At 41.7% G+C, this 144179-nt stretch overlaps 1 non-coding gene across 1 annotated transcript; it reads left to right on the forward strand.

The window, feature by feature from the left end:
- The first annotated feature begins 49783 nt into the window (after window positions 1–49783).
- LOC149315165 (U6 spliceosomal RNA) lies at window positions 49784–49890 on the forward strand. The gene has a single exon (XR_016281201.1). It is a non-coding gene; the product is annotated as a U6 spliceosomal RNA (small nuclear RNA).
- The last annotated feature ends 94289 nt before the right edge of the window (window positions 49891–144179 follow it).

Genomic DNA, 144179 nt, shown 5'->3' on the forward strand with positions numbered 1-144179 from the left:
TCTCCAAGCTGAACATACCCAGATCCCTAAGATGCTTCTCATAAGGTTTGCTTTCCAGACCTTTCCTCATCTTGGCCATGGCCATGGGCACATTCCTGCTTGTTGGTATCCTTCTTGAACTGTTGTTGTTGCTGTTATTTTATTTTCTTATATCCTGCCTTTCTCCCGATACAGGGACTCAAGGCAGCAAACAACACATATAAAACAATACAATTTAAAAACAATTCAACAATATTAAAATATCTAAATATAAAAATTAAAAAACAATTCAACCATTTAAAAAATTAAAACAGTTATAAATTAAAATATAACATGTTAAAATACAAGCCATTAAAATTTGTATAATCCAGCATTAAAAAGCCTGTCCTTCTCAGCTTAAAAGGCCTGACTGTACAGGAACTTCTTTACCTGGTGTTGGAAGCATAGTAAGGATGGCAAAAACCTGGCCTCTCCAAGGAGGGAGTTCCAAAGCCTGGGAGCAGCCACAGAGAAGGCCTCTCTCTCGTTCCCACCAAATGCACCTGAGAGGGTGGCAGGACAGAGGGAAAGGCCTCTCCAGATGATTTCAGTACTCTGGGGGGCTCACGTAGGGAGATACGGTACTTCAAATAGCCCGGACCCAAGCCATATGTTATGCCCAGAATTGAACACAGTATTCCAGGTGAGATCAAAGCAGAATTGAGTGGTACTACAGGTTGAGGCTCCCTTATCCAAAATACTTGGGACTAGAAGTGTTTCTGATTTGTTATTTTTTCAGATTTTGAAATATTTGGAAATACATAATGAGATATTTTGGAGATGGGTTGTGGTTGTTATTGTTGTGTGCCTTCAAATTGTTTCCCACTTATGGTGACCCTAAGGCAAACCTAGCATGTTTTGTGTGTGTGTGTGTGTGTGTGCGCGCGCACACCATGTTTCTTCTGATGAGGGTTACCTTGAAATATTTGAACATGAATATCATGTCCCCTCTTACCCTTCTTTTCATCAGACTAAACATTCCCAGCTCCCTAAGTCACTCCTCATAGGGAATGGCTTCCAGACTTTTCATCATTTTGGTTGTCCTCTTCTGAATATGCTCCAGTTTGTCAATATCCTTTCTGAATTGAGATGCCCAGAAGTGGGCATAGTATTTTACAGTAGGGGAGTTAGGCTCAAGTCTACAAAAGCTCATGCTACCAACTTCTTTCTTTCAATTAGTCTCAATAGTGCTACAACATCCCTTTTTAGACTGATTTTCCAGACTAACACAGCTATGCCTTTGAATTCTATGAATTTTGTAGAACAGAAAATGCTGCTTTCTCTGAGAATTTTGGGCAGATGAAATCTTGAACTATAAGCAGTCTTTGAAAACTGTACAATTTTCAAAGAGTTTCTCACAGTGAGAGGAAAATTGCTTAAACCACATGTTGCTTCCTCCAAGAAGAAAATTCGCAAAGAATTGTATCCCTACGGACAGAAAAGAGTTAGCTACCTTGATGCATGTTTGTTACAAAGAGTTTTTTAAAGTGTTTTTCTTGTTAACTTGTCTGAATTGATTTATTCAGCCATGCATCATCAGAGGCTCAAAGAACCCATGTCAGTCCACTTTATGAGCCACCTTAGGGTCCCTATAGCAAGAGCCAGAGAAGGATTTACAAGAAGGGCAAAAGTGAGTGACAGAAGCTCAGGATGACAAGCAAATAAGTAACGTGAAAGGTGCTCCATCACAGGTACTATCTTGTAATTTGCTTCAGGCAGCTCCATCCCTTGAGCTGACCCTCTTTACAAAAAATTCATAAATATATCTAGAAATCATCATTTGTGAAAATGACAGTTATTATTACAGTGGAAAAGCCTAATCCAAGTGCACAAATGAAGGGGTATTCTGGAAGCAAGTTGTACCCACACTTTCTTGATAAATGATTCTGTTCAATTGTGTAGGCTTCCCCCTCCTCAGATTATTTGCCCTGCTGTTCTCATTATCTTTGAAGAAAGGCTGTACAATAGAGAAAATCCTACTAAATAGCTAATAGTAATGTGGCATTGCATTATGACACTCTCAGGTCATATAACTCGATGCATGCCACTGAATGACAGAAAGATGATTGCTTTGTTTGCGTATTTATGGTCAGACTGTAATGTTGTTTGGATGGTTGCATAAAGAAGTGGCACATGAGTGAGTCTTAATGTTCCTGTGACACCAACAAGGGTCATAACATTGCTTCACAAAATGATCTGGTGATGGAGGATCCTGTGGCTAGGAAGACCATTGCTATGATGATTCTGCCCATTACTGAATTAGATGACCCTGTCTTTTCTAAACCTTTGATCTGTTCCTGGCTTTTATATGCTTTGAGTGCAAACAAGGAATTGTGAGAGATATTCAGCTACTTATACTGACCCCCCACCTCCAAACCACACACCCCAATTACTTTGCCCTTCACAGACTGTAGTTGTCTTTGTAGGCAAAAGGCCAAGATGCTGAGCTGATAAAATATTCAATAGAATTTCTCTGTGACCTCCACTATTAGGATTTTCTCCTGTGTTAAAGGACAATAAGCAGGGAACCACAAATAAATCAGCTATATGTGTAAACCCTTACATGTGTGTACATGTTGTCTTCCTGCCTGAAACACTATGCAAGTCTACATGTTTGTTGTGGTAACTAATGGAACTAAAATGAAGAGGATAATAAGTTTTGGGCCTACTCTGTCAAGTACCTCAGGTACCTTCTGAATAAACATTTCAGATTTATGTTTGAAACAATTTTGTGCAAAGTTTCTATTTATACTTGGGCTGACATCTTCAATATTTTCATGAGGCTTCAGGACTAAATGGCAAACTGCCTTTTTTCTCCCTCTCCCCCCAGGAAACTGCTGACTTTTCAAGTCAGTGTGAAACAAATTTTATGGACTATTACCAGTCAAACATCTGATTCACAGAAATCATAAGGAAAACCACCATCAATATGGGCAATGCTGATTACATTTCTTAGTATGTATGATAGATGGATGGATGGACAGCTAGACAGATAACTAATCTTGTCAGGTAGAACTTATTGAACATATTGTGTTCAAACAAGATCTTTTTATTTTCATAGAGTCATAGACTTGGAAGGTCTTCCATTTGTTTTGGACTTAAGTTCCCAGAAGGCCCAGGCAACGTGGCCAACAGTTAGAACTATGGGAACTGAGGTCCAAAGCATTTGGGGAACCACTGTTGGGAACCATTGATCTAGACCAGCCCTCTACTATACAAGAATACATAACTAAAGTACTCAGGAGAAATGGTCAGCCAACCTCAAAAGACCTCCAAAGAAGGACTGTCCCCCAGTCTTTGAGGCAGTGTATTCCACTGTCAAACTGCTGTTACTATCAGGATCCCCCTCCCCCAATGTTATAATTTGCATTGATTGGTTTGTCTAATCTCTGGGACAGCAAAAAACAAACTGCCTCTATCAGCTACCTGACACGCTTTCATATGTTTAAACACAGCCCTCCTATTAATTCTCTATCATCTCTTCTTGAAGATAAACATAACCAGCTCCCTAAGTCTTTCTTTATAGAGCTTTATTTTCAGACACTTGACCATCTTGGTTGTTCCCCTCTAGACATGTTCCAGCTTGTCAATATACTTATTGAACTGTGGTACAATATTCTAGGAACTGTGACATAATATTCTAGGGGAGGTCTGATCATAGTTAAAAAGGGTGGGACTATTATTTCCCTTGATCTGGACACTGTATTGATGTTGATGCAACCTAGGATGTTGCTGCTTTGAAGAATGATATCCCTGGGTCCAGGGCACTATACGGAAGGCAAAATCACTGCCAGGTTGCCAAGGTACGACCACTTGCAGCAAGAGCCCCAAGTACCCCCCCCCTTCCAAAAATCCCATATTACTGCTAATACAGGTGAAGCCCAGCCTTGGTGAATTTCTCTGCCCCTAAGAAATTTGGTGAAGTCACCCCCTGTGTTTTGTCCCTAGTCTCTACATGGCCAAGAAGGGGAGTGGTCGCTGCCAACATTGATACCCCACTAGACCATCTTAACTGACAGAGGAAGTGATGTCTGAGACAAAATGTAGATTTGTGACTTTGACATCATTACTGTTCTTCTCTTGTTTTTTTGTTTGTTTGTTTTTACATCTTTACCTGATGAAGATGTCAGTGGAACTTTGAATGTACCTTGTGCTTAAAAGTATCACTGTTCTGTACCTTTTGGATTTTGTTTTGTTTTGCTACATGATCAATATGTTGTTAGCTCCCTTGAGTTAACCTCACTCATGGCAATCTTGTGGATGAGACATTTCCAAGTCTCCCTATCCTCCACTGCTCTGCTCTTGTCCTGCAGATTCAGGCCCATCCATTGATTAAGTCCATCCATCTGGCATGTGCTATGCCTCTCTTTCTGCTTCGCTCCACCTTATCTAGCATTACTGTCTTTTCCAATGATTCATGCCTTCTCATGATGTGGCCAAAGTATGACAGCTTCACTTTAATCATCTTAGCTTCTAGGGAGAGTTCAGGCTGGATCTGTTCAAGGATCTATTTGTTTGTCTTTTTGGCTGTTCACAGTATTCTCAGCACTCTTCTCCAGCATCACAACTCAGAGGAGTTGATTTTTTTTAATTCACTTTCTTCACTGTCCTGTTCTAACATCTGTACATGGTGGTACAATGGATTGGACCATTCTGACCTTAGTTCTCAGTTGGCCAACATGTCTACTCCTGAATATAAACAGCCACCTGCCCCTTTTTCTCTGCCCAGAAAGACATTTGAGAAGCCATTTGTCCCAGATCTAAACTAAAGTGGTTGTAGAAACATTATTTCAGTTCAGAGGGGTCTCCAACCTACACAAACCTCATCATTACTGATGGCAGCTGTTGCCGAGACTTACCCTCCAGCTTGTAACTGTCAGTAAGAGCAACTTCTACATCTTAACAGCCACATGGATTTACACACTTATTTCACCATGTCAGGCATTGTGAGCATTTTAATCTGTTAAGAGGACCCTTCCCTTCCCAACATCTAGCCTTTTAACACTGAACTCATGTTTTATTTATCAGTCTTTGATTTAGAAATGCTTAGAAGGCATGCCACGTTTGTCTGTAGACTGACGGGTTCTTGTGGGGCCTTTTTTGTAAAAAAAAAAAAAGGGGGGGGTATCATTATGATTATTGTTGTACTGTTGGCACCACCAACATATGGAGGCAAAGCATCTTTATGTGGAGAAATATAGGGTTTAATGGCATGAGAAGACAAGGAGAGAAGAAAGAAGCAAAGCATTCAGTGGGAGTCTATAAAACTGCTAGTTGAAAAAAAAAGAAAAATCTTGATCTAAGAGCAGCTCTAGTATATGGGAGACTTTCCCTCTAAATTTTTTTCCATTGGGCTTCTGTGCCGATGACTGCAGAAGAATTGGAGTATAAAGTAAAGGCATGAAAAGTTTATTTTTTCCCTTCCCATGGGACCTTTTAAAGCCTTTCTTAAAACAGCTAGATTGATGATCTGTTGGTTGCAAAGAAATCAGAGAAAATTGTAGGCCCCCAAAGGAAAATGTTTTCTCTTGTGCTGCACACAGAGGGTTTATTGCCTTCTAACTTATATAGGGTTCTCAGATCTCATGGCCTAGCTGTGATTTTCAGGGCCTAGACCATCCTCTCCAGTCCTCGGAGTAAAGGGGAGGAATCTGAAAGCAAGAGCACTATGATTTCACTTTAACTGTCATGGTTATATCCAACGGAATCCTGGGATCTGCATTTCAAGGAAGGGCATTTGAAACTTTCAGCTAGAAAGTTGTAATGCCTTAAATACAAGCCCCCCCCCCCCCAAATTCCTATGGAAAGATCCATAGGATGCAGCCATGGCAGCTAAAGTGATATCATAGCGCTACAAGTGCTAGTAATGTGAAAAGGTCCATTTTTATATTCACCCATTTGCATGTTTATTCTTGTTAACTACAAATTAGATTTATCAATTGTACACACAATCTGGTTCATTTCTGGCCTGTAAGCATTGGGTCCAACTGTTTCAGATTTAGTTCTGCCTACCTGGTGGAGGCTTCAAAGATTATTACAGTTCTGCCCTTTCACTTTCCCCAACATCCATCATGTTATTATGCAACCTTATTTTCTATTTGTTTCTACATACAATAAATTACATCAGCACAGTTTTCATACTGATAAACTGTACAAAAGTTTAAAATAGCTTGTTAATATTCTACATTCATCTGCAGTTTATTTAATATTAGCTCCAAAGCAGATGAGATGTTGGAACTTCATGTTTCTTTCAAGAGCAGTCCATGTGCTCTCTGTACATGTGCAGGCAGAAAGAGAACAGTTTAGAATGTTCTCTCTACTGTTTTCTCTGCAAGATTTTGGAAAGCCTTGGGCAGGCTGACATTGACAGCAGTGGCATCCCAACCCTCAGTGTCAACTGGTGTGAGGCCAGGGCTGCCAGATTGTGTGACCAAAAGGGCTCACCCCTTCTCCTTCACTGCAGTGGGGGTGGCCTTCTCACAAGGAGACTGCCACCACCATGGGGAAGCAGGGCCAGCTATGCTCAACTTTGTCTTTCACCATGGTGGCTCCTCTCGAAGAGACTGTCATCATTGCAGAGAAGCAGGACCAGGTGTGCTGAGCCATGTTTTTCCTGACACTGGCCTCCTTGTTAGGTGACTGCCGCCACCATAGAGAGCACTGCACTTGCTGTTGTCCTTCGCCGTGGTGGCGGCAGCCTTCTTATGAGGAGACCACAACCACCAGAGGGAAGCAGGGTCAGGTGTGCTCAGCATTGTCCCTCATAGCGGTGGTGGCAGCCTCCTTGTGAGGAAACCACTGCTGCTGTGGGGAAGCAAGGCCAGGGGGACTTGCCCCTACCCCCAGTGAGAGAACAGACCCAGAAGGTGTCACCCCTCTTCTGAGGTGTCACCAGGTGTGGGCCACACCACTGCACCCCTTCTGTGACACCACTGATTCACAGACATACATCCCAGTACCTATCTTCACATCTAGCATAACTTGGGCCCCTTCAATGTGAACAGTTGCCATTCATACCACACAGTTATAGCACTGTGGTTTCACTTTAACTGCCATGGAAACATCATATGGAATCCTGGTTTTTGTAGTTTGTGGAAGTACTAGCGCCATCAGAACTCTGGAATTGGAATATTCATACTCAAAGGATTCAGATTTCCAAGAATTTACAGCTCCAGATCACAGAGGCCCTTTGAGTTCAAGAAGCTGAGGACTGAGGCAATGGGAGTCCTAATGCATAGCAAAAAGTGACAGATTCTGAGGACATTTTGGCCTGTTACAGACTGCCAAAATAAAGCTGCTTCGGGTCTCTTTGGAGGTATGCTGTTTAAATGATGCATGCATCCTAAGAATCCAGAAGCTGCACCAAAGCTGCACTCCAGTGTGGCTTTGGTGTGACCTCCGGACTCTTAGGACCCATGCATCATTTAAATAGCATACCTCCAAAGAGACCCGAAGCAGCTTTATTTTGGCAGTCTGTAACAGGCTATTGCCATCCTTTGAAGATCATAGAAAATATAAGGAGAGACTATGCCAATTCCAGTAACTATTATATAGGATACGTTGACTTATTAAACACCTGGTCTCTTGAGATAGCTGCCTATAAATCTCCCAGCTGCTCCCTGGCTTACAACTTACAACTCCTTTGCTTACAACTGTTCTATCTAGGTGCTTGGCAAAACTCTGGGTTTCATGTTTTCTTGACCTTCGACTGGCTACAACGGATGACTCTGTTTTACTACTTGCTGGCTTTGTTTATCTGGACTACTGACTTGCTATAATGACTTCTGGACTGGCTGATGACCCTCCCCCCCCCCTTATTTTCCCCTTCATGTTGCTGGATATTATGTGACGTAGCTGGACTTGATAAAGTATCTGAGAATTCCTGCACACCAACCACCTAATATCTGGGTCATTTGCTGACTGGATCATTGGATTAGAACTCTCTGGCTAAGATTTCTGAAGGCCCCTCAGTAAACATCAGAAACATGATGGAAATTAAAATGGCAGCTTTCAATCTACCAGTTGGGACTGCCATATTAATTTTCCACAATGCTCTCAAATAACGACACATTGGTACTGTGGGGGATTCAAATGGAATCTCCAAGAGTCAAATCAGTGCTGATTAATGCAACAAAGACAGAAAAAAATATATGTTTACAGAGGTGCAGCCCAGGCCTTCATGACTGCCAGGGTCTAATAGCTTCCTGTCCCTCCCCACTTTCAGAATACAAAATTACAGGCTATGTTGGAGCGCCCTGCCTATGGTTCAAATTAGGCCATGCCTGCAAATCTCTTGATCATTGTCCAGGTACTAAATAGTTCATCCAGTGCTATTTGAGCCTGCCTGTTCATTGTCTATTTTTTGGCAAAAGAAAACATGTTCCCATCATAATCTTCATCCCTAGGCAATACTGTATGAATGCCTTCAATTATTATTATTTCTCTCCACTCTGCTTCACCACCAGGCATTGCAATTGCATGCAAGGCAGACCAAATAAATGGCATTTCTGCATATGTGAGCTAACAGTCAGAAAATACCACCCAGTGTGGGGGCAACGGTAAGCCTGGCAGGCAACACAAATTGCTCAGCAGGCACATCTATTATATCTATCATCTAGTTCTCCTTGTGCCATATAGAGTACATTTCAGATATAAAGAGATTGCAAGGGGAGGGAGGAAGAGAAGGAGAGAAGGGAGCATGATGTCCTCTCATTTACTGTGGCACACTAATTGGGTTGACTTTGGAGGAGCATTTCTAATTTCCAGACTAAGGCATGCTGGAAGGAAGGCCTCTAGCATCATTGCCAGCCTGCCTTTCTGTCACTCACACGATATCTATTTAACACACAAAACAGCACATTTTTATTATGCAAAGAGTCACCAGATGGTGAGGTCACACCTAGTCTTACACTTTTTTTTGTCCCAGAGTATGCAAGCATGTGTTTGGTCTTTAAAAGAAAGGCGCATTGGTGTGTGTCAGGGAGGGAGCTAACACAGATTGTCAGGCTATATCTGTATTAATTACTAGAAATCACCATGTGTCAGCAGACTTGAATACAGACTTCTCACAATCTCTCAATTCCAAATTGTTAAAGCATCATTGTTTGGGCAGCAGACTCTTTGTTGTATACTATCATTCTGAGGAAAGAAAGAATGACGAGGAAAGAAAGAAAGAAAGAAAATCAGGGTAGCCCTGAGCTGAGATTTTAAACTCCATTTTCTCTGGAAGCTGTCAGAGACATAGGGTGCATCCACACTGTAAAAATAATGCAGTTTGACATCACTTTAAGTACAGTAGCTCCTTCCTATGGAATCCTGGTATATGAAGGTCATTAGCTTTTTCTGCAAAGGCATGTTGGTGCTACCCAAAACTAAAAATCCCAGTATTCTATTGGAAAGAGCCATGACAGTTAAAATGGTGTCAAACTGCATTATTTCTACAGTGCAAATGCATTCCTGATGTTTCATTGCCAGGGGAAAGTTCAATGACATCAGTGTTGAATGTTGCACTGAAGTATTCTGGTTTTAAATTAATTTGCAACAGCAGCAAGGATCATCTACCTCATGGATGTGAATCTTGTGACCCTAAATAAGTTGCTGGATTACAACTCCCTCAACATTGGCTACGCTGACTCAGACTGCTTGAATTGGCAGTCTAGAACCATCTAGAGAGCAGCATTATTCCCACTCCTGATTTATTGTGAATATCCATTCCACATATCCTGAGATGTATTAAGATAGAAAGTGCAGCTTGTCTCAGAATTTCAAACAGTTGTGAGGCTTGCAGTAAATTTTATACACATGAAATCATGGATGCCTCCTCAAAATGTGAGTTGCTACAACACCTGGTATCCCTTGGTGATCTCCCATCCAAATGCTAACCAGGGCTGACCCTGCTCAGTTTTTTAAAGATCAGATTGGATCTGGTGTCTTTAGGTAGCCTGTATATATTTGTATCCTATATATTGTACAGTGGGCCCTTGGTACCCACTGGAGTTTGGTCCTAGGAACCCTGTGGATACTAAAAACCAGGGATACTCAAATACCCTTATATGCAATGGCATGGTAAGATGGTGTTCCTTATATAATCAAGGCAAAATCAAGGCTTACCTTTTGGAATTTATATATTTTTAAAATATTTTCAAACCATGGGTGCTTGAATCCGTGGATAAAAAAATATCTGTGGGTATGGAGGGCTGATTGTATATATTTGTAGCCTATATATTTATTTAATTTTTGTCCCACCTTTCTCCCAGTATGGGACCTAAGGCAGCATACAACACCAAAGTCCTGCCTTTCCAAAGTGCTTTGCAACCAGCATGGTAAAATTACTAACAATGTTCAAACTGTAAAACAATTATAGCCACCAAAGGAGGAACAAAGGATTAAAATATTAATGCTAATCCTAATAACAGGGAAATGGTGAGAACGGCTCCAGGCCTCCACAGCTAAAATCATTACAGCTCCTGTCACTGGCAAAGCTGTAAGCAGAAGGTTTAATAACACAGTTGCAGTGGGAACAAGTCTCATTGCTAAAGATGAGGTAAGCGTTATTTCGCACTTCCTTCAAAGCATGCAAATGCTGCCATGAACACACACAATTTCAGGCTGTCTGCCACTCTTCCACACAATACGTGTCAGATCAAAACAGATTCCTCACACTTTGCTCTGTCCCTTACAAGAGCTAAAGCAAGGGATCAAAGCATTTTGGAGGCTAAAATAACAATGAAATTCACAGCTCCATTTTGTTTTACAAGCTTCTCATCCCTCTTTCCTCTCCCTCTGTATCTCTCTTTCTCTCTGCAGTTATACTTTCAGGAGTGTCATATCTACAGCAGAAAAAAACCCCATTCATTTCCAGGAGGAGAAGCTGTGTTGTTTGGGTGCCATCTTGCCTGAGAGATGGGCATTCAATGCTGCCAGCTCCTGCCTTGCCTGAGGCTCTGTCAGATGGTTGGGAGGTGATGAGGGTGTCAGTTTTGGAGTCCTGCTAGCTATTTGTCTTTCATTCCCAGCTCATTGTGAGGGAGCTGTTCTTATTTGCTTGCTTACATCTCAAACTCTATGCAAAGCCGTTGCTCAAGTGGCATTTGCCAGGTATTAAGCCTATCTCATGTAAGAAAGTGATGTTTCCCCTGGAACGATGGCTCATGTTCTATACAGACTGTGCCATTATGTAATCCTGCCAACTGGGTACCAACCATCAGTGCAGCTGAGTGCCAAAAGGACATGATGGAAGAAAAAGGAGCATCACAGAGCCTTCTTGATGGAGTGCTCATCTTTTGAGGGTACATTCAGATGGAGCTGGCTTTAGGGCTATAGAGAGATACTTCACCCAGCACTGCCAATGCCAGTTTTCCAAGCACAACTTGCCTAAGGGAGCCAGCAGGCAGACCAGCAACATCTTGGACTGCCTGAAGGAAGAGGCCCCTCCCTCCTCAACTGTCATCTTGGCCTCAGAGGGAGCCATCAGGCAGACCCAGCAACATCTTGGACTGCCTGAAGGAAGAGGCCCCTCCCTCCTCAACTGTCATCTCGGCCTCAGAGGGAGCCATCAGGCAGACCCAGCAACATCAGGGACTGCCTGAAGGAAGAGGCCCCTCCCTCCTCAACTGTCATCTCGGCCTCAGAGGGAGCCATCAGGCAGACCCAGCAACATCAAGGACTGCCTGAAGGAAGAGGCCCCTCCCTCCTCAACTGTCATCTCGGCCTCAGAGGGAGCCATCAGGCAGACCCAGCAACATCTTGGACTGCCTGAAGGAAGAGGCCCCTCCCTCCTCAACTGTCATCTCGGCCTCAGAGGGAGCCATCAGGCAGACCCAGCAACATCAGGGACTGCCTGAAGGAAGAGGCCCCTCCCTCCTCAACTGTCATCTCGGCCTCAGAGGGAGCCATCAGGCAGACCCAGCAACATCAAGGACTGCCTGAAGGAAGAGGCCCCTCCCTCCTCAACTGTCATCTCGGCCTCAGAGGGAGCCATCAGGCAGACCCAGCAACATCTTGGACTGCCTGAAGGAAGAGGCCCCTCCCTCCTCAACTGTCATCTCGGCCTCAGAGGGAGCCATCAGGCAGACCCAGCAACATCAAGGACTGCCTGAAGGAAGAGGCCCCTCCCTCCTCAACTGTCATCTCGGCCTCAGAGGGAGCCATCAGGCAGACCCAGCAACATCTTGGACTGCCTGAAGGAAGAGGCCCCTCCCTCCTCAACTGTCATCTCGGCCTCAGAGGGAGCCATCAGGCAGACCCAGCAACATCAGGGACTGCCTGAAGGAAGAGGCCCCTCCCTCCTCAACTGTCATCTCGGCCTCAGAGGGAGCCATCAGGCAGACCCAGCAACATCAAGGACTGCCTGAAGGAAGAGGCCCCTCCCTCCTCAACTGTCATCTCGGCCTCAGAGGGAGCCATCAGGCAGACCCAGCAACATCTTGGACTGCCTGAAGGAAGAGGCCCCTCCCTCCTCAACTGTCATCTCGGCCTCAGAGGGAGCCATCAGGCAGACCCAGCAACATCAGGGACTGCCTGAAGGAAGAGGCCCCTCCCTCCTCAACTGTCATCTTGGCCTCAGAGGGAGCCATCAGGCAGACCAGCAACATCTTGGACTGCCTGAAGGAAGAGGCCCCTCCCTCCTCAACTGTCATCTTGGCCTCAGAGGGAGAGATCAGGCAGACCCAGCAACATCAGGGACTGCCTGAAGGAAGAGGCCCCTCCCTCCTCAACTGTCATCTCGGCCTCAGAGGGAGCCAGCAGGCAGACCAGCAACATCTTGGACTGCCTGAAGGATGAGACTTCTCCCTCCTTTAACTGTATTTTTATTGTATTAACGATTTTACTGTACACCGCTATGATCATCGCGGAATAGCGGTCTATAAATAAAACATATTATTATTATTATTATTAAGTCATTTTGCTAACTAAAGAAAAGCAACGTACTGTCCATTACCACAAGTCAAAATATTTTCTACTCAAGGCTGATTGCATCATTTTTGGCTGGAATCCAGCTGGAATCTTGTGAATGCTGACATTCCCCTATGGAAGTGGTGGGCTATTTTTGTTTGATGTGGAACAAATACCTTCAGTTCAAGGTTGCAGAAGCAGAATTCAGTAAGCTGTATCATTGCCCATAGATATACATTGTGCCATTAGGGTTAGTATCACCCCACTGTGGTAACTGTCACCCCCGACCTTGGACCTACCAGACCAATGGAGTAGTTTAAGCTGCTATGGATGAGAAATGTTCCAATCTACTTGCTGCCAACGGCTGGTGGACTGGGGCACCCAAAAGAACTGTCAGTGTCTTGGACTGTTCTGGTCTACCTACCTTGTTCAAAAGTACCGAGGGGTCCAGGCACCATTTGGCAAAGGGAGAGGCCTCCATTTCACTGTGGCATGCGAATAGCATCCTACAGTCTCCTTGCCACCTCTGGGTAGATGGACTTGTTCCTTTTCAGGACTTTCAGTCTTCAGGAATCCCAGAGTACCCATGGAGTCACCATACACTCCACATCAGAAGACAGAATCCCCCTCTGAGGTATCACCTAGTGTGGTCTCCACCCCCTACAAATGTCCCTGCACTGTGCATGGATGTGCATTACATATGAATGTACATTGCTCATTGTTCATGGACGTCCACGCACATTTTGTTGTTCATTCAGATACATATCTGCTGTCTTGGTTCAGTTGCACACCATTGCCATTCAGCACAAAGATTACGTAACACAATTAATTCATAACTCAGTACATGAAGCTTAATGCCATGCAGTCCACATGTAAGATTTTAGTTTTAGGCCACATCTGCACTGCAGAAATAATCCCATCTGACATCACTTTAACTGCCATGGCTGAATGCTATGGGATTCTGGGAACTGTAGTTTGTTGTGGCATCAGAGCTCTCTGACAGAGAAGGCTAAATGTCTCACAAAACTACAATTTTCATAATTCCATAGTATTGAGCCATGACAGTTAAAGGGGTGTCAAACTAGGTTGCTAGGGCAAGGGGGTGAGAAGAATAAAGACAGGACACTCAATTGGCAGAAAAAAGGCCACAACTTTATTGAATACATCAAACAAGGGGAGGGGTGGCCTGAAAAGCATACGGTCTGGATCTGTCAGTCACCAACCTGTATTGGTCAATGAACCAAATCGCCTGGTCACGGCCAGGCCTCAGGATGACAGAGGGGTAACTGATATAACACATGTTGCCATGCCCGATCGGATATGAGCATATGTGCATTTTTCACCCTTGTCACCAGGGAACACTGAATTGATGTCGCCTCTGCATTGGCGACATTGCTCTCCCTCAGCACCCTCGGGTCCCCGATGGACTCCCGAACCAGTGCCCAACAGCACAGGAAATCAAGCCCATCAGATTCGAGACCTATACTACCACCCCCTATAAAGTTGTGATAGCATGTCACTGACCCCAAGGCGAGGGAGTAAGGGTGGGGAGCCAGGTTGAAAATGGCACTGATCATGGGTGCTGAATTGGGCCAGATAGGCCCCTTGGCCAATCAGAGGCCAGGAGACCAGGAGGTGCTGCCCTCACAGGCCTCCTGACCAATCCCAGGGCAGCAGGCCCCTGCTACCAGCCAATGGGGGCCACTTCCACTCTGCTCCCAGAGCACCCTGGGAGTTGGAGTCTCTGGAATTGGCTCGGGCACCCAATGGGGTGCCGTTTCCACTCCCAAGGAACCTGGGAGCTGGAGTCCATTTCCCCAACGTGGGCCTGCCCACTGGAGTACCAGCCCCCATGAAGGCCACTGCCATGCAGAGCAAGCCCCCCACTTCCAAAGTATGTCCCCTGAGGGACCCTCTCCCGCCCCAGCAACTGAGCCAACCTGGTAAGTTCAGGTGGCCCCATTTATTTCTGCACTGTGGATGAATCTTTTGTCTTCTAAGGTCTGAAGTAGATGGGCAGCTTGGAGCGGCTTCTGGCCACTCTGACTGTGAACATGCCCTGAGCAATGCAGTGACCAAATCTCATGGTCCCAAAGCCAGCTGCCACCATGGTCCACAATGGACCACCAGAAAGAAATGGGGTATTTTTGGGAGGGGGCATTGCTCCTTTTGTGGCTGGGTTTGGGCTGCATTAGGCAGCCACAGTGTAATTTCAAACCGATCTGGGGGTGTGCGTCATCTGAACAAGTTGTCCCCCAGATTGGCCCAAAGATGGCATTTTTGGCCTGTCTGTTTCAGGCTTTGGTTACCAAACCCTGACACCCTTCACTGTCGCAGATGAAATATTGTAGCAGCTACTGATTTTAATGTCACCCTTCTCACTGCTAATCTGTTTTCCCTTGCATGTTTATACTCAAATTGTAAGTCTGAAATCAGGGACTCTCAAATTAACTATCATTAGGCTGCTTTGGAAAGCCTTTCATTAAAGTGTGGGGCAGAAATGCAATATATAAATGAATGGTCCATTTGCTTAGGAACTAGATTGAATTTGGATTTGAGGCTTTAAAAAAATGAATGCCTAAAAAGTGTTAAATTAAAACTAATGAAATAAATAATTATTCAGGAATATGAATGGTGTCTGATGCATGGTTAAACTTCCGTAGGGAAGCAGCTGGATATTTTTGTCCAGTGCAGGACAGCCATATTCTGTGTAAATTTACAGCGCTTCATAAATAAAGGTTAATATTCATTTCCTAGTTGTGGAACAAAAGTACTGTTTGTAGTGCCATTGTACATGGAAACAAATTGTGCATTGTGCAACGCAGTGTAATACAAATGATTGCATATAAATGCATATGTATACACACATTGGATATATATGCAGATGTTCAAATGGTGGTCCATTTGGCTGTGCAATGTTGTAATATGTTTCATTGCACAACTACCATGTAACTCAATAACTATAAAGTTATCCTACAGCGCTTTATAAATAAAGTTTAATAATAATAATAATAATCATTGATGACTGCTTCATTGGAAAGGCTAGGATTGCCAAGTATTCCTTATTATAAGTGGTGTCACTTATTTGAGGACCAGAAAGTGTGTCCCTATTTTTTATTAATATTTTTAAGTTTTACAATACAAAATGTTACAGTTTTTTCGTATCCAAATATGCGTTAACACTTTACTTATTTTATACTAAAAACACCTCAGTGCAACCCTTCCCCGGAGCCATTCTCATCCATATAATCCAACCAAAATTTTAATTCATCTCATGAAGGTAATTTTCCATCTTCTTTTCTTAATACTTTTTCAATAATTTTTTCCATATTTCATCAAAATCACTTCTTTTCCATAATCCTTTTTTCACTTTCAATTTACATGTTAATTTATCATTAATCGCTATTTGCCAGACTTCTTTATACCAATCCCCCAGTTCCACATTTATTTTCATTTTCCAACTTCTCGCTATGATTAATCTCGCTGCTGTAAGTAAATTTATTACAAGACTTCTTTCTTCTTTTTTCCATTTTACATCATTATATAGTGATAGCAATACTATACTTGGTTTTCTATCTATTCTTATATTCATAATATTTTCAATTTCTAATACTAATATTTCCCAATTTTTTTTACATATTTACTTTGCCACTACATATGTATGTATGATCCCACTTCATTACATCCTCTCCAACAGTATTTTGAATTATTCTTATCTATGTTATGTAATCACACTGGCATTAAGTACCATTTCCAGATCAGCTTATAATAATTTTCCTTAATTCGTACCGATAGATTTTTCAAATGCATTTGTTCCCAAATTTTATTCCATTCATTTTCACAGAATTTACATCCTAATTCTTCTTCCCATATCTCTTTCCAAATATTGTATAAATTTTGCTAGTTATTCCTTTCATATTTTCATTTTCCTTTAATTCTTTTCCTTTCTGAATTATTTGTTCAAATTGTGTATATTTCCCCTTTTCTATATTCTTTTTCTTCCAATTTTTAAACCATTGTTCTATTTTAATGTAATGAAACCATGACATTTTTATTCCCTTAAGTTTTTCTTTTATGTTTTCTCTTCCTATTTTTCATTCTATCCAATTTTCTATTTTATCTATCCTCCTTTCCTTTAATTCTTTATCTAATAGATTCCTTAAGTTCTTTGGGAATGACTTTACCATTATTATTGGTGTAATTAATGGGTTTTCATTCAAGAATTCTTTTTTATATTTGTTCCATATTTCTAGTATATTTTTCATAAGTGGGTTCTCAATTTCCTTGATTTCTTTCCTACTAAATTCTTTAAAAAATATTCCCTATTTTCATATGTATTTCTTCTTTTCCTGTTTCTAACCAGTCCAGATCTGATATACTTAACATACCTTCTATTACATATCTTAATTGATTAGCCTCAAAATATCCCTTTATTTTAGGGAGGCCTAACCCTCCCTTTTCCTGGGATCTGTACCAAAACTGCTTATTTATTCTAGTTCTTTTTCCTCCATTACAATATACATTTACTAATTTATTTAATTCAGCTTCTGATATTTTTAATGGTATCGTTCTAAATAGAAAATTTTATTTTGGTAAAATTTTCATTTTAACTAATGCTATTCTTCCAAACCATGATAGTTTGATTTCCTTATATTCTACCAATTTTTTCCAAGTTCTTTCCATAATCCAACCAAATTTTTCCTTCCATTTCACTTAATTCTTTTGTAATATTTATTCCTAAATATTGTATGTTACTTTTTAATCTTATCCCTAAATCTTTTTGTTCCGCAAATTCTAATTCTTCTTTTTTTGTATAACTGAATAACATTATTTCTGATTTATTCCAATTAATCTGAAGTCCTGTCATCTCGCCAAATAAATTCAAATGTTCTTTTATTTTCCCCATTTTTTCTTTTAGATCTTTAATAGTTAATAAAGTATCATCAGCAAATAAACTAATTTTATGGGGGTTTTTTCCAGTCCTATTCCTTCCAGATTTTTATCCTTTCTTATAACATTTGCTAGCATTTCTATCACCATTGCAAACAATACTGGTGAAAGCGGGCATCCTTGTCTTGTACCTCTCGTTACTTTTATTTCACTTGTTATTCCATCATTTATTATTACATTAATTGAATTATTACAGTATAATTGGTCTATCAAACCCTTTATTTTTTCCCCCATTCCAAACTTTTTCATAATTATTTTTAATGTTGGCCGTTTCACACAGTCAAATGCTCTAAATATATCTAATGCCAAGATCCCTGCTTTTGATTTTGTTATCCCCATCACATGTATTTTACTCAAAACTCTTCCTACTAAATTAGACATCTGTCTTCCTTTCACAACTCCACATTGATATTTCCCTATATATTTATACATACATTTATTCATTCTATTTGCTATTATTGCTGTTAATATCTTTGCATCGTGATTTATTAATGATATAGGTCTATATGACCCTGGGTCTGTTAAATCTTTATCTATTTTTGGTATTAATATTACCAATGATTGCTGCCATGATGCCGGGATTTTTTCTCCATTTATTATTCCATTATATAACTCTAACAATTTTGGAACTAGTATTTTTTCAAACACCTTATAATATTCAGGTCCTAAACCATCCAATCCTGGAGTTTTCCCATTTTTAAATTTCTTAATTATTTCTATTATCTGTACCTTTTCAATGGGTTTTTCCAATAATTCCTTATCATCTTCCTTTAATATTTGTCCCCATTTTTCTTCTACATGTTTTTCTATTTGATCTAATGGGTTTTTTCCTACTTGATATAAATCTTTATAAAATTCTTCAAAATTTTTATTTTTTATTTCATCAATCTACACATATTCCCAGCTTTATCCTTCATTATATTTATCATACTTTCCATTTTCTTTTTCTGTGTGCACCTGACCAACATTTTTGAATTTCTATTACTATATTCAAAATATTCTCTCCTTAAATAAATCAAATTCTCTTGTACTTCATTTATTTCCGTCTTATCCAATTCCTGCCTTTTTGCTCTAAAGAAAGTGTGTCCCTTATGGAGATGACAGGTGTTCCTTATTATAAGGAGAGACCCTTTTGAGGATGAGAAAGCTTGTTCCTTATAGGACTGACAGGTGTCTCTCATCAGAAGGGATACACCCTATTTGTGGGTTGGAAAACTTTCCCCCTTATGCTGACCAAGATGACCAAAGTTCCCACGTTTTGGAGTATGGGTCCTTCATAAAGACAGAAAGCCATCATGTAATTATGAATGCAAACAATGTGTCAATTTTGCAGAGAAATATGTTTAATGTGTTAATTTGGTATTTAGGCAGAACACAAACTTGTTAATAGCTACTTCCTGACTGTAAACCCTGCATGCCACGAATTTCAACTGTCCCTTACTGCTATTTTGAAAACCTGACAACACTCCAGGAGGTGAAGACAATTTGTTGCCTGTGACACAACAGCTAACAAACACTCATTTTAATCAAGATGTATAGTGGTATCAAGGGCTGGCTGACACAGATCCTACAAATGTCCGTCCCAGTAAGTGAACTAAAGAATACTGAATTAACTAGGATTTTCTGCTTTTTCAGGAGGCAAAAAATCCAAAAAGGTCTTAAAATGAAATATTATGTGAAACAATTTATAATTTGATGTCCTTTAATGGCAGTTGCCCTAAATATCCTAAAGGCACCAGATTCCATCTGATCTTGGATGCTAAGAAGAATTGGCCCTGCTTATTATTTGGATGGGCGATACCAACAAATACCAGGTGTTGTAGGCTATATTTCAGAAGAAGGAACTGGCAAAACCACTTCTTATTCCTTGCCTAAGAAAACTCCATGGGATTCATTGAGTTACCATAAGTCAATAGGGGACTGTGCACACCAGCCATTAAGGCTGGCCTGGGGGCAGAGTGAGGGCATGGCGTCCACATGATGCATGGCTGGACTCCACCCCAGGGCAGCACCAAAGAAGCACCTTAAAGCCATGGCACTGCAGCTATTGCGCCCTGGAAAGGACAGATTGGGGCTGCAGCATGTGGTTGCCATGGCTCTGATCCAGCACAGTTGGAGGCAACCGCAGGCCGCCCATGAGGGGCAGTCTGCATAGCCACTAGGTGACTTGAAAACACACATGCAGACCTTAATAGTATCCAAAACTCTACCTCTTGAGTCTACTTGTCTAAGCACTGGGCCTTTCTGGATGTAAGAGCAAAAAGATTTGTTATGACAAGTTTCTGTATGTCTAAGAATGCAGGTTAATAAGGTATTAATGTTGTACAATTAAGCAAAACATAAAAAAGGAAGATTAACAAGGGGGAAAGACTGATGTTATTGTTTGAGACAGAAGTTATTTCCCGCCAGAAGAAAAGATCAGTTGCAATTATTTCTCTTTCTGGTCAGAACTGGTATAGTTTACAGTCTGGGTCAAATTTATTAATGGAATGAGGCACCACGATATTTTCTTTAGATTGAACAAAGGGCAAAGTAAATGATAGGCACCATGCACTGCTAATCATGCTCAATGCTTAACCCTTCAAGAGTTAATGAGGGATAAGCTAAACCTTCATGATCTCTCTGTTTCCCTCACTCTCCCAATCACAGCTGAAGCAGCATAATCCAAATACTCTATGGGAGTCATTCATTTCTCTACCCTCCCCACTCCATCTTTCCCCAGTCTCACCAGGGCAAGGCTTTTGACACATTCTTACAATGAGTCTTGGCAGCACCTGTAATTATATACACAACAGAAACAAAAGGCCCAACGGAAAGAGGCTTGGCTTCCTTTGCTTAGGGACTTCTATGAAAAACAACAACAAGGGTATGTACTGGATTGTTTGGATGAAGAAATAACATGGCTTGCAAATGGAAGTTGCTTCCCCTTCTTCCCCCTATTTCTAGAAATAAAACCAATGAAAAGCTTTTGTGAACAAAGGTGACTGATGGCTTCTATCCAAAAAATATACAGATGTAGCTGTGTTGGCTATTTAGCAAATTCAAACAAAAATCCACCAAACAGTGATACCTTTATTGGCCAACTGAACTGCACAGTAGACATGTTGCAAGCTTTCGAAGCTCCACTAGCTTCTTCATCAGGCAAGGAGAAAAGATAGTAATCTGGAAGGAAAGAACAGCTTCCTCTGACAAAAGGCCTATACTCACACTTGGATGTTTGTAGGTTTGCAGGTGATAGAGAACTCGTACTGTGGTATTTTCATGCATTTCACACAGAGCTTGGGAAACTTAGGCCCAGCACAGACCGGCGCTTTGGGGTTGGGGTTGAAATGAGGGTTCTGAAGGGCTAGGCGTCCACACATGCCCAGCCTTACTATTGGCGCATGGGCACCATGATTGCATGTGCCCATCCATGCGGCACAGTGCCTAAACAGCATGGACATCATCATTGTGCGTGAGCACACCAATGGCGCCCCATGAAGGCACAAAAAGAGCTCACCAGGAGTGGATTCTTTTTAGGCCTCGTGGAGGCCGCAGCATTTGTCTCTGGCCGCCCCTTTCTCCCAATCTGTACCTCCCCTAAGTTTCAGCTCGGAATGGCAACTGCCAGAATCCCCATACTGACTGGAGCAAACTTAACTGTGTGTGTGTGGGGGGGGGGGGATGTTCAACAACAAGTTTTCTCGTAGCCCCATCTCCAATATCCCTGAACTGAGCATAAAATTTGGGAGGGAGCATTGTCGTATAAGCATCCACCCTCATTTAGCTGTCCCCACATAGATGTCCCTTTGCACCCACTCTGATCTTGTGAGTGAAACCAGAAATGTATGTGGCATTGCAGCAGGTGCCACAAACACAGCTGCACTTCCCTTTCCCCACAAGCTAGGCCCTTTTCCAGGTACTACAGCTAGTTAGCATTTGCACTGAGTTTTTCTGCAAACTGCCTAAGGCTGTTGCAGAAACCTGTTTTACTTTATTGCCTGCTGCCAATGTGAACAGAGAAATAATCTGCTACTATGTCCAAAAGAAGGGCTCTAGTGACTTCGGGCCTCTACAGATGGGCGGCCTGCAGCCGCCCCTTTTTGCCCTAGATCATTGCTGAGCCAACCACACACCACAGCAGTGATACAGCCTTTGCAGGGCTCAGAAAGAATCTGCAATTAGCCAGTGTCTTCTTGCTCCCCGGAAAGGGAGTCATCGGTGCACCATGATGATGCCCCATCTGTCCAGTGTCATTTGGGCACTGCACCCAGTGTGTATCATCATAGTGGCTGGGTGGTGTGGTAAGGGCATTGAGCGTGTGGACACTCAGACCTTACCATGTGTACAGGCTGGCCCAAAGCCCCATAATCCTGGAACAGATTAACAACTGACCTCTGAAGCCCAGACTTTGGAGGACTCAATTTAAAATAGTAAGAAAGTAAAGAGACCACCTCTGAAGATCGTCCTCTCTCTGCCCTGTAGTCAAGAATTCATTCACATGATTAACTGTGCATATTGTTTCTGCCCTTCTTCCTCCCCCCCCCAACACACACACACACACACACACACACACACACACACACAAGACCTGAGTTATCTCCGTCTCTATTTGTGGAACACCATTGTCCTTTGCAACCTGTGTAATATCATTTGTGGAATCCCAATCAGCATGCTGGTTCTCTTTATCTTCTTTTTCTTGTAGCCATCAATAGCCAAGCTGTGCTGTTTCATAAGCAGAACATACTGTAGGGAGGCACTGATAAGTACATCAAAGATCACAGACTAAGCACAAATACGCCTTCTCTCCTGTTCCTGCCTTCCACCCTGCCTGATTCCCTAACAACAATGAACTTCTCTCAGGTCCAGATGCAGACAGTATGCAGATTTTATGACTGTAGACTTTCCGGTGCATTATTTTATTTACATTATTAAAAAATCAAAACCATGTTATAGATCACTTGTGAACATTGTTTCTATAACATGGTTTTGATTTTTTTATAATGTAAATAATGTAAATCGTTTTTTTTAAAAAACCTGTCTTGTCATTCCCATTGTTCTTCCTGGCTTGTGAATAACAGGTTTTTTAAAAAAACAATTTATGTAATATGGAAAGGGAAAAATGGATTAATATAAAGTGTGATATCTAGGCATGTTTCTCTTTCTATTTTCTGGTTATTGCTCCTTTTTGTTCTTGCTGCTGTGAGCAAATGTGAACTTAAAGATAAGAACTGTTGTATTTTTTTCTTTTATTTGTATAGAACCATTGTTGTACAATATTCGCCACCTTGCCAAGTTACCTAGACAAAAAGAGATAGATCTCTGTCTCCAAGGAGCTTGAAAACTAAAAAGATCTGGGGAAAACAAGAGACAAGGGAGAACGTAATGGAAGGGAAGTAAGAATTATGATATATTGTCTGATCTTTCTATTTAGAAGCATCTTTGAATCCATTTTTTAAAGGTAAGGTATTATTTTTAAAATAAATAATTGAAAGTATGATTATATTCACAGATGTAGTTACACATTTCTGAAGGTCTGTGTTTCACTTAGCGATTCTGCAAGTTAAACTCACTTGCTTGAAAGTAATTGAAATGGAACATAATGCAATTTACATATCTTTTCTTGCATCATAAGAGGATGAACCAAAACGTCACAGAAAAAAAAGGAGGCAGCCATGTTGGCTAAAATTGCCAATTCCCTTGGGAAAAGGGAAGGCTAGTTCTCTGTGTTCATTTTGCTGGGGTGAGTTCTCAAACTTTTAAAATTGTGACCCATTTCTCTGGGTCACTGGGAGGAGGAGCTAGAAGCCTAATTCTATGAAGCTCCTAGCAGAGGCGCACACCTAATGGCACATGAATTTTCCTTCTATTTTTTATAGTCAATGAGATTTTAAAGTACAGAAGAGAAGGTGACCTGGGAAGAGTGTGGGAGAGGGGCTCCTTTAAATTTTAAATTTTCTTTAAACTTTTTTTCCTTAAGGGGCTTGTGGGGATTTGTATTTAGAGGAAGTGAGTCAGACATTTACCTCTGGAAGGAGCTAGTAGCCAGGAGCTCTCTACATAACTATAGACCCTTTGGGGACAAAGGCCAAGCCAGTAGGGGTTCTTTACACTGCTGTTTGACGGGGGAAGTCCACAGTCTTGTTCAGTGCCTCCTTAAGACTTCTCAGTATGGACACTGAGGGACCTGCTGCAGGCATCTGCAACATTTGTGGGATGTTTGTATTCTTGCCTAGAGATGTGGGGAACTTCACCTGCACCAAGTGCAAGTTGGTAGCACTCTCGGAAGAGAAAGTCCGGCAGCTGGAGGCCCAGGTATCTACACTTCAGCATCTTAGGGAGCAAGAGGTTTTCCTTGACAAAACGGATTGAAGGGTCTTCGACGGGAAACACACAGAGGAAGTTGCTGGGGAGGAGGAGGTCACTTCACATACAACAGAAGTAGATAGTTGGAGGAATGTCACACACAGAAGTAGGGAAACCAAGGAATGTTCTGTGAGCTTGCAGCTACAGAATTGATTTGAATCTCTCTCTAGGAACACCAGCAGGGAGACACTTCAAGGACAGAGCACGGGACCCTGGGAGTACCACCAAAGGGAACAGCTGATACTGCAAGGCACAACAAAGCAAATATGATATAATAGGCATTACTGAAACCTGGTGGGATTCGTCTCATGATTGGAATATAGGAATACAGGGGTATAACCTTTTCAAGAGAAATGGGCCAAACAGGAAAAGGAGGCGGAATAGCCTTATATGTCAGGGACATTTACACCAGTGAAGAGATCCAGGACATCAATCTTGGAAGTCAGGTGGAGAGCATCTGGATAAAAATTAAAGGGGAGGGAAATAAAAGGGATGTTATTGTGGGAGTGTATTACAGACCTCCAAGTCAGATGGAAGAATTGGATGATGTCTTTCTAGAACAGATGGCCACAAACTCAGAAAGGAGAGATGTAGTAGTCATGGGTGAGTTCAACTATCCTGATATTTGCTGGAAGTCAAACTCAGCCAAATCCTCAAGGTCTAGCAAAGTCCTCACTTGCCTTCCAACTCAATTATTCTATGATTCTATGAATTCAGGATCTTCTAAGGCCCTATGATTTTCAGCTCCAAACTCAAGACATGGGAGACTTCCCTGGTGATGAATTCAGGATTTTGCATTATGTATGTATTAGCTTACAGTTGTAAACCGCTTAGACACTGTTAGTTCAGTATAAAGCAGTATATAAATGAAGCTTTTTTGTACCAACCATTGATACACACAGTTTGTCATTCTAAAACACACACACACACACACACACACGCCCATACACTATATTTTCATGTTTAGAAATTAAGACATAAATCTTAGGTAAAGGGTCTGCTCCCAGATGAGATAAGGAACATTCACAGTTTTACTGCATGAATATCATTCTTGCTTCAGTCACGCTTGTACATGGAATTGTACCTGTGTGTAAAACCGGATCACCACACATCATCTCAATCATGAAACTGATATCATCACACTTGGTTCCTGACTTCCCCTTAACCTCACCTTTCTGCCCTATGCCTTACATAGCAATCCTTCCAATATTTCTTTTTGTTTTATTTATATTCACCGTTTTGCACAACTCCAGAGCTCTGCTCTGTGATTTGCTTTGTTTGTTTTTAAAGAGAAGAAATTTAAAAGTAGTTGGGTGCTTGGGAATACTGAGGGGGAGGGGGGACAGTTGGGGATGAAAGGACACTGACACCATGTGACTGCAGATAGTACAAATGACCATTTCACATCTGAGTACTTGTGCAGCTGAGAGCACATTGACAGGTTTTCTCTGTCAATGAAAGGAATGCCCTAATTCACTTTCCACGCAAGGCCTAGCCATTCGAAAATACTTTGCAGGATATCATTAGTTGCTCACAACAATATATTGATTTGGGAAAAATCTGACCCGGCTCCACCAACTAGCCTGGGGGTTGCAGTTAACCTAAAAGGAAAAAGAAAATGGAGAGTATGACATGACATCATAATCTCTGCTATTAAAATGCTCTTGCTGCTTTAACACTGGTTCCAGTATAACATTTCTTATCAGGAACAGCTCCAATTTGACAGGGACAGTCCCTTTTAATTCTTTAATTCATCCTACTTTTTCAACTGATTTTCAAAGGTCTCACTTTTTGTCTCCTCCTCCCACTTTCCCCCTTTGTTCTCACTTTAATTGATACAGACTAGCATCAACATTCAAAAGTAGTTTGTTCTCAGTGGGAGAGCAGAGAAGAGATTAGAGTTGGGATCTTGCCCTTCCTAGTAGAGGCAGGCAAAAGCAAACCGCTACAGCCTTTCCAACCTTGCCTGTTCTTCCTCAGTAATACGTTTTTGCCATCTTGACCATACTCTGATGTTTCTTGGTTACATATGTCCCACTTATACATGTGAAAGGAATCTAGGAGTCCTAGCAGATAACATCATGAATCAGCAGTGTGATACAGCAGCTAAAAAAGCCAATGCAATTCTATGTTGCATTAATAAATGTATAGTGTCTTTGGTCAGGCCTAACCTGAAATACCGTGCCCAGTTCTGGGTACCATAATTCAAAAAGGATGTTGACAAGCGTATGTTCAGAGGAGGGAGACCAAAATGATGAAAAGTCTGGAAACCATGCCATATGAGGAGAAACTTGGGGAGCTGGCTATGTTTTGCTTGGTGAAGAGATGGTTAAGAGGTGATATGATAGCCTTGTTTAAGTTTTTGAAAGGGGTTTCATATTGAGGATAGAGCAAGCTTGTTCTCTGCTGCTCCAGAGAATAGGACATGGAACAATGGATGCAAGCTACAGGAAAAGAGATTCCACCTCAATATTAGGAGGAACTTCCTGACAGTAAGAGCTGTTGGACAGTGGAACACACTCCTTTGGAGAGTGGTGGAGTCTCCCTCCTTAGAAGTCTTTAAATAGAGGCTGGATGGCTATATGGCCGGGGCACTTTGATTGTGAGTTCCTGCATGGCAGGGGAATTGGACTGGATGGCCCTTGTGATCTCTTCCAACTCTATGATTCCATGACTTTTCATAGGTGAAATGTTGTGAGGTATAGAACAGCTCAGTTGAGATAAGTGCTCTTGTTGCAGCTGGTTGATCTAGAACACAAAAAAAGAGAAAATGTATTTAATATCTGCCAATATTGGACATGTATCACATTTGCTTTTTCTGAAGAAATCTTCTACTCCCTGTCCAGTTTTGCTATCTGCTAAACTTCACACATGGATAGCCTTGAAACAACTGTGTTCCTAAGTCAGAATAGAGTTGTGAAAGGGAGCTTGAAGTACTTTGTTATGTTTTCCACTCAGACTGACATCTTCTATAAAGGGAAATCTTTCTGTAAAGAATCAAACCACCAGGGATAAGATAACCTTCCAACTTTCACCTCCTGTGACACTCAACTTAATGAGCTCACTTATCTTATCTGCCAACCATTACATGATGCAGATGTGAAGTTTGAACTGGGGGTGATTTAGCCGAGACAGCAACAGCTGGAGCTGGTGTAGGCCTTTAAATTTATTACTGAAAAAGCATATATGAGACCAACAATGATTGGAATTTAACTCTTGTAGGCATGGGTTATACATTTTGCAACAGGTTGAAAAGTTGAAATAAGGTTGTTTTATTTTGTTTTTTAAAAAAGAGATGCAAAACAAAATGTTTATGCCTTCATAAATATTTCAAGAAAATGTGTTACTTCAACAACACACTATTTGATTGTATACCTTTGTTACCATTAAGAAAGGTTTGAACCTACCCCTTCTCATTTAATATCAGAGTTTATAACAGAGTTTATAACTCAGCCTCTATGATCCTAATGTGGACACCATGAGGTGTAAACAATCAGGTCATGTTGGCTAGCTTAGGAGTCACCAAGAGGATTTGTGTTCTGGACATGTCAGAGGAGGTGACGAAAAGCCAAGCTGTAAAACAATAGGTTTGAGTAAACAACTCTATTTACTTGATACTGTAAGCTATCTGCTGCAGGAATATACCCATTTGCACCCCCATATCATATCTCTGGAAGACTTTACTTCAAATTGCTCTTTATCCATATCAAAGATATGGATCATTTGGCCACAATCAGCTCTCTGGACGTTGACCCAGGGTACAAACTCTCTATAAATTAGGATACCTTTTTGGATTAGCTTGGTTTGCAGGCAGAAGTGCTGCCGGTTTTCACTCTTCTTTCACTCTCTAAACTCACAGTGGCCTGGGAATGATTGAGTTCCCCATTGCCATCCCATCAGAACATCTTCAAGAGGAGCAACATTCAATCATGTGCAATATCTCCATTAGAAGACCCGACTCTGTTCCACACTGACGCCTTTGTTTCTCAGTTCTTGTGTGCATGTGAGAGTGACTGTGACATGCATATGTTGATGTTTCCCCCTTTAAAATAAAATATTGCCATATAATCCACCCCACACACTTAGGTCCTCTAAGAGAAATCTGCTACAACCAATAAAAACCAGGTTATCAACAACTGCCCAGAGGCCCTTTTCGGCTATCGCTCCCAGACTATGGAATGGCCTGCTGGATGAGATCCGTCATATAACAACCTTAGAGAGCTTTAAAAAGCTGTTAAGATGGATCTCTTCTGGCAGGCCTTTTCTGAATAGATGCCTGGCCACCAAAGAGAGAAAGTAATGGGCCGATCCCATTGCTGTTTACCTGCCCGTTGTTTGTTTGTTTTTATTTATTGTTTTAATTGTTGTTGATCTTTTTAAACATGTTTTAATTGTAAAGTGTTTAATTCTAGTTTAAGGGAGGGAGGATTGGGGGATATGATTTGTACAACTTTTAATGTTGTAAGCAGCCCCAATTGCCTGAGTGCAGATGGGGCAGGATATAAATAAAAAAAAATTATTTATTTTATTTGTAATATAATTCATTGAGAGCTTGTCTCTGCAGTTCTTCTTGCCTCCAACCTCAGTATACACAGAGCTGGTCCCAGGGCTGTATAACCCAGCCAAATGTTGAACTAAAATATAATTCCCCATTATTGAGCTATGTCCAAGGTTAAGCTCCTAGCCGGGTTACACCTTCAAGTCATTTTTAACAAATGGTGAGCCTAAGGCTATGCTATCAGTAGGTTTTCTTGGCAAGATTTGTTAAGAGTGGATTTTTCATTGCCTTCTTCTGTCCATAATAGGCTAGCTTCTTCATTTCATGATACCTGCATCTCGCATTAGTAATTCATGGTGCTAAAGTAGTTCTTAGTCTTCTGTTACACAAATCTGACTAAGAATAGTCCCCATCATTCATTAAACACAAAGAGGGCTCATTGAATCACAGAGCTGATGGACTTTGGCAATCATTCTTCCAACCACAGCCCAGTTTTCTGCTCTGTGATGCAAGATGCAGCTACAGATGGCCACCCAGACTTTGCTTAAATATCTTTAGTGTAACAGAAGCCGCCACCTTCTGAGGAAAAATCTGTTCTACTGCTGAACAGCTCTAATGTTGGAATGTTTCTCCTAAATTGTTGTTATTTGCTGTCAAGCTGATTTTGATTTAGGGTGTGGGACTTCCCAAAGCTCCAGTCATCAAGTGTCCTGCTTAGGTCTTCCAAAGTCAGGGCTGTGGCTGTATTGACGGAATGAAGCCTCCCTCTTTTCCTTTCTATACCAAGCATTATAAAAAATAATGGCCACAAATTATTTGCATAACTTAAAAGCAGATAATGAAGACACTGAAATAGTTCAAGATTTTCCACACTTAGTTGTTGTTGTGTATCTTCATGTCATTTTGGAATTATGGAGAACCTAACATGGGGTTTTCTTTGCAAGAATTGTTCAGAGGTTTGCTGTTTCATTCCCCTGAGGCTGTGACTTGCCCAAGGCCACGAAGTGAGTTTCATGGCAAAGCAGAGAATCAAACCCTGGTCTGCAGAGTCATAGTCCAGCACTCAAACTACTACACCACACAGCTCAATCATAAATCAGAATGAGTCTGCAGTCAAGAAATCAGAAGAAGAAGACTAGGATATGAAGAGCAGCTATGAAAGAACTAGACAAGATCCTGAAGTGTCAAGATATATAATTGAATACAAAAGTTAGGATTGCCAGTGTCATCATATTACCCATTTCTATGTATGTTTGTGAGACTTGGACAGTGAAGAAAACCAATAGAAAGAAAATCAACTCATTTGAAATGTGCTGGAGAAAAGAGTTCTGTGGATTCCCTGGACTGCTATAAAGATAAATGAATGGGTCCTAGAATAAATGAAGCCTGAACTATCCCTAGAAACCAAAGGCGGGTTACAAACCACCCATTTGGGGCGGGCTGTACCCGCCCCTTTCCCCGGTGTATTGGGGCCTCAGCTGCCAGAACGGCAACCGCTGAGGCCCCAATCCACCGCTTTTCAGGCTGCGGGGAAGCGGCAAAACGCCGCTTCCCCGCAGCCTGAAAAGGGGTGTCCTTGGGGCTTCAAGCCCCAAGGACACCCCGCGGTGGTGGGGAGGAGGAGAAAGGGGCCGCTTGGCCCCTTTCTCCCTTGCTTCACTGGGCGCAGCCGTCTGAAGGCTGTGCCCAGCGATGCAAAGCGGCACCGCAAACCAGGAAGGAGCTCCAAAATGGAGCTCCTTCCTGGTCCGCGCTAAGGGCGCACTAGGCGCCCTGGCGCGGAGCAAGGACATCACGTCCGCCCTGCCCCATATAGAGGCGGTGCGGCCGTGACGTCCTCATGGCGGCAGCTGTCTGGAACGGCCGCCATCATTTTTTACATGCAGAGCGTGTATTAGGGTTAGGGAGGTGCGGAAGCACCGCACCACCCTAACCCTAGTATACGCTCCGCGCGTACTTTAATGGCGGTGTGTAACCCGCCAAAATGATTAAACTGAGGCTTCCGTACTTTGGCCCCATCATGAGAAGACATGACTCACTAGAAAAGACAATAATGCTTAGAAAGGTAGAAGGCAATAGGAAAAGAGGGAAACCACATTCTAGATAGATAGACCCAATCAAAGAAGCCACCGCCCTGAGCCTGCAGAACCTGAGCATGGCTGGTGAGGACAGGGTAATGAAGTCGCCATTAGTCAAAGTTGACGGTAGTTAATAACAACAAATTGTCTTTTTCAATGAGTCATGTCATCACAAGATATGTCCAAAATATGGCAAACTCAGTTCAGTCATTCAGACCTTATTTGCTCTGAGACCCATTCATTTATCTTTCTAGCAGTCTATGATATCTTTAGAAGTCTTCTCCAGCACTACATTTCAGTCGAATTGATTTTCTTCCTGTCAGCTTTCTTCATTACCCAATTTTCATCTCCATACATAGACAGTGAAAATACTATGGCCTAGCTGAGTTTCTCCTAAGGCTCAGCAAAATTTGCAATCCTGCAATTTCAATTTGTTGGCTCAAAGCCTGACTGGGCAGCAGGACCTTTCCACTTTCTCTTCTCCTTTCATGTGCATTCCACTTCTGCTGCTGTTTCCAACTTATGATGAGCCTAAGGCAACTCTATCTTTCTTGGCAAGATTTGTTCGGAGCAAGGTTTGTCTTTGCTTTCCCCTGAGGTTAAGAGACTGTGACATCATCATCATCATCATTATTATTATTATTATTATTATTATTATATCCCGATCTCCAGAATCACAGTCCAATGCTTAAACCACTACACCATGCTGTAAAGGTAAAGGTATTCCCCGTTGACAAGGTTGTCATGTCTGATCATAGGGGGCAGTGCTCATCTTCGTTACTAAACTGAAGAACCAGCATTGTCAAAGACTACTCTGTGATCATGTGGCCAGCATAATTGCACAGAATGCTGTTTATCTTCCCACTGAAGTGGGAAGTGCATGCTTTCGAACTGCTAGGTTGGCAAAAGCTGGGACAAGTGATGGGAGCTCACCCCATCATGTGGCATCCGGGCCTCGAAGGGCTAACCTGCTGATCTTGCAATTAGCAGAGTCAGTGTCTTAACAACATGAGCTACCACAACTGTAGTTGGTACATAATGCCTGACACTTAGTGACATCACCTGGGACCGTCCCTAGGTCTCAGGTTTTGGCCCAGAAATATCAGGGCTTGGGGTGATCCTAAAATGGCAACCATAAACATGTATTATTGATGGTGCAAGTAATTTACACTGACCCTTGATTGCAAATATATGAAATATTTACATTTTCCCCAACCATCTTGAATTGTGTTTTTTCTAGCATAAAAACACACCTCAGCCCAATAGAAGTGGCACATCATAGAATGGCATCTTTAAATGTTTAAAGACTCTAAGCTCATATCGCAGGAGATAACTGAATTGTGCTGTTTCCTTGACCATGGAATACTGTCTACTGATACCGAATCACTTTCATGAGATTAGAAAGCTGTAGGCAAGAGCTGGAGTCCCCTCCCCTGCTTTATCTTCTTCACACACAAATGCACAAAAAGAAGGCAGGTTGGAGCCATAATTTATTACCATGAAAACTTGGAACATACAAAACAATCCTGACACTTATTCACTTCAGATACCTTTGCTTCATAGGGAAAAAGACAGGAGATTAAGAATACACAATTGATACAGGCAAACAAAACCCATATTTTACCTTTTTGTTTCTTGACTTTGAGGCTGTAATACACCATGGACTGACACTCAGAGGGTTCCTTTTTGATTTATTCTAGTTTTAAGCAAGCCTTGCTGTTTTTCAATTTGTTGCACAACTTCTGGCCTAAGGAAGCCAAGGCGGGGAAGACAAGTCATTATAATGTACAGTGCAGAGTTATCCATTGCTTGTCACTTAGGAAGGTGTCAGAATGGCATTTATGCTTGAGAATATATATATATACATATACCATGCATACACACACACATGCACACACACTCACACACACATACACACACAGAGAGAGAGAGAGCGAGAGAGAGAGAGAGAGAGATGCCAGCCACTTTGGGAGACAATGTCAAGGCTGATCTTTCCATATTCTGGCTTTCTATTTTCTGTTCCATCTTTGTTCATTTTCTGTAGCAAAGAAAAGGAAGGGATGGTCCTAGCTCTTCTCTCTGCTGAATAAAATATTGGCAGAAAAATGGCAGCATAAGAGAGAAAAGCAAAACAGGTAGTAACATTTCTTGGGGGCTAGGTCTGTAAGCCTGTACAACTGCTATCTTGCCTAAAGAAGTACAGCCTGTTGTAGGTTTGCCATTAAATGAAGAAGGCTAAAGACCAATGGGGCAAGTGGGAGAATGAGAGAGAAACTGGGACATTTTAAAAACAGCTGAAAAAGTGGGACAACAAGGATTAAATGGGACTGTCCCTGCCAAATCAGGATAGTTGGAAGGTAAGAGACAGAGTGGTGTAGTGGTTTGAGCACTGGACTATGACTTTGGAGATCAGGGTTTGATTCCAGCTCAGTCATGAAATCCACTAGTTGACGTAGGGTAAGTCACACTCTCTCAGCCTCAGGGGCAGACAGTGGCAAACGTCCTTTGAAAACTCTTGCAAAGAAAAACCCATGGTAGTTTTGCCTTAAGGGTGCCATAAGTCAGAAGCAACTTGAAGATGCACAACAACAGCAACAGCAACAAATGGAATAGAGGACAGCATCCAGGTTGAACAGTCAGTCATGTTTAGTAAGCTCAAGGTTTTTAGCTCAGCATGACCTTGCAGGACTTCCTGGTTTCATTGCTTTGCTGAAATTGCAAAACCAGTGATGATGATGATGATGATGATGATGATTTATTTCTATAGCGCTGTAAATGTACACAGTGCTGTACATACAAATGATCAAATCAATAAAAATGAATCTACAAAATATGTATAAAACAATAGGTAATAATATAAGATAGAATTGGTTAAAATAAGCAGGCAGTAGGCTAAGGCAAAAGCAAACTACTGCAGCCTCTTCTATCTCATCTGTGCTTTTGCATTAACAATATTTGCCTTCCTGACCATATTCTGATGATGTTAGGCCACATATGTCCCAGTTGTCATTTGTGAAATTTTGGAGAGTAATAGTTTTATTTGTTCTCCTTCACTAATATTTTTTCCCTCTTCTTGCCTACCCTTAGCCTTTTTACCACACTCACAAATGTGCTTAACCACATATCCCTATTTTCATCTGTGAAATCTTGCTGGGAGTCAGCAAGGTGCTGTTCTAGAACTCTGGAGACCAGAGTTCAAATCCCTGCTCAGCCAGAAAAACCCACTGGCTGACACTGGGCAAGCCACATTCTCTCAGCCTCAGAGGAAAGAAATGGACCCCCCCCCCCCCACCGGAATAAATCTTGCCAATAAAACCCCATGATAGGTTCACCTTGGAATCACCATAGGTCAGAAATGACTTGAAGGTACACAACAATGATATAGGCTGTCATCATATTATGTTAATTATTTTTGCAGGGGGTGACAAAGTTTCGCCAAAAAATTACCTTAAAAGAAAGAGAGAGGCCTGCCCCAGAGTTCTTTTTAAGGGCCATAGTTCCCAATGGGAGAAAGTTAAATGCATATATCTAAGAGCTATTTGGTATTGTTTTATGCCTATCACGGATCCTCATTTGCAGGCACTTAAAAAAAATCTTCTGTGGCTTTCTTCCATTTTTTTAAAAAAAATTGATTGCACTTATCTTATTTCTGGTCTTGGTTATTACTTTGCATCCATGGTGATGTGCTATGTTATGGACTTTAAAAGGACATCTGGACTGCTGGAAAACATTATTAAATAAGCCCTTGTGCAGACAAACCAGTCAGTGTCAAATACAGGGGATTTTGCTCTTCTGTGGCCTGAATAAGATTGTCATTCTTGATGAGCTGAGTGTGGATCCTTACAAACCTCAGCTGACATGCTCTGCTGGAAGTAGAAAGAGGGGGAGGTAGAGTCCACCTTTGGCACATTTCCAGTTCAGCTGGAAACCAAAAACCTGGAAGATAGAAAGTGGTCACCTGCATGCTAACAACCATGTCATGCAGGCAAAGCAATCAAGAGGTGCAAAACAGGATGGATTTAGCTCTGGGATGCTGAACAAATTTTTATATGACTAGAGGCAGTGAGAGACAGAAATGGTGTTTGGGTTTGATGGTGATGATGGCATAGCCTCTAACTGTCCTTATTTAGTAAGGTGTTTGGGATTGATGGTAATGATGGCATACCACCTTACTGTCTTGATATAGCAAGGACAGTCCTGATTAATCCTCGGTTGTCCCACTTTTTCAGCTGCTTTGAAAATGTCCCAGTTTCTCTCTTCTCCTCCCACTTTCCCCATTTTTTCTCAGATTACAGATCGAGCCTCCTTTATCCAAAATGCTTGGGACCAGAAGTGCTTTGCATTTTGGATTTTTTCAGAGTTTGGATTATTTGCATATACATAATGAGATATCTTGGAAATGAGACCCAAATCTCAACATGACATTCATGTATGTTTCATGTGCACCTTATACACATAACCTGAAGGTGATTTTATGCATATTTTTTAATAATTCCCCGGGAAATTCCACCCCCGGCATTGGGTAACACTTAGTGCCAAGAACACCTTTGAGTTTGGGCACTTGGTCCCTAAATTGTTTGCCATCACTGCACTAAGCCGTTACAAACTGTTGAAGCTGGGCTCTTAATATTGTGTGTTGATAGCTTAGAAGTTTTTAAAGGATCTGCATGTAGCTGTTTTGTATATATTTGTATTGTTTTTAATGCCTTTTAGTACTTTTAATTGTTTTAATATATGATTGTTTAATTGTCTATTTTGTACTTTCATTTAAAATAGACAATTAAACAATCATATATTAATTTTGTACATAATATATTAATTTTGTACATAATATATTAATCATATATTAATTTTGTAATCATATATTAATTTTGTAAAATGTCTATTTTGTACTTTCATTTACCTCTCCATTGACGCCCCCTTGTTGTGGGGGAGAGGCTTGCGTACCCTAATGAAGCTGTGAGCTATGCTGGCGGTGGTATAATAGCCACCGGCAGGTCCTCCCATGCCAGACAGGTCACAACCGAAGGGTCTGACCAAGAGCGCCAAAGGGCAGGATGGGCTCTCTAGCCTTATGGCAACTCTAATCCCAAACCCGGGCAGATGGTGCTCGTCTAACCCTGCAAGGTCAACCATCTCAGAGAAGGAAACTCTAATCAAACCTACGACCCGAGGACCTCGCTGCCACTGTCCATGCTTGTCAAGGCCTCAGCAGATGAACCTCTGGTTTAAAGGGTGAGGCCAGTTCTGTGCACGCTGCGCTCCATCAGAAAAATCCATTGCACAGGCTCGAAGGACACATCCAATCTCCGAAAAAGCCCTGTAGCGATAGGCGAGGGACGAAACGGCAGGTGTAAAGATGCACTGGAAGCCGCAGACCCAACCCTGCATGCAGGCGGTTCAGGACTTCGGTCGCTCGAGACTGACCGGGGATGATAGTCTTGTTCAGCAGCATCCTGAATGACCAAGCAGCCTTTTTTAAGGAGAGCACTGCTTGCTCCATATGGAGAGGGGCCTAGAAAAGGTGGCCTAAAGAAAGCTCATCCCCAACAACCCGGTTGGCTAGCCGCGGCCAACGGGAATCTTCTGATGCGGTCAAACAAAGACAAAGAAACAAAGGCACACACCAGCCTCCAAAGGTGCAAACAGACTAACGCTTGCATGCTGGAACATCAGAACCATGCAAGATTCTGCAGACAGTGGACGTCCTGAGCGTCGTTCTGCTCTAATAGCCCATGAATTGTCATGACTTAACATCGACATTGCTGCTCTTAGTGAAGTTTGTCTCCACGAGGAAGGCAGCCTTAAAGAACATGGTGCCGGCTACACACTCTATTGGTCTGGCAAACCCAAAACTGAAAAACATCTTTCAGGTGTAGGCTTCATGATCAAAAACTCCATCGCCTCCAAACTCGAAACCTTGCCAACAGGACACTCTGATCGCATTATCTCCTTACGCCTCCCACATGTTGTTCTCTTCAGTATATATGCCCCAACTATGCAAGCTGACCCTGCGGAGAAAGACAAATTCTACTCAGACCTATGCCACCTTATACAAAAAGTCCCTGCAGAAGACAAAATCATTATCCTAGGTGACTTCAATGCTAGAGTAGGAAAGAACTTTGAAGTTTGGAAAGGTGTTTTAGGCAAGCATGGTGTTGGAAATTGTAATGATAACGGATGTCTCCTGCTAGAATTTTGCGCAGAACAGCAGCTGACTATTACAAACACCATCTTTCAGCAGAAAGACAGCCTGAAGACAACCTGGATGCATCCCCGATCCAAACACTGGCACCTCATTGACTACATCCTAGTGCACCAGAGAAATATTCGCGATGTCCGTCATACCCGGTGCCCAGTGCAGAATATTAAACAGATCATCGCCTCGTAATATGTAAACTAAATCTTCATTTTAAGTTTAAACCTAAGAGGGGTGGAATCCTAAAGAGGAGACTCCAAGTCAACAATCTTCAACAAGCTGCCATGAGAGACAACTTTCAGGCAAATTTGCAAACAAAACTTGAAGACCACCCTATAGACCCTTCTCCTACAGCGCTTTGGCAACATATCAAAAACAGCATCCTGCAGTCTGCGGAAGAATCCTTAGGGTTCTCCCTCAAGAAAAACCAAGACTGGTTTGATGAAAACAACCAAGAGATCCAGGAGCTGTTGGCAAAGAAGAGAACTGCTCACCAGGCACAAGTCGCCCAGCCATCCTGCCATGTAAGAAAAGCAGCCTTTCACCTCACATGTAGTCAACTCCAACAAAAACTCAGAGACATTCAGAACAAGTGGTGGATCAATTTAGCAGAAAAGACACAACGTTGTGCAGATCTGGGTGATTCCAGAGGATTTTATGAAGCTCTTAAAGCAGTGTTTGGACCTACATATCAGACCCAAAGCTCCCTATACAGTTCAGATGGTCAAACACTAATCACAGATAAAGCTTCCATTCTGGACCGATGGGCTGAACACTTCCAAAGCCTCTTTACTGCCAACCGAGTAGTCCAAGATTCAGCTATTCTACAGATGATACAACAACCGATGAAGAAAGAATTGGACATAGCTCCCACTTTGGAAGAAACCGTTAAGGCCATACAGCAGATGCAAAATGGCAAGGCTGCCGGGATTGATGGAATTCCACCTGAAGCTTGGAAACATGGAGGTCATGCACTCCATGCTAAACTCCACGAACTCCTTGTGAGTTGCTGGGAAAAAGGCAAACTGCCATCAGATCTCCGAGATGCAGTCATCATCACCCTGTACAAGAAAAAAGGAGCAAAATCGGATTGCTCGAACTGCCGAGGTATAACACTGCTCTCCATTGCTGGATAAATCCTCGCAAGGATACTGCTGAACAGATTAGTTCCTGCCATTGCAGAAGAACTTCTCACTGAAAGCCAATGTGGCTTCAGAGCTAAAAGGAGCACTACAGACATGGTATTTGCCCTCAGACAACTGCAAGAGAAATGTAGAGAGCAGAACAAAGGACGCTATGTAACATTTGTCGACCTCACCAAAGCCTTCGACACTGTGAGTAGAAAAGGTCTGTGGCAGATCCTGGAACGACTAGGATGCCCCCCGCAAATTCCTCCAAATGATCATCCTGCTACATGAAGGCCAGCAAGGTCAAGTCAGATATGGCGATGCTCTCTCGGAGCCCTTTCTAAAAACTAATGGTGTAAAACAAGGTTGTGTACTTGCTCCGACTTTATTTACAATCTTCTTCAGCATGATGCTCCAAAGGGCTACAGCAGATCTCAAAGAAGAAGACGGCATTTATATACGCTACCATACTGATGGTATCCTGTTTAACTTTAGCCGCCTGAGGGCCCGCACTAAGACTCTAAACTATCTAGTCCGTGAGCTGCTTTTTGCTGATGATGCTGCTCTCGTTGCCCATACGGAAGCACCTCTGCAGCGCCTCACATCTTGTTTTGCAACAGCTGCAGAGCTCTTTGGGCTGGAAGTCAGTCTGAAGAAAACGGAAATTCTCTACCAGCCGGCACCTGAGGAAGAACACTACCATCCCCACATCAACGTAGGCACATCTGTGCTTAAGTCCGTCCAGCAGTTCACCTACCTGGGAAGCATCATCTCCTCAGACGCCAAGATTGATAAAGAGATCGAACACAGACTGGCAAAGGCATATAGCGCATTCGGAAGGCTTCACAAAAGAGTCTGGAGTAACAAACACTTGAGGTAAAGCACAAAAATCAGTGTGTATAGAGCCATTGTACTGTCTATTCTCCTCTATGGGTCTGAAACATGGGTCACCTATCGCCAACACCTACGACTCCTTGAACGCTTTCATCAGCGCTGTTTACGCACAATTCTAAATATACACTGGACTGACTAAGTGACAAATGTTGCTGTCCTCAAGCAAGCAGGGATCACCAGCATTGAGGCCATGCTATTGAGGACGCAGCTGCGCTGGGCAGGACATGTTTCTAGGATGAAGGACCATCGCCTCCCAAAAATAGTATTCTACGGTGAACTTGCCACGGGTCAGCGTAAGAGGGGCACCCCAAAGAAGAGGTACAAGGACTCCCTGAAACAACATCTCAGGCTTGGCCAGATAGATCACCAACAATGGTCCTCCCTGGCCTCGCATCGGGAGGCATGGAGACGCACTATCCATGACGCTGCAGCCATCTTCGAAAGCTCACGCCGAATGAGCCTCAAAGAGAAATGACAACACAGAAAGAACCGCAATCTGGAAACATCACCCAAGGAGACTTTCTGCTGTGCTTTCTGCAACCGGACCTGTTTATCCCAAATTGGCCTTTTTAGTCACCAACGCGCTTGTACAAAGCGTGGGATGAGTCCTTCCTGAATCTTCGTTCGCGAAGCAAAGCCAGAGAGACTTTCATTTAACATTTGACATGTTTTTAACCTAGATTGTTTTAAAGTGTTGTTAGCCACCTTGAATTTCATTATTGGGAGAAAGGCGGCACATAAATGAATATAATAATAATAATAATAATAATAATAATAATAACAACCACTACCAGCTGGGGAAGAGGATGCTGGTACTGTTGAGGAGAGGCAGAAGAGAGGTGACTGGGTAGCAGAGATCGCCTTCCAGTCCAGCTGCAGTCCTCCCTAAACAACTACAGCAGCAATGGGAGGTAGTTCCCACTGCTTGGCCACCTTCCTCTCCACTTTTATTTAGCAGCGCCTGGTAGCTGAGAGGGATGCAGTGCTACAGGCACAGTTACTTGGCCTAAGGATAATGCAAACATGGCCTATGGATTATGCAAACTTGTTTGGCTGAAGCCTTTAACTTCAGCCAAACAAGTGGTTGTTGGAGATGAATTTCCCTACCTTTGATTTTGTCCTCACTGACCTATCAAAAAAAATTCTCATAAAAAGTTCTCCTTATTTCTAATTGCTGCTTTCCTTTGAATCTTGAGACATAAATCATCAGTAGCTGATGCCTGTCACCTTTTACTATGTCTAATTGCCTTTCTGCACCAGTCTAATCATAAAGTCTTTTAACATTTTCACTTTCCCCTCAGGAAAATACATCCTAGATGTGACCTTCATATCCTTATGTGAATGGCTGGGGCTGGGAGATCTTTCAAACCGTCAGTAATATCCGTAGCCTTACTCTTTCCTAGTCATGGCCCTTAATGACTCCACGAACCTGGTTTCTCATTTATAGAGTTCTCAGTTTTTTCTTCTGTCCGGCAGGGATCCTGCATAGAGTTACAACTAATTCTTACTGAATAAGAACTGGCAAAGGAAACGGAGAGGTATTCTGTCAGGGAAAACATCTAGTAAAACTGAAGGGCACCCAAAACAAATTTCTACAAGACTAGAGGAGGAGGAGGAGGAGGAGGAGAAAGTTGTGGAGAAAAGGTCCTCACATCCCTCCATTATTATTTTCTTTTAAACCAAATGTGTTAGCTTCTCCTTTTGCAGGACTTTCAATGAAAGGAAAGTTCTAGTAGTTTATCACATGACAATACTGTAAAGTGCCAACACAGCAGGATAACAGCAACTTTGGCAGCTTCTTATCACATGTTGTTATGTCTCTCCTGTTGCAGTTTTGCATTTCAGTTGTTGGCAGAGCTCACCTTTTCACTGATGGGAAAAAACCACCATCAGTAAAAAGATGCTCTCCACCAAGAGTTGGAATGCAAAACAGCAACAGGAGAGATAGGAAGTTATGTGACAAGTACCCTCCAAAGACACTACTATCCAACTACAGCGGGCCCTTAGTATCTGCTGAGGTTTGGTTCCAGGACCCCCATGGATACCAAATTCTGTGAATGCTCAAGTCCCATTATATACAACCATGTAGTAAAATGGTGCCCCTTATATAAAATAGCAAACCAAAGTTTGCTTTTTAGAATTTATATCTTTTTTGAATATGTTCAAGCCATGGATAGCTGAATCCATGAATTTGTGGATATGGAGGGCTGATTGTATAAAAGACTTTACTAGCCCCATCCAATAAACTCCTTAGTGATAACAATGAACTTTCTCAGAATGGTTCTACCTACCATATCTTTCCATCTGTACTTTTAATTCATTGTTTATCGATGATCATCACATGTTGTAATACAAAGAGAACTCAGGGCCAGATACACCAGGGCTGCATCTGCTCTGCAGAATTAATTCAGTTTGACACTGCTTTAACTGCCATGTGTTCATGCTATGGAATTCTGGGATTTGTGGTTTTGTGAGATATTTAGCCATCTCTGTCAGAGAGCCCTGGTACCTCAACAAACTACAAACCCCAGGAGTCTATAGGATGGAGTGATGACTGTTAAAGTGGTCACAGTCTTCCCTACTCAGGGCAGGTGCCTTGTAATTCTGTTTAAAATGTTTTTTTTTTAAAAAAACACTTCTAAATTTGCATCTATCTAAATTAGCATATACCATGGATACAGATACTCTGTTGTTGTTATTGTTATTGTTGTTGTTGTTTTGGATGGATAAGAGACCATCCTACTTTCAATAATTCTTGACAACTTTCAAGCCATTTCTAATAAGTAAACCTGCCATGGGGTTTTCTTGGAAAGATTTTTTCAGAGGAGACTGCCACTGTCTTCCTCTGAGGCAGAGAGAGTGTGACATGCCTAGTAGGTTTCCATGACTGACCGTAGATAGAGACCCTGGCCTCCCAGAGACCTAGTCCAACAGTCAAACCACTACTGCATACTTGCTCTCCACCAAAAACTTCACATGAAAAAAATATGTTTGTGGAAGTTGCCAAGTGCCTGGCATCCTAAAGTCTGAGTCCCAAAGGGAGTGTCTTGGCTGTGTCATAACACAAACGCTGAAATTCTTTCACACTTCTCAGTTATAGTGCTCTACAATGGACCCTTGTTATATGCTGGGGTTTGGTTCCAAGATCCCCCATGGATAACAAAATCCATGGATGCTCAAGTGTCCCTTATAAAAAATGGAAAATTAAGGTTTGATATTTGAAATTTATACTTTTTTTGAACCTTTTCAAACTGTGGATGCTTGAATCTGGGTATAAAAAAATCCGTGTATAAGAAGGGCCGACTGTATTCCAATTTTAGTGCCATATTTCTAACTCATGGAATCCCAGCACCAGCAGTTTAAGGAGGGACTTTTAGAATTCTTAATCAAAGAGGCCAAGTGCCTGAACCAACTTCAAGCCCCAAGATTTCACAGAACATTGTCATGGTAGTTACAGTGAAATCATAGTACTATAATTGGGCCACTATTTGAGCTATGGATAGTACTTCAGAGCTTGACCCAGAGGTATAAGTGCAAAGCTATAGGGAGGTGGTTCTCTACTCCTGCCTAACATTTTAGTAAAAAACGGAGGGTAAAAGAGTCATTCTTAGAAGGGAGATAGTTTTCAGAATGCTTTCCCTAGCTCTACTTACTTTCTTGCGCAGAAAATTAGGAGTAATACATCCAGGCCAATTCATTGCTCTTTACAGTGCTTCTTTATTTCTGAGATGACTCGGGTCGCATTGATTCAGTATCCTCAGAGTTACATGCTCATTGTGGTACATGTCCCATTGTATTGAATGGCAACATTGTGCAACTGAATGTGCAACCAAATCTCAACAACAATGCACAACTGAGTACACAATTGAGCACATAACTCCATACAGAAATCCACTTCCATGACTCTGAATTTAATGCTGAAGTCTCCTCTTCAGATTGTATTTCAGTATTACTTTGATTTTCTCCTTCTTACTTCATTCTTTTGTTTTGTCCTTCCTCCCACAAATGGTTACACAGATTGAATTAGGAACCACTCTCAGATCGTATCTGAAAATATATTTCCTGCCTTATTTCCTCTGTTTAATGCAATCTAGTCTGTGTCTGGGTAATTAAAACTGCCCATTACCACCAGTTCTGTTCATTTACATGCCTGTTTAAATTATTATTTATGCAACCATTGTAGGATATTTGTATTCCTCTTGGCCAGATGGGTGAATATGGTAGCAGAATGGCAAAAACCTATTGATGAAACACAATCACCAGAAGTGAACTGTGATGATGTTACACCGTGTTACTTAACATGTTTCCCGTTCTATATACAGTGTTGTATAGTTCCCCCCCCCCCCTTTTCTGGTACTATTGACCTGTTTGTTTGGAAGGCATATACATTGATAGAAAATGTGTATACATGTGTATAGCAATGTGAATTAGTAGGAGAGACCTTGCACTTTGAGAGGCCAGGATCCATTGGTGATTTCTGAAGGGCTCCTCTGCTTCTGCCAAAATCTGCAGTTCTCCTTCCTCTCTCTTGCAAACTCTCATATTTTTTAAAAATCCTCTCATATTTTTTAAAAATTGCTCCAAAGAACTGGGAAACTGCTAGAGCAAGTTTGTTTGCCCCACTAAGAACTGTAGTGGGAGGGGGGAAGAAGAGAAATCCAATAGCAGCTACCATCTTTGATGTCTGTGGAGCAGAGAATCAACTCCAGGTTTTTGCCCGAGAAGCTAAGATGCTGAACCTGTTTTAAAGATAGGTTTCAGCACTATGGATAGTTCCTTTCAAATTCAGGCTACAACCTGGAGCAGAGTCCCTGCCCCACTAAAGCCATCTGAAGATATATATATATATATATATATATATATATATATATATATATATCAAGCAGAAGACCAAGTATGCTGTGGTGGTTTGAGCATTGGATTAGGGCTCTGGGAGACCAGGGTTCAAATCCCCATTCAGCCATGGAAACTCAGGGAGTGATATTGGGCATGTCAGCTTCTTATAGCCACAGAGGACAGTAACGGCAAAGCCTCTCTAAACAAATCTTGCCAAGAAAATTCTACTGTAGGTTCATCTTTCAGTTACCATAGGTCAGAAACTACTTGAAGGAACATGGCAAGATTTAGCAGCAGAAATAATGCAATATGAGCTTCTGGAGAGACAAGGGTAATTACTCAAGATGTTCTTGTAAGGTAAAAAGAAAACACATTTATTGTTTCAGGAAATCCATCTCAAGGCAGTAAAGCAGATAGATAAAACAAGTTCACCTATATATGGTTAGAAGCATCAGGAATGTCACTAAGGGGTGCAGGAGGTGCAATGGGAGACACCTCAGGGGGAAAGTGAACACCTGATGGGGCAATCACTCCCTTCCGTCCCAAGACACATACCCTGGCCACTGCCGGCCATGTGCTAGGGTGCTTCTGTCACCCATTGGCTGTGGCTGCTGGTCAGAGTGTGGTGGCGTTGCCCCCCAGCAGCCCCTTTTGGGATGATAGAAGTCCAACTTAAATCAGTTGAGTTAAAAATAAATTGATATTTGTAAGAGAGGGTTAGAAAATTTCTACGTTAATTTTTATCTAAATTGATTTTAATTAGTTAGTTCCTATCCCTGTGTCATGCACCATTCCATTGGCAGATGTACCTCTCAATAAGTGAATAATAAAGCTTTGCTTTGCAACAGCTTTGTCTCTCCATTTTTACCTCCTGCTTCATTTTAAACCAACTACAAAGCACAACTGATCCAGATGCTCACTCAATCCTAAGTGATTTCACAGCCCCATATGATTTTATATATGTGGAGGGCAGATAGGGCTCCACAAGCCCTTTCTTTTTCTTTTTTTCTTTTGCTCAAGAACTCAGTAATGATTTCTCATAGAAAGGGCATGTAACTCCCTCCTTGTTACCTTTCAAAGCAGGTTGAGAATTTTCTCTTCTTCTGTGCCTTTTAAATTGGAAGCTTTTTGATTTTTTTTTCTTTAAGATTCTGCTCAGCTATAAGTTTGCTTGTACTTTTAGTCTCATTTGCACTTTATACTGTTTGGTGTGTGTGTGTCTGTATGAGTGTGCTTTTTTAAAAAAGTAAAATCTCTTTTAATCTTTGACATGTTGTGATGTTGTTTTCATTTTCAAATCTGCACAACTTTGGAAACAGATGTAGAAAAGCAGTAAAAAATATCAGCTGGACTCTTGTTAAGGATATACCCATGTATACACCACACAACTCTTGAAGCAACTAAAAGTTACCATTATGCAAAGGATGTATTTACCTCATATCAGCAGAAGCAGTGTTGTGCAGATAGCATGTCTCTCATTGCCTTGGCTTTGCATGTTGCACTTGCACTTGCATTTTGGCGTTGTGCGTCATGAATTGTCCATTGCAGATGCGTACTGTACATTGTGCATGACAGTTGAACATTGTGCACTGCACAGTGGGATCCAATCATTTACATATGTTGTACAATGTTGCTATACTGCAGAGGCATTGCATAATGCAGATGCAGCGTATCTTCACCTGCAAATATTTACAGTATACTGAGAGGACTACAGCCATTGTGTGTCTATGTGCATGCATGTGTAAGTGGACACACACATATACACAGACTGCCTCACAAGAGGGGTTAAAATTGAACACATTTTTTTATTGTGAAGAGAATTGTTGAGGCTTATCGAAGTACTGTAGTTCAAACTTTCAAATGACTTGAAGGGATACTGATAGATTGGCCAAGAAGAGGGTGAAATGGGAAATTAAAAATTAAAGGAGGTTGCTCATTTTCCCATCCCCTTAAATTATTCTGTTCTGTGCAATCTAATAATATCTGTCTTTGTGTGTGTGTGTGCCTGTGTGTGCCTATATTGCTTACTGCTGAATATGGTCGCTATGAAAGCCTTGCGATCCCTATTCTTTAAAATATCTCTCTTACACAAAGACCCTAAGGTCTCATTGAGTACTAAAGACTTCCGGAATTTTATTGCAAGAGATAATTTCTACTAGAAATCAAGAAATAAAGCAATCACAAAACCTTGTACACACTAGGCTTCAGCTGAAATATTTGTGTGATGGGATTTGTTAAAGGAGGCTCATCCTCCCTCCCTCTCATCCTCCTTCTCCCGAATAGACATCATGATGCCCACCCATGGAGAGCATTTCAGGTGTGGAGAGAAGGTGATTTATGGGGTCGATCAACATCAATTGATTTCAGAGAGAAAATATCTCATTGAAACCAAAGGAGAAGGAGATGAGACTCTTCTTGTTTCCCAAATGTACAGCACTATAATGAACTGGACAAAATAGCCTACAGTGAGGGTTCCGGAGGATTTTTTAAAATCCACATTAGTGATACCCATTTGCAGCCTCTCTCTCTCTCTGGTATCTGGTACAGTCCATTTTTTCTGTCATCTAAGAACCAATTCCAAAGTTTCCGATTTCAAAAAAATGGCTGCCAAAGCAACTTACGGGACCCAAATTCGGCACTGGAGGCAACAGGAAGGCATTTTGAGATAAAAGTCTGTGCAAGAAAATCAGCCTAACTTCCGAATTTGAGCCAAATTTGGAAGAGGTAAATCAGGCACCAGAGGTGGTGTGATAAAGTCCAAAGATGCTTTTTATTGGCTTCAGTCCAGTAATCCACAACACAGTAGATGATTTGTGGATAATAATAAATACTAAATAAAACTTTAACTTATATCCCACTTTTTGTTACCACAATCAAAGCGGTGTACAACCTTTAAAAAATACAATATATACAATTCCCACCCACCCCCCTTAAAAAGGGGATTAAACAATTCTATCCATTAAAATTACAGACAATAAAATCTAAAACAATAATACAATAATAGAATAACAGTGGGCAGAGTCTTCACTTGTATAAGATAAGAAATGAAGCTGCACTCAGGAGTTGCTGGCAGGTATTGTGCACACATGGGGAAGGAGTTTGGAAGAAAGTAGCAGCTTTTACCCCCAAAGATCAGTGTAGCTCACTGGTGGGGACTTCTGGCTTGACAGGCTGCCTTAGGAGCAGGATGACCAGATGTCATCCTTTTCCAGGACATGTCCTACATTTCAACGTTCTGACCAGGAACAATTCTAAAATGTCCTTCATTTTGAGCTTCACTGAAATGCACAGTGAGCAGCACCACATTTGGTGTTCCCCTTTGAGAAATTTATCTGTTTGGCAGCCTCTCCTTGACGCAAATATCGGGGGATAGGATGGATCCTTCTAGAGTTCTTTTTTCCTAGGAGCAGCAGCAGACAAGACTCACAACCAGAGTTCAGGGTGCATTTTTTTTTCTCAGAGGGGAAATGGACAGCAAACCAGTTAGGAAATGGGCTGCTTGAGGGCACAGTGCAAATGTCAAGAGTTCTTTCCCCCTTGATTTCAGCACAATGGACAAATGGAATGATTTAAATGTAGAGTCAGTGAAGGGTTTATTGCTAGTAAAGTACAATTTTAAGCATTTATCTTGTTCAGAGTTCTGTACATATATTGCAAGCCAACAAGGCATTTAAACAAAGGTAAATTCATCAGAAAAATACAATTGAATACATAATAAAGTACAGTGTATGTAATATAGCTGTGAATAAACCATATGAAATGAAATTATATTTATATTAGTGTTTTTAGCCTACATTTTTCTTGAATGGCCTACATTTTGTGGTGCCTTGTCCTCCTTTGCAGTTAGGACAACTGGTCATTTGGCTTAGGGGAGGGGGCTTGACCAACTACATGAAGACCTAATAAGTCCCTCCTTCTGCAACAGCCAAAAAAAGACTTATGGTAACATAAATATACCTCAAGTAATGTGCGTGTTGTGTCACAAAATATACTCCAGACACAGCATGCTTTTGAGTTACTTTATGATATATGTGGGTGCCAGCTTGATGTCAACACAGAACTTGGAAATATTTCTCTTCAGCCTACTGAGTCCAAAATGACTTGGCTAGCATGTCCACCAGCCAGTATCACATGAACTGTATGTATCTCTATGTATAAATTTGTGTATCTTTGATAAAGTGGAAAAGCAAAGAAATTCTAATCCCTTGTTCCACTGTTACACCTTGTAGCTGATCCCCAGGTATAGACGCTTGCTTATGTTTTATTTGTTTATTCATTTTCTATCCTGCCTTTCTCCTGGAATGGGACTCAAGGTGCTTACAACAAATTAAATCAAGGTCCAGCTATATAAAAGTTAAAATACAATTAACTAAAGCATTCTATTAAAAGCATCTAGTTTAAAAGCCATTTAGGACATAATTAAAAAGATAAAAGCACAGCACCACACATTAAAACACTCTTCTGCCACTGGAGTTAAGAGACAAAGACCTGCTTAAAGAAAAGGCTTTATCCTATGTTGTTGCCAAAGGTGTCTCTTATAGTGGTGGGACATAGGGTTTGTCTTCATTTGGTGGAATATTCCAAGCTGCCAGAGTATTCTGTCCCCAAATATCACCCCCTTACCTGCTCTCTTTCGCTGCAGCAAACAACAGGCAACTGCCTTCCTATGTAGTCTCCGTTCGTCACTCAGTGCCACTGTCGAGATCAGAATGCATCAGCCAGCCATGTTTTCAATGCTGGGCACCTCGTTCTGACTCACACCTGCAGAAGTGGTACCAGCAGCTTTCAGGGACCATAAGTGAAGGCATCCACTATCATTGCTGCAAATAGAGCCAAAAGCCCTTAGCAAAATGCAATGGCATCACTGGGGTTGGCGTCACTTGGTGCGCTAACTCATCGTGTCACCTCCCTTGATCTCCTCCCATACCACACCATACAGAATCCTTAGTAAAGTTTTTTGTACTTATGTTACTCATGAATTGCAATTCCTATATATCACTGAATGTAATGGCAATAGTTTTTTGTGGGTTTTTCAGGCTATGTGGTCATGTTCTAGCAGAGTTTCTTTCTGACGTTTCGCCAGCATCTGTGGCTGGCATCTTCTGAAGATACCAACCACAGATGCTGGCGAAACGTCAGAAAGAAACTCTGCTAGAACATGGCCACATAGCCCGAAAAACCCACAAAAAAACTATGGATGCCGGCCATGAAAGCCTTCAGTTTTGTAATGGCAATAGTTGTGACATCAACAACAAGCAAAACTAAAATTCTGCCTTTAAATTACATTATCATATGCACAGCCTAAATGTATTTACAGGTACATTATTTCATTTGCCACATTACCGCACTACACTCTTATAGTGCTGCTATTCCACTTTTACTGCTCTGGTTGTCTCCTGTTGCATTTTGGGGGTTGCAGTTTAGTGAGGCCTAAGACCTTGCTGGTTGAAAATTCTAAATGCCTCTCCTTTAAATGCAAATCCCAGAATGCCACAGGAGGCAGCCAGAGCAGTAAAAGTGGAATAACAGCACTGTAAGAGCATAGTGTGGTAATTATGTGGTTAAAGTGAAAATTTAATAACATGTGGTGTTTTTAAAGAAAATTTAAAAGAAATTTTAAAATTTTAAAATTTTATTTTATTTTTTAAAAGAATTTTATTGTTTAAAAAAATAGTTACAGAGACATCAAACATAAACAGACAAACACAAAATGCAATACCTTCCACAACATATACCCTGTTAAATATCTATACAAACATTTCCTAAATGACCTACCTACTTATTAGATCTAAATTTCTTTCTTTGCTATCTCATTCTCTTCTAAACATTCCCCAGCACTGAAAGACAATTTTAAATATTTTAAAATTTATTGTTTCTCCTTTCTTTCCCACTGAGCCTTGCCCCATTCACACAATCTCTTCAGCATTTTAAAAGAATGCAGGTGATGCTCACTTAGGCAGCACATATACTAAAATTGAAACAATACAGAGAAGATTAGCATGGCCCCTCCGCAAGGATGACACGCAAATTTGTGAAGCATTACAGAGATGCAGGTGACCACCGAAGCCGATTTCTGCCAAAAGTCAGCTGTATGGAGATCACTGAAGTCACCTCCCTTAGGGTGTCCACCTAGTGTGGTACGCACCCCCTGGTGATGCTTCAGATATTTAAACAGGGTTATCATATCACCTCTTAACCTTTTCTTCTCAAGGCTAAATGTACCCAGCTCCCTAAGTCTCTCCTCATAGGGAATGATTTCCAGACCCTTCACTAATTTGGTTGCCTTCCTTTGGACACACTCCAGGTTAAGGGGAAGAAGCTCCAAATTGGGTGCAGCCATTGTGAAGACAGTCCACACACAATTCAGGGTTTTGGCCATCACTCATGTAAATAGGACACAGAGATCCCAGAGGGAATTTGGGGGAATTTGTTCATGTAGACAAGCCCATAGAAACCGCTCTCCTTGTAGTTGTACAGGAGGTTCTATGATATGTCAGTTCTGCTCATTTTCAATGTATCAGATGACACCTGGGATGTTCTTTGCATTGTGACACATTATGGAAAAGATGGGCTATCTTATGCCTGGTACAGACATCCCCAAAAGGGCGGTCTGCCGGCACCTAGTTTTCCGCCGGACAAACTGTTACATAAGCGCAGCACTTACGTAATGATGGCAGCACCCATCTGTACAGGGCGCTGCCATTTTGATGCCCTCGTCACGTACGAGGGGCAAAGGGTGTCTAGAAGCGCTGCCCTTCGCACGTGATGAGGGTGTCCTTCGGGGCCCATCTGGGCCGGGCCTTAGGTGTATGCCATGTTTTTCTTTCTCTTACATGCCATTTAAGGCCTCATCTGAAGTGGCAGACACCCCTGTTTCTCTTTCAGAGACTCTGACCTTCCTTTATTTAGCTCAAACTCATGGCACTGTAGAAAAGTAATTCATACGAAGGGCGATAAGGTATCTCAAGCCTCATAACATGTTCCTGTTTTTTGTTCACTCACAATGTACTGATAGGATCTCTCCTTGGATGGAATTTTAAAAAGGTGTAATCAGCATGTCCAAAGTGTGGCAAGTTTATGTGTGTTTGAGAAGAGGAAAACAAAGATTGTAATGTAGTTTTGATTCCCAACCCTTGCCACAAAAAATAAAGAAATTTAATTTGCTTGAGATGATGCTATACACAGTTGAAAAAACTCATATTTTCTTTTTGCTACTATGTGTCATGTAATTATTATAGCTAATGATTAGTTTTTTGTTCTTGTCATTGTCGTTGCTGAGTTGGGGATAACACGGCATAGTTACATTTGTGATTTCAAAGACCAGGAGGAGGAGGAAGAACATAAGAAGCTACCGTATGCAGAGTTTAAATTAAAGATTCCATCTATATGCCCTCCAACTGTCCTGATCTGTTAATTTACCTTCTTTCCTCCCACTTTCTCCTACGTCTTCTGCTTACTTTGGTTGCTGCAATCTGAATTCAAAGTACAGAAGTAGTCTGCACTCACTACAAGGGTGGGTCCAGACTGCAAAATTAAAGCAGTCTGATACCACTTTAACTGTCATGATTTTATCCTGTGGAATCCTGGGATTTGTAGTTTAGTGAGGTACCAGAGATCTCTGACAGACCAGAATGAATGCCTTTTCAAATTACAAATACCAGGATTCCATAGGACAGTGTCATGACAATTAAAATGGTCTCAAACTGCTTTAATTCTTTAGTGTGGCTACATACAGAAGAGGCGTGCCATTTTCTCTTTCCTTGCAGATTCAGACAAAATTAAACTGCTGCAGTTTCTCCTGTGTTGTGTGTTCTTCCTCATTAAAAACCGTGGCCATTTTGATCATGTTGCTTAGACACTTGTGTCCCAGTTTTCATGGGTGTAATGTTGAAGGATATAATACTGTTTCATTCAGTCACTTAATGACAGTGGCTTTCCAACAATACAAACAAGTGCCTTGTCCAGTCTTGCTACAGAGAATATTCCTTTTCAACCAGAGATTGCAGGAGTTGAATCTGGAGCACTACAAGTAAGTCTTCAGGTAGTCTAGGGCCTAGGAAAGACTCTTCAATACTGAACCTATATAGAAATATGATTATTTCCATGGTTGCCCGTCACTCCTCTTCTCACCATATTATCCTACTGGGACTCAGTGGCATCATTAGGGTTTGTGTCACCCAGTGCAGTAACTCATGGTGTCACCCACCCTCCCCCCCACCACACCATACAGAATCCTTAGTAATGTTTTTTGTACTTATGTTACTCATAAATTGTAACTCTAATATATCACTGAATATAATGGCAATAGTTGTGACATAACTAGCAGAATTAAAATTGTACCTTTAAATTTCAATCTCATACATACAGACTAAATGGTTTTACATATACATAGGCCCGTTACAGATGGGCCTTAAAGTACGTGCTGAGCACGTACTAGGGTTAGGAAGCAACGGTGCTTCCGCACCCCCCAACCCAAGTACATGCTGAGCACGTACAAAATGGCAGCAGCCATTCCACACAGCCGCCGCCATGACTATATCATGACTGCGCCGCCTCCAAACGAGGCGGCGCGATTGTTACGTAGTGGGGCCGCACGAGGGCGATTAGTGCGCCCTTTCCATGGCCCTGGAAGGAGCTCTGTTTCGGAGCTCCTTCCAGGTTTGCATCGCTGGGCGCAGCCTTTAGATGGCTGCGCCCAGCGATGCAGAGGAGAAAGGGGCCAAGCGGCCCCTTTCTCCTCCTCCCTGCCGCCATTGGGGGTCCTCGGGGCTTGAAGCCCTGAGGACAACCCTTTCCAGGCCGCGGGGAAGCAGCCTTTTGCCCCTTCCTCGCAGCCCGGAAAGTGGCGGATCGGGGCCTCGGAGGCTGCTGTTGTGGCAGCTGAGGCCCCAATACACTGGGGAAAGGAGCACCTACAGGCCGCCCCAAAGGGGCGGTCTGTAACGCGTCCCAGTTTCATGTGGTTAAAGTGAAGTGTTGATAAGATCTGATGTTTTTAGAGAAAATTTTAAATAAATAAAAAATCATTATTTTATTTTTTAAAAGAAACCTCCTTTCTCCTCCCACTGAGCCTCACCCCATTCACTCCATCTCTTCCACTGAGCTCTAATGTTTGAAAGGGACACATGTGAATGCCACAGCCCATTCCCTCTACAAAGCAGATGTTTGAGGAACAGTGGTGTCACCCCTCTTAGGGTGTCACCTGGTGCAGTCTGCGCCCATGCACTCCTCTAGTGATAACCCTGCTGGGACTGGCTACCCAGAAGAAGCTAATAGCTAATCTCAGGAGAGTTAGTAAATTAGGCTCTTTACTGCAAATTTGTAGTTACATAGCATTGTTACATGGGGAAGCACTGAACAGGTCCTGATACTTTAGTGAGAAACTGTACAGTAGTCTGCCATTATCCATGGGGAATATCTTTCAAGACCCCTAGTGGATGTCTGAAACCATGGGTAGTACTGAACCCTATATATGTAATGTTTTTGGAACACGATTGACCATTGGTAACTGATACTAAGGAAAGCAAAACCGAGGATAAGGAATGGAGAACAACATTATATTTTCAGGCCATTGCTGACTGTGGACAACTGAAACAGCAGAAAGCAAAACCCTGGATAAGGATGGACTACTATAGAGTAATGTGGCTCACCATATGGGGCTTGTTATTGTTGTTAACTGCCCTCAGGTTGACTTTGACTCATGGTAACACTGTGGATGAGACAACTCCAAGCCCCCCCCCCTTGTTCTCAACCTCTCTGCTTAGAGCCACCAAGCCCAGGCCCATGGCTTCCCAGATCAAGTCTAACCATCTGTCATGTGGTCTTCCTCTCTTTCTACTGCATGCCACCTTTCCTAGCATCATTGTCTTTTCTAATGATTCTTTTTTCTACATGATGTTGCCAAAGTTAACAAAGTTCAGAGTTCAGGCTTGATCTGTTCTAGAACCCATTTGTTTGTCTTTTTGGCTGTCAACGGTAACCTCAGTATTCGTTTGCAGCTCCATCTCAAATGAGTTTACTGGTGAGCAATTTCTGACTTACCATACCCTTGTACCTGGTGTTCTTACATTGTGCAATTCATTGTTCCATTGACAGCCTGTATGGTTATAATAGAAGAAATGGGGATGGGGGTGGTGTCGGCAGTGGTGACGATGACAATGATAGACTTTAATAGATTGAAGTTTCACTGTCTTAGTCAGAAGCAAAATATTGTAACTGGCAGAAATAAATTTACAGCTTTTATGCCTTCCACAAAATGGGTTAATGACAAATCAAAGCAAACAGAAACAGGGCCAGCAAATCAATGAACATCCCTTTGCTTGTCCTCCAGCTAACCGAGTGAATGTAAGAGAACTCTCCTTCCTCCGCACCAAAAAGCATACACACAAAATTCCACAAACTAAATGAAAAAAAGTATTAGACACTGTCAGGGATGTAAGTCCCTGATTGTTGAGTTCTTGTATGTAAGAATGAATAATTATGGTTGTTTTCTTCCTGCTTCCTGCTATTTCTGCTCAGTATTCTTCCCTATTTGAAGATCCTAAAGTGTTCCAGAGAATTTTTCTGCACAGAAAGATATGCCCTCCCCGGCCATGTCTTTCTGACTACCAGGAGAAAGATGTATGAAAGTCTCACTGCTCTTTTATTCTTCCTGATAGGGTTTCCAGACTGTCAGGAATTCTGTTTTTCAAGCAAGAATAGAAAATATTCTTTTCATACCTACTCCCTATTCATTTCCCACCAGAATGATGGATTCCTCAACATTTGGAAAACCCCCACAAAGAAGAACATTGCAGCAGTGAGATTTTCTTTGTGGCTAAGAAATATCAGTGTGGTCAAGATCGCAGAATTAATTAACACTGTAGTAGTTTGGTTTTGCCTGAGGCTACTGGGAAGTGCATGGATACACACCCTTCTCGCCTGTCTCCCCTGTCAGGACCATGGTAAACAGGTCTGATAAAATGACATGGATGTGGCCACTAGGTGGAGCTGTTGTGGAAGTTATTTACAGCTCTAGTGGCAGTTATATGCGTCAGCATTCAAACAGTGTGTCATTGGAATGTTGATGCAACTGTCAACTGTCAGTTTTCAACTGTCACTGAGGGAGAGTGAGACAGTTGGTGCTTCTGAGTGGGTTGTTACTAATGTGGATGGTGGATGGTGTTGATGTATATAGAGCTATACACAGTGGAACTTCTTCTATGAATAAAAGCCTCATCTGAGAGAAGATTACAGTGTCTCTTTGCTCATTGAGAAAGCGACATAAGCTTCTGACTACAGTCATGAAGGTGGAAAATCTGAAGCCATATGTTGACATGTTGCCTCACACGCTGCGTAACAACATTAAAAGTGTTTTAACAAGGGTTATGGGCTCAGCATGCTTCCTCTTTATTTATTTATTTTCACAGCGTGTGACGGTGAAGGGTGGCGTGAAGATGGTGGTGAACGGGGCGGCCTCCCTGGGGGATCTGCTCTCTGTCTCGTCGGTGGCGGTGCAGAGCTCGGCCGAGCAGAACTGGCTCCACAGCGGGCACCTCTTCAACCTCTTCCGGAAGGAGCTTGGACTCGCCCCGGAGTGGATCATGATCCGCTTCTATCTGATGCCAAGACACAATGGAGTAAAGCAAAGTAAATAATAAATAAATAAATAATTTTTTTTATTTTTATACCGCCCTTCCATAGATCAGGGCGGTTCACAGCAAATATCAATAAAACAATTAAGAATACATAAAAACACCCCTCTCTCACTGACCCCTCCCCCCTGGTAAAAAGCCACCACAGCGGCAAGATAGTCCTCCGCAGTTCTGGGGAGCTTCTTCCCAGGTGACATGGGGGGGGGCAGCGGCAGAAGTAGTCCTCCACCAGCTCTCAGGCAGTCCCCGATGTTGCTGGGTCTGCCTGATGGCTCCCTCTGAGGCCGAGATGACAGTTGAAGAGGGAGGGGCCTCTTCCTTCAGGCAGTCCCCGATGTTGCTGGGTCTGCCTGATGGTTCCCTCTGAGGCCGAGATGACAGTTGAAGAGGGAGGGGCCTCTTCCTTCAGGCAGACCTTGATGTTGCTGGGTCTGCCTGATGGCTCCCTCTGAGGCCGAGATGACAGTTGAAGAGGGAGGGGCCTCTTCCTTCAGGCAGACCTTGATGTTGCTGGGTCTGCCTGATGGCTCCCTCTGAGGCCGAGATGACAGTTGAAGAGGGAGGGGCCTCTTCCTTCAGGCAGTCCCCAATGTTGCTGGGTCTGCCTGATGGCTCCCTCTGAGGCCGAGATGACAGTTGAAGAGGGAGGGGCCTCTTCCTTCAGGCAGTCCTCGATGTTGCTGGGTCTGCCTGATGGCTCCCTCTGAGGCCGAGATGACAGTTAAGGAGGGAGGGGCCTCTTCCTTCAGGCAGTCCTTGATGTTGCTGGGTCTGCCTGATGGCTCCCTCTGAGGCCAAGATGACAGTTGAAAACCCATTTTCCTTCTAACCCTCTGGAGAAGAAAGGAACCTGTGTGTACCACATATCCAAAAGCACTCTGTGCCTTAACAGAGAGTTTAAGAAACTGTGTGTGTGTGCTTGCCTTCAAGTTGCCTGTTGACTTATGGTGACCCCATGAATTTCTCAGGCTTTTCTTAGGAGTTTATCACACAAAGAAGATTGGGAGTTTATCCCGTGAATATCCCGGAAAAATTGAGTAATTATTCTCAATTTTCACAAAACATTGCACAAAAAAGTCTTCACAAAAATGTTCACAAAGAAGCATTAATGTGCATATTTTTACTTTCAGGATTTCAGCAACAATGCATTTTTGATATCACTTTATTTCTGTAATTGCATGTGATAATCATTTGTGCAATTATTCACCATTTCCGCTTCATGTGTGCTTTAGATGCACTTTAATCTCTCTTTAATGCTGAAATCAGCCCCAGTGTAATAAACTCCTTAGTCAAGGAATACTCAGAAGTGGTTTTGCCCTGTTCCTTTCTCTGAAGTACAGTCCACAGCATCTGGATTTCTTTGGTGGTCTCCCAACCAAGTACTAACCAGGCCTGACCCTGCTTAGCTTCCAAGATCAGACAGGGTCTGTGCCTTAAGTATTCTGATTAGCTCTTGGAGCATCTCTTTCTAGACAATAGCCTTAGAAACTGCAACATTTCAAGAAACCAGTTAAATACAAAGACACCTTGGAACCAACCACCAAGTAGAGAAACATAACAAAAAATCCTTGGTGACTAAAAGCTTGTCATTTAAAGAGAAATAGATTTTCTTTTCTCTGGTTTCCCTATGGCAAGGGAAGCAAGAGTCTGATCCTTGCGGGGTCAGCCTCTACTAGCCTTTCTCATGCCAATGGTCAGTATTTCAAGATGTACAAAATACAGCTTCACCACCCCACTGCATTGAAATCTACTAGCCACTACTAGAGAGCTCATGACAGTAAGGTTGCGACACTCAAGAGTCAGGGTTATTTGTTCAGTCCCAAGTTGTGAAGAAGATGCTGTCTTGAAAGTCTTCCAAAGCTGGCCATTTTCATTTTTTTCCCCTTTCCTGGAGGGAAAGTGAAATGCTAAAGAAGATTTTCCACTGCACCAGAGCAGATAATAAGGCAATTAAAGCTTTTAGCACTGTGAACATTCGACAGACTATGAGGCTCTGAAGAAATCCATCATGTTATTTTTTTCCTTAACAGGGAACAAGTGAAATAGAACAGCCTTTTAGTAAAGAGTTTTTGATAGCTCACTAATGATAGTCTTGGTACCAGAGGGTAATGTCATTACAATATTGAGGAAAGGGGAAGGGTTAAGAAGAGGGCACGTTTTACCTGATTCACAAGTAGTTTATTTGCTAATGTGTCTCAAGGTAGATTGGTTGGAAAGGTCAAGGCTATTTCGTGTTGGAACCAGATGCTGATGGCCAAAAATTGTGCTTGCAGCCAAAAAAAATAAGGCATAAATAAAAACTATTGAAAAGGTCAAACTTTGGGCAGTTGAGGTTGGCATGATGTCCTGTCACTCATATACATCTAGAAGTAGTAGAGTGGCCTGAATTGCACCTCCCAGCAACCACTCTAGTGGAAAGGTCTGATGGAAGTTGCAATATAACAACATCTGGACAGTTGAATTTTGCCCACCCCAGCCATAGTTCAATGTGTGGCCAAGATAAAGTTGATGGGCTGTGTCTATAATGACCACTAAAAACCTGAAAGAATTGGAAACAGGTTACTAAAAGGAAATTCTGAACCTACACATCACTTCCCAGAGCTTGGAAAACCCTACTTATGTCAGGGTCCATCACACTTGTAGGCACTGCAAACAGGGCTTTTTCAGTGGTGGCCCCCATTTCTTTGGGATTCTCTTGCAAAGGAAATGTATATGCCCCCATCTTTTTTAGTTTTTAAACGGACTCGCATAACTTCACAGCCAGATTGAGTCTCATTGTTGGGCAGAAGTGAAGATATAGGCGGGTTATAGACCGCCCATTTGGGGCGGTCTGGACCCGCCCCTTTCCCCGGAGTATCGGGGCTTCAGTGGCTACACCGGCAGCCGCTGAGGCCCCGATCCGCCGCTTTTCGAGCTGCAGGGAAGCAGCAAAACGCCGCTTCCCCGCAGCCTGAAAAGGGGTGTCCTTGGGGCTTCAAGCCCCAAGGACACCCCGTGGCGGCGGGGAGAAGAGAAAGGGTCCGCTTGGCCCCTTTCTCTTTTAGTCCGCTGGGCGCAGCCATCTGAAGGCTGCGCCCAGCGGACTAAACCAGGAAGGAGCTCCGAAACGGAGCTCCTTCCTGCTCTGTGTTCAGGGCGCACTAAGCGCCCTGGTGCGGAGCAAGGAAATCACGTCCGCGCCCCCCCGTCTAGAGGCGGCGCGGTCGTCACGTCCTCACGGCAGCGGCCTTGCGGAAGGGCCACCGCCATTTAGTGCGTGACAAGCACGCACTAGGGTTAGGGCGGTGCGGAAGCACCGCCCTTTTGTAACCTTAGTGCGTGCTCGTCACGCACTAAACTGCCGGTTTGTAACCGGCCATAAGTTAATAAAATAACACCAACCACAGCAATCACAATCACAATAAGAACTTCTTTGTTTCAATGTGCATTTTGTTAAAAGTGAAGAGTTCACCTTTTAAACTGCTCTTCTTTCCAGTTTGTTGATTGTTTAAAGATAGTGTTAGATTATGGCTGCATCCTCAGTGCAGAAATAATCAAGTTGACACCACTTTAACTACCACGGCTCAATACTATGCAATTCTGGGAGTTGGAGTTTGTTGTGGGGCCCAGAGCTCTCAGACAGAGAAGACTAAATGTCTCACAAGGCTACAGTTCCCAGAATTCTATAACACTGGGCCATGACAGTTAAAGTGGTGTCAAACTCCATTGTTTCTGCCCTTTCAGCAGCAGATAAAAACATTCTTGTGCCGGCAGGTATTTGCAAACTGAGAAGGACTGGGTTTTTAATGTTGTGCGATATAAATGTGAATGGTTTTTATTTTAACGTGTTACATTTCAATTTATAACTGTTTTAACTCTTAAAATTGTTTAATTATTTTTTAAAATTTTATATTTATACATTTTAATATTTTTGTGCTGTTTTTAAAATTGTATTGTTTTATACTTGTTGTTCGCTGCCTTGAGTCCCTATGCTGGGAGAAAGGTGGGAAGAAATAATAATAATAATAATAATAATAATAATAATAATAATTCTGCAGTGCAGATACTGCCCTAGTCATTTAATTTTTCCAGCTGCCTTGGGAAGGCTTGAAAGAAGGCTATAAATGTCTTTTATGTATGCATACCTACCTACATACATGCACAGAGCTTTGTTGGCTAGGACACAATCCATTCTAAGGGTAGGAAAAAATATCCCTGTGAAATTCTGCCATTTACATGGGAAGTATTTAGAATTCTCAGCTAAGGAATTCTAGTTTAATTCTTTTAGTTCCTTCCTGGGAGTTGCAGTTTAAGAAGGAGTATTTAGAATTATCAGCTGGGGAGTTGAAGTTCCTTGCTACAGTAAGACATTTAATCCCCCCCCCACACACATGTAATTTTACAGTGAGTTTATATATTACTGTTTTCCATGTTTGATTTCTGCACAGAATAAGTCCCCAATTACAGTATTTTCTGGCCAAGAAACAGCCTTGTTTCTACTACACTGTACTGGCTCTGTCTACGAAGCACTACCCTGGTCCAAATGAGTTAAACCACTATAGCACTGAGAGGCTGTGCAGACCAGCAAGAAAGACTGGCCTGGGGTAGAATCGGGGTGTAGTGTCCATATGATGCATGCCCTGGCTCTGCCCCCAGGCTGGCATGACACCACGCACCACACCACATGGCACGCAGCATCATGGCACTCCTCTGGTGCTGTATCTGCATGAAGGAGCTGCTTTTTCCGCCTCCTTTTTGCACCCTGCAAAGCCAGATCAGGGCCGCAGCATTCAGTTGCCACCATCCTGATCTGGCTGTAAAGGGGGCAGCTAGAGGCCACCCCTTAGGGTCTGTCTGCACAGCCCCTGAGAAAGGCGGGCAATGGAAAGACATAGCTAACTACCCCTTAATAACCCTCCTTAAACTGGAAATCCCAGGATTTCATAACCAGGAACTATGACAATTAAACTAGAATTCCCTGGCTGAGAATTCTAAGTATCTAAATGGCAAACACCAGGGTTCCATAGGAACCAGTACCATCAGGGGCTAGCCTGAAGAAAGAGGCTCCTCCCTCCCTAACTGTCATCTTTCGGCCTCTGAGGGAGAGAGAAGGCTGGCCCAGTACCATCAGGGCCTAGCCTGAAGAAGAAGAGCCCTCCCTCCGGTCCATCTGCCTTGGTCCAGGCCTCAGAGGGAGAGAAGAATGCTGGACCTGATTCCCTCCCTCCCTCACCATTCCCTTCTCCTTTTGTGTCGTGTCTTTTAGATTGTAAGCCTGTGGGCAGGGAACTGTCTGTTATCCCCTCTATTGTAAACCGCTCGGATTCCCAGTGATTGGGCGGTATATAAATAAAACCTATTATTATTATTATTATTATTATTATTATTATTATTATGGAATTATGACAGTTGGAGTGGAATCACAGTGCTATAACTGTATAGTGTGAAAGGGCCCACAGTCTTATTGAACACATTCCCCAAATATATGCATTTTTATGTACCCTTTCTGAGCTAAGCATTGCACCTCAACATCCAGAGAAGGGTGCAACTCATAAGACAACTGTATTCCAATCCATATAATAGTCAGGAAATTTGAATTAGGTCAGTTCACTGAAAAAGGTAAAACAAATGAAAGACCTTCTCCAGCTCTAATCATAATGAAAAGTCGCTGCCTGAAGCTCCTGGAAAATGTCAGCTATAACTAGATAAACAAACCGTCGGGAGTCTAGCTTCTCAACAACCTAAATTAATGAAATGGAAATTTACACCCTTCATGCTGATTGCTCTGAAGGGAGGCATCTTGTATTGAAGATTGGCCACCCTAATAACTTTCCCATGTAGGCTCATAAACCTGTCTGTTCGAACACTTGTGGGATGCAGGGCAAGGAGTTGAGGTAATGCAGGCCTGTTGCTGAGGGCTACATGGAGGTAATTGCACTTTGGCTTCCCAGCTGAGGACACTTGATCAGACCAATACAGGAGCACTGAGCTCACTACCCCCTTGCTCTAGGTTACAATCAATACTAAATTAGCCCTTAATTACAAGTCTTTTAATTATTCAGTGTTGACTTATGGTATGAAGTCAGCAGCTGTAAATCTCTTCCATAGCTGTTGACTGGGTTTTTCTCCATCTCGAGCTGTGAAACCTTGTCCGAGGAAAATGTGAAGGTGCCATTGGCATTTTTTTTTCATAATTTCACATGGCTACTCACAGAAAGATGCTGCTCTTCAGCAAGTGAACTAATAAATTTAGAAGCCGCCGGCTATTCCAGGTTCATTTTGCAAGACAGAAAGTGATTTGTCTTCAGTCTGAGAGCATATTCAGATCAATTTCCTTAGATGCTGAAAAGTGGTCTACTGTACAAATAACAGGCAACACTTCACCAAAAACATGTATACTATAGATGTACATGGATCAAGTTCATGGTATAAAATCAGTGCACACATGACTCCTCTTCTTCTTTCTTCTCCCCTTCCTCATCTTCTTCCAGATCTTGTCCCCATACTGATTCTTATGAGAATCCCAGAGGTCCAGTGGGCTAAGTAATTCATCCGGTTCTCAGGAGACAGCATAGAACTATGCAAAAATGTATTTGAAGGGTAATGGGATGAGGCAACCCAATCATCTCTCAGGATTTTCTCACAATCTTCACTGAACAAGAGGATGAACAACAAGGTGAGACACACTTGCAGATGCACACAAATCAGTGACCCAGATCCTACATTGCCCAATATAGTGTAAGATTTCACAGGTGGAACTTCAATAGATCTCCCTGCTCACCTGACCTGTCATGGGTCAGGATCTGGACCTAGGAGTTTGAAGAGGAGGCTGAAAAGGGGACTCAAACAAGTCCCCCAGGTGAAGAGTAGCCTCAGCCAGCAGAATGACAAAGGCAGAACTTACTTGCAGCTGATGGAGCAGAGGACACAGCTAGTGAGTCCAAGGATATAAGGAGAAAAGAGTAGACCAACGACACTTGATCAGGCTGCTTGCCAAGCAGCAATGGAGAGGCTTTAATCAGAACAAGCTGGTGTCAGCCCATTTAAGAGATGAGTCTGCCTAGAACTACTGCTGGAAGCAAGTCATCTTTTTGACCAGCATTTCTGTCTCCAGTCTACTACTATCTGAACCTTTTACTTCTTGGCTCCTTCAATCTTTGGACTGTGTTGGCCTTGCTGCTTGTTGGTTTCCATGAAGCAGGCTCCTTGACAAATGCATGAACTCCCACAGGCAAGGAAGCTTTCTGGGTGTTGATCATTTACTGCTCTTGCCAGCACTATCAGTTTTCTCCCAGCCAGCCTGTGGATGTGACCTAAGACTCATGGGTTTTAATAATAATAATAATAATAATAATAATAATAATTTATTTATTTCTTGCCCACCCAATCACAAGGAATCCGGGCAGGTTACAGCAATAAAAATACAGAGAATACAATACAACAAAATAAAATAAGATAAAAGTCACAGAATTTGCAGCTAGACCTGATGGAACTGGGTCTTTTTTTTCACTCCCTCCCAGGTCTGATGATGATATTTTGTTGTGATCATCCCACTGGATGGCCATTCCATGGCTGAGGGAAAATGAGGTAGGGGAGAGCAGAAGGACCTCAGTGGATCTTGAGAGATAATGTCACTGGTCTGCATCTGGCTATAGGCCATAGCTGGATGCTTCTCTGATTCCCACCCACCCCATACTCCCTCCACCAGTCATACAATTGCTGTTTAGGAGGGCTATCTCAAGAAAACTATGAGCACTGGGGCAACATTGGCCATTGTGAAGGGTGGAAGAAAATACCAACCTTCTAAATGACCACAAAAGAAAAGGAAAGGAAAAAGGGAAGAGGAAAAGGAAAAAGAAAAAGGCATGCAGTGGGCATGTGCCTGCAAACGTTGCTAATAGGATGCCAACAATGTTTGAGTTTGTCCTCAGATATATATATATACACAATGTATGGCTGTGTTACACAACTTGGTCCAAGTCTTGTGGAACCCTTCACAAACGTTCAGGCATTTTATGATTATGCTTCTTTGGAGCCCTGATGGCACAGTGGTTAAATGTTGGTACTGAAGCCACAACATTTTAAGTTTGTTCCTAGAGGAGAGCTCTAAGATCCACTCAGTCTTCCATCCTTTCGAAGGTGTGTAAAATGAGTACCCAGCTTGTTGGTGGCAATTGGATTACACATTGTAAACTGCCTAGGGCCTGCTTTCACTGATAAGCAATATAGTACTTGCTATTGCTATTGCTATTGCTATTGTTTTGGACTTCAGAGGCATCCTTGTTCTGCAAACACACCACACAATCAATAGCACAATATTCCATTTTTAGTGCCATGGTTCCATCCTCTTGTTTCCTGGGATCTGCAGTGTGTGGAGGGGTACATAGAAATCTCAGACACATTGCTCTGATGCTTCCCCAAATTACAAACCCCAGGATTATGTAGGATGTTTTCACGGCAGTTATACTGGAACACACCACTATAACTGTATAGTCTGAAAAGGCCTTCTATCAGAGGTGGGCAACTGAGGCTCTCCAGATGTTTTGGAAATGCAATTCTGATAATCCCTTTTTATTGGCTATGCTTGCCCAGGGCTGGTGAAAGTTGTGTAAGGCCACAACTGACCACCCCATTTCCTAAGGTAATATTCCTTTGGATGTTCCAATAGCCTTTATTCTGTTCAGCTATATAGTCTTATGAGAGAAAGATATCCTATATACTCCTTCCCCCATACATTTTTGTTGTTGTTGTGTACCTTAAAGTAGTTTTTGACTTATGGAGACCCTAAAGTAAACCTAATTTGTAATTTTGTGAGGCACTAGAGCTCTCTGGCTAAGAATTGTATACATCCCACACACACACTGCAGGATTCCATAGGATGGAACTGTGGCACTAAAAATGGAATTCTTTCTTTGTTCTGTTTTCCTGCAATATGACTCATTCCCAAACAAAACAAAGAAAACTAGAAAACAGTTCAGAGAACTTCTAAAACAGCAATGTACATCATTTTCTGCTAACCTGATTTCCATGTCTCTAATTCCAGAATAATATAATTTGAGAAGGAAACGGTCAACCCAGTCATGGGACCTTGAGATAATTCTTTTCTCTGCTGAAGTCAACCTTTTACAGTCTCTGAAGAATTACGAAAAAGAATGCTTATAAGCTAATCATCCACTTAATCCTCTAATAACATTATTTTGTATCTTTGCCTCTTCTGTGTTGGTGCCAATGGTAGCCTTTAAAATCCAGTCCCATCTGTGAAATGAAAGCATGTATCACAGCTTTGTCATTCCAAAACCAATTTTGATGTTGCCATTTTCTGTGAAGTCATCTTCAACTTACAGTGACCCTATGAATGAGAGACCTTCATGTGCCCTGCTCAGGTCTTGAAAACAGAGGGCCGTGATGAAATTTTTCCATCTGTAATGTTGTCATCCTCTTTTCCTTCCAAATGTGTAGAAGTTATATTTTCAAGAGCTACCTAGTCTTCTCTTTACCAATTGCTACACTCCAAGGCAGCGTGTTCTTCCTAATATTGAAGTGCAATCTCTTTTCCTGTAGCTTGAATCCACTGCTCCAGGTCCTATTCTCTGGAGCTACAGAAACAAATTTGCTCCATCTTCAAATATTAAACAGGGCTGTCGTATCAACTTTTAACCTTCTCTTCTCCAGGTTAAATATCCCCAACTCCCTAAGCTGCTTCTCGTAGGGCATGGTTTCCAGACCAAATAAATGAATGTATAAATAATAGCTAGCTGCTGATAGCCTTCTTCTCCATTACATTGGTCTAATTCCCCTTAAACACCCTCCAATTTAGTGGTCATCAGTGTATCATCAGGTTGCAAATCTCATAATGGTCCTTTCATCTATCAAGGATCAGCTTCATCAGATGACTCCAAGTTTTAGTATTACAGTATGAGGGAGAAACAAACTCCCCTTATCCACTTTCTCACTACTCTGCTTAATTTTATAGACCAGTCATGTCTTCCTGGGTCAATATCGAGAGACAGGATGTGTGTGGATGAATGGATGGATAGACAGACAGACATCTGTCTGTTGAATCTGTTTTATATTCTTGTCAGCTGCACATCATAGAAAAATACAAGCTTGGTCCTGAGAGAGCTACAATGGCCAGTCCCAAGATGAAAGTGGAGACTAGTAGGTTTCATGTTGGTGAGGGTGGTGAATGCACTTGAGGGGTTTTAATCCAGAATTTAATGGACCTATCTACGGTGATGAACCATAGCATCTACCCCCTTGGATAAAGTTCAGACTAAAATTCAGAGTAAGGCCCTGTACTCACTGGCCATTAGGAACAGCATGGCAGCCTCATGACGCAGCCCAACACAGCCCCCCAGGGCACCCTGACACCGTGCACCACTCTACACAACGCCCAGTGTCACGCCGCTCCTCCAGTGTTGCGTCCATACAACGCAGTATCGAAGGAGCACCATAGAGCCGTGGCAATGCAGCTATGGCATCCTTTCAAGAGTACAAAAAGGAGCCGCCTGCATGAGGTTGCTGTGACCCCAATCCAGCTAGGAAAGGGATGGCATCCTGCCACCTCTCAGGGGCTGTATGTACAGCTCCATAGTTCACTGTTCCCTGGACAGTGAAGCTAACAGCCAACTCTTGTGGATGATATAGTAATTGGACTTCTTAGCCCAACAGTGCAGATGAAGATGGTATTGGTCTACATCCTCCTCCTACTAGGTACTAGGATGAGTGCCTACCATCCAAGAAAATTATTTACTGGCCAGTGTTGTAAATTTGTTGATAGATATGTGAGGTCCCCATTATTTATTTGCACCCCCTCCATGGCATTGCTGCTCCTGCAGCTGCAGCCATAAGCACCAAAAGCATAATATTATCTTTCCATGTTTGTCCCTTTCCTGGAAAGATTATTTTAGCACAGTAAATATTTGGTTAAGCGAAGGTCTCTCAGGTGCAGCCCTGTAAGGAATATATGGTTTAGCTGAGTAATCAGAGGCAACCCTGACAGTTTTACACACACACACAAAGAGAAGAAAAGATATATCTCATCCCAGATTGCTGGTGAAACAGCTATACATCAAGGTAGCGTGTCATGTGCTACATTTTATTTTGTCACTTAAAATTAAATGCATCTGTGGTACGTACTCTACTAAAATCAAATTAGTCTTTAATCCATTTTGGAAGCATGTTCTATTATAGGGAAGAACAGGGAGCCTGGATTCAGAATGGTAGTGGATATTTGCAGTAAATATTCATGACACCACAGGCCAGCTCTTTTTCGTAGCTAAGATTGTGTGCTTATGCGTGTGTGTGTGTGTGTGTGTGTGTCTGTTTGTGTAGAGCACTGACCTCTGTACATATTCTGCTCAAATAATCCATCCCTTAGCACTATTGTGAAATACTGTTGTAATTATTTGTTTGTAGACTTTGCCATGTATTTCTTAGCAGGGAACATGTCCACAGCTATTCATCAAGTGCGAGCTCTATTAAATGTTGCAGCTGTATAACTAGGCCTTCCTCCTTTTTTTTCTTTTTTTCTTTTCTGACAATGGCATTTCATAACGTTCCATTCAATGACCTGTCATTCAGAGGAAAGATGAGGAGATGGTTATTTCTCTAATTTGTGTTGTCTCCATGGATGTCTATATTCCTACAATTTGCAGGAGAGATTGAAAATCTGTGTTCAAGGAAATCGGTGGCAATTTTGTTCCTGGATTCAGCAGAGCTGAGAAGAAAGATAGGAGATTTTTACATTTAAAAAATTACAGCATTTCACAGATAAAACAAGAAATGTGCTGGCATAGATAAACTTATAAAATCACTGTTCTCTCACCAAAGATCATTTGGGTTCTATGAATTACAGCAGTCTTTTCTTTGTTATAATCATTTGAAAGAGCCTGAAGTAGCTTCTAAAGATGGAAAGGAAATTCCATCATTTCCCTACAAAAATATCCATTTTGCACCTCACTGGCCACAATTACAGGACAAAACAGATCTTCCCTCAGAAATCAGTGGAGTTCTGATTATGGCAATGCATCATTTGGAGAAGTAAAATTTGCACAAAACAATGTGCACATTTCAAAAATGTGCATTACTAACATTCCTTGTATTAGGAAACTTCATAGAGTGCTATACTTATGTATCTATTTATATACAAATATTCACATACCATTAAGATCCAACAATTTCAAAGTGGTGTACAGCATTAAAACATGAAAAGTACACATTAAACAAATTCACAATATAAAAATTAACATAGAATCATAGAATTATAGAATCACAGAATCATAGAGTTGGAAGAGAGGACCATCCAGTCCAACCCCATTCTGCCATGCAGGATCTCTCAGTCAAAGCATTCCCCTGTGACAGATGGCCATCCAGCCTCGGTTTAAAGACCTCCAAGGAAGGAGACTCCACCACTCTCCAAGGGAGTGTGTTCCACTGTCAAACAGCCCTTACTGTCAGGAAGTTCCTCCTAATGTTTAGATGGAATCTCTTTTCCTGGAGCTTGCATCCATTGTTCCGGGTCCATTGTTCTCTGGAGCTGCAGAAAACAAGCTTGCTCCATCCTCAATATGACATCCCTTCAAATATTTAAACAAGGCTATCATATCACCTCTTAACCTTCTCTTCTCCAGAGAGAAAAAACAAAACTAGGATGGAATCTCACCAGCCGCTGAAGCAAGGGCATTGGCAGCATAGTGCCCATAACACCTTTCTTTCTTTGCAACATAACACATCTAATTTAACTAACAATATGGCCATACTTATTCTATAATAGCTGGAGCTCACCTGTGCATGCCCTCTCATAGATGACAACTGGGACACATGTGGCTCACCTACACAGAATGAGGTCAAATGGAAACAGGAGGTCAAAAAAAAAAGGGGGGGGGGAGGCACAGACTTGCTGTTTTAAGCAGAGGAACCCTGGATATTATGTACTAAGTTTAATGAAGCCTGGAAAAAGGAGAGGGGGCAAATCAACAAACACAATGTTGTGTGTATATATGTGTGTACACTTGATTAATAATAAATATTGTAGACTACATTATTGTAAAATCAAAAGTCTTTATCATATCTGGCCAAAAGTACAACTTTCCCTCAGATACATGATCACTACATTAGCTCTATGTTCACATCCAATCTTTGCCCAAAGTATATATAGAGCAAGTTAAATCCCACTTTTCTATAACACTCATGTACTCATTTTAAACAAATCTATAGTGTCTCAGTCTAATCTAGGCTGCATCTGCATTGCAGAAATAACATTGCTTGACACCACTTTAACTGCCATGGTTGGGATCTGTAGTTTGTTGTGGCCCCAGAATTCTCTGACAGAGAAGGCTAAATATCTCACAAAACTACAAATTCCAGAATTCTATAGCATTGAACCATGGCCGTTAAAATGATACCAGGCTGAATTATATCTGCAGTGCACATACAGCCTTAGTTCATAAATTTGTTGTCAGAATAAAAATCGAAGTAGCAGGGGGTGGATCAGGGTGGGGACAGATAACAGATAATATCTTTTACCTCCTGAGCATAAATGAGATTAAATATGTTAAAAAATAAAGTTGGAAAACACATGCCTGTCATTTAAAATTCATCATGCATTCCAATAGCTTTTAAATAAATAAATAAATAAACTTTATTTGTATACCGCCCTTCGAAACATCAGGGCGGTTCACAGCAGACATCCATACAATTATTAAAACAACATATTAAAACCATCAATACAGTAAAAATAGTCTGTGCCAAATCACAGATGACTCACCAATGGCTAACAGGGGAACTAACAAAGGGACTTAACAGGGACTTAACAGAGGGGGGAAGGGCTCACAAGGCAGAGGCTTAGGGATAAGCCTGCCTAAAGAGAAGCGTCTTTAGCTCCTTCTTGAATTGGGCCAGGGAGGTTGCTGAACGGAGCTCGGTAGGCAGCACGTTCCAGAGGATGGGGGCAGAGATCGAAAAGGCCCTTCTGGTGGTGTTGTTCAATCTAGCCTCTGGAACTTTTAGTAGCTGCTGCCTGCTGGATCTGAGCATGCGGGGCGGATTGTACGGAGAGAGGCGGTCCTTCAAGTACTCTGGGCCCAAGCCATTTAAGAATGTCTCCCTTAGGTTAAAATCGTGTACAAATTTACCTGAAGTCAACATTTATGTAAATCTAACCGATTTCAATAGGCTGATTCTAGTTAGAACTGGCAATTAGATTTAGGGCTAAAAAATATTATATTCCACTTTTCTGTTTCATAATGGGCTTGTAGTGTCTTAATATAATAAGTCATTTTACATTTAAAAAACCCACAAAACACCATATGCACCAATTAGCAAAACAACAACCATGTGGAACAGCTTTAATACAACAAGCTCCAAATCTCAACCCAACAAGAAACAGCTGTATGTAAAACAACAAGAGGAAAAGGCATGCATAATCCACACACAAAAAGGAATACTTATTGAATAGCTATATCTTAATAAAATACTTGCAGAAAAATACAACTTGCAGAAAAATACAATCAAGCCTTAGCATTTGAAAAGGCCTTTCACAGTATGGGCGATACTGCTGAAAATGTTCTATGCCTAGAGAAGAGGGAAAAAATTAATTAGACTTACAGGTTCGTGTGAACCTTAGGTTCTTCCACACTACACAGTTATAGTGCTATGATGCCACTTTAATTGTCGTGATTCCACCCTATGGAATCTGGGGATTTGCAGTTTAAGGAGGGACATTCCTTGCCTGAGAAAACTCGGTGAAATTCATGTTGTTGTTGTGAGCCTTCAAGTTGTTTCATGGCAACCCTACGGCAAACCTTTCATGGGATTTTCGTGGCAAGCTTTGCTCAAGAGGTTTCTCATTCCTTTTCCCTGAGGCTGGGCGCATGTTACTTACCCAAAGTCTTGTCAGGGATGATGGGAGTTGTTGCTCTTCACCTCTGGCTCAAACTCACCACCTTGTTACGCACCGGCGCTGACCAGTTTTGGCCAGTGGTTAAAGCTTTGCTCTAAAGCAGCAGAGTTACAGAGAATAGGCTGAAGACCCTGACAAACTCTCCAAGCCTTCTCACTCTTGCTTCCACAGAAGTCTTCCCACTTCTTCAGGATCCAGCTGGCTCTTGTATCTTCACCCAAGACACCAGACAACTCAGTAGTCTTATATAAAAGATCTACTTTATTCAACTATATACAGCTCCAAAACTATCCAACACAACTCCAATACTCCTCACTACTATCCACAAAATACATTGGGATTCATAGCCATTTTTCAATATTCTTACAAAAGATGGTTGCCATCTGCTCTCTTGCTTGCTTCTATCAGCAGCCAAGTGCTTGCAGTGCCTCTGCAGATGTCCAATCTTCTTGCAGTAGAAACATTTTCTTTGCTCCCTCGAAGAAGCTGCCTGGTCCAGCCCACGCACATCAGGCTTGGCTTGCTCACTTGGCACGCACTTAGAAGTTGGAGCGTCATTCCTCTCAGACAACCTCCTCTGGTTTTCTTCCAGAATCCTGGCCACAACTAAGTCTCTCGTTAGTTCTTCTGTTGGTAAGTTCTGCAAAGCATTGGTAATGTTGCTCCAAGAAGGATCTAATGATTCAATCAAAATATAACACTGCTGTTCTCTACTTATTTCTACTCCTCTTAGCTCAGCCTGCACAAACAAGTTTTGCATTGTTTTTAAATGTTCTTTTACACACTGCCCTTTTGCCATCTTCTGCCTATAAATTCTCTTAGACCATAGCATTTTTGCAAAGGCAGTCGAAGGAGTGTGTAGTCTTTGAAGTGTTTCCCACACATCTTTCGCGGTCTGTTTATCCCTTACGTCATTAATCAAGTCTTCTTCCAGCATTAGAAAAAGACAAGCTTTGGCTTTGTTATCTTTTTCTTTCGTGGCTTCATTTGCTGCGGCTGGCAGCCCGGCTTCAACTGTGGCCCACAAACTTTCTTTTACTAGTAGAGACTGGGCATAAATCTTCCAGGTGGAGTAGTTGCTTCTATTCAATTTGCTAAACTTCAAAATCTCCATCTTAATTTGTGCAGTGACTCAACTGACACAGTCCTTCTGAGTATGCACAGCTGACCCCTTTCGGGCTTAATCAAAACACAGGAGGAGTTACAGAGCTTATCAGTGCAGCGCAAACAGCTTGCTCTGATCTGTCTTCCACAAAACTGTCTTCCACTCTCTGGAACTTTCAGCTTCTGTGGATGCTGGGTGCTGCAGTATCTGGGCCCATAACCCTTGTCAGGGATGATGGGAGTTGTTGCTCTTCACCTCTAGCTCGAACTCACCACCTTGTTACACACCAGCGCTGACCAGTTTTGGCCAGTGGTTAAAGCTTTGCTCTAAAGCAGCAGAGTTACAGAGAATAGGCTGAAGACCCTGACAAACTCTCCAAGCCTTCTCACTCTTGCTTCCACAGAAGTCTTCACACTTCTTCAGGATCCAGCTGGCTCTTGTATCTTCACTCAAGACACCAGACAACTCAGTAGTCTTATATAAAAGATCTACTTTATTCTACTATATACAGCTCCAAAACTATCCAACACAACTCCAATAATACTCCTCACTACTACCCACAAAATACATTGGGATTCATAGCCATTATTATAGTCATTGCAAAATACCACCCACTGTTGTCTGTTTCCACCCAGTGGGCGTGTACATCCACTCTCATTGGTTCTCTTGGTTCAACCCACAATTAATGATTTCATCATCTCAGCCTTGACCACTTAACAATTCTCAGGTGTGTTCAATTATCCACTTTACATTTATGTCCTTGGCATTTAGGACTTGCTAATTCCATTACCTTTTACACCTGTGTGGCTTCTATTTGCTTCTGCTGAGTCACCCTGACTCTCACATACATGTTTTATTTCATTCACTGTATATCCCATGTTGCATTTTCCTTAACAAGTCACCCAGTGGGTTTCATGGCCAAGCTGGGAATCAAACCCTGGACTCCAGAGTCATAGTCTAACATTCAAACCACTCCGCCATGCTGGCTTTCTCATGAAATTCATGGAATCAGCCTACGTCGACAGGCAACTTGAATGCACACACATTTAGAATTTTCACCCAGTGTTGCTCACCAGACTACAAACCCTAGCATTCAATAGGATGTTGCCATGATGGTAAAAATGGAGTCATAGTACTATAAATTTGCTCCAAACCTAATTCACACTTCCTGTGAATTTTTTTATTTGTGAATACACAAATAAAAATATGGCTAACCTTTGGTATCCACATTATTCCCAATTTTGTAATCAAGGGCTGTATCTGCACTGTAGAAATAATACAGTTTGACACTGCACTAACTATTATGGGTCCATCCTATGAAACCCTAACATTTGTAGTGTGTTGTGGTACCAGAGCTCTTTGAAAGAGAAGGTTCAGTATCTCATAAAACTCCAATTCCCAGAATCCCATAGCAGAGAACCATGGCTAAAGTGGTGTCAAACTGCATTATTTCTTCAGGGCAGATGCAGCCTAGTTCTCTTATCAAAATATATAAAATGTGTGTCAGGGGAAGTGTATGTAAAAAAATAATTTACAAAAATGCACAGTACAGTTTATGATGTGGTTTTTATGGTTGCATTATTATTGAGTTCAATGTTATTGTGTTAATATTTTTTCAGGCATTTGAGATACGTTTTGAATAATAAACAAAGATAAGAGGAGAAACTAAAAAAAATAAAATGGACACAATTTGCAGTTCCTTTCTTTCAAACTGAAAACGCACAATATTCTCTCCAGTTATTCCAAAAATTGTGCATGTCTTTGAAGAAAATAGTTATACAAATTCTTATTCTTTAGAAAATGCAAAACTATCCAGTATTAATTATGATTCGGAAAGTCTTTAGATTTTCCCAGGGTTATATGCTGAAGATGCTGCTGAGCTCAATAAATTAATTACAATTCAGGAAGTTATATATGTAATTTTTAAAAAAATCAGACAGCATAAATCTTATAGACCAGATGGGCTTTCTGAAACTTTTTTCAGATGTTCTGCTTAAGACCTTCATTAAAATATTCAATAGCTTACTGCAGAATTGTGTAACTTCCAAAGAGGAGTGAAACCTTTATTAGACTTTAAGAGATGACTAGGAAAATGACGGTACAGGAGTTTGAAAATAAATGAGAAATGATTGCTGAGCTAAAATTCTGTTTTGGATGATCTTTTAAAATGAGGGGCAGTTTTGCAAAAGATGGAAGAGAATTCTTTCATTGTTCAGTGATGTATATCCTGGATTTTAGATTCCTTTTTCCTTTCAAAAGTTATTTTATGGTGGGTCACAGTATATAATTAAAAACAATGGCTAAAATTCTGTTGGAGACTTACATCTTCATAAGTGGACTTACATCTGCAGAAATTAGAATAGGGTAGTTCTGTAAAGATATAAAACTGAGCACTAAAGTTAGAAACATCCAAGCCATTGTATGCACCATTCACCATGTAGAGGTGCAACTGCTGGACATTGTAGAAAGCAGATAAGATGAAAATCAATGTATTTGTAATGTGGGACTGGAGAAGAGTGCTAAGGATACTGTGGACAGCCAAAAAGGCAAACAAATGAGTCCTTGTACAGATCAAGCCTGAAATCTCCATGGAAGCCAAGATGATCAAACTGAGGCTGTTGTACTTTGGCCACAAGAAAAGACAGGTGGAGGGAATCAGAAAAAGTGGAAGTACTGCAACCTAGATGGATAGACTCAATTAAGGAGGATCTGAATCTGCAGGACCTAAGCAGAGCAGTGGAGGACAGGGTGGCTTGGAGATGTCTCATCCATAGGATCACCATGAGTCGAGGTTAACTCAAGGGCAATTAACAATAACGTAAGTTCTGTAACATCCAAATTCAATAAAGGGTTGCTGTCACTATGTGACTGATTCACATTGAGATCAATGCGCAATGGGACATTAGCTAGGGAGTGCTGATATGCATTGATACAGCCACATGCACACCAGGATGCACTTGTTAGTGCCCCATTATACATCTTTATTATGCAATTACATAATTATGTAGTGTCCCCATCACAGGAATCTTGCGGGCTCAGATGAAAATGCAGAGTAGAAATGGTTGGGTTTTGTTGGGGTGGTGGTGTTAAATAGTGCATTTATACTTACACCCATTTCCCCCTAACATGCACATTTTTGCATGCAGCTTTCACTAATACCATAAAGACCTTCCATACTATATAATTATAGTGGTATGATTCCCCTTGAACTGCATAGCAACATCTTAAGGAATCTTGAGATTTGAAGCTTGGTGAGGCACTAGAACTCCCTGACTGAGAATTCTAAATGTCCCCACTAAAAATGCAAATTCCAGGATTCCATAGGATAGAACTATGGCAATTTAAAGTGAAATGATTATGCTGTAATTGTGCAGTGTGAAAGGACCCATGTGTACCAACCCTTTTTACGTGTACAGTCCATTATGCAACTAGAGGTGAGGAGGAGAACATCAAGTTCTGGGGCCAATTTGCCCCTTTTACAGCCGGATCTGGGCCATGGCAACTGCATGCTGCAGCCCTCATTTGGCCTTTGCAGGGTACAAAAAGGAGTCACAAAAAGTGGCTCCTTTTTGCGCCCAGAAAAGGGCATGATAGCTGTCATGTCACAGCTTTATGGTGCTCCTTTAGCACTGCGTTGTGCAGATGCAACACCAGAGGAGCACTGTGACACCACATGACATGTGGTATGGTGTGTGGCATCACACTGCGCTGGGGGAAAAGCCGGGGCATGAGTCATATGGACACTACACCCCAACTTTGCCCCCAACCTGGCCTTTCCCGCCAGTGGGCACAGCCCCATACATATCAATTATGATAAGGAATATTCTTGAATTTTAGGAAAGAAAAAGCACCAACAAAGAAGTAAATATGACATTTCCTCCACAGGAAGGTTCATTAAATATTTCTATGGTTTCATCTACAATAATCATAACGAGATGATTCTATTTACCATCCCTCACTAAGAAAAGTAATTAGAATGCAAGGTAATTTCCATTAAATGCATTATGACTTTAATATCAGTAAACTCCACTTAAATATTAAACAGAAAAAAAAACATTAGTGAAATTATCATAGATAATATGATAAGTTATTCCAGGAGAAAAAAAGTGATAAATGCATTTTAATAAAATGTGTAAAATTATATGTATCATACGCTTGCTTCCTGTCAATTTTATTTAGAGTTAAATGCCATTGTGATAATTAGTTGGGTTTTACTGTGTTCATTAAAAGCTTTTTTTAATGATCACATGGAGGAATAAGTAAAATTAATCTCTTTCTTGAAAGGCATTGGAATCCATCAAGTGCACAAACAAAAATACAGTTCAGTGCACACACAACACAATATAATGCATTTGCTTCAACCCTGATAAACAAGGACAATGAACACAAATGCATTTGTACAAAAAGCAGCTGGCATATCGCCAACAGTTGAGGCAAGCCTTGAGCTTTTGGTTTCATGACTGAAAACTAGGAAATTCTTCACTGCTCTCAGAACTTCAGCGCACCTGCAATTCTTTTCATGGGTCAGCAAAGGCAACAGGGGAAGGGACAAAACAGTTAGAATTTAATGGAAGAAACAGGTGAGTTTGTTGGCCAATGAGGCTAACCACAAAGACTCATGGAACATCAGAGCCAAAGGTCTACTCTTGAGTTCAGAATGTGAAGGCAACTGCAATTGTAGAGGGAGGGAGAGTGTAGAGATCCCCATGTTAACAGATGTTGGGATGAGATGGGAAGAACTGTAAGAAATATTTTTCCAGTTATGACAAGTGAGGGATCTATTTCAGGTCTATTTCAGATTCCAGCTAGTTGTAGGGTTATCAGAAAACCTGTATTGTATGGGATATTCCACATTTAGGGGCCAAAATGCCTGTCCTGTATATTTGCTGTTATTGTTGTGTGCCTTTGTTTCAGACATGGTGACCCTGCCACAGGGCTTTCTTGGCAAGATTTGTTCAGAGGGGGTTTGCCATTGCTTACACCTGAGGCTGACAGCCATTGGGTTTCATGGCTGAGCTAGCAATCGAATTCTGGTCTCCAGAGCCATACTGCAACACTCAAACCACTGTGTCAAGGTGGCCCATATACAGGGATGTAATTTTTCACTAATTTCATTCTTGAAGGAAACAATGAATAATTTTTGCATTTTTTTTCCCTACTGCAAGTCTTCAAAAATTGTGCAGTTTCTGAAGACTTTTTACAGTTCAAGCTTTATTCGGCACAAAATGCATACATGGTATCTTTGAGCTGAAACCAACATTTTGCTATCTGTTTTAACTTTTGTAAACCACCATGACTCCCAAACTGAGAAAAAGTGGAACAACAACAACAACAACAACAACCTTCTCTCAGTCTCACCACCATCTTAAGCATGAGAGAGGGCCTTCTTGGTGGCTGCCCCCAGAGTGTGAAGTTGAAGGTTTTCACAGCCAGCATCCATACTGTTTTGGAAATTTTCAGGCTATATGGCCATGTTCTGGAAGAGTTTATTCCTGAAGCTGCCCCCAGACTCTGGAACTGTCTATCCAACGAGGCCAGAATGACCTCTTCTTTGTTATCTTTCCATTGGCAGACTAAAATCTTTTTATTCAGACAAGCTTTTAAAACAGAACATTTATTAAAGAACTGTCTAGGGGATGCTGTTTTGTTTGAACTGAACTGTTTTAAGAGCTTTTTAAAATCTTTTTAACTGGATTTTATTCTTGTATTGAAGGGCTGGTTTTAATACTCCTAATTGTTTAATTCTGTTTTAAAGCTTTCTTCTTGTATGTTTTTTTTAACTCTATTGTTCTTTAAAATTGCAAGCCCCTTTGAGTCCCAATTTTGCAGGAAAAGCAAGACGCAAATAAATACAACAATAGTTTTGCCACTGTGCATTTTTAATGATGTTAAGGTTCAGTTCGTGCTCCCCCTTCCTGCAGATGTCACTGAGCAAAATCCTCTCCAAATTATTCATTCTTTTCTGCTTTCCACCCAAAGAATAGTAAGCCCCTTGAACTAAGTCCGAAAAGGAAATATATCTGGGAATAGAGAAAAACTGATATTCCTCATGGGGAGAGAAAAAGAGTCAAAGATCTATGTGCTGGTATCCCCAAATGACAGGTTCTGACCTCAGGCTAAACAAGGTAAGATGCTTCTTTGCACTGCCTTTTTCCTCCCCCTCCTGTGGCTTTTGGTTAGGTTAACATGAGGTGTGCATCTATCACACATTTGAATAAGTCAGCACCTTCTCTAGAGAATTTGGAGAGTTGACAGGAGATAGTATTTTTATGTATATAGGTGTACATAAATATGTATACCTTTCTCTTTGTGTGAGACGGCAGTGAAGCAGTAAAGGGATATGCACCAGTGTGTGTTCAGATATGTTGTTTGCTATAGTGTTACAACAGAAGGTTATGAAGCTGGATCATGGATTTATGTATATGTGCATGTATGTATGCATTTGAATAATTAAAAGTCATTTATTTCAATATTTATAGGAAGTAAGCTACTCAAGGTACTATATCAGGGGAAAGCAGGGGGCAAATCACTATAGCAGAATGGTAGGACACATTTATTTCCTCACTGGAAAACACAAACATCCTGCCTTATTCTGTCTCATGGCAGATTTCTATGCTGATGGAAAATAAGAGACAAATAAATAAAAAAATATCTATTTCTCTCCTTTTTTTTAAGGCGACAGTAATAGGGATACATTTTATGATAGAAACAGTGTATTTTGGGGCATTTCCTCCAAAGTACATTTTTTTCTGTGCCAAAAAAGTGCATTTAAGGGAAACTAATTTTTTCCCTAAGAGAGGCCTGAAGAACAAATGGTAGCTGAAAACAGTGCAGGAATCCTCCCTCCCCAATATTCCCATGGAGTAAAAAAGGCAGCCCCAGAATTTATTCCCCCTGAAATCCCTGGAATTATCTCTGCCATTTTTCATTCTTCCATGCAGAAATAAGAAAAAAAAATCCATTTCTAATGGTGACTTCTTTAAAATGGATATAATGAAAGTAGTGGACACATTCATGTAAAGCACCATTTCCTCAAGAGGCTGGGATTGGCAGTGTAGGGAGGGGCATTTAAAATTCTTGGCTAGAAAGCTCCAATGCCTTGTCAAACTACAAACCCCAGGGTTCCATAGGATGGAACTATGTCAGTGAAATTGCAACCATGGCATTATAATTGTGTGGTGTGAATGAATCACTTACATAGAGAAAAAGCTGTCATGTCAACTTTTCTCTAAACTGGACTACTTGAGTAGGGGGGAAATGACTAATACCTAGCGAAGATGATAGATGATCAAGTAACAAATCACATTCTTTTATACTGCATCAAAATAAAATAATCATAAGCAGATTGCTTCACATCCAAACACCAGAGAAAACCAATTTAATTCCTGTAATATAAGACAACAATGAATACTAAATCTCACAAGAGAATAAATCCGGTGACTTTAAGATGAGACTGTAAGTGCCAAGTATATCATGTCATAAATTAACATATGAACTTCAAATCTATGTGCCCATTCAAAATCTGATTTAACAAACTGCTCTTATTAAAGTCAATTCAAGTGCATTCCATTAAGAAAACAAATGAACGCTCAACTATATGTGAGATAAATAATTTTCTCACACTAAGCAGAATGCATTAACTTAACAAGTAATGATCTAAATTATGTATTAAACTCAATTACTTTTTATTACTGCTTTCCAATTATGGTAACATGATTGATTTCATTTTTATTAGAGTACTGGTTTTGATTTTACCTGTATCCTGACTTTGACAACTACTAAGGAGAAATTACTCACAGGGTTATTGTAATTGGGTTGATTCTCTGAGGTTCTCAAGGCAATAATGCAAAGGTTCATAATGGCGAATAAGCAGTTTTATGATTGCAAGATAAATGCATGACAATAATATTCATGGTGTTTGATGGTATTACCAAACAGCAAGTATTTAATAGGTTAATGTTCCATGATCTTTATTAAGTCCTCCTTCTAGATAATCCAGCATTGTTCACAGTGTGCTCATGTCCTGCATTTGGGCCCCTAGCTTCCTTTAAAGTTCAGACAGAAGCCTAAAGCAGTTTCAGATTGCTGCTGGGCTAGACAGAATATTTTTGCCTTATGGACTGACATCCATGTTGCATGTGGCCCATCCACTGCCTATACGATGAAGTAGATTTTCATTCCATTAAACAGGGGTACCATCTTGTATCCATGTTGACAGAGGTCCAAAACGCACAGCAGAAATAATCTAGTGCGAGACCACTTTAATTGCCCTGGCTCAATGCTAGGGAAATTCTGGGAACTGTAGTTTTGTGAGAGATCTTGTAGCACCTTTAAGACTAACTGAAAGAAAGAAATTGGCAGCGTGAGCTTTCATAGACTTCAGTCTATTTCCTCAGATGCACCTTTTCTGTCAGAGAGCTTTGGTGCCACAATAACCTACATTTACCAGGATTCCCTAGCAGTGAGCCGGGGCAGTTAAAACTGTCTCAAACTGGATTATTTCTGCAGTGTGTTTTTGACCAGAGTCAACTATCATGCTAACTAACATATGTCAACAGATATGGAAAACAAAATAATGGCCAACAGATTGGAAACAATCAATATACATCACCATCCACAAAAAGGAGACACAAAAAGAATACCAACAATAGGACCATAGCACTTATCTCCCACACAAGAAAAATTATGCTCAAAATTCTGCAACAGGGCCCAAAACAGAATAGCCAAATAGAGTGGCTGATGGCCATTTTGGGGACATGGCATTTAGACAATGTACACCTCCAAAGTGATCGGAAGCTACTCTGAGACCATCTAATGCAGCTCGAAGCTGCCAGCAAAAGGAGCAGATTTAATCTGCTCCTGCTGGTGGCTCATTTGGGACTGTGGCAGCAGCCCACTTCAGGAGCTGGTCATCCAATTGCTGTGGTCATAGAGCACTTTTCACCTATCTACTTCACTCCAAAGACTCCAACCACATAAGGAGAGAGAAATCCCAGAGGTCTATTCAGAGAAGCGTTCCCAGGCATTGCATGATTGTCATTTGCTATTTGATGTTCTTTTTGTTGCCTGTTTTATTGAACCATTACCTGTATTGCTATGTATTTTATATGTATTGTCCTATTATTTCTTAGATTGTATGCCATAGGCAGGCTTACTCTTATATATTTATTGTTTTATGTACAGCGCTGAGCAAATCTACAGTGCTATATAAATAATAATAATAATAATAATAATAATAATAATAATAATAGGTCGGGGGCAGGAAAGGAGGAGGCACTAGGGACTACATTGCACAAACATACAATCGCTAAAGGAGCCCACCAGGGAATTCCAGAAGAAAATCAGCATGTGCTTTATAGACTATAGCAAAGCTTTTGACTGCATAGATAATGAAAAGCAATGAAATGCCCTTAAAGACATGGGAGTACCAACACAACTGATAGTCTTGATGGGGAATCTGTGTTCAGGATAAGAGGCTACTGTCAGAACAGAACATGGAGAAACAGAATGGTTCTCAGTTGGCAACAGAGTCAGACAAGACTTCATCTTATCACCTTACCTATTCAATTTATTTGCAGAACGAATTGGAGAAAAAGCAGGCTTGGACATAGAAGGAGTAAAAGTAGGAGGAAGGAATATCAACAATTGAAGGGGCAGTACAGATGAGAGGCTCTGTGCCACCCCTGTAAGCCCCATGTCTGTGCTGCAGCATCCTCATGGTGCAGCACGGACTCGCCACAAAAAAAGAGCCGCCTAGAACGGCTTCTTTTTTGTGTTGCCAGAAGCAGGAAGGAGCGCCACCATGACACCACTTCCTGCCAGCGCCGTCTGGTCGCTGTATGACACCGGCAGCATCATGGTGGCCCACGTATGGATGGGAGGCCGCCATGATGCCCGCACCCATAAATATTAGGGTTTGGGAGCATGTGGTGGCTGTGCACTCCGGAACCCTAATATCGCCGCTGCCACGCCACAAAAAGACTTTCTGTTTTTCTGTCTCCCCTTGCACGACCTGTAGTGATCGATAGAAAATAGTGCCATCCCACAGGAAGTATTGATAATGGGCAATATAAAACAAAGCTTCTTGATATTCAGGTGTGGTAGCATGGAGATTCCAGTTCATCTCTCCGTAGTGCCTATGATGAATATATAATGCAGTGGGACATTTTCCATAAATGTTTGGCTCCATCACATTTTTCTTTAGCCATACTGCTTCCTGTCATTGACAGGGTGTGAGAAACTCACTGGATGGTTGTTAATCACCCTTGAGTCGATCTTGCCCCATGGGGACCCTGTGGATGAGGCATCTCCAAGCCTACCTATCCTCCACTGTTCTTCTTAGTTCCTGTAAAGTCATACCTATGTTCTCCTTAATAGAGTCCATCCATCTAGCACACAGCCTTCCTCTCTTTCTACTTCCCTCCACCTTTCCTAGCATTATTGTTTTTTCCAATGAGCGATGCCTTCTTACGATGTGTCCGAAGCACAACAGCCTCAGTTTTGTCATCTTGGTTTCCAAGAAGATTTCTGGCTTGATCTGCTCCAGGACCCATTTGTTTGTCTTTTTGGCCATCCACAGGAACTTCAGCACTCTTCTCCAGCACTACATCTCAAATGCATTGATTTTCTTCCTATCTTCTTTCCTTCTTAATTGCCCAGCTCTTACATCCATACAATGGCTTGTATGATTCTAAATTTTGTGCTGAGTTGTATATCTTTACATTTTAGAACCTTTTCTATTCTTTCATAGCCACTTTCCTTATTCTTATTTTTTTTCTGATTTCCTGGCTGCAGTCCCCATTTCTATTATTGTTTGATCCCAGGTATGAAAACTCTTTTACTATTTCTATTTCTTCATTTTCTAGGTTGAATTTGTCAAGATTCTCCATTGTCACTATTTTTGTTTTCTTTATGTTCCACAATAGGCCTGCCTTTGCACTTTTCCCCTTGATCTTCCTTAGTAGTGGTTCTAGGTTTGGGAGGTTTTCTGCTAGTACAGGTCATGCAAGGGGAGACAGAAAAACAGAAAGTCAGATAGACCACTTCTGCACAGCCCAATTCTTACACACAACACTTTCCCCCTGGATAACACAGATTGTGATTTTCAGTGACTCCTCATCTCCTTGTATTACCCTAGAGCAACAAATTCCCATCTGAAGAGTAGATTCAGATTAGATTTGGGTAGTTTGCTACAGGGGAAGGGGAATGACTCCCTTCTTCTTCCACTGACTGAAATCTTGGATTGTTAGACTCAGTTACATGCACTCCCATCTTGTCTCTTAAAAATAATAGTTGTCAGACTGGTTGTTACAGGACAATGGCCATACACATCAGAAATCAACATTTCAAATGGAAACTCACCTCCTGCAGAATGCCATGGCCTACTCCACTGAGGACCTTCCTTGTAGGATCATTGGCCCTATATAGTAACTAGGTCTTTGGCCACAGAGACTTACCAGGCTATGAATCTTTGGGTCCCTCCTTGAACTGATTCTTCCTTTCCATCTCTAGAAGCAATAAAGTGAAATGAAGTGGGTAACTGGTCTGATTCTTTACAGAAGCAGGCAAACAATCCTTGATGAGGTGTCTTGAGATTTGTTTATAGTGTTTCATTACTGTAGGTCCATGGGTAGTACCATCATAAGGTTCTCTCGGACTACTTCTGTGGCAGTCAACAGCTAGGAGCTTATAGTAGTGAGAAGGTAGTGATTTTCCTATCAAGGTAACTGATCTATGCTATTAAGGTGACATTTTGTTTAAGTTAACACCATTACTCCATTGATCCAACTTAAATTTTCTTTCTTGTTCACACTCTCTAGGTATTCATCTTGCCTTTAAACCATCATTTTCTAGAGATTTTTACTTGTTCTTAGGACTGTAGTATTCCCCCCCCCCCCAAACCAGGAATGCAACTAAGCCTTCTGAATTATATTCACCTTTTCATCTATAATTGAAAAGACAACCACTCGAAACATCTGAGGTAGTTTTTCTGCTTTTCTCCATCACCTTATAGAAAGCAGTGAAAATTGTTTTTTGTTGTTGTTATTTTATTAGTGCATGTTCTGCACTAATAAAACATTTCTGTACAACAGTCTTTTTTAACACAATAATCTGACATGATCATTGATTAAAATCACAGGCATTTCTCAGATAGATAGATAGATAGATAGATAGATAGATAGATAGATAGAATCTTAGAGTTGGAAGAGACCCCAAGGGCCATTGAGTCCAACCCCAGTTTGCCATGCAGGAACTCTCAATCAAAGCATACCCGACAGATAGCCCTCCAGCCTCTGTTTAGAAGTGGGTGGCAGAGGCCATGCTCTCTCTGGTGAGGGCATGAATTATTATTATTATTCTTATTAACCTTTATCTATGAAGCGCTGTAAATTTACATAGCGCTGTACATACAATCTTTTTATTTAGACGGTTCCCTGCCCTCGGGCTTACAATCTAAAAAGAGGGAGTCATCAGGCAGACCCAGCAACATCTTGGACTGCCTGAAGGAAGAGGCCCCTCCCTCCTCAACTGTCATCTCGGCCTCAGAGGGAGTCATCAGGCAGACCCAGCAACATCAGGGACTGTCTGAAGGAAGAGGCCCCTCCCTCCTCAACTGTCATCTCGGCCTCAGAGGGAGCGATCAGGCAGACCCAGCAACATCGGGGACTGCCTGAAGGAAGAGGCCCCTCCCTCCTCAACTGTCATCTCGGCCTCAGAGGGAGCCATCAGGCAGACCCAGCAACATCGGGGACTGCCTGAAGGAAGAGGCCCCTCCCTCCTCAACTGTCATCTCGGCCTCAGAGGGAGCCATCAGGCAGACCCAGCAACATCAGGGACTGCCTGAAGGAAGAGGCCCCTCCCTCCTCAACTGTCATCTCGGCCTCAGAGGGAGCCATCAGGCAGACCCAGCAACATCAGGGACTGCCTGAAGGAAGAGGCCCCTCCCTCCTCAACTGTCATCTCGGCCTCAGAGGGAGCGATCAGGCAGACCCAGCAACATCGGGGACTGCCTGAAGGAAGAGGCCCCTCCCTCCTCAACTGTCATCTCGGCCTCAGAGGGAGCGATCAGGCAGACCCAGCAACATCAGGGACTGCCTGAAGGAAGAGGCCCCTCCCTCCTCAACTGTCATCTCGGCCTCAGAGGGAGCCATCAGGCAGACCCAGCAACATCAGGGACTGTCTGAAGGAAGAGGCCCCTCCCTCCTCAACTGTCATCTCGGCCTCAGAGGGAGTCATCAGGCAGACCCAGCAACATCTTGGACTGCCTGAAGGAAGAGGCCCCTCCCTCCTCAACTGTCATCTCGGCCTCAGAGGGAGTCATCAGGCAGACCCAGCAACATCTTGGACTGCCTGAAGGAAGAGGCCCCTCCCTCCTCAACTGTCATCTCGGCCTCAGAGGGAGCGATCAGGCAGACCCAGCAACATCTTGGACTGCCTGAAGGAAGAGGCCCCTCCCACCTCAACTGTCATCTCGGCCTCAGAGGGAGTCATCAGGCAGACCCAGCAACATCTTGGACTGCCTGAAGGAAGAGGCCCCTCCCTCCTCAACTGTCATCTCGGCCTCAGAGGGAGCCATCAGGCAGACCCAGCAACATCAGGGACTGCCTGAAGGAAGAGGCCCCTCCCTCCTCAACTGTCATCTCGGCCTCAGAGGGAGCCATCAGGCAGACCCAGCAACATCAGGGACTGCCTGAAGGAAGAGGCCCCTCCCTCCTCAACTGTCATCTCGGCCTCAGAGGGAGCGATCAGGCAGACCAGCAACATCTTGGACTGCCTGAAGGATGAGACTTCTCCCTCCTTTAACTGTATTTTGTATTGTATTACGATTTTACTGTACACCGCTATGATCATCGCGGAATAGCGGTCTATAAATAAAACATATTATTATTATTATTATTATTATTATTATTAAAAAGACATGAGACAGAAGAAGAAGGGAGTGGTGGAGGGAAAGGGTGAGAGATCCAGCAGTTCCTCTCTATCTCCAAGGCCTGGACCAAGGCAGATGGACTGGAAGGAGGGCTTGGCTTCATAATGGATGGTTAATCATTTTCCAGGGAAAATACATACTCTCAAGTAGGATAATACAGTGTATACAGTACATAGCAATACAGGAAATGGTTTGATAAACAGGCACCAAAAGAACATCAAATAGTAAGCGACAATTATGCAATGCCTGGGAAGGCTTCTCTGAACAGGACGGTTTTCAACTCCGTTTTGAAGCTGGTTAAAGAAGTGATGGCTCTTGCTTGTGGGGGAAGAAGGTTCCAGGAGTGAGGGGCAGCAAGTGAAAAGGGGCGAATCTGGGATGGGGTAGAGGAAATCCTGGGCTGAGACAGCAGACCTTGACTACCAGAACGGAGGGCCCGAGTGGGAAGGTGAGGAGAAAGAAGGTCTGATAAGTAAGGAGGGGCCAGTCCATGGAGGGCTTTAAATGTCAACAGCAGGAGCTTATACTGAATGCAGAAAGGGAGGGGGAGCCAGTGAAGGGATGCCAACACAGGAGAGATGTGGTCAGAGCAGTGGATGGAAATGATAATGCGTGCAGCTGAATGCTGAACAGAGATTAAAGGATGGAGGTGAGAAAGGGGAAGCCCAGCCAGGAAGACGTTACAGTAATCAAGTTGTGAGATCACTAGGGCATGGACCAGGATCTTGGCAGTAGAGGCAGAGAGATATGGTCGGATTTTGGCAATATTGTACAAAAAGAATCTAGAAGCCTTGGCTGTGGTCTGGATCTGAGGGATACACGACAGAGAAAAATCAAAGATAAAACCAAGACTTGCTGGACTGGTTGAATAGAAATGTTGTCCACAGAAACAGAAAAGGAGTGTTGAAGGGTGGGCTTAAGAGGAAAGACAAGAAGCTCTGTCTTGGACATGTTGAGTTTCAAACGCTGATGGCGCATCCACTGCGAGACAGCTGTGAGGCAAGACGAAACTTGCTGTTCAAGCCTTGGAGAAAGGTCAGGGGCGGAAAAATACAACTGGGTGTCATCGGCATACAGATGGTAGGAAAAACCAAAGGAGCTAATGAGTTTTCCTAAGGACAGTGTGTAGAGAGAAAACAGAAGGGGACCCAGAACAGAGCCCTGGGGAACTCCAACAGATAAGGGAACAGGAGAAGAAGTCTGACCACCTGCAACTACTTCAAAAGATCTGCCGGACAAGTAAGATCTAAACCAGTCAAGAACAGAGTCTGAGAACTGAAGGTCAGAGAGTATGTCAATTAGGAGAAAGTGATCAACGGTGTCAAAGGCTGCAGACAAATCGAGAAGGATGAGAACAGAGTAAAGGCCATTAGCCTTGGCCTGTAAAAGGTTATTCGAGATCTTAGTGAGAGCTGTCTCTGTAGAATGCCTTGGGCGGAAACCAGACTGAAAGGGATCGAGGATGGAGTTGGCTTCAAGAAACTCAAGACATTTTCTGCTTTTCTTTTGGGATGCTCTGTAGTAGCCAAAAACAACAATTTTAGATTTGGAAGCCTCAGCCCCTGTCTAGCTTCCTTTACAGCCATGTGTCCAAGATGGCAACTGTACATGCCAGAGGGAGAGTCCTCTGCCTCCTTTCACACCATCTCATTATAAGAATTAAAAGGGAATGTGCAGGAGCCCTGGCAACACCACCAATTGTTCCCCAGGCTGCAATAGGATCTCCCACACCCGATAGGGTGCCATTGGGGCCAGAGATGAGAAAGAAGGGGGAGACCAAGAGCTTATCCCCTTATCTGCCTTCCTGGCAGGGTTGCAAACCTTATACTAGGCATACTGTCTGCAGTGGCAATGGCAGGGGCCTAGATAGATAGCAGAAATAGGGACAGACTAGCCCAAAGGCCATGAAATGCCACAGAAGCCTGTCTTGCAGACCACCAAAACCTCACACTTCCCACAAAAATATTAAAAAGAAATTTGATTGGAAAAAGGCACAAAAAAAAAAACCCATTAAAATACATTCAAATTGTGATCTGATTCTTTTGCTTCCCATTCTACCATAATCCCCCAAGCAAAAACAAACAAACACGGAACCAGTCCTATTTCAGCTGATTCCTAGAAGTGGAAGTCATATTGCATCAGTTCTAGACATCAAGTGGTCATGGGGGAAATGGTCCCTGGCCTATCCACATTTGTTGACTTCTCTTTTACAATATCTATATGTTACATATGAGAGAGGAAGATTGGAAGTCTAGTTCTACCCCTCCAGCATCATTCTTGCTACCCAGTATATGTGGAGAATGACTGGGTGCAACAGAGATCCATCTCTATCCTTGTAGTTTCTCAGCATGATTTGCACCTTACAAAATCAGAGTTCCACTGTCCCTGCTTCCTAGGAAAGAAGAACATAGACAACTGTGGCAAAAACCCTTCATGCTTGCTGTCTTCACTTCCTTCCTGCTGGCCACTACAATGGCTATGGGGTGGCAGGGGAGGGATTCAGAGGCCAGCCAAGTGAGGGTTATAGCTACCATTGGATATATTCTTCTCACATAGGCAGCAGTAGTGGAGAGCCTCCTTGCTCAGCTGGGCCCGCCCCTTTCCCCAGCATAGCCATTGTAATAGCCAGTGGGAAGGAAGCTGGGGAAGAAGCCAGGAGGATCACCTCCACAACGTTCGTTTGACATGAGGAGCAGTGGCAAAGCAGGAGCACTTGCCTGTCTGCTTTTCTCCTCCCCAGGTATGACTGCATAGTGATTGATAGGAAGGGGGCAGGAAGTAGCCAAATGATGAGAATTGCTGTCCCATCTACACAAGTAGCACCAGCAATCCTCACTCTGCCCATCCTTCTGATCTTTGCTTAGGCTACCCTAATTGGCCTTCAAAGGGCAAGGGGATGCTGAGTGAGGAGGATCAGCACTGGGTATTTTCTGATGGCTGGTGCATGATGTAGACTTCCTCCAGGAACCTCCAGAGGTCCTGGAAGATGATATCATCATCAAGTGCCAGCTATAAGAACATAGTGAGCAATGATCCTCTTTGCTCTGCTGCCCCCACCCCCCTTTGAGCCACTAGATGGACATGTTGGAAGCTGAGTCTGGGTTAGGGTGGTAGGAATAACCTTTGAGCCTGTTCAAAGACATGTGGGAACAGGGGATGAAAAAGAGCCTTCAGGAGTATTCTCCATTTTGGAGTTTCCTGACACTCAAGAAAAAAATCCCTTTTCATTTTTCTCTTTCAAATCTTTGCATATTCTTTTGATCCCTAGTGCAGTGCTGACAATAGATACATACTCCAGTTTCTGCAGAATATGCTGCAGTTATGCTGACCTTGGAGATTCAAGCACAGGCTACTGCTATATCATCATCATCATCATCATCATCATCCCCCCCCCCCCTTTTCCCAATTCTGGACTTAATGTTACAATAGTTAGAAAAATAAAAAGTTAATAAACTAACTAGTAAAAGACATAAAGCGTTTTTTTAAAAAAATAAAGCACCACTACAATAACAACAAAAAGAAAAACCAACACACTGTTTCCTCAGAGGCCTATCAAAATAGGAGGGTCTTCACCTATCACAGGAACAATAGGCAACTCAAAATAAACATGGTAGTCTTATTTCTAAAAGAGAACTGAAAGAGGCATCATTCCCTACTTCTGTCAGAAGAAGCTCTGATAATAAAACATTAAAAGATTTATATAGAAATCACAGCTATTTTAACCTGGAAACAACCTAGCTGCAGGTGTGAGAAGTCATTTGAAGCCTTTCTGTTCCAGACACGATTCATTGCGATGGGTACCCAAGGTGTCATATTGTCACCTTCTATGCCATGACAATTGACAGATGAGGAAATCATCATGAATTCTTACATGTTGTTTCAGATGTGCATGTCATCAATAACAAATAGTCCAGACTGGATTCTGGAATCCTCATCCTGTCTAGAAGCATGTTGCTTTGGGGCAGGGGGGCAGCATTTGTCAATGTGATAATCTCCTAAAACACAAGGCAAATGATTCAAATTACAGGACAAGGGATTCCACTTGAGCATTAGGAAGAACTTCCTGACAGTGGAATATGCTACCATGGAGTATGGTGGAGTCTCCTTCTTTGGAGGTTTTTAAAGAGAGGCTGATTGCTATCTGTTGGGAATGCTTTTATTGTGTCTTTCTGCATGGCAAGGGGTTGGTCTGGATGGCCCTTGTGGTGTCCTCCAACTCTATGACTCTATGATTTACTTATAAGGTTGCTATGGGATCAATTCAAGGGGCAGTTAGAGTGTATGTGCGCACGCACACACACCTCAAAATCAGAGGGCTGACTGTATATGGCCATTGGGGATGGGGACCACTAGTCTGAGTGCAAGTGGCAAAGTTTAGCCCTGTACCCACTCCAGACTATTTTGCCAGCCTCTTTTCTAGACTTAGACTGGATTGTCTTTCTTAGAAACCTTCGGGAATTACAGTTCAGCTTTTAAATTGGTTTTGGGGCCTCATTGCACTCTTTAATTTCAGGAAATCCCCATTTTTCTTGCTACCAACTGGATGAGCTCACCATTCTTGAAAGGAATGATTATCTCATAAGACTGACAGGTTACTTACAGGAAGACAAACAATTAGCTCAGCAGTTCACAGGTGAGAGAAATGCAGATTGAGAGATCTGGGGATGGAAAGAGTCTGAAAAAGATGCGTGCAAAAAAAACCCCTTTTAGATTATGAGTTTGGCAAATCAGGAAAATGAAGCTGTCATGGGCTTCAAATCTCTTTTTAAATCAGGAATCAATAACTGCAGGAGCTAGGAGGATAGGTTGGAAATCTGGAAGACTGCACTCCTCATTTACTCATTCCCCCTCAATTATTTAAGAAAGTCAAGGAGGAAAGTGCCAAGGTTGGATTAATGTTGAACATCCAAAATAATAATAATAATAATAATAATAATAATAATAACCACAGAAGAACTACAAGAATTCATGAGAAAATAAAAATAACCAAAGAGTTGCCATACCTTGACTCAAATATTGATCAAAATGGAGACTGCAGTCAGGGAATCAGAAGAAGACTGAGATTAGGAATGGCAGCTATGAAAGTACTGGACAAGATCATAAAGAATAAAGAGAGAACTCTGAATCCTAAAGTGAGGATAGTTCAAGCATTCCCCATCACCATGTATGGATGTGAGAGCTGGACAATGAAAAAAGCCGATAGAAAGAAAATCAACTCATTTGAAATGTGGTGCTGGAGAAGAGTGCTGGGGATACAGTACTTGGCCAAGAAGACAAACAAAGGAGTTCTAGAAGCCAAAATGACTCAATTGAGGCTGTTGTACTTTGGCCACATCATGAGGAAGAATTAATCATTAGAAGACAAGGATGCTAGGAAAGATGGAAAGCAGTAGAAAGAGAGGAAGACCATGTATCAAATGGTCAGACTCGAACAAGGAAGACATGGGCCTGGGCCTGCAAGACCTGAGCAGAGAGGTTAAGAACAGGGGGACTTAGAGATGTCTCATCCACAGGGCCGACTTAAATCAAAGACAACTCAAGGGCATCTAATAATAACAACAACAGCACCCCTCATTATTATTCTGTTCTCCCACCCTCTCTTCAAAATGGGAGAAAAGGTTGTCCTAAAATGGCTAACAGGGAGATTCCCCAAATTCCTATGGCAGACCAGTAACAAAAAATGACAAACCAATTTTGATAATGATCTAGCTATTTCATAGATTTCTAAGCGGTACTAAGAAATTGTGCATGTTTGGAGAACACTGGCAATTGAGAAACAGTGTCTACAATCCAACATCCCCTGAACATAGTGTGAAAATCTTCAGGCAGAGATGTGCTATGTGAGCACAATGGAACCCTATGTAGAATAGCAACATTGAGCAACACATGTCAATGACCACACAACCACAATGGACAATGTGCAGCCACAATGCAAAATATAGGACATACAACAGCAATACAAATTATAGGATGCATAAAAGCTATGCAAAGGATAGGATACACAACCAAAATGCAAAGTATAGGATATAAAACCACACCATGTAATGCACAATGTGCCGCTTGAAAAGACAAGGCATAGATGAGCATAGATGAAGTCTGTGGACTTCTGCAGCTGTCAACCAAATATATCCATTGTACAAAGGTGATCATAGAATCATAGAATCATAGAGTTGGAAGAGACCACAAGGGCAATCCAGTCCAACCCCCTGCCATGCAGGAAATCTCAGTCAAAGCATACCCAACAGATGGCTAGTATGATAGATTTTTGGCAAGTATGACTTACACATGCATGCATCTCTAACAGAATTCTATCTACACTGATTTTGACCATGATTTGAACTGCTTACTTCAGTGCCATTGCCTTTGTAGACCAATGCCACTTACCCTGTAAAATGCACTCACAGGGAAAATTACCTTACATTGGATCTCACATTCGATGTGGTGGTAACATCCTTTTTGTTGTGATGTTCTCTTGGGAAGCTGAGAGAAATAGACAACTTGTTTGTCTGTGACTCAACATAAAGTATCTCTTCTCTCTGCCTCTGGTTATGTTCACATGTTGACTATTCTCACATGTCTGGCAATCTGGGGATTTCCTTTAACAAATCCCAAAGGTGGATGGCCCAGAGTAAAGTATGAAATGCTTTTTGTAAATGTAATCCCCATTACTAGAATGTATAACAAAGAAATCATAAACTTTACAGTTCCACTATAGTTATGGTGCTTTTAAAAAAAGATCCCACACCCCTAAATTACTCTAAATCCCTCAGTGTGTTGAGAAAATTACCTTTCACCGTTGCTAAGGTGCTACCGTTGGCAGTTAGAAGTGTTTTAATGGTATAAACATTCTCTTAATAGCAAATAAAAGTGCATTTGATAAAACGTCATCTGGGGGGGATTATGAAAATAACGTCCCAGGGAAAAAATGAAGAATAAGATGTGTAGATATTCTTACTCTTTAATCACTTTGGAGTGCTTTAGCAAACTAAGTGCTTTGCATTGTAACAATAAGAAAGGAACTCACGTGCAAATTGTACATTGAAATTTAAGTTACTAGCCATAGCAACAGGTTTATAGTGACAGGTCACTTTAGATTGGAGTTTAATTTATGAAGATTGCTTTACCTGGTGCTATGGTAATCTATGCCTTTGAAGTAATTCACACACGGGCTCATTTCGAATGCAGTCAAAAAGCGCCATATTTCACTATGACAATGTAATCACAGATCCACATTAAAAAGTCATTATTGTTTAGAATCCAGCTTGGTTTGAAAAACACTTACTATAAAATTCAACAGCCTTTGTAAATTACCCAAAGGTTTACTCAAGAATACAAGGTGCAATGATTTAAATCTGGAACTTACAACTTTATTGATTGTATGGGATTTTTAGGTCACCACATTTACGGGAAATGATTAGTGAGTAATCAGAGTAATAAACACACTAATCCTTGTTCATAAATAATTATGAATTGAATTTTCTTTATCAGTTCCTAGATCTGTAAATGAACTTAACCATCTTTCTCTCTTTTGATTTTTTTCTTCTTCTTTGGTAATTTTCACAGCGTAATTGAAAAAAATCAATAGCGATAATATCAAAACAGAAACCACACACAATTTTCTGATCTCTCTTCGCTTTCCATGGGATTATCCATTCCATTAAATCTGATGCGGTAAACCTGCTTTTTGTTTGCTTACCATGGCATGGCAGCAAAGTTTAAAACTTCATTAAACTTTTTTGCGTAATGAACCACAATCCAGAAAGGCTAGGAGAGTGTGACTTGCCCAAAATCACCCACTGGGTTTCCATGGCTGAGCAGGGATTCAAACCCTGGTCTCCAGAGTCATAGGAGCTGTGCATACAGGCCAAAAGATCTGTGTTCCCACTAGCCTAGTATTGACCTGTTTAGATGGTCAACCTGTTTAGATGGTCAACAGCTCCAGGCCAGGATCAGGCAGACCAGATGCTGATCCAGTGATTCCAGCCTGACTTTGGCCCCCAAAGCCCTTTACATGGTCTATAACAACAAGCTATTTGCAACAGTTTCCCAGAAACTCTGCAATAATAACTATCCGCCAGTATGCCGCATGCCCCCTTGCGTGTTGCCACCACTGTGTTCCCTGTAAAGGCCTTAGTCATGGCCTGTGATGTTGAAAGGGGGTACCTGGCCATGTGTGTGAAGCCAGGGGCTCCATTTCTGCCTTTAGGCGGTGGCGGGAGCCTTCACAGAGGACATGGTAGTGGCAGCAGGTAAGGGGGCAATGGTGGTCATGGTGGCAGCTGCCTGATGCAGCAGTAGGTGGGCATATGAACACCTGCTCATCGCTATGCCACATAGGTACTGGGGTGAGAATGGCCTGGAATTGCAGGCAGGATATCTTGGGGTTGTCCCATGGCATCCTGCCCATATGTTCAACCTCAAAGTCCAACGCTGAAAGCATCACATCATGCTGTCCTCTCCTCCCCAGCTCCAAAACTCACATTTTATCTGCTGCAGCCCTCACAATGTGGACATTTAGAGGCCAGTGGAAAGCAACAGGTGGTGTGGCAGAGAGATATCCAACTCTGTTCCTGTAGCTGGATGCACAATGAAAGGCAACCTCTGGGAAGGGTGAGCAGATGCCTTAACTGCAAAGGAGGACAAGACACCACAAAATGTACTGCATTCAAGATAAATGTAGGACATTGTTAATTAAAAGCTAAAAACACTCACAGAAATATAAGTTCATGCTTGTTAGTCATGCTCAAAATAGAGGACATTTTGGAATTCTTCTTGGACAGAAGGCTAAAATGTAGGACATGTCCTGGAAAAGGAGGGCACTCTGTCACCTGGCCATCCAGAGATATTCCAGAGATTGCAGAAGATATCCTTGCTTCTCTGCTGCCACCGCTTCCTACTCCACTGGTCAATAAACAGATCCATGGGTGGGCTGCACCAGGTAAACTGTTGGGGTAGAGGGGGGCTTGGCTACAGTGGAAGGTCAGTAGAAAATTCGGACCCTTACAATGACCAAGTGTTGGATGACCACTCTGAAGATCAGAGTTTGATTCCACACTAAACTATGAAACCCACTGGTTACCTTGAGCAAGTCATATGCTCTCAGCTTCAGGGGTAACAATGGCAAACCTCCTCTGAACAAATCGTGCCAAAAAAATTATCCATTTCCATTTATGGATCTATGCTCATTGTGACTTACAGTTGGATTAAGACTTCAAAAAAGGAAACATTTCCAAGCTCTGCAAACCTTGCCAAGTATTAGCACTCTGTAATGGATTTAGGTTTTAGAATGAGCCAATGTGGTGTAGTGGTTTGAGTACTGAACTATTACTTTGGAGACCAGGGTTCGATTCCCCTCTTGGCTATGGAAAAAATGACTTGAAGGTACACAGCAACAAAATTCTACTGAGGTCCTATCGCACAACTTCATTATAGAGCTCTAGGTCACTGTAACTACCATGGCAACATCTTATGGAATATGGGATTTGCAGTTTAGGGAGAATTCTCAGCCAGAGAGCTCTTGGGTCTCTCTAAACTCCAAGCCCCAGAATTCCACCTGAATGTTGCCAAGGCAGTTAAAGTGGAATATAGTGCTATAGCAGTTTAATGTGATAGCGCTCTCTATCAATTCATGCTAAGAAAATTTAGCCGCTCGTGTTTCTGATATTGACACAGGAATGACTGCACTTTATCCAGTGACTGAAGATTTTAAATAAACATTCCCCTGTGCAAGGCAAGCTCCTATTTGCATATGAGTGTCTAAAAGGTGACAAGTGAATTACTGCTAGTATTTTAAGTATTATTCATGCTTCTTTCTACAACTGTAAAATGGCTTCTGTGTGTGCATGCATGTCTTTTGATTCCTCTGCCAAGCAAAGCATCCAAGCATAATAAAAACAAATGAGCCAATGAGCCAATTAGAACAGTTGTATACATTTCACTTTAATTAGGCATTTATGAGCAGTGACTTTGATCAGATATTCCCAAGATGCAAGATGTGCTGACCTGTAACCAGTTGTTTTGTGAAGCTAAATGAGCTCTAGAGAAAGGAGCAAATAGGATGGGTGCTGGTTAGACCCTTTTCACTTTTTTTTTTAAATTGGAATTTTGAAATAATTGAAATGATTGTTTAAGAATATAAACAGAGGGCAAAGCAAATATTTTTTTCCAGAGTGAATTTTTTTAACTCAAAAGACTCATCAGATGACTTGTCAGATGTGCTGATGAGGCTTTGATCCACAGCTTGGGAAAGTTACTTTTGGGAACTAGAATGCTGAGACTTCCCCATCCAGTATGGCCAATGGCCATGCTATGGATAGTTCTAGGAGCTGTCATTCATGGCTCCATCCTATGGATGTGTAGATAAGTACCCTATGATGAAGTACTTAAAACTATTTAGTGTAACTCTCCTGGACTATAGAAACAGAGGTATCTGGTGTGTCTACACTGTAGAAATAATGCAGTTTTGACACCACTCTAACTGCCCTGGCTTCATCCTACAGAATCCTGGGATTTGTAGCTTTGTGAGGTGGCAGCAGCACTCTTTGGCAGAGAAGGCTAAAAACCATTTACAACTACAAATCCCAGGATTCTGTAGGATGCTGCTGCAGCACATAAAAGTGGTATCAAACTGCATTCTTTCTACAATTTAAATGCACCCTACATCTACAGTAAACATGCACCCTATATCTCCCATGAAACGACAAATCCAAGGATTCCATAGGATGGAACCATGGCTGCTAAAGTGATATCAGACTGCTACAATATCAGTACATGCTTTGATTGGCTTAGATGCCTGCCTTTATGCCTTGCTTGTGGGCTTCCTGGAAGCATGTATTTGCTAATGGAAAGAAGCAAGGTTGTGGATTAGAAATATCCTTGGTCTGGTTCAGCCAGGGTGACCAGGTGTCATAACTGCAAAGGAGGACAAAGCACCACAAAATGTAGGACATTCAAGAAAAAAATGTTACACAATAAAAGCTAAAAACACTAATATCAATGTAAATTCATGCTTCTTAGGCATGCTCAAAATAGAGGACATTTTTATATTCCTTCTGGAAGGAAGGTGGAAATGGACAAGATGCCCTGAAAAAGGAGGACATCTGGCAATCCTTGGTCCAGCAGAGTTAGCATGAGAGGCTGTCTACAAATTCCATTTAAAAAACAAACTACTTTCCAGTTTTAGAGTGGCACACTTTTACCTTATCCTAGCCTGAAGGATGTAACCAGGATAGTTCCATCACTTCAAGAGCCCTGTATATGCATCCTTAATCCTTAATGCATACCACCACTGTTTATTCAGCTGCTGGCATTACACAGGTTCTGAAAGCAACTGAACTATCTATAATGTCTCAATTTCTAACTTTTTTCCCCTGCAACCAAGTAAATAAACCCCTTGACTCGGATCATGATATGGTAAGGTGCCATGTAGAGGCATGTTACTCAGCCAGCAGTGCATGTAGATGGCGGTTAATTCCCTAATTTGCATAATTAGCTATAGCATTTCCTTCATAGACCTCAATTTCTAATTGAGGTACAGCTGTGAAACCAAGCTATATCTCCACTAAAGCATGCTTTTTGATTACAAGGGACAAGGGCTTTTATTCCCAGAGTAATTGCATCTAGGGTAAACATGTAATTGGTGGGAATAATTAACCCCAAAGTGAAGATTTCTGAATAAATCTATTCATTACTGTCAAGACAGTAACTTCTACCAATAACGTGGATGGCCCAGCCAAAATATACATTGATGAAGCTAGAAGGATAAAAGATGAATAGTAAGAATTCATGGATGGTATAATAGTATATATTTGCATTATATGCAGGACTTATTGTGTCATGTTCTGCTAATCACCTAATTTGCTGTTGGCCAGAATGATAGAGAACTTTATTCAGATCATATTTTAATGGAAATGTATCTGTTTGCTCTCCAAATCAATTAGTGAACCCAAACTCAGCCGTTATACAGTACGTCTAGGCTTGCCATATCCCGCCTGGGGGCGGGACTTTCCCGGTTTGGGGCGGGGCCGCACGGTCACGGCCTGGTTTGGCCCCGTCCCCGGGATTGCCCCTGCTCCCGGGCGAGATATAGCAAGCTGAGGGAGGCTTTCCCTTGCCGCTTGGGCCCAGGCTTGCAGGGAAAGCCTCCCTGAAAGGGAGGAGTCCCTCTCCGCCTGGGCTCCGCCCCCGCCAAGGGCGGGGCCCAGGCCCAGAGGGAAAGCCTCCCTGAAGGGGAGGAGTCCCTCTCTGCCTGAGTTCCGCCCCCGCCGAGGGCGGGGCCCAGGCCCAAAGGGAAAGCCTCCCTGAAGGGGAGGAGTCCCTCTCCGCTTGGGCTCCGCCCCCACCGAGGGCGGGGCCCAGGCCCAGAGGGAAAGCCTCCCTGAAGGGGATGAGTCCCTCTCCGCCTGGGCTCCGCCCCTGCCAAGGACGGGGCCCAGGCCCACAGGGAAAGCGTTCCTGAAAGGGAGGAGGCCTTCTCCGCTTGGGCTCCGCCCCTGCCGAGGGCGGGGCCCAGGCCCATAGGGAAAGCCTCCCTGAAAGGGAGTAGTCCCTCTCCGCCCCCGACGAGGGCGGGGCCCAGGCCCACAGGGAAAGCCTCCCTGAAAGGGAGGAGGCCTTCTCCGCTTGGGCTCCGCCCCCGCTGAGGGTGGGGCCCAGGCCCACAGGGAAAGCCTTCCTGAAAGGGAGGAGGCCTTCTCCGCTTGGGCTCCGCCCCTGCCGAGGGCGGGGCCCAGGCCCATAGGGAAAGCCTCCCTGAAAGGGAGTAGTCCCTCTCCGCCCCCGACGAGGGCGGGGCCCAGGCCCACAGGGAAAGCCTCCCTGAAAGGGAGGAGGCCTTCTCCGCTCGGGCTCCGCCCCCGCTGAGGGTGGGGCCCAGGCCCACAGGGAAAGCCTTCCTGAAAGGGAGGAGGCCTTCTCCGCTTGGGCTCCGTCCCTGCCGAGGGCGGGGCCCAGGCCCATAGGGAAAGCCTCCCTGAAGGGGATGAGTCCCTCCCCGCCTGGGCTCCGCCCCCACCAAGGGCGGGGCCCAGGCCCAGAGGGAAAGCCTCGGAGGCTCCTATTCAAATGTAGGACACAAAAAAAATGTGTCCTACATTTGAACATTTCGTCCTACATTTGTCCCGGTTTGGAGGTCCTGATGAATGGCAACCCTAAGTACGTCTCTTAATTCTGTAAAGGGATCTTGGAGCACATTTGAGACTAACTGCATGAAAGATGCTATAGTATAAACTTTTGTAAACTTGAGTCCAAAACAAACCATACAAATAATAATCTTGAGATCACTTTTAACAGCCGAATTGTAGTTTATATTTATATATAAAGAAATATAAACTACAACTCCCAGGATTCTCTAGCACTGAGTTAAAATGGTCTGGAACTGGATTATTTCTGCAGTGTGTGTTGGACCTTGGTCTGCTTTCTCAGGTACAGTCAAACCTCCTTATCCATGGATTTTTTATCCATGGATTTAAGCATCCACAGTTTGAAAATATTTCTAAGAAGTATAAATTCCTGATAGCAAACCTTGATTTTCCATTTTATATAAAGGACACCATTTTGCTATGCTATTATATTTAATGGAACTTGAGCATCCACAGATTTTGTTATCCACAGGGGATCTTGGAACCAAACCCCAGCGGATAACAAGGGCCCACTGTACTTATGCATCTTCCCATCCCTAGTCTTCTTCTGATTTCTTGATTGCAGTTTCCATTCTGATAAAAGTTTGATCCAAGGTATGGGAACACTTTTATTATTTTTATTTCCTCATCGTCTAGGTTGAATGTGTGTAAGTCCTTCGTGAACATTATTTTTGTTTTCTTTATGTTCAGCATTAAGCTTGTGCACTTTCTTCTTTGATCGTCTTTAAAAATTGCTCCAAGTCTACAATGTTTTGTGCTAGTAGCATGGTATCATCTGCATATCTTAGATGGTTGATGTTCCTTCCTCCTATCTTCACTCCTCCTTCTTCTGGGTCTAAACCTGCGCTTAATATGATATTTTCTGCATATAAGTTGAACAGATAGGGTGACAGAATGCAGTCTTGCCTGACCCCTTTGTCAATTGGGAACGATTCTGTTTCTCCATATTCTGTTCCAACAGTTGCCTCTTGTCCTAAATACAGATTTCTCATCAGGACTACAATTCCTAGGATCAGATATATTGGCACTCGAATATCCTTGAGAGCCATTCACAGTTTTTCATGATCTATGAAGTCAAATGCTTTGCTATAGCCTATAAAGGAGATGCTGATTTTCTTCTGGAATTCCTTTGTGTGTTCCATTAGCCATCATATGTTTGCAGTGTTGTCCCTGGTGCCTCTTTTCCTTTGCTGAAACCCATTTGCACCTCTGTGATCTCTCTCTATGTATGATTGGAGTCTTATGTTGCAGAATTTGGAGCATAATTTTGCTTGCATGGGAAATGCTATGGTCCTATAGAAGCTGCAGTCTTTTGTGTCTCCTTTTTGTGTGAATGGGATCGTATAATGATTGTTTCCAATCTGTTAGCCACCACTTTGTTTTCCTTATTTCAATAGTGAACACAAGAACTGATTCAGTATGTGATTTGATTGGAATATCATCTGTTTCTGGTGATTTATTTTCAACAAGATCCCTTTGCATGCCGATATTCCAGATTATTATTATTATTATTATTATTATTATTATGTCTGTGGTTTCTTCACTTAATTCTGTAATTGAGTTTTCTAATGGGGGAAAATGCATACACAATTCATATGGGAAATTGTTCATCCAAATGCATATAGCAGGGAAATCCATGTACAAAAACATATCTGCCGTGTACAAAAACATTTCACATCTTGCTATATCCTTAAACAATTTACACAACCTAAGTCTTAATCCTATTACTATTTTATAGCAATAATAATAGCTTGTAGCAGAGGTTTTCTGTTGAGGTTCCCAAATGTTTTAGGACTATGATGCCTAAAATCTAGTTTTCCCTTTGTAAACCTGATGTGCTGCCTTGGGCTTTCTGGGAGTCAAAGTACAATGTCTGAGACCATATTTAGGAACCACTGCTTTACAGGTTTGTGATTACACCTAATTCAAAGTCTTCTCATTTCACTAAACCATTCTAAAGCAGCAAAGTTAGCAAAGAGATAATTTTGGGGCTCAAATGTCACCAAATGTCATTGACAGCCATCATGTTATTTTTCCCAGAGTTTTCTGATAAGGACAGCAGCACTGGTATCTATATGATTTTACGCTAAGTTGTTAAGGTGATACAAGTCACTTTGGGTTTTTTTAATGTGGCATGCATTCTCATTTCTCAATGGATTCTGGGGAGGAAAATTGCAACTATTAGGAAGAGCTACATTTGCTGTTCCCACCATGAAACAAGCAGGGACTGCAGCACAGTGAACAGGAAAAGCAAGCAATTTTGTTCCACCTTTTGTCCCGTTATGTTCCCTTCCCCTTAATTTTGAGCTTTAAAATGCATACTGTACGAACTGCTCTGAGTACTCTAAAGGCAGTCAGCAAATCCATCACTGCCATCAACAACAACAAAATGTGGCTGGATGTAAAGTTACCTGCCAGCTTGCACATTTCCTGGATAGACCATTACAACAGTCTGTGGTGAAGAAGAAAGCAGAATCGGGAGAGGAGGAAGGAAATGTGCTTGGAAGCAATTGCAGCAATCAAGCTGCAGACCCTAAGCAACAATAGGTTCCCTAGACAACAAACTGTATTCACAAAGGAAATGGAAATTTCTGTCTCAAGGACAAGTCCCATTGCACACAAAAATAGCTTGCTGTGCAAACAAGGGTGTGCCAGACCTCTCTTTCTTTGGAAAGAAAAAGGGTTGATCAAGTTGCATCAGGGACCACAAAGAGTGACCCATGAGCCAAATCAAGCCTCCTGAGGGATATCACCTGGCTCTCTATCTCTGAAAACTAAAGTAAAGCCTATACATAGCACTAGCGGTGATAGTGAGCAAGTAACTGTGATTGTGAGCTTGTAAAATTTTACATGGGACACAACAATCCTGATGTTTCTACCCAACGCACCTCAGGAACTGCTCAAACAGCCCTATGCTAAAATTGGTGGCCTGCTTTAGTAAGAGAGCTGATTTATACATGCATGCTCATCAGTTGATGATTGCAAGTAGGGTTGCCATAATTGTCCACTTTTACCAGGGACAAAATGTGGAACAAATTCAAGACCAAACTGTAGGACAACTGCAGGACAAAACTCAGCCCAAAATGTAGGACATTGAAGAAAAATGGTGGACCTTAAATGTCCTACATTTTGAGCTGAGTTTTGTCCTGCAGTTGCCCTACAGTTTGGTCTTGAATTTGTCCTACATTTTGTCCCTGGTAAAAGTGGACAATTATGGCAGCCCTAATTGCAAGCAACAAATCTCAATGTGTGAACAAACTGTTGCATATATATAACAACACATTGAACCTTCACAGTGTATTGAATTAGGGATACAAAACATGCACATAGTTTTTCTTGTCCTCAGTGAGAAATATCACTGCACTCTGTACAGCAACTGTCACATATTGTGAGAGTTGCATTTTATGCAAGCAAACAAGCAACCACCTGTTTTTTGTTTTTGATTTTGTTTTGTTTGTTTGTTTTTGGCAAAATACTGTGCTTTGCATTTCTTAAAAAAACTTATGAAATTTGTGTCAAAAGTCCCAAAATGTTGGGGGGGGGGATCATCACCACCATGATCATCATCATGATCATCATCACCTCCCCCAAAATATCTCCTAATCTCACTCAACAGAGAGAATTCTTGAATTTTATTATTTGTCTCTGCAGGAAAGAATTAAGTGAAGATTTGCATATCTATCTTGAATGCTAGAGATTGACACATTTTTGTGTTGTTTTTTTAATTTGTAAACCGTTTGTGTCCCAATTGTGGGGGGAAAGTGGGATAATATTATTATTATTGTTATTATTATTATTTCATACGCTGGATAATTTTGAAGGCCTTGTTGATAATCCATTCTCATTGCTTGTTTTCATTATCCTTAATTGTAATCAATGCAGTTGAATATGGGAATTTGAATATGTAGGCTCTATTCTTGATGAGGCTCATTCCGAAATGCAACTTGTCATTTGACATTGTATTCAGAGATCAGAAACTTGTTGGTACTCTTCCCTGGTGTAATGTAGGCAGTGGCAGCTGAGTAAAAAGTGCATGGATGCTTGTTAATTGCTTTACAGCAAACTATGAATGAGAGACCTTCAAGACATTCTCTCATCAGCAGGCCTGCACAGGTCTTGCAAATTCAGAGCTGTGGCTTGATTGAGTCTCTCCATCTGTAATGTGGTATTCCTCTTTTCCTGCTGCCTTTTGTCTTACCAAGCATTATTCTCCTCTCTAGTGAGTCTCACATTCCATGTTCCTGTTGTGCAGCTTTGGACTTTCCTTTCACTTCTGAGTACGTCAAGCAGCTGCACATCTTTTTGACTTGAGTACTTTTCTGTCATTAGACTCATATTCATCCCCTGCTGTATTCCAGTAGCTTACTAAGAGCCATCTGATCTCATCTTCCAGCACTATCTCTTACTTCACTTTGAATTGACTCATCATAGGATTGTCATACTAAAAAACATATTTTAGTTTCCCAGGATGTTAACCCTTTTAAAGGGAAACAAAATATGCAGGTATGAAAGTTAAACTTATTAGAGTTCAGCTTTCATCAGCACAACACCAAAAGTGTGGGTGAGACTTTTATTTTAAATCTGTCTTCCTAAACATTAAATAATAATAATAATAATAATAATAATAATAATAATTTATGTTTCCCCGCCTCTCATATAGGATCGAAGCGGGGTTACAGACTATTAAAAACCATTACAAACAATCTCATAAATAAAATCCAATAGTACAAAAACTCTAAAAACAATCATACAACATACATATCCAGGGTAGGCAGAGAATCGATGGCATCAGAGATACAAGCTTCATTCTTCAGGGGGGAAAGCTTCACAAAAGAGAAAGGTTTTAAGGCTCTTTTTAAATGATTCCAGGGGCGTCATAAGACGGAGCTCATTGGGAAGACTATTCCAGATCCTCGGGGCTGCTAATGAAAAAGCCATCTGGGATGTGGCAACATACTTGAAAGATGGTATTTCCAACAGGTTCTTCCCGGATGTTCTAAGTGTGCGGGGCGGATTATATGGGGAGATGCGGTCCCTCAAGTAACTCAGGCTCAAGCCATATAGGGCTTTATAGGTAATAACCAATACCTTGTATTGTGCTCGGAAGCGAATAGGCAGCCAGTGAAGATCTTTCAAAATAGGTGATATATGGTTAAACTTGGATGCACCAGTGACCAATTTGGCTGCCATATTTTGTACTAAATGAAGCTTCTGGGCTTGGTACAAGGGTTGCTCCCATGTAGAGCGCATTACAGAAATCTAAGCGAGAGGTTACCAGAGCATGTACCACTTTTTCAAGGTCCCTTTGGCCCAGGTAGGGTCGCAGTTGGCATATCAACCGAAGTTGATAGCAAGCACTTCTGACTGTCGCATCTACTTGAGATGTCAACTGCAGAGACGAGTCCAGAAGCACTGCTAAACTGCGAACTTCGTCCTTCAGGGGAAGTATGACCCCGTCCAGGACAGGTGAATAAACTTCCTTCCCTGGGCCTATCACCATACTTCCGTTTTCTCTGGATTCAAACTGAGTTTGTTTTCCCTCATCCAGCCCATTACCGACTCCAGGCAGGCATTCAGAGGAGAGACCCCATCCTTAGTCACTGAATCAGTCAGGGGCACAGAGAAACATATTTGGGTGTCATCAGCATACTGATAACACCGCACCTCGTGTCTCTGGATGATCTCTCCCAGAGGTTTCATATAAATGTTGAACAAAGTGGGGGACAGGATTGCTCCCTGAGGGACACCAGATGTGAGTTCCCTCTTAGAGGAGCAAGTGTCCCCCAATTGCACCATCTGGAATCTGCCAGAGCGGTAGGAACGGAACCACTGGAGCGCAGTGCCTCCGATGCCCAACTCTCTCAGGCGTTCCAGAAGGATAAAGGCTTACTCCAAAAAACCCCAAAAAAACCCCAAATAATAATAACTTTAATAAATAAATACATAACAAACTAAATCCTATCCTAACTGAGGAAGAGACTGTTAATCTCACTCAGAGGAGACTGTTACTTCAATTCAGGAGTTTATCACTCAGCCTAAATAACCTGGCTTACCTGATCTGAATTGAAGCCTTAATCAGGAGGGAGCCAGATCCTACCACAAGGATTTTGCTGCCGAAGTTGCTGAGTGAGTACAAACCGGCTGTAGCCTGGGTCCCAGTTGGGCCATTTTTCCAAATGAGAAAGCTCCTGGCTTTGAAATAGGGCTGCCAAACTTGCCTGGGACCCGGGATGCAGCCGGGCTGTCATTGAGGTAGGACCCAGCTCCCTCCCAATTTAGGCTTCAGTTTGGATAAAGTAAGCCAGGTTATTTAGGCTGACGATAAGCTTCTTAGACTGAGAGGAGACAGTTTAGAATCTTGACAGAGAGCCACATGCTTAGACAGAATGAGATAGATAGAAGGAAGTCCCTGTCTATCTAAAGAGAGAAAGGAGAATGTAATACATACATTTTCCAGCAGTTGTCATGCTAAAAGACATTCAGAAGGGATGTCTCCCTCTGTGCAGTACTAACAAGTGTTGTCTATGGTGCCACTGCTGTTATCTCCGAGACATCTTCCACCAGTGTCACCCATCAATACTGCTGCTGCTGCCTAGTATTTCTTTGGCACATTTAGTCTGTCTCCTTAGCAAAAGCCTACCTGACAAGGGAAATCTACCAGCAGCACTGCCACTGTCAGCATAGCTTCTTGGAGAGCTCACAGTCTCACCACCATGAAAAAATAGTGCCATGGTAGGAGTAGGTCCAGTGACTGCGACAGAAGTAAGGCATAGAAAAACAGAGACTGCTCACAGTTAGTAGATAGTGTATAGACTTGGAACCTCTTGGTGGCTTTTGGGATAAAAATAATATTCAAAAATTTGGGGGGGGGGGACAGGTTTCACAAATGTCAGAAAAGCCTTCTGAGGGGGATCTTAGACAGATGATAATCTTTGCAACTCTGTGCCAAAAATGTGCTGGGTGGTGTGCTTGTGTGTTAGCATTTTTTTCTTTTCAGAAAATATCTCCAAGCAAAAAAAGCTGTCTTCTGTGCAAGAAACTTGTATTCTGAGGAAGGAAAATTGTTTTCTATGCAGAAATGTTGTTTCATGCACAGAAAATGCCACTTTTTGCCCACAAAAAGACCCACCTCACTTATTTTTCCCTTTTTTGCACAAAGTGTGTCCTGACTGTGAGTAGTCTTCAAAAACAGCACCATTTTCAATTACTTTCTCATAGCAAGGAGCAAAAGGGTAAAAGTATTCATTCTTATCTGTCAGAATGAAATTTACACATATTTACATCCCTAAGTGGTTGACACATGAATAACCAGGGATGTAATGGAATCCCTTGTATGACATTGTGCAAGGAGGTATTCCATACCTCCTTGAACAATGGTTTCTCCCTGGCTGTATAAAATCAGCCAGAGGGCCCCTGGGTTCAAACCTTTCTCCCAGCACAAATGATCTCTCATCTATAAGTGGAGAGTTGCTAATTTGATTCTTTGCTATGCTTCATTCCTTTCTTTTCATGCCATCTTTTCATGCCTTGCAGGGAACAGGGAATCAGAGTTTGCCTAGCTGCCTTGAAAAAGGTGTACTGATTCCGTCCTCTTTTCCCTTGGTATCTCAGTGCTAATTATGAAGCCATGGCATTTGAAACATCTTTCATTTCAACAATGACATTTTCTTCCAATGTGCTGTAGGTGGCAGGTGGGAAAATATCTTCTGTCAGGGATGCTGGTCGTCTTGATCCTTGACACAGGGTAATGTAATAGGGAATAGTTTAGCAGGCACCTCACTGGGCAAGTGAAAAGTCTGCCTGCAAAACAAGCAGTGTGATTTATGAGGGAGAAGCCTGGCAATGATACAGATATTTTTGAGCAATAGGTAGATGTGATGTCTAAGCATGAGAAACAAATAGAAAAAGTAAAGTTGGAAAATTCTTCTCACAGAAGATGACATGCTTTACACTCTGATTTATGGCTCTGTAAAAAGAAAGCAATCCGCATGAAAAAAAAACCAAATAATAATTAAGTATTGTTTTCCCTCTAATAATTAAATCTTGTCTAATAATTAAATCTTTCTGTCCCTCTCATCTGCCATGTGTTGCAGGAACAGGGAATTTGTAACCATCCATATGTTGTTGGATTATAATTCCCATCATCCCTTACTATCAGCCATGCTGCAAGGCGTTGATGGAGGTTGTGTTCCAACAAAACTGAGTGGGTCAGAGGTTCAGCACTCTAGGGATGGGTGAGACTTTTATTTTCAGTACATTTTTGATAGGAATTTACCCAAAATATGAACATACAGGAATGCACAGTTGTGTAATATCAACAGGATTTCATCCCATGTGTTAGGATTTCTGTTGACTGCTCCTATTGTTGCTGTTTTCAAAATAGCAATAAAGGACAGCTGAAATTTATAACATGAAGAGTTGGTGATCAGGAGGGAGCTATTAAGTTTGTGGTTCACCTAAATACCAAATGAAAGTACAGTGGACTCTTGTTATATGCTTGGGTTTGGTTCCAATATCCCCCATGGATAACAAAATCTGTGGGTGCTCAAGTCCCATTCAATATATTGCCATAGCAAAATGGTGTCTCTTATAACAAATGGAAAATCAAGGTTTGATATTTGAAATTTATATATTTTTTGAACATTTTCAAACTGTGGATGCTTGAATCCGTGTATTAAAAAATTCATGTATAAGAAGGGCTGACTGTATTGATTTCAGTTGACTTAACCATGTGCTTCTCTGTAAAATTTACAGTCCACATTCATAAATTAATCAATGCACACATTTCTGTTTTTACGAAGGACTTGTACTAAAAATATACGATTAGCATTTTGTTCAGTCTACATGAAAGGAAAACCTTTCCAACCCCTAAATAGGGGGCATTCTTCATAATGAGGGACAACCTTCATTATGCCATATGGTTTGGGTGTTGGACTAGGACTCTGGAGACCAGGATTCAAATCCCTGCTTGGGCATGGAAACCCACTGTGTGACCTTGGGCAAGTCACACTTTCTCAGTCTCAGATGAAGGCAAAGACAAACCTTCTCTGAACAAATATTGCCAAGAAAACACAGTGATAGAGCCACTTTAGGGTTGCCAGAGGTTGAAAATTACTTGAATGCAAACAGCAACAAGCCAGCTGTGTCAAGGACAACTTCTCCAGTTCTCAAATAAGGGACATCCTTTGTAATAAAGGACATCTGGACATTACTGCTGAACTTTGGCTTAAACTAAATTCCAAAGGAGTTTCATCCTAAGTAATTCTTAGGGAAGCCCAAGAGTTTCAGTGAGGAATTGTGGATCCTTTCTGTCTCTTGGGAGTCATTTTCATGCACGTTCAGGTCTCCTTAACAGAGAGTGTTCTGTGCAAGGGCTCACAAAAGCAGAAGAAGGGATTGATACAAGGGGAACTGAGCTGCACAGCTGATTCTTTTCATTGGCAGTAAACAGAGGTAATCTGTCCCTGTCCAGTAATGTTTATAAGCATATTGTAAACAAGCATAAGTGAACAGCTCATCTCTCCAGGGGAACAGATGCATCCTTAATACTGATTAAGTGTTTTGTTCTGCCTGAGTATCTGGTGGAGGTTTTATACTCCTTGGGTTGGTGGGGGGAGAGAGAGACAGGCAGATGACAGGTTCATATTCTCCTGGCTTTTTAACTACCTTGAGGGATCCTTACAGCAATGCTGGATGTATCATTTATATTTTTCTGACCAGTGATTGCTTCCCATGATGTGATCTAACTTAACAATTCTCTCATCTGCTAGGAGCTGCTTTGGAGGTGAACTGAGATCATAGGAGTATTTGAAAAATGGAAAAACAATTATGGGCTAAAACTTTCCATGTAATTTTGGGAATTAAGTACTAAATTTGCCATACTTCTCCCCCTCACTTGTTAGGATCAGCATTCCTCTGATTTCCTGCTATGCTTGCTAGTTATAGATTTCAGAATGCTTTGTTTCGCCATACAAGATTATGAGCTGTATGATGATCAACATTTATGGGGCAGTTAACAAGCAGATGTGTGGGGAATAGAGATCGTACTGGGAGCTGTCATGGTTGGTCCCATGTAAAAGGTACATGGTACATGAGGGAAAGGAGTGTTTGGGTTTGTGGATGAATAGGATGAAAGCCCACTCAGAAGTTTGAATTCCTATGTCCTTTTATTATACCATGTAACCAAAATTGCTTCAGTTCTGACAGTATAGGTTATGCTGTGAACAACTTTTTTTTCTGAATAAAATTTTCTGTTATTCCTACTGACGCCTGGATTTTTGAACTGAAATATTCCAGTACATGACACCACCATCCCAGAAAGGTTCTGGTATCTTTCATAACTAAAAAAGCAACTTTTTCAGTGATAAGGAGAAAACTCTACCTGTTGAACGTGTGGCTCCTTGCCAGTACTGTTGACCATCTTTATCTATGGATTCTTTATCTACAGATTGAAATGTCCATGGCTTTAAAATATGATGACATTGACAATCCTATCTTTGGCAATTAATCTGCAGGAGCTGAACAGAGTGGTTGTGGACTGAGTGACTTGGAGGTCTCTCATACATAGGGTCTTCACGGGTTGAAGTCAACTCAAAGGCAACTAAAAATAAGAACAAAAAGTGAACTTGCATCTCTAGGCAATAAAATCAAGAAGTTTTGAAACATCTGTTTTCAGCAATGGTCTGCTGTAACATTACCACGTAAGGGAGGCAGCAAAGTGACTGTTAACACACTGGGACACTGATGTGCATGGGGCACCAATGTACAGATACACACTGGTTACTCCCAGTACCCATTCAGACAATGTCTTCAGAGTGCTGATGTGCATTAGGAATTTCTGAAGTACACTGGGATGCCAGCTAGAAGTGCCAATGTTTATTCATAGAGCCCAATGCACACTGGAACAATCTTGCTGTCCCCTTGGTATGTACAGTGGGCCCTTGGTGCCCACTGGGGTTTGGTTCGAGGACTCCCCATGGATACCACAATCCACGGATGCTCAACACCCATTATATATAATGGTGTAGTAAAATGGTGTCTCTTATATAAAATGGTAAAATCAAGGTTTGCTTTTTGGCATTTTGAGGGGGGGCGGGGGATATTTTCAAGCCATGGAAAGTTGAATCTGTGGATACAGAATCCATGGTTACGGAGAGCTAACTTTATCTTCACAATTCACTAGAAGGGTTCTGTATCACCTAGGAAGGTATGGAAGCTTATTCAGCTTAAATAAATAATCATGGTTTTTGTTTGTGTAAAAAAAAAATTATTTTGTTGTTGTTGTGTGCATTCATGTCATTTCTGACTTATGGCAATCCTTAGGTTTTTCTAGGTTTTTCTATGCAAGACTTGTTCAGAGGAGTTTTGCCATTGCCTTCCCCTGAGGCTGAGAGTATGTGACCTGCACAAGGTGACCCAGGAGGTTTCAGGACCAAATTGGGAATCGAACTCTGGTCTCTGGAGTTGTAGGCCCAACACCCAAAGCACTACACCATGCTGGCTCTCTCCCTTATTCAGAGGCAATAAAAATAGGGAAAGGCTTAGGCCATAGGCGGTGTGAAGGGTTTATTAACTGCACTTCAGGGTGCTTCTTTGTTAGAATTCATAGAATGTCTCCTTCTCAGAAGAATTTGAGCACAAAAATGACAGCCACTGGGAGAGCTTTGTGTGACAGTATATGTCTTGAATGTGGTGCTCTATTACACAATATGATAGAGTTGTTTGCGAGGTGATGGCAGCCTACTCATTGTTGTGTGTTTGCCTGATCGTGCAGTCCTATCCTTGCTTTTTATCCTTACTTTTCATAGACTGTCATTTGTTTATTCTCTCCAATCTGCCTGTACATGAATCTATGTTGTGTTTTAAACTGGAATTTTGTAATCGTGCTGGCCAATTGGCTGTAATAAAGTTATTATTATTATTATTATTATTATTATTATTATGTGACAGTCACCATTTCCCCCCAAATCCCAGGGCAATCCAGGAAACCTAACATGATGGTCACTAACATGCAAGTTGTGGTACAGCCAGGCTCTTGCCTTCATGCAGATTGGCATTGAGGCTCTGAATACCACCAAAAGGCTATACTTTAAATGAATTTTTTTATCTATTTGTAATGACAGCTGGCGTCATGTAGTGTTTGAATGTTAGACTAGGTCTAGGGTTCACGTTCCTGCTCAGCCGTGGAAACCTACTGGGTGACGTTGGGCAAGGCACACTGTCTCAGCCTCAAAAGGAAGCAATGGCATGCCTCTTCTGAACAAATTTTGCCAAGAAAAGCCCATGATAGGTTCACTTTATGAAACAACTTGAAGGTATGCAGCAAATCTGTTCACCAGCTTGCAAGCAAGGACATGAGTCAAATCCTGCCATGTTGCAAGCAAGCAAGCAAGCAAGCAAGCAAACAAGCAACAAACAAACACGATCAATTGGTTCAATGCTCTAATGATAAACAGGAGCAATTGCAACATTAATTAGCCTCTTCCTTACTATCATACCAGGTACAATTGTTCATCTCTGACTACCCCATTAAACAATTCTTTTAACCACTTGAGTTATCTTATCTATCACCAGGCATGGCAATAAGCTGCTACAGTAAGACTATTATGAAAATGAAAAATTGACATGGGATCTTTCTGCCATCAGTCACCAGATTGTTATATGCTCAGAAGGTGTATGTCTCTCCTGTGAGGCTGAACATAATATTTTTGCTCACTTAAGATGAAAAGGATGGATGAACAGGGGCAGGAGAAATAAAAAACAAAGGGCAACCACAGATTGAATTCTGAAGAAAGACACCTGGTGCTGGAATCTAAAATAATCTAATAATTAGAAACAGTTGTACCCACAAATTCTGCATCCATGGTTTCAACCATCCATGGCTTGAAAATATTTTTTTAAAAAAATTCCAAAAAGCAAACCTTGATTTTGACATTTTATATAAGATATGCCATTTTACTACGGGAATTAAGCATCTACAGATTTTGTGGGTCTTGGAATCAAACCCCAGTGGATAGCAACAGACATATACATTCCACAGTGGTGCAAATGGAGTTTTGCAAGTGCAACTGTTTCACATGCAGTTGTACATTGATGGGTGGTGTATACCTTTTGTCAATGCTTTCAGTGTTCCATTTGATCCAATGGGATTGCAGAAACAGTCATTGCTCATTCCCAATTACACAACTGGACAATACCTCCATGGAGTCCATGGAGAGCATGTCTTTTCCTTTCTGTTTCAACCACTGGAGCTCTGACAATGGAGAAACAAAAGCTTTTGGCCATTCTGCAGCTTTGGCGAAGAGTTCTGTGAGGCGAAGACTCCTCTTCTGAGGGTAAAGCTCTCTCTTTCTCTCCTCTTTGAAAGGGACATCAGAAAAATCCTGTGATTCCCTAGGATATCCTGCCAAGGTCCGTGCTTATTCACTTCCCTCCACTCTTTTGTTCACCTTGGCAGAGGAAGGAATGCCATCAGATTTGTTTTCCCTTATGTCCAACAACCAAAACCAAAACATATTGTACTTGAAAAAGACATGCTGGTACTTTTCAGCTGAATGCATGGATGCATACTGTCTTTAATTATCTCCTTTCAGACATCCCACATCACCAACATATATGAATCAGAGATGTTTGAAGCCAGAAGGGACACTGGAGGTTATCTGTCTGCATTGCAGGAATCAGAAGAACTTAAGTGAGATCATGCTGGAGCCATGTTTCTCTGTTTCTGCACAGACCAGCCAGACATCTATAAGAAGGCCACAAGCAGGACACTAGGGGGCACTTACAGTAGGTTCCATAGAATACTTCTTCTCATTCCAAAGGTAATACAGAATAGTACATACTAGCTAGCAGCCCCTGGTAGCATTACATTCGACAGATTTGTATAATCTGCTTTTAAAACTGTCCAAACTGGCAGCTATCACTACATCTTTTGGTAGTTAATTCTACAGTGTGACTATGTTCTGTGAAAAGTGCTTCCTGTTATCTGTCCTGAATATCCCACCAAGAAGCTTTGCTGGAAAATCCCAGTGCAGAGTTTTGGGGGCCTCCAAGACTCCCACCTTCACAGCATCCCCAGATTGTTTTTTTTAATGTTCATTTATTTTTTGGCCTGGGATGCCCCAAATTAACATGTATTTGCCCCTTCTGAACCCTTTAAGTCCAGGAGAGGCCTTCTTTCAAACTCCTGGGCATTTCCCTCAGTAACTGTGAAGTAAATATTGTCATCATTTGTTGTCAAGTTGATGCTATGAATGGAAGACCTCCAGAGCCCTAATCATCAATCTCCCTGCTCATGTTTTGCAAACTTAGGAGTGTTGTTTCTTTGAGTCACTCCATCTGCACTGCAGTATTCTTCTTTTCCCACTGCCTTCCACTTTAACAAGCATTATAATCTTTTATAGTGAGTCATGCTATCTCAAGATATGTCCGAAGTACAACAGACTCAGTTTAGTCATCTTCACTTCTAGTGAGAGTTCAGCCCTGATTTCCTCTAGGACCCATTCATTTGTGGGGGTTTGGGTGGTCCATAGATCTCTCCTCCAGCAACACACTTCCAGTGAGATGATTTTCTTCAGGTTAGATTTCTACACTGTCCAGCTTCAAACCAATAGATAAAAACCAGAAATACTGTGGCATGCACAGTTCTAAGTTTGGTATCTACAGAAATATCTACCGAAGGATTTTAGAGTCAGCAGATTTTGTCTGTTTCCCTTCAGCCCCACTCTGTGACTGTGGTAAAAATGAAGCCATGCACCATCAGTAGTCCAGCTTTAGCCCTTAAAAAATGTACCAGAACCTCCACATTACCCTTGAAGTCTTAAGTGGGCAAAATCAACCTCCATCTTTACCTCATCTGTCATCTGAACCAAAATAGCACCCAGAACATCCTGTTCATGGTAAATTGCAGATCACCCACAGCTCTGTGTAGTGGAAGATATTAGGGTTAGGGGATAATTCATATGAAAAACAGTTATAGCTGATCTGACTTTACTTTGTGTTATGTGAGGCCATTTCTGCTGGTAGTGATCTCATTGTAGCTTTAATGACCTCATCTAATTATCACTCACTCAAAAAGACCTTCAGTGCTTTAATGCAAGCGAAAAGACACAAACTAATGAACTCATCATGCGATCATGCCTTGCAAGTCTTTAACAAGTCTTTAACAGAGATGTGTTTGGAAATTGGGAAGGGGTGCATGCTGCATTAGACAAAGGCTGGGATGATTTCACATTTATTTCCTTAACTTGAAAGGGAAAGCGATAATGACACTGCTCAAGAAGAAAGAATCTTAGATGAAAGTTACATTATTGATGGCTGTAAACTGCGCTCTTGATTGCAAAAGATTCTGAGATAGATTTCTTCTTTGAAATGCAATGTAGAAGAGGGTATTGTTTACTTTACTATATAGAGGCATGGACGGCTTCAGTCCTAGCAAAAGACAAAGAATCATAGAATCATAGAATCAAATACTGGCATTCTGTTGGTGTTTTAAAAGAGCATGGGTTACCAAGCGTATGTGGTTGTGTGTTTTCATCCATGGCTTAAGGTCTATATTCAGTTCACAGCTGCATAAATGGAGTTCTGCAACTATGACTGGTACACATGCAATTCTGCATTATTGGATGATGTATCATCAGTACCCCCAGTGTACTTGATTGACTGGCATTGCAGAAATAGAAGGCATGTTCACAGATATGCAGTTGGTTGTACCATGTTGGCATTCAGACAAAAGGTAGTGTAGTGCAATCATCACTTAATTACATGAGTGTACATTTACCCTATACAAGGAAGAAGTAACACCATGGCTTATGTATTGCCTAGATCCATCATCAGGGTTGTGTAGTGTAAATTATTGTGCTACATGACCCTTCTGTTGCATTGCATAAGTAAACCAAGACAGCAAATCTGCAATTGAATGTGCCACAAAATACACTTGTGCATCTGTGCTCAATGTGCAATGAACATCCATACACAATGCATTTTTAAAAATTTTTAAAGTATTTCTGAATTGCCTCACAGCCCATGGAGGCTCCTGAGGCAGTAAATATGAAAATAAAAAAACCAACCAAAACAAAACAAAAAAGAAAAGATTTAATTAAAAAAAAACACAGTAAAATATTCTTTAAAAACTTCTAAAAGCAGTCTAAAATAATCCTAGAATCTAGTTTTGAAAAAGAAGCAGTAGTTTCAAACACTGAATCCCACATGGAACAGCACTGTTTTGATTGCCTGCCAGAATCTTAAAAGACATGGGGCCAGCCTCACTTCCTTGGCTAAGGAGTTCTACTATCAAAGTGCCGCTACAGAGAAAGCCTTGTTAAGTATACCCACCAACCTACCTTCACAAGGTATTTGGACACACATCAGGGTTTCCTCTGAAGACCTCAAATTTTTGGCAGGCTCATATCAAAGGAGGCAGTCTTTCAGGTATCTTGGCCAAAGTAATTTAGGGCTTTATAGGTCATCATCAGCATCTTGAATTGAGCTCAGAAGCAAATTGGAAGCTGGTGTAGTTCTTGTGGCACCACTGTTATATGATCTCTAAAATGCACAACTGACACAAATCTGGCTGCTGCATTTTGACCTAGCTGTAGCTTCCAAACATTGCTCCTCCTCAGCAACCTGATGTCTATGATGTAATAGCCCTTTAACTACCCAGAACAGCTGGGCTGGTCAAGACTGGGGCCCTGTGCAGACCGGCCATTAAGACCGCCCTGGGGGCAGAGTCGGGCATCGCATCCACAAAGAGCCCCAAAGAAGTCCCGATACTTAGCCAAAGTTGACCTCATGAGATTCTACTCAATTGGTGCTCCAATTTCTTATTTATAGAGCAAACATGCTGTTCTGGCAAAAGCTTCGCAAGGCCAATGCATAACTTTTCTTGTTGTATCCTCCATACCATCTGGATTCAGTAGACAAAGCAGGGTAAGCTTCCCTCGACAATAATCAAAACTCCTCAGTTCCTCTGGCAAGATGTTTTCCTTAACAATGCCTGATTTGCTTGTTCAGTGAAGGAATCACTCATTTTTACAACAATGCTGGTGCTTGCTTCTTCATTTTCTGCTAAGTCAATGATGGTCATTCACCAATTCTTAGCTCAGAAGTGCTGCACGTATTTGGAGCCCAGGGCACCCTGGCTGCTGTACATGAGAATCCAGTGTGCCTCCATGACTATCATCTCCTGTACATCCTCTACATATGTGGTGGCACTGCATGAGCAACTCTGTCTCTGCAAAGCTGAACTGAATGTAGACCAAATTTTAACCACTTCCGTAGGGAAATTTACACATGTGTAAGGTGCCAATAGGATGCCACTATGGTCCTGTCTTAGGAAGGACTGGACAAAGAGAAGTAATGCTCTGTTTTGATTGCTAAAAGGTTCAAAATTTTGGAAACATGAGATTGTTCCACCCATTCGTAAAGCAGCTTGCAATTTTGGAGGCAAAAAGTCAGCACAAGAATTCATATGCATTTTTGTACCCTGCCTCCCATGCATTTTGCATGCATTATGTATGTCTCCCCTGCCCCAATATATGCACATATATCTGACAATATTTTCTTTAATATATGCCTTTTTGTATGTCATTTCCCCTAATGTATACATTTTAATGCATTAAAAAACAACAGAGCACTAGACTGCAAAATTCAAAGGAGTGTGAAAAGAGAAGGGATAATTGGAATCCAGTTTGTATATTAGTCTGGGACATGCAAACTAGGTTGGTTCATATTAAAATAGGAACCAAAATTAATTTTCCCCCTCAACCTTAGATCTGAGGAAGGTTCACACTAGTGATTAGAGAAACCCATGTTTTTCTTCTCGTTAACTGAGAGCTTGAGGAGAACTTTTTAAAAAAATATTCGTTCCACAAATCTCTCTTTCAAAGGGTGATTTCTTCTCTCCCTTTCAGCAACTAGCAAAATATTTTTCACAGATTTCTCTGAATGACAATAAAAGACAAGGCGAATAATTACGCTAATTACTTTGCATTTCAAACTCAATTACCATGTCAAAAGGAAGTTTGGCAGAGGTTTAAAGAACATTCCTATGCTTAAAATACCCTGAAGGCACACACACAAAAGGGAAAAATAAACAGTCCCAACAAGAAATGCTAGTTGAGGGGACCCTCAAGGACTATCCAGTCCAACCCCCTTCTGCTATGAAGTAATACATAGGAATACATGGCATACTAGAGGACATGTATTATTATTATTATTATTATTATTATTATTATTATTATTATTAACCTTTATTTATAAAGCACTGCAAATTTACACAGTGCAGTACATACAATCTTTTTAATCGGACGGTTCCCTGCCCTCACGCTTACAATCTAACAAGACACAACACAAAAGGAGAAGGGAGTAGTGGTGAGGAAGGGACCTCTCTAGTAGCATGTCCTAGAGGACATGTAGTCTGACCCCTGTTCAACATCAGGATGTCACTGGAAGATGGGACAAACTGAGGGTTTTCTTGGCATAAAGAGGAGTTTTGCCATGGGATGCCCCTCAAGCTGAGACAGTGTGACCCACCAGGGACGTAGCCAGGATTTTGGGAAGGGGGGGTCAAGACTAAGTGCCACCATTTTGAGAGGCTAAGAGCCCCCCCCCGACACAAAAAGAGGGTCGAGCGTTTACCCTCGACACCTCGATGGCACCACTTTAACTTCCGTTATGGCTTCGTGCTATGGAATCTTGGGATCTGTAGTTTGGAGGACCTGTTGAGTCATCTGTCAGGTTCCGCAACAAACTACAAATTTCAGCATTTCACAACATGGAGCCAAGGGCAGTTAAAGTGGCCAGCTGGATTATTTTTTCAGTGCAGATGCAAACTGAGTCCTTCCTCTGAAGGTGTTTACATCAGATAAATTCATCTCGATCAAGCAAAGTGCAGCTGCTCGAGCAATGAGCGGCAGCCACTCTGTTCATGCTCAGAGGCACTCTGCTCATGCTTTGAGACACTGTATTCCAACTTCTGAGCTGAGTTAAGAACCCAGGCTGCATCCACACATTTCATTCCCACTTCCAAGAGGGATTTTTAATTTTAAGACACACACACACACACACACACACACTTTTTAATTCCAAGACCTACCTATCTATCTATCTATCTATCTATCTACCTACCTACCTACCTACCAACCATAATTTTTAATTCCAAGCCATTATACGTTCCTTTCTTTTTATAATAAACAAACCCCTTTAAGAGAATCCTATTTTGGGAGAAAGGCAGGGTATAAAATCAATCAATAAAAAATTATAGTGCAATAGTCCATCAGTGCATGGCTTGCATTATAAGACTTTATACCTTTATACATTTAAAAACAATTAAAATCACAGTAGGCTCAGAGTGCTATAGAATCATGGAATCATAGAGTTGGAAGAGACCCCAAGAATGGCTATCCAGTCCTACCCCATTCTGCCATGCAGGAACTCCCAGTCAAAGCATCCTCAACAAATTATGTAATGGAGGTGTCCATCTACATTGTAGAAAGATATACTATAGCCTTATTAGACTGCAGTTCCCAGCAGTCTGTGGTGCTCCACTTTTTTGTTGTTGCAAAAATCCAGAAATGACTGTTTTTGAAAACATGAGTCCATTCTCAGGAGAAATGTCCAGAGTAGAGTCTGAGTCTCCTTTCTCTGGACTTCTGAAACCTAAATTATCAGCTCAGTGTGCAGAAGCACAACATTATTTTAAAAATATTGTGCATTAAATTACCTTCAGTCTATGTCTATGAGATGCATATGAGACATACATGGATCCCATCTCCCAGTATATCCCATTAGACATATTGTATAAAAATATACCAAACTCTGAAAAACTCCAAAATACATCTAGTCCTCAGCATTTTGGGTAAGGGATATTATTATTATTATTATTATTATTATTATTATTATTGCATGACCTTAGCATCACCATGAGAGAGGTGCAGAGAGAGAGAGTTGGTCATGTCTTGCCTCTGAGGCTGAGAGAATGTGACCCTCACAAAAGAGAATGTGGGAGAATGAGGATCTGCTGAACTTTTCCCCTGCCATTTGCTTCTCCTTTTGTCTCTTGTCCCTTTAGATTGCAAGCCTGAGGGCAGGGAAATATCTAGTAATTTGTAAGCTGCTCTGATAGCCTTTTGGCTGAAGAGTTGGGCATTAATAATAATAATAATAATAATAATAATTATTATTATTATTATTATTGGCAAGGAGAGTGCAGAATTTCCAGGAATGAGAGAGTGTGACTTACCCAATGTCACCCTGTGGATTTACATGGCTGAGCTGGGATTCTCCCAGTTCACCATAGAAATTCACTGGCTGACCTTGGGCAAGTCACATCCTCTCAGCTTCAACTCCCTACTCCTAGGTATTCCTTCATGGTAGGTTTTATTCATGGCAGAATTCTTGCCATCACACCCTACTCTGCTCCTAATTGAGGATTCCTGCTTGGCAGAAGAGCATTGCCACTTTGCACCCGACCCCTCCCCTTCTCATCTGTGAGGGTCACACTATCTCAGCTTCAGGGGCATCCCATGACAAAACTCCTCTTTATGCCAATAAAACCCTCGGTTTGTCCCATCTTCCAGTGTCATCCTGATGAGACAGTGTGACCCACTTGGCTGTTGATGTTTGTTGCCTTCTGGTGGGCACTCTCAGTGCTTTGGGAGGACCCTGGCAAAACGGGGCAAGAAGGGGGGGGGGTTGTGGGTTTTGTGTGTGTTTAGAGGGCTCTTGCAATGAGGACATGCCAGTGTCTTCCTCTGAGACCCAGAGAGTGTGACTTGCCCATGGCCTCCCAGAGGGCTCCTATGGCCATCCAAGCCCTGAGCTCCCTTTCCCCATGACCTCTTGGAAACATGGCTGTTGTCGTGTGTTGTGACTTTTAGGACTCTCCTGGCATGCAAGGCTTGTTGGGGGGGGGCAGTGCCTCCCTTTGAGGCTGAGAGTCTGTGCCAGGGATATAAGAAAACAACAACAGCAACAACAATATCTGGGTATTGTAGTTTTGTGAGACATTTAGCCTTCTTTGTCAGAGAGCTCTGGTGGCACAACATACTACAAATCCCAGGAGTTTCCATAGCATTAAAGTATTGTCGAACTGGATTATTTCTGCAGTGTGCAGCCTTATTAGACTGCAGTTCCCAGCAGTCTGTGGTGCTATCAGAGCAGCTTACAAATTGTTAGACATTTCCCTGCCCTCTCTCTCTGCACCTCTCCCATGGTGATGCTAAGAGGTCATGCAATAATAATAATAATTGGCACATTCTCTCAGCCTCAGAGGCAGGACATGACAAACCTCTCTCTCCAGCTCTCTCAAGGTGATGCTAAGGCAAACCTACATTTATTTTGCATTGTGTGTGTGTGTGTGTGTGTGTGTGTATGTACTTGAATTTCTTGGCCTTGGAGAACCCAAATCAATGTCTCCACTGCAAGGTAATCTCCAGATCATAGTGATGTAACTGTATTTCATCAAAGTGATTAGTCATTTTTTTATCATCAAAATACCTGTCTTAATCCAAAAAACTGTGGCCAAGACCTTTCCTACTAAGTTTTGAGATTTCAAGTTCTCCTCTTCTGTGAGAATTTGAATGTCAGAGCATGGCATAAAGGGCAGAAGCCTCACCTTTTGTTATCTTTTGTTTTTCAAAGCAAAGCTGCTGTGATTAAGCAAAGTTGGAGCAAATCACCCTAACAAAGGAAATAGCCTCCAGGATGAATGGTAGCTTTTCTTACACAAAATATGCAAATAGTGGCCATCGAGAGTCAGATGAAGGATTCTTCTCTCCCCCTCATTTCGAAATGACTAACCATCAAGATTCTTACTCATTGATAGAGAACTGCTCAGAATTTCTCCTCTCTAACATGTTATAGAAATTGTCGAATTAGGCATATTTCTCCTAATTTTCGAATTTTGGAGAATATTCTTTACATCCCTAGTTCACACACCCTCTAATGGAAGTAAGGGTATGTAATGTTGTCTAGGAGATATACATTTGTTTCAGAATGAATGATTAAAAAATATTAAACCAACCCGGTTCATCAAGTTCCATTTTAATTTATTCCATAATGTATGCAATGAGTAATGAATGAGTAGACGTTTTGTTGCTCATTACTTATATTTAGACTCATTCATACCAATTTGTCACTCATTCATAACTGAGGTGGTCCTACATTTCTCTGGTAGTTGTGGGTGTGTAGTTGAATTTTCTATTTCTAAAATGTTCCAGTAGATATTGCCGTCTCGGGGGGGGGGGGGGGATAACAGCTGTGAGTGAAAGCTATATCTCTCCCCCAGAATATTCACACATGAACACTACAGGGCATTTTCTTCCATCTTGTTTAAAAGAAGCAGTGGTTAGACCACTGGGGGACATTTATTTCAACCTTCCAGAACTAGACTGGCAGCTGGCACATAGAGGACATTTTCATTGGCTGCTCCTAGACTGTGGAATGACCTGATGGGAGAGATTTGACAACTTAACACGATGTCTGAATTTACAACAGTATTAAACACCTACTTGGTCAATTTTAAACTACGCATTTTAAATTGGTATATTTTAAAAAAATTATTGCTTGATTTTAATGTATCCCTATGTTTTTGTGTTTTAACTTTATGTGGTTAAATGGTTTATGTGTTTTGATATTGTACTCCACCTCAGGCCTTGGAGAGATGATGATGATGATGATGATGATGATGATGATGATGATGATGATGATGAAAAATTTGGAAGGAGGAACCCACCCATATATCACACATCACCACCATGATTGGATCTCTAAGCAACTTACAAATCAAAATAATACAAAATAGTTGCGAACATTCAAGAGCTCAGCATTAAAATAGTATTAAACACTTAACACTATTCAAACAATTTAGGAATGCAAACTTATAAAGGATAAAAAGCAACTTGAAACAGTACGTTTTAGAACAACGTAGCTCCATCTGAAAAGTTCTTTCATTGCAAAATGTCCATTCTGAAAGCCTAGTGAATAATAATAATTTTAAAAGAATTAAAATTGTTTAATACATTAGTTTAAAAATACAGAACAAAGGTAGAGCAGAACACTTAAAAAAAGTTATCCACACATAAAACAATCAGTTCCACAAAGCCTGTTGGAGTAGAAATGTTTTACCTGGGTATGGAAAAAATTATTTCAAGTCTTGAAGTTAAAAATATCACTGCCATGTAATGCTTTCAATGATATTCTCACAGTGGGGAGAAAACTGAATACATTATTTATTCTTCTCTGCAGGAACAAATCTGAAAAAGAATCACATTGCTAGACTTCATCTACCAGTTAAAGGAGATCAAGGGGGAAGCCAGTTTGGCTCCCCTTGGGAGGGAGTTCCAGAATCGGGAAACAGGCACAGAGAAGACCTTCTCCTATATTCTCATTAAATGTGCCTGTGATGGTGGTGAGATCATGAAAAGTGTGTCCCAAGATATTAGAGCTCAGGCAGGCTCATATGGGAAGGTACAGTTCTTCAGGCAACCCGCATTTGGACATAGGGTGCATCTACACTATAAAAATAATGCAGTTTGACTCACTTTAAGTTCTATAGCCCCATCTGTGGACAGCATCTTGTTAGTGACATACACAAGTGTAATCCCACCTTATACTTACTTTTGAAAAATATCACTTCAAAAATATCATTGCAGAAGGAGGAAAAGAGATTCCACCTCAATATTAGGAGGATCTTCCTGACAGTAATGGATGTTCAACAGTGGAACACACTCCCTTGGAGTGTAATGGAGACTCCCTCCTTGGAGGTATTCAAACACAGGCTGGATGGCTATCTGTCAGGGATGCTTTGATTGAGATTTCATGCATGGCAGGGGGTTGGACTGGATGGCCCTTGCAGTCTCTTCCAACTGTATGATTCTATGATTCTAAGTTGGTATCCCCCCCCCTTCTTCCTTCTGCAATGACAAGGCCATCCAAGGACTTACTGTGTCACTGCAACAGCCATACCCAATGGCCATTTTGTTGCTGGTGGAAAGCTTTGGGGATCAGATAAGTGTTTGACTATGTTCCTATACCTCTCCATTGACGCCCCCTGGTCGTGGGGGAGAGGCTTGCTTACCCTAATGAAATTGTGAGCTATGGTGGTGGTGGTATAATAGCCACTGGTAGGGCCTCCCATGCCAGACAGGTCACAACCGAAGGGTCTGACCAAGAGTGCCAAAGGGCAGGATGGGCTCTCTAGCCATATGGCAACCATCCTAGGAGAAGGAAAACTAATCCCAAACCCAGGCAGATGGTGTTCTTCTAACCCTGTAAGGTCAACCATCTAAGAGAAGGAAACTCTAATCAAACCTACAACCCGAGGACCTCGCTGCCACCGTCCAAGCCTGTCAAGGCCTCAGCAGATGAACCTCTGGTTTAAAGGGTGAGGCCAGTTCTGTGCACGCTGCGCTCCTTGTAGAAAGCGTGGGATGAGTCCTTCCTGAATCTTCATTTGCAAAGTAAAGCCAGAGAAAGAGATGTTCCTATAGCTGGACTCAGATAATGTACGTACTAGGGTTAGGGACCATGCAGTTGCCGGGTGATCCCTAACCCTAGTATCGGCCCTGGTACGCCACTTATTGGCAGTATGTACTGGGCCATAGACAATTTCTTTCTTAAAAGGTGTTGGGGTGTCCAGTATACCTGAACCAAAAGTAGTTTTAAGTCTATAAAGAATTTGGATGTTGAAGCTATGGCTTCTTTGTTCTGTTTCCCTTACTTTGTTATTATATTTTTAAAACCCATTAAATATTGCTTTTAAAAGAAGAAGATGAAGATTCTCATTGAAATTATCTGTTTCATACATCTTGATACCCTTTGTGAAACAAAGCATGCCTTGCCTCAGAAATCTGAACATTCGTGAAGCTTATGGTGCATTTCCTGTGCATGAAATCAGGCATACATTTTGAACATGTGAATGTCTAAAAATGCACAGAATTGTGAAATACAATTTTAACAAAGGAGAAAATGTGTCCCAAAAGACATACCTTAGGGAAAGTACATAAATACATAGTTACATTATGGGAAATGCATATGGGAAAAAATTCTGTGTTGGAAGATAAAAACAGCCTTTCAACTCAATGTGAACAAAGGATGGGATGGGAATGAAGGTGAGGTTCAGAGAAATGCCACAAAATTAACAAAGAGTTTTTCACATCCCTGTTTAGGGGCACATGCTGGCCTTGAACATTGTATTCTCTTCCAGATGTCTCTGGAATTAGATGTTCTGTATTCCATACCCAATAGCTCTCATCTCAATTACCAATTTTCTTTGCTGTGAGACACTTACCAAGGTAGTGCTCCAGTAAATGCCAATTCGTCCGTTCCAAGGGGTCAGTATCAGAGAACCTGAGCCAAGGAAATGAATAACCACTCATTAAGCTGAAGAGCAGGAAATTCATCAGGTGGGGTGAATGGGAGATATAACCGAAGTGCCTGAGATTGGATGCCTAGCCAATCTTCTTTAGCCTTGACATATGCTACAGAAGGACAATCCTTTAGAGCACCATTATCTGTGGGACAATAGAGCTTTTATTGCAACCAGAGCACTGGACGTCAAACATCCCAATGTAAATCTATTAGTTGATCAGGTCAACCAGCACCCATTGTGCCTAACCCCATTGCTGAAATCAGAAGGAACAGAAAGAATATTTTCAGTGTTCCAAGAACATGAAAACATGGAGGATACCAGGAAGATGGAAAAGCCAAGTTGCCATGCATTTTATTGGTTTGTTTAAATATGTATTGGTTTGTTTAAATATTTATATCCCACTTTCTCTTCAGAGGCTTCAGGGCAGTATACAATAAAAACAGATCGACAAATTTAAACAGTATAAATACTAAAAATATCTGAAACAATTTAACCAGTTAAAAGGACAGATTAAAAGAGTTAGAACAGTTTAAAACAAATTAAAACCATATACGTATGAGGGTTTCAATAAAATCAGCTGGTCCTGAACAGCAGTATTTTCAGTTGATGCTCAAACAACAGCAATGTTGGTGCCAATCGGGCCTTCAAGGATAGGATGTTTCATAACTGGGCTGCCACAATAGTGAATACAACAAAAGACCGCACCAAATGTAGTTCAGTGTAGGTAACATAACAGTGATGTTAAGCATTTCTGCCCAAAGTAGTTCATACAAGATTAGCTGAATACATTTGCACAGGTTCTCATTGATCACAAGAAAGATGCCATGAATATTTTCCACTTACACCAAGCCTCTCAAAATCCTTATATTTTAAAGGATCACCTACCTGCTTATTCACCTGCAACCAGCTCAACTTATTCTCACAAATAATAGTTTCGAGTATATGAAATAGTGGCTTTTCTTTACTACAAAGATGGGAAAACTACAGTCCACAGACCACATGTGGCCCCAAAATGTCACAGTGGAAGTTTCCTCAAATCAGTAAAGCACTACTAAAAACACAAAACAAAACAAAAACACCCATGTCCCCAAAAAAATGGCTTCAAAGAGCAGAAATTGAAAAGCAGTTACTTCCAGTTTGTTTTGCAGTACTTTGGGGATTGTAAGTGATATGGACTGCTGTGGGGATAAATATGTACTCCTGAACCCTCTGTAGTTTCTTACCATTGCAATAATGGAAAGCATGTCTCCTTGTATAAACTGGGGTCCATGGTTTTTGACAGTCTTCTGTAACTACTGTAGACATTCAGTGGTTTTAAAGTTTTCACCCAACTCTTTCATCCAACTTCACCCAGCTATGAAGAGGCTTAATTTAATGCAGGACTCCTGCATGGTATCCCTAGAGTTGGCATCACCAGGTATGGTAACTCATGGTGTCACACACACACACACACCCATTGACTTCCTCCCATACTACACCATACAGAATTTTTAGTAATGTCATTTGTGCTAATGTTACTCATTAACTGTAATTCCTGCATATTTCTGAATGTAATAGTAAGAGTTGTGACATAAACAACTAGCAAAATTAAAATTATAACTTTAAATTACAATATCAAACGCACAGCCTAAATGAATTTACATATACATAGTATTATGTGGTTGAAGCGAACATTAAAAAAAATTAATTAAATTAAAAAAAAAACTTGGGGCCTCTCCTTCCTCCTCTCACTGACCCTTATCCCAGTCACAACATCTCTTCAGCATTTTACAAGGTCACAGGTGAATGCCACAGCCCATTTCTGCCAAAAAGCATATCTTTGAGGAGCAGTGGTGTCACCCACTCTTAAGGTGTCACTTGGTGCCATCCACACCCTCTTCACCTGCCCTCCCCCTCCCCTGCTGTCTTCTGGGGCTTGACAGCTACTGGAACTGGGGTGATGACACAGAATAGTGCAAGTGGCCAAGCAGGTGCAAGTGGAGCATTGTTGTTGTTGCCGTGTGCCTTCAGGCCATTTACAACTTGTGACAACCCTAAGGCAAGCCTATCATGGGTTTTTCTTGACAAGTTTCTTCAGAAGGGGTTTGCCATTGCCATCCTCAGAGGCTGAGAGAGTGTGACTTGCCCACGGTCACCCAGTGGGTTCCCATGGCCAAGCAGGGAATTGAATCCTGGTTTCCAGAGTTACAGTTCAATACTCAAACCAATATGCACACTGGCATTATCCTTGGTCTATTATATGAAGGCTCTCAAGGAAAAGAAAACTTGGTGAGCAGGAAAGGGAATCATTGCTTTCATTCACATTTCTCTCCCAACAACAGCCGGAAGTGATGGAGCTTGGGGAAATAGTGAGACCCTTTAAATTTTGGCACATGGGATGGAGGCCCACTTCTTCTCCCACCTATGCACTAAGGCAACTCTTTTTTACCAAATTTACCATAAATCTCCAGTGTTCCTTCATCCAAAAGAATTCTGAGCATGAAACAGAGCAGCCTGGAATGTTCCAGCATGGAGAGCAAAAGTAACCTCCTTGAAGTGCTTCCTCAATGTCATTTTCCAACCAAGCTATTCATTCATTGAGAGCAATGAAACCAGGTTGCTACTCAAAGCCACCTTTTTACAATGTCTCAGGTCAGTGAGTCTGCCATCAAATATTCAGAATGGGTGGAAGGCTTGCATTAAAAATGGGATGCTACATTCAGCTAGATCATATTAAAATAGCGTAATCATTAAACTATTTCCTTAAGAATAATAAAATATCATATCATTACTAAGTAATAAAATGTAATAAAAGTGTGATCTTAGGAAGATTTAAAAGGGTGTCATAGTTTTTAATGTTGTAATAACTGCATAATTAAAATTATAGGATCACATGTGGTAATTAAAGCACAGTTTCCCCACTAAGCAAAGAGCAAAGGCCTGGTTTGCACTCTTAGGATCCCATTCTAGGCATGCTTACCTGGAAATTACATTGGACTCAGTCCACGCAGACATTCAAAACATTGCATTGCTCCTAGACCACCATGCCCAATTGTATGAAACACATTCTTGCATATATGTCTCCCCTCCATCATACATTTTTTTAAAAGAGCTGGAAAGCAGATAAGTTTCTGGATGATACTGTCAACACCCCAACCCTCCACTGCTCACTATTAATCTTGTTGATTGAGGGATTCTCAGTGCAGTAGTCCAAAAAAGTACACCTCCTTAGCTTTATCTCAAAGAGTATGACACTCCATATGGAACTACCTATATTTGGTGGGGAAAACTCCAGGCCACATTTTTGAGGAATAGGGATCACATTAATCCAGACCTATAGACATTTGATTTGAGAAAGACAATAAAGTTCTTCACTAGTTTCTTGTCTGACATGTCGTCTGTGTCTTCTATGATGCTATGTAAATATGACCAAGATCCTACACGGAGGATGTGTACATATGATGTAATTGTGCTACTCAGCCCTTTTACTGAATGGCAAGATCCTGCAATTGAACCAAAACACCAAATATTCAACAAGATACACAACCAAATGTGAATTCATGTGCAAGAACAATGTGTATCCATGTGCAATGTTCATCTGCACACAATGGCATAATCTGCACAGCTCCACTTCTGCAACCTGGAACTGAATGTGCCCATTCCACTTTGTGCAAAAATGTCCAACTACTTCTATAGGAGAATGTGCACATGCATAAGACACCAAAGAGAGCCTGGCTGTTCTGTTCATAGTAAAGAGGCTGTGTATCCATTCAACCACCATGTGAAAAATTCAGACCTCTTCTTCCATCATCTGGATAGAAAGACGGTAAAAATTGGAATGGTTCTGTGATAACACCTGGGATTCCTCATAACTGTCCACATTACACAGCAGTTTCACCTATTAAACCTCACCTTGCCCATTAGTATTTTGAATCATGCTCAAGTGCATTTTCTGCCAGATGGCTGATAGTACCTTTCTATACCACCTGTAGGTTTCAAATTATCTTCAAGGGCACCCTTACTTAACATACTTTGCAACAGTCGGTCTTTGAATTTATTATCATAAGAAGAATAACGTCCAGTTCCCATTCACCAGGAAGATATGCAGGTTCAGGATATCGAACAGAGCTGGTATAAAGCACTTCTACCTACAGATGACACTTATGTCCAGACTTACTGAAAAATTGTAACTTCTTATATTAAGCAGCCTAGGTTTTGAGATCTTCATGGACATGTTAGGACATGGGAAAGGGCCTTCTCAATGTTTACTCCCAGGTTATGGAATCCCTTCCACAGGAGGTCTGGTTAGCCCTCTCTCTGTTCTTTTTCTGCATGCAGACCAAGGCCTTTCTATTTAGGTTATTTAGATCTATCTTTGATTTTTAATCACATGACAGAAGGATGTACAGATTTTATGACAGATTTTATCATATATCTTTTCAATTATATTTTAAATGTATTTCAGACTGTTTTACTATGTGCTTTTTAGAATTGTTGTTAGTTCTTTTCAAATCTTGTAAAAAACAATTTGTAAAATAAAGTTTGATTTTCAATTATTATAAGCCACTTTGGGTCCCAAACCAAGACAAAGGTGGGGTGTAAATTGAATGAATAAATAGCAACACTAGAAGTAGATTTTATAGATCAACTACCTGCTGTCCACTGCATAAGGCATTGCCTCTTTGCATCACTAGATGTCAGCATTTTGAGGTGTGCCATTTGTACAAGACTCAGCTACACACACATTTTGAGATGAGGGAGCAAACAGAGAGAGACGTTCCTACTTTTCTATATATCAAACAGACAGGGTACAAAACTTGACTTTGTACTGTTAAGAAATGGTTACATTGTCCTTTTAGTTGGGACTGGGAAAAAACCCTGTTGTGCATTTATTCGACTATTAGGTTATCCTTGTCCAGAGAAATTGTAACTGATCACATGAAATAACATTTTGGTATCTGAACGCACACAAAAAACCTTTGGCATTACAGTTATAAAATTCACATCTTAGATGAATAGCAAAAAGAAGCAGGGGGGGAAACAGAGAATGTATAGTCCTAACTGATGAAGAGATAATTTTAAACATGCGTGTAACCAAATATATTAAACCACTGGGGAGAATCCAGCCCAAGGGTGGCTACAGAAACAACAGTCATCCAGTTTGAGGTCTTGTCTTCACGTTTCCCCCAGAATGTTCTCATGACACCACTAGGATTGCCAGGTTTGGTTGTCTCAAAACCAGTATGGAACCCAAGGGTTTCCAGCAAGATTTCAATTTCCTCAGGAAATTTCATATCTTTTGGGAACTCAAAAGGCCATGTAAATCTCACAACAGCAGGCAAATAGACCCCTGGCACTGGATACATAGATTAGAGAAAACAAAAGAAAATTAAAGAAAAAACATCATAAAACACTTGGAGATGATATGTGTACTCTGGTGTTGTTATTGCAATTTAAAAAATTCTGATTGTTAATAACAAAATTTTATTTTATTCAGCTGACGCATTTGGATACAAAAGGTCTGATTACTGCATACATATTACAGCAATAGCAATAGCAAGTACATTTCTATACCACTTATCAGTGCAGTTAAGCACTCCCTAAACGGTTTACAATGTGTAAGCTAATTGCCCTCAACAAGTCTGAGTCAACCCAGAGTTATGGCTGGTATTGAACTCACAACCTTGTGGTTTGTAAGCGAGTGGCTGCAGTACAGGCATTTAACCACTGCACCACCTGGGCTCCTTTTTAAATGGTTGGCAGTGGCATCCCCTGCTGGGGTCTCACCCAGAGTGGAGGTGGGGCTTCTGGGGATGGGGCTTCCAGGGCACTTCCCCCACCTCACTGGGAAAAAAGAGCCCTGGCGACGCAGTAGTTAAATGCCTGTACTGCAGCCACTCACTCATAAACCACAAGGTTGTGAGTTCAATACCAGCCAGGGGCTCAGAGTTGACTCAGCCTTGCATCCTTCTGAGGTCTCTGAAATGAGTACCCCAGCTTGTTGGGGGTAATTAACTTACACATTGTAAACTGTAGGGAGTGCTTAACTGCACTGATAAGCGATATAGAAACGTACTTGTTATTGCTCAATGTTGCAGTGCATACAATGGTGTCATAGCAGTGAGGGGGGCACACTAGGCCTTCTCAGCCTCCCAAGTCCATGTGGACATTATCACATGGGACCTGAAAGGTAGCTGCCCACCCCCTGGCCTTCTAAGTCCCGCATGGCCATTGCTATGCGAGACCTAGAAGGTAGCAGCAGCCACCTGCCCCCCTGCTGTACTACCTCACCAGGTGACACCTCCCTCTGGGGTATCATCTGGTGCGTTCTGCACCCCCTAGTGATGCGACTGATAGTTGGAGATTTCTCAGGTGTGAGTATGGCTGGTGTGTACTGTCAGATAAGGAAGTTAGGATATCTTGTGTCACCCCAATATAGCATGAGATTTTAGGAGCCCAAATATTCCTCCACTTCACTAGAGAATGAAGACTGATCCCTTCCAGCTGTCTAAAAGGCCCATACTCAGCATTCTAGCCCTGAGCTGCTAAAAACTGGCAATGAGCTTGAGTCAAGACTCATGATCTGGCCTCCCTCCCTAAATTTAGCAAGTTGAGACACCCTTTTTATTTTAATATTTTGTTCTTTCACTTTTCAAGCCTGCAGAGGCCCAGGCTTTTCAGAAAACCAGACCCAGGGGATGTTGTCCACTCCACCCTCACTTCTTAGCCCTCCCCCTGGTTTTCCTGACTTTCCTGTCCTGATCCCAAAGAAACCTATGAACTATGTGGTCTGATCCAGCAACCACTGCCTCCTAGTCCTGATCTCGCAACTATATACCACTCATCATTTACCTTTGGGCAGAAAGTTTTATCAAAAGTGTATACCAAGTGGTTTTCACCTGTACAGGTTCTCTTACCCATGAATGTGGGGATCATGAGAACGTATCCTTAAATTCTTAGTACATCATAATTCTTAGTACATTATGGAATTCCTTCATAAGCTTTTGTTGATATAACCATAATCAATGCTTTTGGAACCATTTGGAACACAAACAAAAAACTCTATGACTGCAAATGATTTTGTTTAAGTTTAGTGTTCTCCCACAGGTTTCAGCAAGCTTCAGCCTCTTGCTGAAACAATAGGTCTTTTGTGCAAATGAAAAATAGCCAGAAAAAGGAAAATAACCCAATACATCTTGTGATTGGATTTACATCTCACTAACATGGAAATCACCTGCCACTACTGCTGGATTTGCTGAATTTATTGTTGTTATGTCCCTTCAAGTTTATTCTGACTGATAGTGACCCTATCCTAGGATTTTCTTGGCAAGATTTGTCCAGGCGGTTTGTCATTGCCTTCCTCTAAGGCTGAGACAGTGTGACCTAAATCACCCAATGGGTCTCTCTATCTGAGGTCAGATTTGAACCCTTATTTTCAAGAGTCCTAATCCAACATTCAAACCTCTACACCACACTAGCTCTCTAGCTGTTGGACTATCATTCTTCTCCCTGTACTTTCTCTTCCTACTGCCAACACTTGCACTGTAAGTTCCCGGGTAAAGCAAAATTTGGGAAAGTTATTTCTTTAGACTACAGTTCACATAGTGATGTGACCAGGGTAAAAAGTAACACCTCTAAGCTCTGAGCGATAAAGAGGCCTCCTTTCTTGGTTATATTTACAATTGAAAGGTCAACCAGCCCATTTTTTGTTAATACAAGAAATATTCTGCTGTTGTCTTGCACAGTCTCCTGAAAGCTACAAGTCAGCCAAGAAAAATGCCCAACAACAAGCTTATATTGTGATAGATACATCATAATTAATGTGCTGGTCATTCTGATTGATGACATTCAGCCCTGCCTGAAGAATATGTGAACAATAAGAGGTGCAATACTTCCGCCCCCAGAACAATCTATGTTTAGGATCCATGCCCACCTTGCTCCATGGGAAGAAGAAAATGCGATAATATCAGGAGGCATTGGAGTAGAAACACATAAGGAAGAGAAAGGTAAATAAGATTGGAAAACTCAGCTCTTCACAAAAGGCTGAAAAATGAAAACTACTATTCTTATGTCCCTTGTACTATACAAAGGTGGCCTTCAGTCAGACAAACCTATCATTATGTGCCTAGTGTAATACAACTCCAAGTATGGCATAAGAATACTTATTTGCTACAGAGACTGATGAACTCTTGCTCACTTCAGCAGCGTGAATAGATATATGTGTGAGCTGTCAGATAATTCTTGGGAAAGGCCTGTATCTCTCTGCAATTGCAGTCTTTCTCACTCTTCCTCCCTCCCTCTCTCTCCTCTACCTTCTAGGGCTGCCACATCAGGATTTCGAGGCCAAAATCAGAGACCTAGAGATGATCCCTTGTGATGTCATGGGGGGGGGGCAACACTAGTGATATCCTTAAGCATGATGCATTAAGTCTCAAACAACGAACCTTATCGCACACATTATTTTCCCCATTATGGGAATGAGAAGGGGACTCTCGGGGCCGTGCGTGACCGGGAAAAAATGGATTTTATCGCACAGCAAATCATCCTCAAAATGGCCCTGTTCCATCCCTCAGCGCCAAGCCATCCCCATTCAGTACTGAGGAGCATTAAATGTTTGGGTCAGAAGTCTTCTGACCAAGCAAAATGGCGCCCCGGGGGATGGAACGGGGCCATTATGAGGATGATTTGCTGTGTGATAAAATCCCTTTTTTCCTGATGGTGCACAGCCACGAGAGTCCCCTTCTCATTCCCATAATGGGGAAAATAATGTGTGTGATAAGCTTCAATGTTGCACAAAGTATGCAATTTAATTTTTAAAAAAACAGTCTTAACAAATGAGGACAAAATATGCATACTTTTTCAAGGCAAACCTCTCATCCTGAGATTCCTCCCCCTGGCCTTGAGGAATGAAGAAAAGGGTCCAGGTCATGAGACTCAAGACCTGAACTGAACTAAACATTACAGGGATGGGGAGAAAAGAACTCCAACATGTTTCCCATGCCATTGCAGAAAAATGAAGAAGAAGAAAAGACCAAGTTCAAGAGGGTTTCTCAGCAAGTTGTTTATCAGAGTTTTCCAGTGTGTTCTAAATATTGGTTCTTCCTCAAGGAAAGTGTCTCAGCTGCTTGATGATGCCAGGTCTGAAGATAAGGACACTTGTTTTTTGTGGGTTTTTCAGGTTATGTGGCCATGTTCTAGAAGAATTTTTTTCCTGGCACAGGACAATTGTCCTGTGTACTTGTTACTGTTTTCAACTGTTGTTTTTGCTATTTCTCCTCCATTTACATAAATTCTGTAAATATCATTCCCTTGGAAAATGTACAAAGGCTAACACAAGAAGAGTGCTTATTTGCTTCCTTTGGCTCATTAGATCCTAGACTTTCCTCCTATTGCCATAAAACCCAGTAGGCACTTAAACTACATTCAAAACATAAATGCTGGCATTCTAACAATACAGTTGATCACATTGTCCATGAGCGCTGTAGATGCTGACCTCAGATGGCCCTGTATTTAATTAGACAAATGTTCTATTTATTCAGAATCCTGTTGCCAAAACCAGGATATATTATCTCCAAACAGAAGATCCAACAAGAGACCCATAAGAACACACATCCCTTGCTGCATAAATCCAGAAGAAAGAGGGCCCTGTTGGAATCGACTGGGCTTTTGAATTTAAATGACCAATTTGGTCAATGAATCAATTTCACAAGGATGAGAAGAGTGAGCGCAGATGAAAGCTGTTTTAAACCCTATTTAAAGCTGTAAGAAGCTATTTGTTCACACTTGCTTTGTTCGACCTTCTTCCTAATATTTCATCTATATTCATTTTTATAGCTTTTCAAATTGTAGATGTCACCAGCTATGGGTGGGGGAAATAGAGAAGGGGTAGAAAATGTATTAAAGGAATGGTGAGAACATGAATTAAATCTGCAAAAGGCAAGTAGTCAGGGGTAGGTGGTGTTGCCTTTTGTAAAATAGGAACAACATCACTGTAGTCGGACGAAGAGACTTTTGTCATGATCAGGAGGCATAGCTTCTGCAGAAATCATTTCTGTTGGCATTTCATATTAACTATGTATCTGTAACTTTACATGGGCAATTTTGCTGCAACAGGGAAGGTCAGTGTTGACAACATGTTTTGCATGCAATAGGTTCTGATTTCCATCCTGAACATCTTCAAGAAGGGCTAGCAAAGCTCATTTCTGAAATCCTAGAGAGCCAGGAAATTACCACATGAACCTCAATCTCGCTGGTATCGCATTAGTAAAAGAAAATGGAAACATACCAGTTTGGAAGCATTCATTATCTCACTTCTCTGCAATAGCACGACTGGGATGTTTTTTCCATCGACAATCCCTCACACGCTCTTCTGTACTCCTTCTTAACCCTGCCTTCCTACCCTATGCCCTAACTGCAAACACACTGTGAAATGTAGGACATTCAAGGAGAATGTAGGACATCACAAACTAAAAGTTAGAAATAATGATATAAACATAAATTCATGCTTCTTTGTCATGCTCAACTGGATAGAAGCTTGAAATGATGAACCACCCAAATGAACCACCCAAGATGAACCACCCAAAGGGAAGATATTTTTTACCATACATCAAAGGAGTCACAGACAGAATAGGGAAACTGGTGAGGAAACACAACCTCCAAATGATCTACAAACTGACAAAGAAAATCTAGCAAATGCTGTGCTCAGCGGACAGAAGAGATCCTCTCAAACCCAGAGGTGTTTACCGCATACTGTACAGCTGCATAGGGACCCCCAAACACAGTGTTCAAACACGAATCAAGGAACATGAGAGACACTGCAGACTGGGTCAGCCAGAAAAATCAGCCTGGACCTAAAAATTTGAAAACACTGAAATTCTAGACCAGGGGTAGGCAACCTTTTTGAGCCGGGGGCCGGGTTGCTGTCCCTCAGACAACTGGGGGGGCCGAAGCCAAAAAATAAATAATTAAATATTTTTTAAAAAATTTTAAATAAATAAATAAACCGGGACAAATGTAGGACAACATTTTCAAATGGTGGACACTTTTTTTAAAAAAGTGGAGGACACGCAAAAAAAAAATTGCTGATTTTTTAAAAAATGTTAATATAAATGCATGTTTCTGGGGCGTCTATAGACAATTGCCCCCCTTGCCCCTGCGCGCAAGAGGCCAAAGGCCCCGGCGGCAATCGGTGGCAGTACCGGTCTGGGGCCGGTGCCAAGGCCTTGCCGGGCCACATCCGGCCCGCGGGCCGCAGGTTGCCTACCCCTGTTCTAGACCAAGCCAACAACTATCAGATCAGAATTCACAGGGAAGCCATCGAAACCCACAAACACCTAGGACCTTATCACACGGACCCTAGGGAATGGGCCTTCCGCGAAACGAAAGGGGGCAGGAAGGAAGTGGAACGGGGTTATTACCCATTTTACTGCATGCTGGAACACCAATGATGACACCGGACGTCCCCGTTCCGTTCCCCATCTGTCCCCCAGAGGCCGGTTTTCAGGAACTGTTCTGAACAGTTCCTGAAAATTGGCCTCTCTGGCATGGATGGGGAACTTTGGGCGGTGTCGAAGGCGTTCCAGCCAGTGGTAGAAGGGGATCCGCTCCCGTTCTGCTCCCTTCCTGCCCCCTTTTGTTCCACACCAGGCCCGTTCCCCAGGGCCGTTGCGATGAGGTCCCTCGACAACTTCAACAGGAAAGGAGATCCCCTTAAAGTAAACAAAGTTTGGCTACCAGTCCTGAAAAACACCAAAGTCAAAACCCAGCAAGGGCAAATGAAAACCACCCAGAGTCAGGGGGATTTCCCAGCAGACAATGGATCATTAATTAAACAGACACCCTGAGGCCTTGCCATTCAACAACAGACCAACACAGAGATTAACAGGTAAATCACTTCCTCTCAACCAAGAGTCACGCAGTATATGTACCCCACTCACTTCCATGCCAGCACTCTCTGAAGATGCCTGCCACAGATGATGGTGAAATGTCAGGAATAAACTCTTCCAGAACACAGCCACGTAGCTCGAAAAACCCAGAAAAAACTACCAAAGTAATTATTTTGAAAGCTTGCAACTTTCAGATTCTTTATTCCAACAAAGCACCAAAATAACTATTTTCATAGAGTTACACATTCTAAGAGGCCCATCAATTTGTCTGCAAGACAAAAATCAGATCCTTTTATACAGGAACTTGGAAAGAGAGAATTCCTATGAAATACTGATATAAGTACCATTGATCCTGCTATTCCCTCTCTATCCCTTCTTTTCTCAGTCACTTTTATTTCTGCACCTCACATATTTCCATAGGAGCTGAGCATGGCTCTTGAGTCAACCCTGTTCTATAGCATCCTGAATATCATAGTTAATCCAGTTCAGTATATTCCTAAAATGACAGATGACTGATTGTATATCGATCACATGAATCAACCCTAAACATGGGGAAAATTGAAGAGCTGTTGCCAACCCCTGGAAGCCAGTTTGCAGTCCCTCAGGGGGTCATAACCCTTGACTGAGAGATCAGTGGCTACGTTAATGGAATATGCCGCATTTCTGCCCTAGTTCCAAGTCCAACCTCACACAAGAGACCCATAAATGTGATTATCACTTCAAATCTCCTCAAGGCCTATGGAAAATTAATTAGAGATCTTAATTTAGCCCTCTGCAGACAAGTTTCTACACAACTGCACAGTGAGGAAGGTAGGTTAGTTGTGAAGGCAACATGATTAAAAACATCTAAGATATAAATCAGGATGATAGCTCTTGCTAGATGCTGCTTTGCACAATCCATTTTTGCTCCATGTGAGTAATCAGGATCATCCCCAGGTACCTACTCAGATGGAGAAACATAACACACAATCATGGAAGAGCTCAGTAACCACAAGAAAAAAAAAAGAGATCAGCAGGCTGTGCATGAAAAAAGTAGCTATAAATTATTCACTCTTATTAGGAACAGAGTTATGCACTGGCACTGCTCTTTCCAGGTGGTAACTATTCCCAGCCCTTGTGTGCAAAGGGCTATGGCTTCAGGTTGGCCAAAACGGAGACAAATAGATACAGAAGTTTATGTGCTAGTTGCTTTACATTTTGATTTTTTTAAAATGTGTCCCAATGTGCTACCTGTGGCTCCATCCCACCAAATCCTGGGATTTGTAGTTTTGTGGGGCACCAGCACCCAAAAGGCTAAAGACCTTGTAAGACTACAAATGCCAGGATTCCATAGGATGAAGCTACAATACTTAAAGTGGTGTCAAACTGCATTATTTTGACAGTGTAGATGCACCCAGAATTGTTAGTCATTAAGTTCCCATACATGATCCTCCTTCACTGCCTCATAAAGACACTATCACACACACACACATACGCGCACACACACAGGCTAGTGCCACAATGCAGAATTAATGCAGTTTGAGACCACTTTAACTGCCATGGCTCCATCCTATGGAATCCTGGGATTTGTAGTTAATTGTAGCACCAAAGCTTTTGCACAGAGAAGGCTAAATATCTCACAAAAGCTACAAATCCCAGAACTCCATAGCACTGAGCCATGGCAGATAGAGCAGTGTCAAACTGCCATGAGCTATGGCAGTGCAGATGCAGACTCACTCACTCCCCCCCACAAAAAAAAAATCCTGAAGTTTGAATAAAGCTTCACCAGGGTCTACCTGCCATTCTGATAGCTTAGAGAAAGGCTGACTTGCCTGAATATGATGACAATGATTTCTTAAATTTGGACTGGAAACTTCGTGAGTCTCCAGAGCACAACGGCTCTCAGTATTCCTCACCATTGTCCGTACAAGGTAGGGCTGCCTCCAACAACATCTGGAAGGCTACATTCCTGGCCTGAATCCACTTGTTAATCTCAACTAGAGCAGCCATATTAAAACAATGGGAATTTAATAAATCAACACTTAACCATCAAGGTTAGGGGACTAGGACCAAAAGCATGTGTCCAAATCTTCTCTTACAGCCTATACTTTCCTTTGTGGGAAAAGCAAACCTTCCTTGATAATCTTACCACTTGCTTACTCTTATTTTATCACTCTCAAGTCTCAGTCCACCATTGTAACCACTCTATGACTCTGGCTCTTAGATGATTGATAGCAAGCTACACTTTATTATTTAAAACTCAGTATGATTTTGCCTCATAACATTTGTTACAATTCAACATACTCAACAGTATTGTGTTCCGGGCCTAAAGATGAACTCTTAGATTACATTAAACCCAAGGGAAGAGTCCCTTTAGATCTCCTTCACTTTAGAACAGGAGATATTTGTGCTATTTCTTCTGCAATATTTATTCATGTTTCTGCAGGTTATATTATTTACATTCTGAACTTTGTAGTAGCTAGTATCCCCAGAAAATGAGACTGAAGATCCACTCTATGGCTTTAGTTTGAATTTTACAGGAGAAATCTAAGATGTTAGACTCATTTGGGGGACTGGGACCTTTGATAGTCCTTTAAGGTTGGGATGAAAACTTGGAACAGTTTTAACCTTCTACTGATATAAGAGCACCAGTGCTGAACCACATGCTTATCTTGTTCTCTCCACCCTCCAATCTTAAGTAGTGTATCCTATCCTCCTTTGCCCATCCAAAGCTTCTTTCATACTGCCCCGTTGTCTTTTCATCCTTGTCCAGTTTTGTCTATTAATTTTGTAAATCTGTTGTTTGTGTAATTCTAACTCCCTCCCTCCCTCCCTCCCTCCCTCCCTCCCTTCCTTCCTTCCTTCCTTCCTTCCTTCCTTCCTTCCTTTTTCACAATAGACTGCATACTGGATAATTCCTAACTCTAACTTGATATTCTTTTGCAATGTCCGTAATTGGGTGTGTTCGCTATTGGGTGAACCACTGAGGTGCAGCAGTTTATGTGTGGATCATGGACTTTATCACGCCAGGCTCATAAGTCTCCACAATCACATTAGTCTAGCGAAAGGGATGGGGAAGAGAGAGAAAGGAGTAGACTCATGCCCACTTGCACCATGTGACTGCCTGCATATAAGAACTGCTTCAGGATGAACTCATCACACTAACTCAATAGTGGAAAAGCAGCACAATTAAGAGGCATTGGTGGGTTTTGTCATCAATTGAGAGGAGCACTCCAGCAGCAGATGGACTACAGACCAGCCACTGGACAGACATATCATCAGTTGGGAACATACAGCCGCAAGTGATACTATCCTGCTCTAATTCCGCTTTTCAAACTTCATGTGATAAAGTACTAAGACTTCAAGAGACTATGGTCTGAATTCCCATTTAGCCATGAAAACCTACTTTGTGACCTTAGGCAAATTACTTTTTCTTGGACTCGGAGGAAGGCAATGGCAAACCTGCTCAGACTAAATCTTTGCCAAGAAAAACCCATAAGTTGAAGTCGATTTGAAGTCACATAACAACAAAAACAATGTCCCAATTATTGCCACAACACATCAGAGGTTGTGGTTTATGGTCCTAACATCTGTCATTTTCATTTATGTATGTAGTCTCACAGAAGTTTAGACAAGACAAGAAAACAGCACTCAGTATCTTGAGTCCTATGATGGAAGCCAAGTAGAATATAAATATAACACATTAATAAATAATATAATAATTGAAAACATTCTCTCACGAGCACTCATTTCTGAAGAGATATATTTGTATAAGTGCACACACACACAAACTCTCTCTCTCACACACACACACACAAACTCTCTCACACACAGAGAGAGATATAAATGGCAATTTCTTTTCTGCAACTAAACTCTTTCCACTCCATTGAGAATATGCCTAACATTGCACCTTGCTAAAACATAAATTGGATTATACCCCCTTACTCTGACAACTGTGACTTTGCTTAGGAGGGGAGGGGGGATATTGATTTGAATTTGTAATATTTAATGCTCCATGGGAGTTTCATTGAGAATCATCAGGGCTTCAAAGAGATAAATTGGCCCGAGTGAAGGAAAAAAATGTTTTTGATGACTGTTTTAAATCTCTTGGGAAATGATGAATTGAAAGGTACTCTTGACGGAAGGCTGATATAGATTACCCACAAAGAGCTGACTTCAGTAGGCCACCAATTGAGGCGACAGAGGAGGCTATTTAAGCCCCAGTCACAACTTCACAGCTTTAGCCATTTCAGCATCATTTCTCTCATATAATACAGTTCTCCATCAAATAATCATCTCTGATGATATCGCTATTCATTGGACTCCCCGATCCTGCATGAAAGGGGCTGGAAAATGCTAACCAATGGCGAGGAGCCAGCCACAGATAGCTCAGTCCCAAGAGGGTATGATTGAAAAGATCGGTATCGCATATTCGTCAGTCTGCTTAGAGGGTCATTTTAAAACCTGATGACATAACAATCCATGAAATGAGATTTTAAAAGATGGATTTTAAAAATACATCCCCAAAACTTCTTTTCAATTGAAAGTTCAACTTGCATTGAGACCATGTGCGTGGGTGTTTAAAGTGGGAGAAACCACGTGTGTCTTGCTGAGTACCTTTCTTCCCCAATAACAATCAGACACACCAAAAACATTGAAATATATCTAGGATACAATCTGGACAAAAGGAAATGTTGGGAAGCCCCACTGATTGAATTGATTGTCGAAGGTTCTAAATCCTATTGGGTAGTGTCCTGCCTAAGGTCTAATCTGCACTGCAGAAATAGTGCACTTTGACACCACTTTAGCTGCCATGGCTATGGAATTCTGAGATTTGTAGTTTTGTGAGATATTTAGCCTTCTCTGTCAGAGATCTCTGATGTCACAATACCAGAGTTCCATATCAGTGAGCCATGGTAGTAAAAGTGCTGTCAAACTGCATTATTTCTGCAGTACAGAATGACAGGGCATGTGCCCATGAGTCCTGTTTTTGTGCCTCCTGAAGCTGTTCACCAGTCCCACCAACCATCCCGTTTTTTTAAAAAAAAATCAGTCCACTTTCGGCATTTTTCTTTGCCCCAGTCCATATAGAAATCCTCCCTAATGCATGAAAATACATGACCCCAGCCACCCGACAAGCACTCGAGGATCCTCTGTTCTCTCCAAACACCCACCTAATGTGACATAACTTCTTGTCAATATTTTGAGAGGGGAAGCAGAGGAAAACGGAAATATTTTGGTACACTGTGTGGGTATGCAGCGTACCAGAGGGGGGTCTTGGGAGGGGGGTCACCACACAGTTGTCTATCCCAGCTTAGGACAAAGATATGGCTTCTCATAGTCCAGCTCTGATGATATTTTATCAGACCAAACAGATTATTATTAAAGATGGTTGGAGCAATTGTTCCATAAGAGTACATTTCATAGCAAACTATCCTCAAATGCCTGCCCTTGTACAGCATGTTTGGGAATTGTATGAGTTGCCAGAATGAAAACTGGAATGGCTCCTGTGTCTTAAGTGGTTGTGTAAAAGAAGGAATTTCCAGCAGATGTTGCTTGTCATGCAACCATATAACAAGGAACACTTGTTGAAATTCCCTCTTCTGCACAACCATTTAAAGTACAGGAATTGTCTCTACTCAGGAAAACTAACTTGCAACCTTTGGGGGCCAATTCTTCAAAGCAAAAAACAGCCAAAATGCATTGTTTCCAGCTGAAAAAGTGTCTACAGCTGCTATGGTTACACCTCAAAATTGAGGGGTTTGCCATGAAATTGTGGTTTACGTCCCATCCTTGCACTGAAATGGCTGTCCGTAGTGACTGGAAGATAGTTCCCTTTTCCTAAAAATAATGCCTGTGCAGCACATGTGAAGTCAGAAGGAGCCCAAAATAACCTCCTTATCCTCCATCTCTATGCAGATCTATCTGTTTCTCTGCTTGGTTTGTAGTGGGGACCAGACCAGTAATTACTTCTCAGTAGCCAGTGTAAGGTGATGGCTTCTTTGTCAGTCGGGTGGTGAATCTGCTCCTGATTTAATCCAAATGTAAAAAGAGCGATCAGAAGTAATGATGAAGGAATGGGTGATTTTCCAAGAATCTTGAAACCATTGAAATTCTTTTCAATCCCCCGTTTAGCAACTGAGCTATCTCCTCCATGTCACCCTTTGAAGGAATGGGTGGAAAATAGATCTTAAGGTCTAAAACATTGTACTTTCTTTCTTAAGTTCATAGAAAATATTTCTTTTAACATAAGTTTTGTATGTTGAGTTCCCAAAGTTGAAAACTCACATGTTTTTCATGCCTCAGAAATGTTGATAGCCAAAGTCATGCCTATATGCTATCCCTGAGCATCTCTTAGTTCAGACCACTCAAAATCTAATTACAGAGGGTACTATGGTAAAGGGAAAGATCACAAGTTCTCCATAAGGCAAAACAATGAGAAAAAATAGAATAATGTTAAATTATATTTAAATTAAAAGCATCCTTTAGAGCTGTTCTTAGGAATTTCAAGAAAAAGCAGATTAAGCATTACAGAGCATTCCAACCATATCATCTATTAACAACAACAAGAATAAGATTAGAATGTAAGTGAAATTTTCAACAGATTTAACATGAAGGGTTTTGAATTAGTGTTTCCTTGGTAATTCTCTATTATACCTTAATGAGTGCTGTTTCATGATTAGTTAATATAGTTCCAGTATCTTTCTGTGGTTTGCTATATGATGTTCTATGCTGTTGCTAGGTAGATTTCCCAAAATTGCTATCAGTGATAAAGTACAGGTTTCCTTTGGGTGCCAGATTGTTCAGCTGGAATCATGCCATCTTGACTGTTACAACATCATTACATAAACTGCTGTCTTCAATTCATTGTGCCCCCATTTTTGAACTCAAGACTTGAACATGTTTCACCTTCAATGGCTCAACAGAAGCTTTGGAATAAATAAAATTGCTGTACAGTTGTACCACTGCAAAAGCCATAATACTGCTCGACCCGTGAAATCACCAACCTGTGTGGCAATGCATACCTCTGAATGCATTTCAGCCTTTCCTCATCAATGTATATAAACCCCATCTTCTTTGATTACCGTGAACTGAGTGCCCTATTGATCAATATAATGATTCCACTATTTACATAAAAACCAATATACACGACCTCTCCAGTGCTTACATATGGTGCCATTCATTTTAATAAACCAGGACACTTGGCAAGGTGGTGAGATCCATCAGCTTCCATAAACTGTGCAAGGATATTGCTACATGCAAGTCTAGGTCAAGCAAGACTTCCTTGATCTCATCCCATTTCCATAATAATCTCTGTCATTTCGGAAAGAATAAGAAGGTAAGGGCACTTTTATTGCGGCAATAAAAACAGCAAAGTGATCTTCTGATGGTACTTAATTAGATTCATTTTATCTTCTCTGACTGATCATGACATACTGTAGCTCTTATTTATGAAGTAAAAAATAAATGTCTTATGGTTCCTAACACAATTGGAAAAGAAATTACCATGGTATTCAGCTTAATCTGTGTTTGTATCTGACATAAATGATCTTAAGATAAATTACAGGAAATTATTTTCTACTCATGGTAACCATAACAACAGATGAGAATTGGGTTCTAGTTCAATGTGCTGGCTCATCTCCAGCTCTTCCATGAGGGGTAGGGAAAATGAAGAAGACAAAGGCAAGGATTCAGAACACTGGGAGTGTTCTGAATCAACAACAAAGTACTTGCTGATTCTATGGGAGAAAAATTATGCTTAGAGAGACACAACAAAGTGCTCTGGACCAAATTACCCCCCCCCCCCCCTGCATTTGAGGATTTGAAAATATAGATTGAAAATGAAAGGGCATTTAGTTTATTGCATTTAGTTGCCACCTTTCTCCCAGAGTGGAACCCGAGACAGCTTTCTGGAAATAGCAAATTCAAAACATTTACAATAAAAATTGTTGTTTCCGTTGTTGCGTGCCTTCAAGTCATTTTTTAACTTATGGTAACCCCAAGGCTAAACCTATAATGGGTTTTTCTTGGCAAGTTTTGTTCAGAGGAGGTTTGCTGCTGTCTTCCCCAAAGCTGAGGGCATGTGACTTGTCCAAGGACACCCAGTGGGTTTCATGGTTGAGTTGGGACTCGAACCCTGCTCTCCAGATTCCAGAGTCATAGGCCACTCAAACCACTATGCCATGCTGGCTCTTTACAATTAAAAGCAACCCATAAAATGCATTAATATCATTTCAAAAAACAATCAAAAGTTTAAAAGATAAATAAGACGTTCCCAGTGAAAAGCCCCCTACTTATACATTAAATGCCTGCTTAAACAGGTCCAAATGGATCAGGGTCAACTCTGAAAAGTTTGGGAAGACACCACAACAAATTAGCTTATACATTGTAAACTGCTTAGGGAGTGCTTAAGTGCGCTGATATGTGGTATAGAAATGAA

This window comes from Sceloporus occidentalis, unplaced genomic scaffold (assembly GCF_023333645.1).
Source record: "Sceloporus occidentalis isolate IW3139 unplaced genomic scaffold, rSceOcc1.0.p SCAF_4, whole genome shotgun sequence".
NCBI lineage: Eukaryota > Metazoa > Chordata > Lepidosauria > Squamata > Phrynosomatidae > Sceloporus > Sceloporus occidentalis.